This window comes from Larus michahellis, chromosome 7 (genome assembly GCF_964199755.1).
Source record: "Larus michahellis chromosome 7, bLarMic1.1, whole genome shotgun sequence".
Lineage (NCBI taxonomy): Eukaryota > Metazoa > Chordata > Aves > Charadriiformes > Laridae > Larus > Larus michahellis.
Window position 1 is genome coordinate 60,182,644 of NC_133902.1, and position 109,666 is coordinate 60,292,309.

The window sequence follows — 109,666 nt, forward strand, 5'->3', positions numbered from 1 at the left end:
CCACTCTCACCCAGCATCGCATCCCCACGCGTAGCTCCTCTGCTGAGCCGCTGCAACCGTCCCGCTGGCACTCTCAGGGACACGGGACTCGCCAGAATTTGGGATTTATTGGTGCAGATGCACCAGGCACATCTCAGTGCTGCTCCATTCATCCGTAACAACCTCCTCTATTACCCTTTCTTTTTTATGGAAAAAACTGCCCATATTCAGTTCTACAGTCGGGCAATCAACAATCTCTGGCAATGTATGTCAGGCTTTCACATTACATAGCTGCACAATTTCTCCTCTAATTTGACTCCGCTGCTGCCCCAGAGAACTGGTGAGACATTCCACTCCATTTTCCGACCGGAGGGATAACAGCACCATGACAGAAGATCTGCCCCTTCTCTCGCACCGCTCAAGCCACCACCACCGTTGAACCACGCTTGCCCGCACGCCTGCCCATTCTGTGGCACGAAGGAAGAGGAAGAATTTGCCAATATCGGCTGAAATCCTGCAAGTCCCTGAGTGCAGGACAAAACGGTGACTCCCTCCCCGGGGAAGGTGCCCGGCGCCGCTCCCAGGGACAGTCCTGGCAGCGTCACCAGACATGCTGTCGTGGGGGAAAGCTGGGATTTCCACCGCCGAGGAACCCAGAGAAGTGGGACAAGGTGATTATGAAGGAGTTAAAGGGAAAGGGATCAAAGAGGCAGGAGGAAAATGTGCTCCCAAAGTTTCAAAACAAGGCACTCTTTAATCCAGTAACGAACATGACTCCTTTATTTACTCAAGCACAACATTTCCCTTAAAACATTGCGTTCTCTGGTTGAGAAATTAGGAGAAAGTGAACAACTGAAAGGCGCCATGGCCTCAGAGAGCTATGTTAGGCATCCACACTTGGTTACCAATGGTTACAGCTCTCCAAGCACGGAATTCTCCAGCAGTCATTAACACATTTGTCCTCAATCTCCCCAAAGCACGGCCCCCCCAGGGATGAGAAGCAGGTTGTCCTGCCCGGGGCAGGGGACGCGCGGTGGCTTCAGGGACAGCAGTTGCCCAGGGGGCTGCGGGAGGGGGCGAGCGGTCCCTCTCCTCTCCCAAAGGGCAAGACCCACGGGAACAACGGGAGAAACCAGCAGCCAACCCAGGCGACGGGGAAGCTCACTCACAAACCGTTGTTAGATACACGAGGAAAGCAAATTTTACATATAGAGACCACAAGGGACAGGTGCTCCCTGCTTTTAGCATTTTTAAGACATAAAGTTTTCAACGATTTTTTTTCCCTGCTGTTATTGCAATAGGAGTTGAGTCTATATATCAATTTCTTGGTGGAGGCCCACTCTGAATCCAGGACAGGATGACTTGCTCTTTGGAGCAGAAAATAACCTGCATGACTTACATAAAAAACTACATTTTTTTTCTTCTTAGTTTTCGATGCAACCGTAAGAAAACACCCAGTACAGGCAAACACGCTCTGCAATTAACGTACATAGCAGGAACTGAACCAGCATCTGATTCACAACAAATCAACACAAAAACGCATAACAGAAGATTATTTTTTTGTATGCTTCCATCAGTTTTTCCTCAAGCGTCAGCTTCAAATCCATGAATCAGTAGATAACTAAGAAACAAGAGTGACCCTACGTGTGAACCAGAGATGCAAGAATCTGAGTTTAGACACCAGCTTAACGAAAGCAGCTAACAATTAAAACAAGTGCGTAGACACGGTGCAACCTCAGAAGTTAAAAGGAATGAACTGAGCATCCAATTGGCGTAAGCGAACGAACAGACTGACAGAATACACTGAAACCTGCGGGGAAAAAAGCCCCAGACTTGCTATCTCTTACGAGCCACACAAAGTTCTACATTTCAACACAGACTTTTTACTATACAGATTAAGCAGCCGTTAATCTTCCATTAGGTCATAATCCAGCACAGCCCGCAACGGTTCGCAGTGTCTTCCTGTGGCTCCAGGGCAGCAGAGCACTCACAGCTAGACTGGAAAGCAAACGCCTAACTGGCCCTACAGCAATTAGCTGTCTTTAATCACGACGGGAAGGAGGGCCGAATAGCCAGAATATCGATCATTCTGTACAGTCATTCTGCCCCGTGCACTTCTAGATACGCTTCCCGTTGATTCCCAAATTCCGAGATCCGGGGCTCGTGCGAGCGCAGGTGCCACGTGCCGCCAGGGTCCCCTGCCCGGCGGACAGGAGTAATAGCAGCTTAAAAGCTCACTATATACTGCAAAAAGGACTGATACAAGCTCGGCAAAAACCGGAAAGCTGTAGAGAGGAAAAGTAATTATTCCAGAACTGAAGGAAATGTCTTGGAACGATAGACCTTAAATAGCTCCACTGTTTTCATTTCTTCAAAATACGTATGGGGAGTGATTTTATTAACGTCTGCAACTACCTTAATTTTGGAAGGAGGATACTGGGTACTCAAAACCCCTGTTCCAGAGAAGTTTAGCAACCGTTACAAAAAAACCCAGCAGACAGAAACACAGGCCAAGCATTTAAATTAACATTAACTGAGCAGGGAAAGGGCAACAAAACCCAGTGCCAGTATTTTTGCCGGAATAAGCTGTCAAAGGACGTTTGCTCATTTCTCATTAGCTTCAAACACGGGAGGTATCCTTTGCAAATTTGGGCTTTATGAACTAGAAGCTAGGCGGCAAGACACAAAGGTGTTTTGCAAGAATTCTGTGAAATGCGGTCCATAGCCAAAGCCGCAGAAGAGCCCGCTGGCAGCAGGCGGCAGCGGCCGGAGGAGGATCCCGTGCCGGGACGAGGGCACAAATTCCGCGGGAAGCGGCTGAGACAGCACCGACCGACGGCGAGGCTGAGACGGCTTGCATAGAAAAGGGACACCTGGCGTTGAAAGCTGAACCCAGTCACCACCTGAAAGCATCTGCAAAGGCATTTTCCAGGCAGGAAATCACAGTGACCGGCTCCTCTGTTGCCGCGCAGCCCCCTCCAGTTACACACAGCCTTCTGCACAAAAAGCAGGTGCTACTGAAGCATGAAATTTGACTTTGAAGATGAAAATTTGAATGCTTTAGAATTATTGTATCAAGAAGAGCAAAGTATTTCAGAACAACATTTGGAAACCTAAAATGTCCGCTTTTACTTAACCATCACTGGTTTTGCCCCGTTGTATGTCAGACTGAGGACTTGTTGTGCTGGAGAAGCGAGGGGGACACAAGTTCCACAAACACTGCCCTGACTACCTACAGTCAGCCCCCTGGTAAGCACGGAATCAAGAAACATTGACTTTTTAATGTACTTTATTTATTTTTGCCACCACCAAACTTCAGATGAACCAAGAAGAGAGAGGTTAAAATGCCAGTGGCATCCTGGCGGCTGGACTGGGTGATCACAGCAGGTCCCTTCCAACTGAACTACTCTCTTCTGTAAGAAACACTTAACTTGCAAAGACCATTTATTCAGGAAAAAAGCATTCCCGGGGTCCCAGTTGGGCGTGAAAGGCGGCCGGCGCTGGACGAGGGCTGGAGGGGCAGCAGCACAGCGAGGTGACATCCATCGCCTCAGCCCCAAGGCAGAGGAAGGACACGGGCACCTTTCAGGACACCGGGGTTAAAGCGTCACCAAAAGGGTTCAGGACAGGACGTGTGCTCAAGTGACAAAACCTGCCAACCTCCACCAGAGCCACCTGCACGTGCCCAGATTCATCTACACGTGCCCCAAATTGCCAGGGTGTTCACAGCATGTAAATTCAGGCACCCAGGTTGGGCTTTGCTCTCTGCAGGCAGCTAGAGACAGCCCAGGGTCATTCAGAGCCAAACAGCACCTGAGCTACAAGAGAGGAAACGGCATTTTTGAACTGGGATGGAGTTATTAGCCAAGTATCTCTTCCCCGGCGTCGCTCACTGCACAACACTTCCACGACTCGGATCTGTTAATTTCCAGGTTGTCGGAACCCCCCCAGCCAGGCAGAAGCTGAATTTCTAGCCTACCAAAACAAGCACGGAGAAAAGCCTGAGCCCACCCTCCCAGCACCTGATACGGAGAAGAATACGGTAACGGACCGCAGCGCCAGGGGGCCTCAGCACGATGCCCGAGACCCCTTTTTTCTAGGGATTTCCACTGTAAGCTCTGACACCTCGAGGCCATCACCCGCAACTCAGGGCAGACTTCGGCAGACGCTCCAACACCAATCCAGGTGAACCGACCGGCGCATCCGACAGCTCGCGCCCGTCCCGAGGGAGGAACAGACGGACGGACAGACGGGCTGCTGCGCCACACGCAGGGAGAGCAACCCTACCACTCTTATTGCAGCGGTGCTCTTCAAAAGTGACACGATACCCTGGCCAGATTAAAGCCTAGAGTAATCACTTGCAAGCAACCGGTAAGGAGGTACTGCAAAAAAGCAAAATTAAATTACACCCACTCACCCAACACGTAGTCTTTTACCTGTGCGAATTATTGGCAGACACCCTGGTGGATCACGGAGTCAGGCCATTAAGTGCTTATAGTTCTCATTCATGTTGTTTCATTAAAGCTTTTTTATTATTAAAGCTTTTTACTAAACGCTAGGAAAGCAGAGCTTCAGTGACCCACAGAAATGAGAAGACAGCATCATACTGGTAATTCGTTACATAGCAGTGAATTAATTGTTTAGTGAAGTACCACTGCTTTGCTATTGTACTTTCCAAGGACATACTATTTTTGGTGCTTGACAACACATAGGCTTTGCAATCTTACCAGTTAATAAGGACTAAGCAAACCAAACTATTGAGCTGGAACAAAAACGCTTTTTGCAGAAGGTGGGTCTGGATCTGCCCGCGACACACGGACACGCAGCGGCTGCTTCACAGCTTTGTGTGCGGGCAACAGCCATCGCACCTCCGACTTTTGTTCCAAGTTTACATTCTATAGGAAATACTGGAATAAACACAGTGTGCTAAAAACTCAGACTTAAGATTTACAGGGCACTTTCAGCGACTGTTTATAACTCAATCCAAAGATACTAAACCACACGGAAAAGAAAAGTTGTTTGAATACAGTACTACGTGTGTAGCAGGAGTCCAATTTTATGCTATTTTCATGTATTCATCCTTGTGGAGCAGTTTTCAACAGACATCTATTTTGCTTCCCATTTTCCCACTGACAGCATGCGTTCCCCCGGCTGGCAGCAGCGGCTCGTGCGAGTGCTCTCTCTTGCCCCTGTGCTCGGCCGCACAGGCCAGCGGAGCTGCCACAGCCACCAGCCCCACTCGCCACCTCCCACCCGCCTGCTTCACCGGGCACGCGGCATCTCTGCCAGGCCTCAGGGACAGACCACGGGCGCTGGGGTTTGCCTTTTGGAGGACTAAAATGCATTGAAGTAGGAAACAAACTCTCACGAACTTAGAATTTGTCTAAAGGCTCCCTTAAGGAATCCAAAGCAGTCCAGCGGTGAGCGCCACGAGGGGCTCTCGTGCCACCACCACGCAGAGTAACACATTTCCTTACTGCAGCCCACACCCCCAGCGCCCATTCACAGCACCCTGAGTATTCCTCACGTCCCCCAAAATAGCGCTGTGACAAGCACAGAAGAGCATGCAAAGCATTTGACACGACACAGGTGTAGACAGTGTAGCACAAAGGTGGGAGAAGCAATTTTGAGGAGCCCACAGGAGGTAAGCGGATAGGAAGCAGAAGGACCGTTCAGTACGCCAGTAGCAAAAAACTTTTCCTCTTAATCCTATAAACATTCCCGAATACTGGGGCACACCAGAAGTTCCTCAGATCTCCGCTGTCCAGCACAGCATCTTCAGACTCGCAAGAGAGAGAACAGGGAGGGAAAGTTTCCCAGAGCACGCTTAGCCGAGTCCAGTGACCAGCCAGGCTCATGGAGGGCTGTGAGCAGACAGTCAGCCCAACACCCGACAGCAACCACCACGCCAGACCTGAAGCCCCTTCCCAGGGACGTGCGACTCCCCTTGGCACCCCCTCTAAGGAGCTGTAAGGGCACAGAGGACTCCGCCTGCCCCGGACCACGCGCACACACCCCACACCTCATCCAGACCCTGGAAAGATGACTAACGAGGAAAGAAAAGCAACTTTAGAGAACGGAGCAACGCAAGACTGGTTTAGATCAATGACAGCCCGCGCCAATGAGATCTGTGGGTGTATTGGCCTCCGGAGGGAAGCGGCAATGGTCACAGCATTCACGCTGCTTCTATTCATTCAACCAGACCAGGGAAAAACAAGTATAGCGCGGGGTTGCCTATTTCTGTGGTTCGCTTCCAAACTTAAATAATAAAATCTGGACAAACAAAGAGAAGCGCTCGGACAGATCAGGTTTTAGGCCCCTTGAAGGTAACAGGGATTTACCAGGTGTACCAGACTGTACAGAAACACTCCAAACACCAAGAGCCGAGCTCTGCTGCTCCTCCCTTCCCCAAAGGGCGGTGATGCGAGCCCTGTGCTGTGGCAGCGGGCACAGCCCTTCCTCTCCGCTTGGGGCTGCGACCCCCGCTCTGCCAGAGTGGGATCAGCATCACACCAAGAAACTAATTCCGGTGAAACACTGGCAGAAAAGTAAACTGGAGCAAGCCTAACAGAAAAAAGTGTGAAGTGTTCGAGTCTACACTACCTTACTCTACCTTAGCGATAACTGCTGGTTTACAGAGCGCTATTCAAGAGCGTAGGGTTAGTTTGTACAGGAAAGATTGCGAGGAACGAGCGTTCCGTGCTCCCTGCTGCGTGAGAGACGAGCCCGTATCGGAAGGAGCTCGACAGGGCGTTTGACACCCTGCCCACAGCCTCTGCGGGTTGTGACCTTTGTCCCATCGCGGTGTGACGGGACAGGACGGGGGTGGCCGCGCTGCTCCCCCCACGACACCCAGCGCGGGCAGACGCGGGGCCCTCTCGCCGCCACGGACGGTGGGAAAAGCCGCCCCCGAGCACCAGGAGCCGCGGGGAGGGCGGCGGGGGCGGCTGCGGCACCGCCGGAGCCAGACGGCGGGCACCGCTCCTTAAAGCCCCGGGCCGAGCACTCCTGCGCCAGCGGTACCCACCGGGCGGGGGCCGCAACCCGCTGCGGGCCGGCGGCTCCCGGTAAATCCCGGCTGACCTATTTCTCCCGTATACATGTTGATCGTAATTAAATGCATTAAGCTCCTTAACCTCCCGAGAAACAACGCTGACCCCGGCCGGGCGGGGGCTCCGCTGCCGCGAGCACACGGGGGGTCCCGGGCACAGGGGGATAACGGGGCGCGGGGGGGATGTCCCGGCCACCTGGAGGGGGGGGGGGGTTCCGGAGGGCGGGGGGGTGGAGGGGGTCCCGGGCACAGAGGGGGGTCCCGGTGCTCGTCGCGGCCGACCAGCCGCCCCCACCCGCGGCGGATGCCGGCAGCGGCGCGGAGGGCGCCCCCGGTGCCGGCCCTACCTGCGCACAGCGAGACGGCGGCGGCCAGCAGCGGCAGGGCCGCCCGCAGCGCGGGGCCGCCCGCCCGCCCCATGGCCGCGCTCCGGCGGCGGGGCCGGGTCCTGCGGCGGCTGCTGCGGCTCCGGCTCCCCCCGCCGCCGCCGCCGGCAGCTGCCCGCGCCCCCCCGCCGGCGGCGGCAGCTATAGCGGTGCGGGGAGGGGCCCCGCCGGCCCCGCCCGCCCCCGCGCACCTTCCCGCGGGGCTGCGCCGGGCGGGGAGGGGGCGGCGGCGGGGCCGCCCCGCCCGCGGCCCCCCCAGCGCTTCTCCCCGCCCCGCCCGGACGCCCCCCAGCGCCCCCGCCGTTCTCCCCGCCCCGCCCCGCCCGGGGGCCGCCGGCCAAGGCTCTGCCCCCCCGCGGGTCCCGGTGCGAGCCCCGGGGCTGCCCCGAGCCCGGCCCGGCGGGGGGTACGGGCAGCAGCGGGGTTTGGGGGTGCGGGAGGGGCGGCCGGAGCCAGCCGAAGCGGGGGGCATTGGGGGCAGCCACCCTCTCCCAGCCCGGCTGACACGGCTGCAGGGTTCCTCGTTACACCCGTGTGGAAGTTCGAGCTGCAGCTGGACATCAAACTAGCCCAAAATAGCACTTCTCGGTTCTTAATTTTTATTTATTTTTTTTTCCCCTTAAATACCTATTAGTGGGTTTTGGCATTTTTCCCTTGGCTGCTTCATCAGGCTGTGCCAAGTTTTCCACATAGAGCAGAAGTCTGAACTGTTTTCAGCATCTCATCAGTATCTTGTTATGATCTATTCCACCCACACCAAGACCCTCAACCCCACCATCCCTTACAGCCTGGACAGGACGAGCCTCCCAAAAGCTCCCTTAAATACTGCAAACCACCATGACAGTTTTTAAAGCCATCGTGCCACTATAACCCAGAAGCCTCAGTAGTGCTTACATGATCATCTTAAAATCAACTCAATTTGAATCAAGACTCAATCAAGTCTACTCTAGAAGTGTTAGAGGAGCAGACTATGTCGCCTCATTTGTCTTTAGGAAGGTGCTGCACATGCTCCATTTCTCTGTATTTGTTTTACAGTAAAAACACCAGCAAGAGCCCCCTTTCCCACACATCGTTAGATGCATCTCTGGATTTTTATTACTGCCATGTAATACACTTTACTAGTATTATGACATCTCTATCAAGCCTTTTAGACTTCCCTAGACAGTAATTTCCTAGCAGCAATTCCCAGTTTTTTGAATACTGAAGTTAGTGACATTTGTCAAATCAGCCTTTTGCAGCTTACCGTGTTCTACCTGCTATTTCCAAATGCCCTGGTGGAGGCTCCACAGCTGTGTTAAAATGCCTGGAAAAAAAAAATTAAAAAAAAAAAAAACAAAAAACAAAAAAAAGAATCATCACTGTCTGTTGATTTTATTCATGTAATTTTCCTTAAGTATTTATCCAGGGTCACAACCCTGGCCATATTCATGAGGTCTTTACTTGCTCCTAGTCCCGGCTGTGTCCCGGCTGCAGGGTCCCGGCTGAGCCCCCCTCGCTCCCTGGGCTGCTCCCACCCACTGGCTGAGCCAGCGGTGGTCCAGGTGCCTCTTCCCAGGCAACTGTAGGTCAGGAGTTTCAGCTTCAGGTCCTGGGATGTGGCAATTCAATGCATCCCGGTGCTTTGCTGCTAACATTAGAAAATTACCGCAGGACTCGGTTCAATTAGGAGCAGGATGCTGTGGAGCGGAGACCCAGATAACCTGAGCGAGAACTCGCCAACAGCGAGCGGTGCAGGGAGGTGACGATGCTCCCGCTCCATCCCTCGCACCGGGCACCCCAGGGAGGTGTCCCTACAGCCCTGCATCCTCCTTCATCAACTGCTTGGGAAAAATTAACCCGATTTCACTAAATTCTTTTAAGACACCCCAGAGGAGGAGTGCCCAGCTGTGCAGCAATAGGAGCGGCGATAAGCCGGGGACGAGGAAGCTGAGCTGGATTCCCTCTGCAACGGCTGCCGGGGAAGAGCCCGGAGCAGCCGAGGGCTGGCGCGGCCGAGGGCTCGCTGCTCTCCCTGGGGAAGGAGCATCCAAGGGAGCTGCCTTCCGGAAGGGAAGAGAACACCACAAGACATGCAGAAAAAGGAGTACGACCACCTGCCTTACCGCCCCGTGCCCTCAGACACACACCAAAGGCAGATTCCCCGGGGTGCAGGGACAAGAGCCCCGGCACCCCCTGGACCCTGCCGGTGCAGAGACCGGGGTCCCTCTGAGCGCGCCGGCGCGTGCCCAGGGTGTAGACCCCCAAAAAGACCCCTCTCACAGTCCAGCAGAGCAAACTCACACGGGTTTCCCTTGGTTTCAATGTTGTGGGTTTGTTCTGGGAATGTTTTTATGTGTTTATCTCAACCAATGTGTTCAAATTACCACTACTCGACCTGTGTTTCTGCTCTTTCACAAGCAAAAGTCATTTGACTAAATGCTTTTAGAAAGAAAATTAATTAACCTGCACTAAGACACAAATACAACAAAGGTGAAAACCAGTAGTCTAGAATTAAGGACCCATTAAATAAAATAAAAACAAACCTGCTCTTTACAACTTTTTTTTAATTGACATCCAAATATAGCCAGGGAAGGTATCCAGGACTTCCATGTCACCCCACCACCAGCGAAATGCCATGGGAATGACAACATCTTATTACAACTAAGTCCAACCTGTCGACAGTTTCATAGCAAACGCTATAGGTATACGTAGTATCATACTGAAATATAACACGGCGGCATATTGCATACCTTTCTGCTTTATAAATCGTGCGGAGTGCTTAGAAAATACGTGCCAAGATCTATTAAAAATAATGCAGGTTTGGGTGTCAAAGCAATAAAACAATAGAGGAAAAATTTGCAACTGCCTCCGTTCTGGGAGCAGAGAGCCGGTAACCGCGCTCTGCCCGCCGCTGCCAACACCCCTCACGCCACGCATCGCCCCCAGGCAGATCCAGCCTCTCCTGGGAACGTCAGGATCCTCACCAACATCTGGCTCCTGCGCATCTACCTGACAAAATTAGATAAACATGACACTGTTCTTGGCAAATCCATGTTTTCCCTCTTTCCTTTTGAAGGCTTACAAATAATTCGTTTTATTTGCTCAGTGCTACTAGAAAGTGTAAACGTATCTCATCCAGACCCCTCTCTGGTTCATAGCACATAACTATTCTGCGCTTTTGTTTGAAGGAAGACATAGAATTATGAATTATGTAATTAAAGTAGTTAAGGTTATTCTTCAGGGAAAAAAAAATAAATCTATAAAACACATTTGCATCACAGAAGTGATGAAGAAAACAGTATCTCCTGTGCTTGTCAAGAACAAGAATCCAAGTTTATAGAAGTTTGCAGCACACATACTGGGAAAAAACAGCTCTTAATAAAATGTCCATTCTGATTTTAAATAAACATTGCTGATAAGAAAAAACGGTTAGCTATTTATTTTAATAGCATCCCCAAATGTACTTTTTATCTCACTACATAAATAGAACAGAAAGGCTTTTCTTCTCAAATTTTCCATTTTCATTACAAGTGTTAAAAGGGTCCAGCAGGAAGGACATTCCACGCTTTCTCCCTTCCAGTATAATAATGGAGCGGAGCCCAGTGATTTGCTGTGTGCCCTTTCTCTAGACGTCTCCTCTCCCTGCGTCTCAGAGCCCTTGGAAGACCTGTTGTACAAACTTTGCCTTCAAGCAGGCGGCAGAGCCGCTCACCCCTGCCCTAAGGAGAGCGCTGCAGCTGGTGCCTGAATGCTGGAGAGGGCTGATGGCATCTCTAAAGACAAATACTCGGCGTGACCAGGCGTAACGGTGACGAGAATTTCACACCATTCACCGGTGCCGCCGGTGTACGAGTTCTCTGCGTTTGGAACCTGCCCGATGGCCCGCTGACGCTCTGGGGGACAGCGAGGGCTTTCACCAGACCTTCCCGCCCGGCGCGGCACAGCTCGGCTCATCCATGCGCTGGGTGCCGGGAAGCAGCCGCCGCCTGCACCCCTTGCACAATTCCCGGGAACAACGTCAGAGCGGGTGACAGAACCACTCCGCAGCTAAAAGCCACCATCTCAACTAGGGACGGAGGGACACAGAGAGAGACGGGCTCTGTCGGTGCAGGTGTGGGTAAGTACCTCGAGGGCTGCGTCCAGTTTTGGGCCCCTCACTCCAGGAAAGACACTGAGGTGCTGGAGCATGTCCAGAGAAGGGCAACGGAGCTGGTGAAGGGTCCGGAGAACAAGGAGAAGGGTCTGGAGAACTTGTGAGGAGCGGCTGAGGGAGCTGGGGGTGCTCAGCCTGGAGAAGAGGAGGCTGAGGGGAGACCTTCTCGCTCTCTACAGCTCCCTGAAAGGAGGGGGTAGCCAGGGGGGGTCGGGCTCTGCTCCCAAGGAACAGGCCATGGGACAAGAGGAAACGGCCTCAAGTTGCACCAGGGCAGGTTTAGGATGGATATTAGGGAAAATTTCTTCCCCCAAAGGGCTGTCAAGCGCTGGAAGAGGCTGCCCAGGGCAGTGGTGGAGTCGCCATCCCTGGAGGTGTTCAAAAGCCGGGCAGACGTGGTGCTTAGAGATACGGTTTAGTGATGGGTTTTGTCAGAGTTGGGTTGGTGGCTGGACTCGATGCTCTGAAAGGTCCCTCCCAACCCCGGCAATTCTGTGACTCAGAATCACAGAATCTTCATGGTTGGAAAGGACCCTTAAGATCATGGAGTCCAACCAAACAACCTACAATCTCTGCCACTAGAGCATGCCCTGAAGTGCCACATCTAGACTCTATGACTCCAAGTCAGGTTGTCCCCGAGTCGCAGGGAGGCCCTCGACGCCGCTGGCTGCAGCAGGAATGGGTTTGTTACGCCAACGGGTGCACAAAGCCCCGGGAGCCCTGGCAGCGCCAGGGAGGAGCCGCAGCTCTGCCCATCGGGGTGTCCTGCGCCCACAGCACCCCCCGATCTCCCCGGGGACTGGGACCAGCCCCCGCAGCCCCTCCTGGCACCACCAAACCACGAATCCCTCCTCCTCCCCCCTAGGAGCATGGCCTGGGCAGGGAGAAGGGAGCGCTAATTATCAACTCCTAATTACTACTACCCTCTTCGTTTGTTTCTGCCCCGTCTCCGACAGTGGCTGGCTTCGGTCATTTCCCTGAAGCACAGCACACGAGGGAAGAGCCGTGCCCCATGTTCTCATCAGCAATGCCGAAATCAGACTCCATTTGTCCCAATTCGTTTGTCCTTAGTGTACCATAGCTTTTATTAAGGGAAATTTGTAAATGCTAATGTTTGATTTTCAGGCAAAGGCAAAGTGCCCGACCTTGCACTGAAGTCAGTGGGAGCCGAGGTTATAAGTAGCTGAGGACACTTGTATGGACTCCCTGCCACAAACTGCACCGACTGGAACGGGGCACGATTTTCTGTTCCTCCCCCCCTTCCACTGGATAACAGTTTTTTAGCCACATCTACATTATTCCTTGAATAATACAGATACTGAGGGTTTTGTCAAGCATTATTTTGTTCTACGTCCTGGCTTCTGGGATGGGGTTTTTTTTTTAGAATCTCCTTTCCCTCTTACATCCACTATCATAACTGCATTTTTTTCTTGCGATTCCAGAACACATAAACACTGAAATGACGAAACTCTCCCAGAGTAAGTCTGCCATTTGAGTTGCGTATTGTACAACCTTAATCCCTTCCTTCCTACTCCTCCCCTCCCCACCGTCCCTAATAACATACGTGCGTGAGTTTATCTTTACTCGTTGATACCAAGAGGCATCTTGTGGTTAAGCAGATCTAGTCCAAGAAATGCTGCCCACCATTAATATGCTATTAGGTAGAAAAGTCTAATCAAGTCTCCACCCCACCAACGCACCTCGAGGACCGAAGTGCAGCCCAGGGTGCCACCCGTAACGCGCTGCTCTGCAGCGGGGGTGTCTCGTTTGAGGAGAAGCCCCTTCAGTTCTTCTCCTTGCTCAGACCCTGCTGAAGACGCAGCGAGCGCTGCAGGTTCTCTCCACACGCCTCAGAGCTCACCTGGTGGGGGCTGTTGCTAGCTACGGTCAAGGATCCAAAAAGTATATTGTATAAAGTATATTGAAAAGCAGAATTGGAGAGAATTTATCCACCTGAATGTAGCAGCCAGCAGTTGGAACAAGCAGGAACATCTGTTGTGTCTGTCCAGCCCCCACCCAGAGATTATATTACATTGTACATGTTATTTTACACAGTTTATATATATATATATATTTTGAAAACTCTGTTTTTATTCCTGTCATGAACATTGGGAGTGAAGGTTAATCATGACAAAACCGATACAGCTGTTGACCAGAGCAGCCCACCCTAAGGGATCTCAGACCCCTCCGTGAGCAGTGACCACCACGCTGTCACGGCTGGGTGCACCCAGGCAGCCGCTGGGGACTCAGGCGGAGACGCTTCACTTTAGAGGAGATTTACTGAGCTCAAGAAAAGATGACAGACACCCAGTAACTGGGAAATAACTGGGACTTTTGGCCCAAGTAAGCTATCTGTCTGGGACAGGAGGCCGCATCCTCCAGCAGACACGGCACGGAGGAGCACGGAGGGGAGGGAAAGTCCTCTCCAAAGCTGGCGGGGGGCAGGAGCTGGTCCCGCTCTTCTGCACATCATTTGATGTTTCGCCAATAAAAGACAAGTTTAACCTCCAACTAATTACCAGTCTGGAGGCACAAGCCCTACATATAAATACATGACTCCAAGAGTCTCCTCGTCGTTTGGGATCACATACGGGATCTCGGTTCCTGAAGGCGCTAGAGAGCCCTAGCAGGGTAACGGACCGATAGGCCAAGTAACTCAAAGGGCTGAAGACGTGTTTATGAGAAGCAATGTTGTAGAAACTTGTTCGCCAAAGCTGGAGGAGTTCATTTGGGACCTCAATACACATCTGTTAGAAAACAGAAATTTTAAGGCTTGTTGACACACATCAATCCGTAACACTTAGAATATGGGTACTGGCAGTATAATTTAAATGTCTGACAAATTTTCCTATTCTCCCCTCCCTCGTCTGTATTTGTAAGCAGTATGTCAGAACACTAACCCTACGGCTCTGTCATAGCTATCGGGTCGAATGCTCCATCCACCTTCTTCGTACGTCACGCGGCGACGCTGTCAACATCATCTATTTTAAACAAGGCCCCATTTGCATGATGTAATACTGATAATACCTTGTGTCTTCAAAACACATTTGATACCTTTTGTGTCCATGTAGGCCATTAAAAACTAATTGTCTGGGCACTTCATATGCTATTATATTTCATATTACAGGATGTCCACGAAACCTGGAACAATGCGTTTCAAGTTGCCTGCTGGGTCTTGACCTCCTACCTCAATAAGTTTCATGTAAATAAATGCCATTATAACTAGTATTGATATAGAATTACAAGCTGCTTACAATTTTAAATTGTTTTGGAACGGAGTTTAAAACCCACCCCAAACCCCAGAAGCCATTCGCGCTCTCTCAACCCTTCTCCCCACTTTGTTCTGCCTTGGTTTGCCTCCAGCCCTCAACCTCAGCCACTGCTTGGAAGCGCCTAAGGTTACTACAGCACGTCACGAAGCCCATCGCTAAGGCAGCAACATAGACGCTTAAAGGCCTTTTCGCAAAGTTCGTGCTCTGAACAGTGGCCTTTTTTTGTTTTTCAAAGATTACCAACATTGCTTTACTCTGAATTTGGTGAGGCCCTTGAGAGGCAGTAAGAGTAGAAAACACGACAACCTGAATCTGAGTTGAACTTCTGTAATTTAAAAGCAGGATGCTCTACGTTTGCGTGTATTAGTACAGAATAAGGATGAAAAGCGGCGAGTGCCCTCCCTCCTCCTGCCGCCTCCCAAGGCCAGGGGTCAGGGTGAGGAGCTCCTGCTGAAACACCTGAGCGCAGGCAGAACGCGTTGATGGCCACGGGCTGGAACTGCACTTCAGGACCCACTGAAAATCACGCCTGGGGCAAAGAGGGGGAGGAGAGCCCCTTACTCACCTCTCCCCGTGTCTCTAGAGCTTCGGTGATGGCAGGCTGGGTCCCCAGTTACCCATCACTGATCTTTCACCCTTTGTCTCTAATCCTCATCAGCCCTTTGACACACCAAATGCCAGTGGAGAACAGAAGAGCAACAAAGCAAGGGACGGAGGGAAAAAAACCACCACACTTTGCGGCTATTGTGAGGCAAACGTGCTCCCAAGTTAGATGTTTGCATGGCATGGTTCATAGTAGGACAGAAATAGCGTATCCTGGGGATTTAAGAGTCTTTGGAAATGGGTAGCACCATAAAAAAGTTTGCCAACTGGAAGTACTTCTAGGGTTGGCTGGAAAACAAGAATTTTGTTTTGTAATTTGTTTTGCTCCACATCAGGACAAAACCAAGACCTATTGAAATTCTGTGCAAGCAAAACAAAACGAAGTACACGGACATCCCAGAAGGGCCAGCAGGTCAGTAGCTACCACTTACCTTGGTCCTCTGCGTCCCGGGTCAGCACCCCAGCGACGGAGCTGTCTCGCAGTCTGTCTCTCTCCTGCTCCGTTCATCCAGAAGTGCTATGAACCCTTCCAAAAATTGCCATCAGAATCATCCATTTCTGCAAGAACATTATATTGTTGATCATGGCAATTTGAAAAAGCGTCAAAAAATTCCCAAACTGTTCCAAGAACCATTTTACAATTACAACAAGTCACACTTACAACCCCCTCCCCGCTTCTTTCTACAGCTCTGAAATCTATAAAACAGCAGCCCATAAATCTATTGCAAAGTTCATATTAATCTGAGTGGGTGCCTTTTTGATGAGGAGGGTAATAATGGAACTTCTTGGAACATTTTAGCATCATTCAGACAGAAGAAGTGTCCAAAGCATTAGTGTAATTAAAAAGTTAATTCTCTAATGGGACTGCCCTCACCGCAGTGAGGACTTGACCTTCCGTCCGTTAATCCCCAGTGGAAAGCACAAGCGGAGGCCGCTGCTCAGAGCGGGACAGCTGCTAGAGATGATCCTCAAATGGCGTCCTCACCAGTCACTTCTGTACTGCTGTGGACAAGAACGCGCTCTTCCCGTCTTCTCATCCCTCCTGACACCAGCCCTGGGCTTCGGATCAGGCGGGGTGTGCTGGCCACCGGGGCTTATGCCGGGTGTGCCCTATGGGCAGCTCCTGGTGGCCCATTTCAGCGCCATCTCCGGGGGGAGCGAGGCGAGAGGAGACTCGCCAGGAACAGCAAAAGGAAAAGCGAGCCACAGGCTGGTAACTGCCGGAGGTGGCCAGAGGCGCAGGGAAGGAGTAAAGGAAAGGCCAGAGCCTTCCCCTGACGGCTCCCATCGTGACTTGAGAGCCCCACAAAACACAGCAGAAGACTCTAAGAATATTTCTCAGGCAGTTTTTTAAGAAGGTGCTTGCAGAGAAAACACAATTTAAGATTATCTCATCCCGTGGGCAATTAGAAACAGTAAAATACCATTGGTTTGGGGTTTGTTACTGTTATCAGTGTTCTTTCTCCCAACGAAGGTGGGTAGTGGTGTATTTTAAATTCACACACAATCTCATTACAGGAGACTTGACATAGTAAATTTGTCAGTTTTCAGCTTGTTTTCAATGTGAGCTGAAATACAACCACTTGAACTCTCGCCACGGCACCGGTCGATGGCTGTGGCGTTGTCTAAAGCGGGTCCTGAGCTCAGTCGGGAGCACCATTGCTTGTCTTCCACGTTTCTTAAACAGCTCAAGCGTATGACAAATATGAAGCTATTTTTAACTCCACGCATTAAAGATCCACAAACAGTAAATAATCAAACAAGGATAAATGGGTAGACTAAAGGCATTATCTTTCCCTCCTTATTTTGCAGCTTCTTTGTCACCGAGTTACGGCAAGCTTTTCTTTGCTGGCAGTTCCCCTATTCTTATAAACCGCCTTTTAGCCCTTTCAATTTCCTCCTTTTTAGTACTTGTGTTAAAGATACGGTCTCATTAGTGGAGGTAGACAACGTAATGTGACGGCTATTTTTGCAAATTTTTAGAATGAAATTCCTGGCTGGCACCCAGCAGTTCCCCACCCCTCACCGCCTTTGGGGGGTATCGCATTTCAAGGCTTCAGGTTTTCCAGGAGAATGTTCCAAGGATGAAGAAAGATCTATGCCGTGAATCTGAAACATTTATGATACCTGGGGGTTTTCCAGGCAGTGGAAAAGGGAGAAGACTGCTGCAGAGACCTATGGGGGAAGAGACTGGTACGACACGGTCCTTCAATCTAGTCAGCAACAGCCGTCGAGCCCCAGTCAAGCACGTTGAGGTCAAAAGTGGCTGACTGCAGGTTTTACTGTCTTCTACCAAAATTGCCCCCAGCCTAGCTAAGTCTGATCGCCTCTGGCACAGCTCCCTGGGGCCGGCGCACAGCTTTCCTCCGAGCCCCGGAGGAACAGGACAGCTCGGGGCGGCAAGAGGAAGGTGGGCACAGCCAGAAGTTGACCCCCGCAGCACAACTCCCAGCACACCCAAGGGAGGAACGGACGCAGAGCAGGAGTCTGTGAGCAAGGAGATGGGAGCGGCGGCAGACCGGGCTCCGGCAGACCCCCGGCCGGCCCGGAGGAGGGATGGCCGGGGCTGGGAAGTGGCCGTGGAGTGGCACGGGGGGGATGGAGACTGTGCAGCCCTGCGGATGCCAGGTGCCCGCCCTGCAGTCCATCCACAGCGGGTCACAGCGCTCGGCTACCGCCTGCGGGTGCCGGGGACACCACTGGCGCGGGGAAGGGGCAGCCACGCTACCGCAGGGGAGCGGCCGGCGCCCACCCCACAGCCCAGCCCCTCTCCAGCTCCGCGCTCCAGGACACGGGCCCCGCGTACTCCAAGAAGCGGCACGAGCCTTGGCCGGAGCAGGTGGGAGCAACGCAGCTCAGCGAGGCTTCCCAGCGCTGCACAGACACCCCGGCAAGCACTCCCATGGAGAAAACCCGTAACCGCCGACATTCACCCCATCTCCAGCGAGGGCAGGGAAGCTCCCGGGGTGGGCTCGTTGGCACACCGAGCGTGACCAGCAGCACAGCCAGAGGTCCCACACCCCCCTGAGCTGGCACAGCACATTTAATAGCTCTTGCTGCACTTAAGCAATTAGAAAAACATGGAAACCAGGTAAAGTCTGCAAGTAACTCCCAGGGTTCAATCTTGATTTTTCACACCTAGACTGGCAAGAGATGACAATTGCAGCCTCACTCCACTAAGGCGCTGCGATATCTTTACGTCGGTAGAAAGCAGCAACCACAACGTGCAGCAGTAACTCGGGAACGGACCTGACAGCGGCGCAGGGCTGTGACCAGTGCGCGCTCTGCATCTTCCTCGCTTTCCCGAAGTCCTGCCTCGACACAGTTTATCAGGTCAGAGTGTGCTGGCTCCTTCTATATGCTGTGAAAGCCATCAAAAAAAAAAATAAATTTAAGCTTTCCAAGATGCCTACAGGAAGAAGAAAATATACAGGTGTCGAAGCTGAACGCAGCATCAGCTTTTCATTTTTTGAAAGCAGCAGATTTTAGCACAGTAACACACACATGCAGAGGCTGAAACTGATGCCGGTATCTGAGTGTTGTTGATTTTAGGAGTTCAGGGCTCCTGGGAGCATGAAACCCTCAGCTGTTGCACTGGGAGAGGTGGTCAGCGTTTTGGTGGGGACTGCAGCTGGAAAGACAAGTTAGTAATTATTGATGACAGGCAATTTTTTTAAACCCACCTCACATCATCTGCAAGTCAGCTGCTTCATCAGTCACGCCGTTCCTGGAGATGAAAAACCCTGGTACAAAGCCCTCGGCACGTTTGCCGTCTGCGCTGAAGCCCCAGCGAGAGGCGACCGGCCGGCAGGGAGGGGATGCACTGGGAGGGGAAGCAGCCGCTGCGGATGCTTCCCTGCTCTCCACGCCGGGCACGTCTCGTCCCGCAGCCCACGGCGAGTGCTCGGCCACATCCCCTCCAGCAGAGCAGTGGCCTCCACCGGCCTCCCCGCCTGGTGTAACCCTGCCCGGCTCCAGGGCAGGGGAAATCACCGCCTGCGGGGCTGCACGGCACTGCCCACCAGTCACCGGCGTAAGGCTGGAAGGCCTCGGTCGGGAAGCAGCAGAGACAGAGTCCTGAGGAGATACGCCAGGCTGGAGGACAGGACACGTACACGGCTCCCGGGCGGCTCTGCCAGGGCTGCGCCTCCAGGTCGAGACACGTGTTGCCGGGAAAAACGCCACGATGCACAGAGCAACACATGGCAACAACTCTGGTGGAAAGGGAGGGGTTTTTTCAAAAAACAAAAATTTAAAAATCCCCAACAACTATGTCTCCCAAGTCTGACAGCTGGCAGGCACTGTGGTGTGTCATGCTACAGGCCACCACCCCCAAGAGGACCATGTTCCTGGACCTCTAAGCAGCCGGGCTGGTACAGAACAGGTTGACCCAGCGAGCAGCCGTCCCCAACCCTTGGAAGAGCTCTCCCGCAGACTCCACACAGCTCTCCACCACGCAGGATCTGGAGGTAGCGAGACAAGTCCATAACCAGTGAGGAACTGCGCTTTCCACAGAAAAGGTCCCAGCTTCTCCTCCACCAGGACCAGAGGTCCCTCTTGCAGCCTCTCCTCCTCCGTGACGGGCCCAGACTGACGTAACCCATGTACGGCTGCACTTTGCTTTTCCTGGCACGCTTTGGCTTGGGTCTTGGCACAGGTTCTCTTTCAGGCACTGGAAGCGTGGTGGGTCTTCTCCTTCCAGCTGGGGATAAAGCAAATGTGCTATTCCCAGGTGAGAGCATCAGTCGCAGTAACCATTAACTCCACATTTGATAAAACGCTGACTTTCCCCCCCAAATCTTAGCTTTACAATGTAAAAACGTATTCTGCGTTAGAGAAAGGTTTATGTTCTCTCTATATAAATGGAAGAGCACCTGCAACACCTTTGTTTCCCTTCCCCAGTGCCAACCACTACAAAAAGGTAGATCTTTTTGCAGGGCAGACATTTTGCCCTGCAGGAAAGAGAATTCCTCTTTGTCCCTCCCTATCAAAACAGTTTAATCCAGGTAAATAAAGGCTTGAATGGATTTTTCATGGGAACTTCCAGCACAGACGGCCTGCGAGACAAGTGGGAGGACGCCTTCGGGGACTTCACGCCAGCAACACTAAGAGGAGCCGCTGGCCACGGGCTGCTTTAGGCAGCGTCCCCAGGACGCTCGTCGAAGTGCAGCATATTCCTAACCAAGGATCAACAAGCCTTCTGCATACGAAAGAGAAATCCAAACAAAAACCAACCACCTCTGCCCCCAAATCTGAAGTGCCTCTGTTTTGCCCAGCCTTCCTCCTGTGAGCGGCCGGGGGTCACAGCTGTCAGCTGAGCCCGAGGCGGTGCTACTCTTGCACGGAGGCACCACTTTCTCTATTTCTGCCACGCGGGGCCTCCTCTCGCTCGGGCTGCGATACGTGGCCAGGCGCCGTTGGAGTGGCAGCGCCGCAGACCCATGCCGGCTGGTGCAGCGCAAATCCGCCAGACGCGTGAATAATTCAGCTACGGCACTGCTTGTGCCATCTCCATAGTAATAAATGCAGCGATGCCCTTAATGCAGCAGATTATATATAAGCATTCCAAATCTCTTTAGAAGATTAGATTTCATGGGGGCACTAGAGGAACATTGATTAATAAACATGCTGGGAAAAGGGCGTGGGGGGCAGGGGGGGCTGTTACCTTCGCGTACAGCACTTGGAAACTGCCCCCACTGCCCAAGCCTGGACACCCTGAGGGGCAGAGCAGCGAGTTTTCTCCTAGGACTGTCCACACACTCGAAAATTAGGTAAAATAACACAGACCCCAGATAATCCTTCACTGGCTGTCACTGAGTTTTTCCTTCTCTGCCCCCAGGTGCAGCACCCTCCAGTTCCTAAGAGTTCAGAACGCTGTTATTTCTGCTGGTTTTTGAAAGCGTGGACCCTGACTATCCTCAGTCGCAGCTACACGTTAGAAAAGCACAGTGATGAATGACTTATCCCTAAGTCAAGGGATAAGAAATTGCTAAGAAATTACTTCTTATGATTATTCACCACTCAATTTTCCTGATTCAAGTTTGACAAACAGTCACCTAATTGAAAAAAAATAAGTTAACATTCTAAATAGTTCAGTCAAAGCCTGGACCAAAAACACTTCATGAGCACAGCATGAATGTGAATTTCATTTAAGACAATCCCTGGGTGTTTTGATGTGCAAAAGGCAGCTCCCAGCAGCAGCACCAGTGGAAATGACCTTGTCCAGCACATCCATGAGTGCCTGGAGTCCGAGCACGGGACAGACGTTTTTACCCGGCCGGTAGCTCGCTTGGGTAATCTTCTTTACCTAACACGGGATAAACGGGATGTTACTGGGCCGTTTGGATGGTTTGTGTTTTTACCCTTGAGTCGGCCATCCCTGCTTTACTGACAGGGAGAGCCAGGACTCCAGTTTTAATTCGCGGTAAAAGTTCCTCAGTCGAGTCTGTACCCAAACTCGGCAGAGGCCAGTGGTACCCAGAGCCCAGCCCTAGGAGAGCCCCTGGAGACAACGTGCGCTTCCTCCCTGCGGCACCCCAGCAATCCCGAGCACCGCTAACAGACCAGTACCCAACACTGCCGCTGGAGAACTCGCATCTGCAGAGACAGCGCAGTGAAGAGACACATGTACACACACACGCGACCCATGTATGTACACACACACAGAGCTGTTTCCAACCTGAAGTCATGTTCTTCCACGTACACAGTACTTTTCAGAAGATGCTACAGCATGAAGAAGAGATGGATCAAGTATTTATCTTGACCATCTTCCCTAACAGCCAGGAAGATGCTGTGACTCAGCACGGTAGAGTTTGAGAAAGGCACCGCAAATTCAGCCAACGCGGCCGGAACTGTCACTCATCACCAGGCACGACAGACCGTCCCTCCCCTCCAACACCCGTGCTGGAAAACCCTGGAGATGTGACCGCGCAAAGTGAAACCCCAACCAGCCACTTTAACCTCACTTCGCACACTGAGCTTTCACCGCCGGCTCTGTCCCCATCCCTCTGTAGAGCTGCCTCCCCCCTCGCTGGCCAGATGTCCCCGCTGTCCTCATCTCCGAGCACCGCAGCAGCCTGGCACCTCCGCAAGCAGCATGCCTCACTTCCCATTTGTTTTAAATACCGATGCCTGTTCCATCATATAAATACATGTGACAGAAATACACACGTGCGTGTGCCAGGCACCTAGAACTAAAGATCTTCAGGCAGTACTTGATATCAGAAAATGATCGCTAACATCGCTGCTGACTCTGCCGTTGTGTCTGTCACCAGTTACTTCCATGCACACAGCACCTTCAGCCCAGCGGAGTGATCCACCGCAGTCACTGCTGAAATACTGTCCCTCCCCGGCAGCAGTTATTTACCAGCTGGCCCAGCACGCATCACATCAACAAACCAGTTCAAAGCAAACCAGAACGCATTCAGGCACCTGAGCCTTTGAATTCCTATTAAAAACTAATACTAAAAACTAATCAGATCCTGCTTTTCCTACGTTTTTTTGCAGCACTGCTCTGCTCAGATTCTCGTCAAGTATAATGAGGAGACCTCGCAACTGGTATGACTTCAGTCTGCTCTGCAGAGGTGCTGCACCACGCAGTCTCTTAGCCCCGGGCAGTGCCCACCGCGCAAGCCCAGCCGTCTCTGCGCTGGGCTGTAGAAGAAGAAAGGCGCTTGGCTGGAGCGGGACACGGAAGACTGGGGCTGAGAAGGAAAAGATACAGGGAAAAAGGAGAATCTGGCGGACTTAAAGCACAGAAGGGAACCCCAGAGAAGTGTTTTCCCCAGCGAGGACACACGACCAAATGGCTCATTGCTACCCAGGTCCTGAGATTACCCGGAGGGTTTCAGGCCCAGGAATAAAGGAGCTCTTTTCCAAGGCTGAGGGCCCTGGCGCTTCCTCTACACGCTGTAGGTCTGCATGGACATGGCTGATGTCATGTCCAGAGAGGACACCAGCTCCCGCTGTACTATTTCGGGATCCAGTTCAGAACAGGGAAAACAGCCTCAGCCCCTCGTGTTCCACCCAGCACCGAGCCGGGCCAGCGCTGGGCACCTGCGAGTGCACGCCTGCGGGGACGCCCGGCCGCACCATACACCTTGGGTACTAAGGGCAGTAAGAGAACTAAAACACTCTTTGGTTTGACTTGAAAACATTCTATTTAATTTATACAAATAACTACTAAATAGAAAAAGTAGATTAAAACAAAATAGTTATTTTTCTGGCAGAGTTTAAATGCATATTATATAGCTTAGAAGAAATAAAATGCATTTTCCCCACAGCATTCATGACCTAAAGTTCTAGTTAATTCCTCCACTGCTTTCCTTTTCTAGATCAGTAAGATACTAGACACAACGTCATGTGGGTAATGGCTATATATATGTTCCGTATTTGAACTGAAAATATGTTACAGACCACACACCTACAAATGTGAAGCACTTAAAATGTGACTATCGAGTTGTAATATGATAATACAGAAAACAATTTATGTTTCAGGTTATATTGTGTTACAAAAACATCTGTGTAAGAAATCATGAAAGAGGCCACATAAAAATAAGCTTTAACTTTATGCACTTATTTTACAGTTTAAAAAACTGGCAAGTGCACTAGTAATAAATAATTTGCAAGTTTTGTATAAACGAGAAATTCCTAATGTTCAGCATTATTGTAAACATCAGTACACATGTAAAATGCAGCTAAAATCTGACAGTTACATTTTCAGTTTACCAAATTCATTTCCTATTATTCAGGCATAGATCAATGTAGTATACAGCCAATCATCTTTTTGGCAAGTCATGTCATTAAAATTAACAGTGACAGTGCAAGTAAGGAATGCAAAGAATTCCTAGTGCAATAAAGAAGAGAAGCACAGGCAATATTGCTGATTAAAATTTACCACTTCCATGTGTTCACCCTGGGAGTGATTAGGAGAATTAAAAAAAAAAAAAAGAAAAAAGCTGTTCAAAGCCATTATTTAATGCCCTGATCTTGTCTTAGGATTTCTCTGTCTTCCTTCAGGCCACTACCTTTGCAACAGTACATCCAGCGTGAGTCCTTATAGCTTGACCATTTGTGAAATGCCCGTCGTAGTCACGGAGCAAAGTCCGATGTCTCCCAAACTGATGGCTTGGTAAGAACTTCTGCCTCTCTAAGTAGCCACATGGGGACCAATCGTATCAACCGTCTGGCCAGATTACTTCTGAACCAGAGAAATGCCTTCCCACCAGGAGAGCACCACGAGAAGAAGGTCAACAGTCAGCTTTCAGTTTATCTAAGGAATTATCAATTTTGGTCAAAGTCTTTTTGATTCGCAGGGCTGTTAGTCTTGCTGATGGATTTTGATACCAGCATTCTTTCATCAACTTGGCAAGAGATGTTAATGTCTGGGAAAAGAATAAGAAACGAAACACGCACATAAGTACACAAAATCACAAGCCAAGAAAGCACTACATCGGGTTAAGCACTAACGCAGTAAGGTTTGATTGCCTTATTAATACTCAATTTTCAGAGTCTACAGAGAGTTTACTGCTATCTATCAAACAGACAGCTTTCATGTATTGGGAAAAAACCCCAAGTCTGATAAATTGGTTAAACCAAGAGGATAACTAGATGATGGGCTGACTGAAGCGACAAGCTAGCATAGTTTTAAACAAATGGAGTTTTGTTTTTCTAATTAAGAAAACACTCTACAGAATCTCTTTCCAACAAAACCGACTCCTGCAAGATCAGTGAAGGAAGCCAGAGAAGGTAGAGACGTTCTGTCTGCGATTTCATCTTGTCCAGCGCAGCTTTAAACAGCTGGGATCCCCAGCTGGCTGGTGCACAGGTCACAGCTCTGCAGCCAAAACCTCTCGTCCTTGCTGGCCCCAGCCAGCCCTACAGACTCAAACCGGCCTCCGCAGCTCCGGTAACGAGCAACAAAACAGCTGGTCAACCTGGAGAGTCCACAATGATTCTGAAGTTGAAAAATAAACTTCAGCACTAGCCTTTCAAAAGGAACAACAGTCCCTTATCGCTTATTCTGCTCTGAATCTGCACGCTTTTAAGCCACAGAAAGGCCTACACGGGCTACCTTACAATAAAGGCCTAGACAGGCTACCTATAACAATACAGAAAAAGCAGCTTTAAAACAGTTATTGTTAAATCACGCTACTAAAAAGCTAATCTGTGAATAGCTCAGGCTTAAGAGTCCTAAGTTTGCTTATGGCTTTTTCTTCCTGCTCCAAGATACAGACCTACACCAGCATGCCTCTGAAATCTGTACAGGTAACGCTCCCGACAAGTAGCACTGGGATCATTTCAATTTTAAGTGCTAACTGACAGCAACTTCCAAAAGAAGAAGGGTCAGCTCGTATCTCTTGCAAACCCCCAGGCACTCCCACTTACAGGGTCTGAGAACCATCTGTTGGGAATGTTCGGCCTTTGCTGATCCACACAGACCACTTTTCTCATGTCTTCAAAACTGGGATCGTTTGGAACCAGGTCATAAAATGGTGGTTTATAGTCTTCCACAATACCTAGTGGGACACAAACAAGAGAGACATTATTTAATGACTGGTCAATGCAACAGCTTTTCTGCACAGAAAGAGAGAAGGGGTGACCTAGCCGTCTAAGAGGCACAAAAGTCTTTTAAGAGTTAACACCACAGTGTCAAGCAGCCGTCAAACAACAGAACAGCACTTATTATCATAGGAACAGCTTTTTCTACCCAAAATGTTAATTAATTGGCTCACATTACAATTCCACCAAGTACAAACTCTATTTTGCAGATGCTTGAGACGAAATGATGAGAAATAAATTTACTTGCCAAAAGGCCATCTTTTATAATGCATGGAGTCTTACTGACTACCACAAAATTGGGATTTCTACTAGCAAATGCAAAATATTTAAGGTCTGCATTGTGGTTTTTAGCAGGCTTACCACACGCTTTGCATGGTTCTACGATTCCTGAAAGAGTCCAATAAGCACGTCAGCATCTACAGATGGCACATGCCATCCCAAAGCCAAACACCTGAGGGCCTGCGGCACCCAGTGCCTGTATGCATTTTCCAGGATTCTGCATTGAAAAATGAGTTGATGTGTATGCTCGCGCAACTTGTCACCCAGCTTCCATAAAGCTGGCAGGCTAAAAAGCCTTTTGCCTACTCTCTAAGGCACGCACGCAGCACTGCTGTTTCATCAGCGCACTAAGCTCAAATGATCTATAGGGAGCTCAGCTTTCTTATGAAGCCAATTTAAAAAGCGGCATTCAAAAGGCAAGGCGTTTGGGTCAGCAGCTTGGAAGAACCCCGAGCCAATGAGGCCCTCTATGTCCAGCAGAAACATGGGCAGAACAATCTTAAAACTGCTTTTTAGCAGACTGGCAGCCGTCCCACAGTCAGGCGTACATGAAATCCAGGAGAATTTCTGTTGCTTGGGATATACTGAAGTTGAAAAGAGGTTCTCATACTTTGCTACAGTGGTTGGGATTTAGTTTTCTTGTACTGCTGTAGAGGAAGATCAAAATCCCATAGATCCTCTCTAAAAACCCATAAATCCTTATCTGTGACGGCTAGTCGAAATGAGGAATAGTCTTCAGGAAAGTACAGCTCCCGTAGAAAATAGCAGGGCGGTTCAAAGATCTGGCTGCCCAAGCGAGTCAGCTTAACAGAGTAACTAGCAGACTGCAGGGTTTGCCCTGCGGTGTTCCGACACGGACGCAGAAGGACAACAGACAATACTACGTGCTGCGTAAAGAAGCATCACCCACCCTCCTCCTTCCAGCAATTCATAATTGCGCATGCCAACCATCACCTACAGGGCTGAACTCCTGTTTTCACACTCCTCCTGCTCCTCCCAGAACACAGACTCAAGTTTATTGTGAGAGCTCAAGAATACAAAAAGCCTCCTGCGTATCCACATTGCCTATGCTTCCATTTCAGATAAAGCGGTGGCTTTACAGGAGTCAAATGCAGAGCTCCGGAGCTACATCATATGGCTCTGAAAACATTTCCAGGGTCATTAGGGTATTACAGATGACCTTCATCACTAAGAGAGAGCGAGCCTGGCTCTAATTTACTATTTTCATGTGGTCTTTCCAAAGTATAGGGTATATAACTGGCTGTTTCAGATAAGACATATAGTAACAAATAGATGAAGCGGGTCTCGCCTTTACTCCAATAGCGTGACTCGAGTACCCTGAGCTACCCCAGCCAAGCATTGCGGCCCCCAGGGGACCACCGCTGGCTCCCAGCAGCCCCTCAGTGGTGCCAGCAAGCCATCGCAACCTCTAGCCCACACGGCTCCGCTGGCAGAGCTGTCACCGACCTGTGGCACGCTCCCCTTGCGCGCCACCCGCCAAGAGGACACCCTACATCCAACAGCACGACCCATAGCTTGCCGCTTTCTGCACAGTTTTTAGATGACTTCTGTAATTTACAATACATTGTATTTTTTTGTCCCCTGGGGTTGCTGGCTTTTTGCTACTCAAATCAACTAGAACTCACACACACAGTAGCGTTTTCTTCACCTTTATTCCTTGCTACTTTAACGTCAGCTTGTCCTATGCATGCACGAATCTAACTGCTGGGGCAAAGCAAGAGTACGCAGAAACCCAAGCACAGACACAGTCTGGCAGATATAATGACCATCACACCGGGGTGGCTCTGAGCAGGAACCATCTTTCAGCTTCTGGTGTTACTATTAAAATCGAACAATATCTCAATTCTGGGAATGACAGTGAAGCTTCACCAGGAACAGAACTGCCAGTGCCAGTACCAGGGGAGGAAAGACGCAAGGCACTGCAAGGAAGGGAGCACATTCAAAAGCACTGACCTACCACTCTACAAGGAACCAGCACCGCTCTATTTAAAGAGAGTAAAATACCGATTTGGGGGCTTAAATCACATTTTTCAAGTACAGAGAGAAATGCTGAGTGGCTCCTGCTACAGCACAAAGACGATACACAAGTACTCTTGGTTGTGGCGAAGGAGTTTCCTCCACACTTTCCTCTTTATACTAAGCCCCAACAGAAATGTACTGAGAATCACTGTGTCACCTTGAGGACCATTAGATAGGTTTTTAAAAAAAAATAAAATGAAAAAAGTAAACAAACATTTTAAAAATTTAAAAATACAATTTGAAAATTTTAAAAAATATCAGACTTATTAGTCAGATCACAACGTCAGAGTCTCCACAAACTGAAGTGCTAAACCAGGCTGACTCACTGGAATAGGCTCTGCATTTCCACCCCATGAATGAGAGACGACGGGTGTCCATCGGCACAGGAGAGCAGCAAAAATGCCCAGCACAGGTAAGTGAGAAGTGCCTCCAGCCCACCTAAGGTACCCCCCGGCCTGCTCCCAGGACCGTGCCACCCCGACCTCAGCACGCTCCCTCCCTCTGCCAGAGCCTTCCTGCGAGTCACACAGGGCTACCTGAGGGACCACCTGCCAAAGCAACAACTTCCACATAGCTCGATGCTTGGACTTGAGAGGAAACGCTTACTCCACTTCAGACCAAGGGAGGAAAGCAAGGAAACTTATGGCAACAGCCAGAAATACTGAGCAACTGGAAATAAGTACTGTGAAATTAATATCACTGACGTCTTAAACTTTATTGACATGACCAATGTCATGACATATCTGGTTTAGTGTGAAAAGTGCTTCCATGGTGGCACTGAGCTCAGCCTGAATCAAGTTAGTGAAGCACTGACTCGCCGTCGTTGGTAGGTCTGCAGTCCGAGCTGAGTGCCACACCAGCTGGGTGAAGCTGCCAGCACAGCCTGAGCTCACTAGTTCTGAAGTAGCTCAGGTAAGCTGTGTGAACCGCAGTTACTGCAGCGACACACAGGTGTCAAAACTTCAGCACGGGAATAGTTAAATAATAGGTACCATTTCACAGAAATTTCATTGCAAGAGGTAACTACGTAACACTGTGTGTATTTTTATATATATTATGTACAGCATACACACACACATATGTAAGTATAAACATATATTCATATACAAAGAGAGCAAGACATCTAATATTCCACAAAGGATTACCAGCCTCCAAAACAGCACCGCAGCAAGCCAGACTGCAGACAAACTACTCAAAACTCGAGACTGGCAATGAAAAAAAAACAAACCAAAACTTATCAAAAGGTGTAAGTACACCCCCCCCGTGCACCGGTCCCATCCCCCCAGCCAGGAGTAGGGTCCCTGGGCACAGCGGGAGGAAGGCCGGCTGCCTCTTCTCCTGCACTGGCTTCCCGTCCCGTGGCAGCATCACCTCTTGCACGGTGAATTCATCAATCCCTGCCCAGTAAGCCCATCATATTATGGCAACTGGTGAACTACAGTGCTCATGGACTGCCGAGACAAAGTGCAGAATATAAAACTGCACTGAAAACAATGAAGTTCAGCTTACATTCTCAAGGCACTCACACTGACGTGAACTGCAACCCAGAGGTCTCCAAATATTGGGAAATGCAATACACAAGTCCTCGTAACAGCCTACAGCATACATTTGCCAATAAACAGAGTACATCATAAGAAAAATTAACACCATGCATTCACAAGGCTCTCTTCCTCTCTCTAATTAGCCACATACACCTTCACCTAAGATCATCATCACGCTGTGATTCAGCTGACGCATGTTCTTGTATCAGAACAATACCTATGCCTTCTGCTGCACTCGTCATCAAGTGCCTCCTTGGGCAGAGGCAGGAGAAGGCAGGCGAGGCCACGAGCTCAGCTCCGGCCACTCCACAGAAAGCCCATGGAAGTGCCCTCCTGCTCCTGCAGTCAGTCCCACGACCGCCACCGGCTTCCAGCAGGACAGGAGCTGCTCACTACGGACCCTGCAAGTTACATTGCACCAAAACAGCCATCCACCCGCACAGATTACCCTGCTCTCTCCATCACAGCAAAACGCCCATTTTGGTTCTCCCCAGAGCTATCACAGCAAGCTCTCCGGCTTACAAGGAGACTTAAATTAGCCACCTGACCCTACCTGATGCATTCTGCTACCTCCAAGTCAGCTTTGTTTCAGCACCCTGTACATATCCCAGAGAAGACGGGGGTTTTGGGCGGTGCTCCAGGCCCCAGGCAATCTCAGTGCAAGCTTGGAAGGTCTGCAAATCTTCTCAGAAGTGCCACCTTCCAGCAGCCTTCTCACAACAGGCCTCACTGCAGTGTTTCTGGAGACAACTAGCTGCCTCGCAGTTAAATTATTCTGGGCACCAACAGATAACACATGAAGTAAAAGGTTCATATTTAGAAGAAGTCCTGTACTTTAATAGAATAACAATATTTGTTTGTTTTTAGAGCTGCTGCACATTTGCCTGTGCACTGGGGTCAGGGAATGGAGAGGAGATAACACAGGACAACTAACACCAGGCAAGTGCCTTCCACTAGAATCACAGAATCATAGGGCTGGAAGGGACCTCTGGAGATCATCTAGTCCAGCCCCCTGCCAGAGCAGGGTCACCCAGAGCAGGTGGCACAGGAACGCGTCCAGGCGGGTTTGAATGTCTCCAGAGACGGAGACTCCACCACCTCTCTGGGCAGCCTGTGCCAGGGCTCTGCCACCCTCAAGGTAAAGAAGTTCCTCCTCATGTTTAGGTGGAACTTCCTATGCTCCAGTTTGTGCCCGTTACCTCTTGTCCTGTCCCTGGGCACCACTGAAAAGATCCTGTCCCCATCCTCCTGACACCCACCCTTTAAGTATTTAACTGGAGCTGGGCTCTGGTGACTCTGTCCGAGCTGCCACAAGCCCTCAGTGCCACCCATGCCTTACTGCAGCCTGCTCTGCCCACTCACTGCTCCGCTCTCCACAGAGCCACTCACGCTCCCTCCTCCCCTGGCTCTCAACAGCTGCTTTTTGAGAACATCTCTAAAGCTATCTTAATCCTTTCCTCCGAAATCTTCCCTCAAATGCTGACTCACAACAGTCCCCACCAAAAAAAAGCCTCCTCAGTTCTTCGGTGTGAGCCACTCTGATTGCTGCCTACCGTTCTGACTGTGCCTCCTTTGAGCAAGCTCCTGCTTGGATCCTCAGCTGGCAGGCACCCGGCTGGCACCAGCCCTGCCCGGGCTGCAGGGTCTCAGCCTACCATCCGGGCTCCGAGGAACTGCAGCAAACAAACGGCTAGTCGTTTTCTCGGGAAGAAGACAAACCTGTTGTCTGATGTCAGGTAGAGAATCCAAGATTTGGATTTAGTGGGAACAGATCAGACACAGAGCGGATAAGCGTGTATGACGATTCAGAATTTCCCCAGATTTAAACACGTCACCATTAACAATTCATCACTGCCAGTGTCTGCAGACATCCCTGAAGGGCATCTTCTGCGTTTTCCTCTCTGCTTGGGTCCAGAGAGCACAACCCAAGGCCCAGAAGTCAGAGAGGACTTCTGAACTGACAAGCACAAGAGATCACACCAACAGATCCCCAGCCTAAATTCCTGAATTCAGACCCCCTTGCCAAGGAAACACCAAGCGCTCCAGAACAGGGGGCAGTGGCACTTCTCCCAAGCAGAACTGTACTTTGACCAAGTCCTGCTTTGTGAGTGCATTTAACTTGATAAAGCCTAAATTCCCTAAATTCTGATCACATCACTTCTTTACTTCCTACATATTCTCCTTCTGTTCCTTAGATTTTGTCACAAGAAACAGGCACCTGAAAGTATTTACTATGGTTTAATGACACATGGAAAATGTTTATAGAGACTTTATGATCTAAAATTTTAACTGTTGGGTATGAACTGTATCTCACCACAATTAGGGATGTAGCAGGGGAGACTTTCTTCTCTACCTTAACAGAAATAACAGCAATACTCAGCCATTGTACCCAAAACACCAACAACTTCAACACAGGCAGTGAAGGGGCAGGAATCAAAATGCTCTGGAGGTCCAGTATTTTACTGGGGATCTTACGCATTCCGGTGGCAGATGCTCTGCCATGAATCATCATTTGCTTAACCTCTTCCAGAAACAAGTAAAGGAGTCCCAGATACTTACCGTTGCTAACCATGCGTCTAGCTACTTCCCAAAGGACCAGCCCAAAAGCCCAGATATCGACCCTTTTATAGGAGTCAAAGCAGTCTGCCTGGATAGTTTCATCCAAGACTTCTGGAGCCATGTAGCGTTTGGTGCCCACTCGGGGATTGTTCCCCACATCCAACTGATTCGTGCTTTGGGAGTGCATTACTGCAAGGCCTGAAGGACAGAAAAAAACACATCTCTGTTAAGTCCCCTTAAAACTATAGCAGCATATGTTTAAAATTCCATGTGAGCCGTGACACCCATCAGACAGTTTCTGGAAAAGGAGCCGAGAGTCCCAACTGTCCAAAGACCGTCAGGGTCAGCTCCAAACTCGCTATCAAAAACAGCCACTGTGTCCGTAGACTTAGACCAATTATCTCCTCAGGGATTACCGTTAAGCATGTTATTGCACTGTTGCAAAATGTTGTCATTAAGTGTTTTGCAGCCACTGGATGTCACCAGCGCTCTAGGCACGTATACGCAGAAGGCCAAGTATCTGTTACTTAGAAGAAAACAATTTTACACAGCATTCAAATTTATTTATAGAACTTTTGGGTAGGTGGATATATCCGAACTGCGGGGAAGAGAGAAGAAAAACACTGCATGATGGATATACACAAGTTAAAAAATAAACCTGGGAAATAAAAAACACCGTATTTGCAGTAGCTTGAAAAATAAACATCCTCAAGCTGATCTAAAATGAGTCAGTCAAAACCACTCTACCTGGTTTCTACTAATTACTAAACATTTAAGCAAAGAACATTATGTGAGGAACTAAATTACTGTAAATTTGGAAACACACAGAGTACTCCTTTTGCCATGGTAAACAGAGAGCACTGCAAATTGAACAGCAACAGGTGCATGACATAACTAAGCAATAGAAAAGACGACACAAACTCTCCCTAATTCCCTCAACAGCTCTTGTAAGAATAACATATACTATTTACATTTAACCTGAGTTTATTTTAGATTAAACTTAAAAAGCTTTTTAACTCAGTCCCACAAAAAATTAACCACCAGATCATTAATTTTTTTTTTTTCCTTTCCAAAAAACAGCCTGTACTTCAGTGTAACAAAAATCTGGAAAACGTTTTCCTACAATTTAAATGCACTTCAAGTAATTTCAAGTTTCTAAGAAAATGCTTACGGCACTTCTAGAAAGATACCATCTGCTAACCCCATGACTGCTGAGAAGATAATCTGAAAAGCCTGCTCTCCCAGTAAAATATTTTTTGTCATATATACACACACACACAGACAACATAGATTTACACACACTTAAACATTTATGTATTTCTTTAGATTTATATTATACAATACATATGGATTATAATATTTAAAAAAAAACCAATAACAACTCGCACACTGGAAACAAAGGTTAGAAAACAGATTTCCTAGCAAACTCTGAAGACATCAAGACTTTGGGGAACACTTTGATAAAAACTGTAATAGTGCATCCAAACTGGGCAAAACAGATTCAATGGATTGACAGGTCAAAGGTTTAAGGCCGAGGGATGCAAGTCAGCATCCCGTACACTACAAACTATGACAGTGTTGCAATAGGGTCAGGGGACAACAGTGTTGTAATCAGGTTCTCATCATGGCGGCATCTGCGCAGTTTATGAGAGCTCGGCAGCAGACACTGCGCTGCTCCAGCTTCTTTTCACCTCAGGAGATCTCAATGCACTTTTAACCAGGGGCCCGTAACTGCTTGCCAGAGAAGCTCTTCCTATAATATACTAATTCTTTAAAAAGGAAGAAAAAAAGAAAAAGCTCAAGGGGAAAATTAAACTGATGAAGCACATTGGTTTTCAAGACACCAAAAAATCCTCACCAGTACCCAGGAGTATCTGCTGGAAACAAGAATTGAGCAAGTCTGTTTTATCAGCATTCTTTGCATCTTCCTTACAAATGCCCGTGCTCATTTCAAGCAGACATTCACTACTCGATATAGACGGGGAAGGAGGGAGTAAGAGGAGGGCTTCTTTGTGTATAAGCATCATTCTGCTGTTCTATAAGGTTGCTCAACTAAGACCTATCACCATGCACGTGAATTGCTTTAGAAGGGCAGAACTTTTCCACAGTGCTGACAGACTGAAGCAAGACTGACATCCATCCTTGGACTTTATCACACAGTTTCTGCTTAGCTAGAACATATTTGAAACAGCCAGTTTTGTAACTGCGGCTCTGGACGCTTGGGCTGCTGCTGGAGATGCTGGTTTCCAGCACGGTGGCCAAAGGACAACAGCCAGTTCCCCGAGCTCTTGCACTTGTGCCAGCCAGAAGGATCAGGACTGAACGGCACCGAGCACCAAGCTCCACTGCACCCAGGCTGCCGGCAGAACAGACAGTTACAAGATACGCATCAAAACCATTTTAGTCCTCTCTTTTTCCAGAGCTGACACCTATTCTTAACGGGTACGTTGCAAGTCCAGAACCTGGTGGGACCGACAGAACCCAAGTCCAGCTTAGCTCTGGGCAGCTGTAGTGAATCCTTCCATCTGCTCATACTTGCCAGGCTCTGAGTGCCTTTTCTCTTGTATGGCACATGTGTTGGAAAAACAGAGCAGGAGACCAGAGGAGAGACAGAGACCAGAGGAAAAAAAAAAGCCAAAGCTACCCAAGAAAAAAGGGCATGAATATATGACAGAGGCAACAAGCTCTTTGGTAACTCTCCTTTACAGAAAAGGAACAGATGAAGAACATGTCAGATACACAACTGAGGACTTCACTTTTAAAAAAACAGCTATTTTACCACCATAAAAACTAACCGGGAAATGTTTATTGCTGTGCTCTCTCAGAAAATCTCTCAAATATCTGAAGCCTCTAGATAACAATGTAGCAGATATCACTTTATTAGTGTGATGTCAGTCAATGCCACTATGCGCTGCCCCTCCTCACTGTGAGCTACAAGTTTATTTAAAAGCAAATTTCTGAAGTTTTGTATTTTCAACTTACTGCTCCAGTTTTTACTTATTATTCTCTCTGCAAATTTTGATAAGCCCAGGTGCGTGGCTTTCATGTTTTCCCTGTGTGTATCTCACACCTGTTCTACAATAGTTAGCTATTTTCTCCCTTGTCTTCAGAGAAAAGAAAAAAAAAAAAGTATTGTCAGACATCCAAGGGCAACCAAGATGATTATGGGACTGGAGCACCTCCCTTATGAGGAAAGGCTGAAAGAGCTGGGACTCTTTAGCCTGGAGAAGAGAAGGTTGAGGGGGGACCTGATTAATCTTTACAAGTATCTAAAGGGTGGGTTTAAGGAGGACGGAGCCAGGCTCTTTCCAATGGTTCCCAGTGACAGGACAAGGGGCAATGGGCACAAGCTAGAACATAGGAAGTTCCGTTCAAATACACGGAAAAACTTCTTTACGGTGAGGGTGACAGAGCACTGGAACAGGCTGCCCAGGGAGGGTGTGGAGTCCCCTTCTCTGGAGATTTTCAAGACCCGCCTGGATGCAGCCCTGAGGGATGTGCTTTAGGTAATCCTGCTCTAGCAGGGGAGTCGGACTAGATGATCTCTAGAGGTCCCTTCCAACTCTGAAGATTCCGTGATTCCGTGATCCATTCGAGGTGTGAACGAGCCATACTGCTGCAACTGTTTCTCAGCAGCTACCAGCTTGATGTCTAAAACCAGCTGGTCATGGAGAACCCAGTTTTGGGCTCAGTGAATCACCTGGCAAAGGACTCGAGCTGAACGAACCTTCGGAGCTTGGGACAATGAGCACATAGTTCTTAGACTGTAAGTGGAAGGATATTTATTAGTTCAGAAGTGAGCTGAAGCCTAATAACTGCTGCCTTGTGGGATCCAGGAATGGAATTTAACAACGAAAGCCTGAGAAAAAACCCAAAATGTTAGATCTGCTCCTGAACTCGGAGGCTGCACGGCCCCTCCTCTGCAGTGGAGTGGCATTTCTAAGTTGTAAGTGCCATCTAGTGGCTGCCATAAACCTTCGGGTAATCTCAGATCACGGGAAGGTTACTTTAAGATTACTTTAAGACTTTTACGGTTGAGTTACCCAATACATGTGATTTCTGCAGGAATGCACTGAGTATATTAGTATCGAAATGAACTCACCTAAATCTGCTATGCAGCACTGTCCATTTTTCTTAACGAGGATATTTTTGCTCTTCAAGTCCCGATGAGAAATGGCAGGCTTCCCCTGGGTTCCAAATATCTCTATGTGCAAATGTGCAAGCCCACTAGCTATGGACAGTACTATGCGTAGGCAGCTGACAGTGTCCAGGGTAGTGAGCTGTAGATAGTCATACAGAGAGCCCATTTCATGGTAGTGGGTAATTAACCACAACTGGGTACTAGAGTTTCTGGAAGTCATATCAGATGCAATAAAACCTAGAAAGAGAGGAAGAAAAGAGGAGAAACAACATAATAAAATTACAAAGCTCCTTCAAACACCCTCAAGAAAAGAATCAATGCTACTAGGCCCCTCTTGCAATTTAAAACTCTGTTTAATTAAAACTTTTCCACGATTGCACTGCATAGACTGCAGGTCTTACCATGATGAAAAAAGAGCTGACGTATTCTGGAACTCTGACTCAAGTCTACTCAGAAGAATGTACTTATCTATTTTGTCAGTCATGCCAAACACAGCTACTTGTTAGGATCACATACTTAGCACATCTGTTGGCCTCCGCTCAACAGGATCACGCTGGAGAGGAGCAATACCTCAAACAGAGAAGTCACAAGTAATCATCTCCATTTTTAAGGACACCAAGCACCCAGTGCAGGCTGCTGAGAAAAGGGTTAAACGCATTTCATGTGCACATCACATCCAACAACCAGACACCGTGTGCTGCGCCAGCTTCGCTTTACATCCAAGGTAAGGCTATTAGAGCCCTTCTAACAACCAGCCTCAACATGGCAAAAGCCTGCTGTCCCCACAGGAAATGTCACACCTTTCTGACCAAACACAGATCGAATAAAGCACATCTCACACAGCAACAACGTGTCAAAAGCTGCAGAGGGATTGCTGCGGGCTGATAAATTATTAGACCTGGTGGCCTGCTCTAAACTGCTGGAGCTCTAAACTGCGAACACCCGAGCTTCTGAACTGCAGCCCAGCTCGTGACGGAGCAGCAGCCAGCTACGGAAAGTGTAGCAGCACCAGAGGGTAGCATACCAAAAACCCAAGAATAGTAATTCTTCTGTTTCAAATACTACAGTTCAACTGGTGTGCAACTCACTTCCACAGTGAAGTAAGGCAGAGCACCGCTATGCACCACAGCTGTATTTCACAGCTATTTTCTACAAAGGAACAGAGACAAATTCTCTTTGAAACTCATGAACCTCGAGAACGGCCTTCAAAAATGTGGTGTCTTAAAACTGAAGAAAAAATTCAGCAGTAGCTCCCTTCCTGTTACCTCTGTATCAGTGCTCTGTCGACCTCAACAGCTTTAGCTGGGAAGCAACAAAAGTTTTATTCCCAAGCTAGAGAAACAAATCATGTTTATTAAAAGCCACATATGACACTTGTCAGAAAGAACACTCACTGCATTTCTCTCCGGAAGTCAGATTTCTGCACAATGTGACACTTTCGTAATTTGCAATATTGTTTAATATTGCATCTAAAAAAATTCTATAAAATAGCCAACAAATTTGACAGTTATCAAGAAAGACTAAACACAGATAGAGGAACATGGGAAACACATAATGTAATTTCAGCCAAGTTACTTGCTCTCTCGGGAAGGAAAGTTCAATAATTCACATTTCAGGAGGCCACCAAATTATTTTTGTAGTAACAAAGGAACTGCTTCAGGAAACATTAGACAAACATTTGGCAGGGTGAGCTATAGAGCCAAGGAATATTCTCTGACAGGAAACAAGAACAAGGAGCTCAAGTAAAACTGATTGAAGACAGACAGATTGCTGGTGAGATAATGTCAGCGCTCGGAAAACATGCTGCTGCTTTTATCTGTAAAGGTGGCACACCAGTGAAACAAGGTCATGGCAACGAGGAATCAAAGGCGCTGCTTAAACTTCAGCCATGGCTCACCACACAAAAAAGCCATTTTCTAAGCTCTGAGAACTGAGCACACAAGGTACAAGGGATACAGAAGATTCAAAATCATCATACTTTCATATTTACAGGGAAATGAGATATATCATAAAGGGACAACTATAGCTGAAGTTTAAACACCAAAGGAGCTTAGCTTGACCCTGAGCAGAACAGATAAACAGAAGAAAATAACGTGTTTGTGCTGCGCTTTATTCAGCCACAAGGAAAAGTATTCAAATAATTAAATCTCCCCACTTTTTCTCCCTTCATTTCTCCCAGGTAAACTGAAGTTATAGGAAAACATAGAACGAATAGAACTTCTCCACTTAACACCTTGTGCAATACTCTTTTGCCATTTGGCTGCCCTGCCACAAGAGCTGCAAGGGTGAATTCTTAGCACGCGGGTCTGTGGCACCTCCATTCTTCTTTACGCACTGTGCTGCCAACAACTGATTAATCTGCTTGACCGCTTCTTGCTAGAGTATTGCAGGAGGACAATGATTTATGGTTGCTACGACAATTTCTCCAGATCAGACTCAGATTTCAGCACCCTCCTGGCAAGCGTCCCCCTTAAAATTTCCCTTCAACTATTTATCACAAACACAAGAATCTAATCTCACAGATTGCAAGATATCCGGCAAATCTGCAGTGCTCTGCAAGTGAACTGTTAACTCACCTTTACACCAGCTACCCTAGGATACATCAACGTGGTTGCGCTACTCACCTAAAATATTTTCATGCCGCAGCAATACAGTGTTGTACAATTCAGTTTCCCTGAACCAGGATTTTTCATCCCTAGAAGAGAAGATCTTCACAGCAACATTTTCTCCTTGCCACTGACCCCTCCAAACTTCTCCATAACGGCCCTTTCCTGGTGGGGGAAAAAACACAGTAAAAGTTGTCAACTAACAATCTCCACAGGGCAGAAGGACAGGATTAGCTGGTAGGATGGAAGCTCAGCAGTCACGGCCCAAATATCACACTGATGTACTTTGATCAGCCCCGCATACGATTTTTTCCACTTTACAGTCACACTGTGCTCCACTGTCTCTTAATTTTCCCTGTTTGTTTCAACTGCAGACTCTGAGAGTACGGATCTCTCCTCCTTGCGCGTTGGTGCAGTGTTTGCACAGCTTCAGCAGCATACTACAAGGTCAGTGTACACCATGCAAACACATCCACGAACTGCGAAGTCAGGACAGGAAGCATACATAACGTTGGGGATACAGCCTTTGCATTTCTATTACATCATCAGCCCTTGCCAAAACAGTCAGTACAGCCAGACACACACAATGCACAATGATGATTTAAAAAAACAAAACAAAACAAAAAAATGTACACACAATACACCCCCCTCCAAAACAAAACAAGCACTCACAAACAAAAAAGGATTAAACAAAAACCTCAACCCCCCCAAATCCACCCCTGTCCTGTGGGGAGCAGGACACATTGTCAGCATGCCAAAGTTTTTAACCGAAGAGCTTAGAAGAAATTTATGAAATTATCAAGTACCCACGAGCAAAGCAACATCCTGGACAAGGCACACTGGGAAAGTTCTGGTCGTTGCCATTTTCGTTGCAGCCTGAATACGATAGCCTCAGGCTTCGTGCAATGAATCACGCTAGATTTGACAATTACGAATATCCAAATTGTGTCCTCCCTTGCCCTGCTGTTCAGTGCTCTTTAGAGGCACGTAGAACTCAGCAGCAGGTACGACCAACTGGAGAGAGATACCCAACATCATCCTCAATGCCGTCACCCAGAAGAGACTTCCTGCACAGCACTTCCATCCGGCTCTGCTACACCAGCTAGAACACACAGGGGCTGGAACCAGCGCCAGCCTCGTTAACTTGGGAGCAGGATTCATTCCAGAGACACACGCAATCACACAGATATACACGCACAAAAAGATATGTCTATATTGCAGGCAAAATCATCATGCATATCCCATTCTACGGTTTCTGATGGAGAGAAGTTGCAGGGCATCAGAGGATGCACACCTGGATTTAAGGCAAGTGTGACCGTTTGTGCCTACTCAATCCATACTATAAGCTGAAAGCAAAGAAACACTGGTAAAATGTAGGCCCAGTCCCTACAAATTCACAGATTCACCTGGTTTAGTCAGGCTTGATTTAGCACCCTGATGAGTTATAACTTCTAGTGATGTACAGGAAGGTGTTAACCTATTCTGAGTTCAGATCACTGAAGAATCACCATAAAACATACTTAAACCAGTCTTTTTTTCTTACCAGAATCAATCGTTATCATGCCTTCCTCACCTCTTTAGTGCCAGCATGGCATCTTGGCTCAGTGTTACTGCCTCAGGATATCTTTGACCCAAATGCTTCCTAAAATTACTAAGCTCAAATTTAACACTATTCAATTAATAACATATTTATATGCTGAAGAAAAAAATTAATGGATCCTTAAAATTAACACTAAACTCCTGCAAAAAAAATAAAGACACAGAAGAGTTTTAGGGAAGAGTTACCAGAGAGGTTCTCTCTTTCAGAGGAAAAGAACAGCAACAGTACATCACCGCCAGCACGGTCCCAAAGCAACAGCACAGAGCAAGCAAGCTACAAAGCATTCCTGTTCCCAAATCCAGATGATCCTTTCCTAATTCTAAAGCTTTCTAATTGAACACCATTTAATGAACAAATGTTTGTTTCACAAAGTACCCAAACAAGCCTAGTTTGTATTTTCTAACATCGCCTTACTGAATAAAGCTTAAATTTTTCAATCATAAAGCAAGGATTCTATTTGCCCCTTTCTTCTGATAGATCTGACAGATCAGGCTTTCACTCTGCATTTGTTACCAAGACTTGGCACTAGATGTGAACAAGTACCGTACTAACCTACACACTCCACAAGTGTGATCTGGCGAGCCACCGTTCTTTGCACCAAGAAAGGAAGTCCAGAACCACTTCCAGATGTGCAGGAATGGTCCAATAAATCCTGTTCAAAAGGAAAAGCAGAAGTTTATAAGCTATGAGAAACTACCTTTTTCCTCCGTCCCAATGCACAAAGGTACACCACTTCACAGGGTAGGTTAAGTTAAAGCTCATTGGTATCTCAGTGGCTCTGGTGATGATTTGGTCACTCAGGATTGAGATGTACCGTTGCCATCAACGTGAGAATGCTCTTTGCAAGGTTTTACCACTTCAAAGAACACCCCCACACGAAGAGGCTTGGGGGGGAGCTGTAACTCAGGCACAGTCACTTTCTGCTGGAAGCGTTACAAACAACACAACCAGGAACAGCAAACAAATCCAGCATTGTTTCATTCTCAGATTTCTGATTCTATCTCTACCTTTAATCGGCATTACAGTATCATTTTGTTTAACAAATAAATCATTTTCTTTAGTAACTAAATGACGATAAATTTACTGCCTGTGAATCTGGAAGCTCACTTGAAGCCTACAAGCCATCCTCTGTAGTGAAATTCCACTCTTCTTCAGCACTTTGTTATTCTCTTACTTAGCTTATGCTCTCTCAATTCTGTATCTGTCACTCATTTCAAATAGGTTACTATCAATTTTTTTTCCCCAAAAGTTTTCTATGTTCTGCAATAATCTGAGCCGCCTCAAAAAGAAAGAAACTTGCTTTCTCTGACTTAAATACTTAAAGCCTTCTGCTATACAGTTAGCAGAAAGAAAAGCAGCATTTACTTTTGAACATTCCTGCAGACTTTTCCCATTCTTCCAACCACCTGTGGTTTCTTCCTAGTAAAGAAGACTGGAACAGCACAGCAATGCAAAAGTGTTTTCATTAATTAGATCTAAGGTCATGTCCCAGCCCCACCAATCTGCGCTACCAGATACTCTCGAAATCTATTTTACAAATCGCTATGAATAAATGTGTATTAGAAAGGGTCATTCAAAACCCTGAACTTTTCTTATTACTATAAATAAGACTCCAGAAAGAGCCAGAGCCGAAAGTTTCTAACTGAAATGGTAAGACAGATAAAACTAACAGTCCTGTGATACAACTTGCTTTTTCAGCACCTTTTTTATCAGCGGCCTTTGCACAATTTGTGCTCAGCTGACTATTTTGTCTGAAGTAATAGAAGGGAGTCAGTTTTGCTGAAAAAAGTCTACAAACAGGGGATTCTCTGATAAACTTCAAGTCCCTGCCCCAAATTAGAACTTCTGACAACATCCAAATAACTTTTTCTGAGTCTCCTTCCCTAAAGTGGCCGAACCACGCTAGATGAACAGTCCCTCAAAAAAAGCCATTAAAATAGCAATTCTGTGGTAGATAATAGTCACGGGAAGTTCTGGCCCGAACTAATCAAGTTTGGTGTAATTATTTATAACTGTAAACAGTTTTAGAACAAACAAGGCAACAGGAGCATTACCTGTATTACCTACATTAGCTATATCATTGATGCTCCAGAAAATTTTCCATAATGTCCATCTTAAAAGTTTTTATCAGTTTCTGGTATTTTTAGAGCATGAAAACCAGACTTTAAACTGTAAGCTTATTAAAAAAAAAAAAAAAAAAACAACAAAACAAAAAAACATGAGTGAGATTCTAATTGAATGTTAAAATCCTATTAGCCTTTTAAAATGCTAATACCCAGCTGCTTTTCTGGCTAGGACTTCCGTACTAGTTCAAAGCACTAACAACTATATTACTGGACTTTTTTTTTTAATTTACAAAGGAAAATAGAATGAAAAAGTATAAACACAATCAACTTTCTAACACTTCCAGCAAACTGCACTACTGGGCTTTAACCAGATCTGATGAAATCTCATTTCTCCTAACAATTTTTGTTGAGTGCTTAAGAAAAAGATAATCTCTGAATGACAGGAGACTGTTATTTTGCTTTGTAATATGAACTGAGAGCTCACTTCCCTTCCTGCTTCTATCAGAGGGAAAAAAAAAACAAACCAAACCAAACACAAAAACCCAATGCAAACTTTTTTGCAGTGACTGTAAAAACAAGATTTGAAGAGGCGACAGCTCTTTCCATTCCCCATTAGGAAGCTTAGGGCTTTAAGCATTTGCTACACTATGGAGACTAATCCTAAATGTAAACGAATCTAACGTGTAACAAAACCAGCGATTTAAAACACACAATGGAGAAGAAAAATCTGGAGTTTAAAAAAAGACTTACTGTTTAGATGACCATTTAGAAACAAGGAATATCAATATTGGTTTTACATCAGCAGCACTCAAGGCACAGCAGAGGCCCTGGGAACACTCAGCTAAGAGCGCCTGACAGCTGGGAACAAACCGGCTCCGCCAGACCGAGCCTTTACTGTTAGCGACTTCCCCAATTTCTTTTAAAAAGAATTTTGATTTATTCTTCTCAGGTTTTATCACTGTTTCCAAGTAACATTAAATGACTTGAAGTGCAAAAGGTTTGCAAATGGAATGGGAATGGTCTTGCACAGATAAGAGTTAAGAGCCGGTAAAAGCTGGAAGTCAGTGCTTAAGGACAGATAACCAGCTGCACCCATGCCTAGTTCACGGCGAACGTATCAAAACTCGCTGTTTTAAAACAGTAACACAGAATCAAGCCTTGAGGGCTAATTAAAGAGTGCCAAAGGCATTAAAAGAAAATACATTACCAAGTCTAGTTTACACAGGGCCAAGCTGAAGCACAATTGCAGGGCAGCAGTAGAGCGCTGCTGCGGTTCACACCACACCTGATGCCGCAGCGCCAGGCACTCCCGCTGCCTCTCCAGCCTTACTTGCTCAGTTTCCATAAAGCACAGGAAAACTGCTGGGAAGATTTGCTTCTGGGCTCAAGTGACAGGGTAAGATACATCAAGTCTTTACAAAGGAAACACTTCCCCATGTCATTTTATTTTCCAGAGATTGAGTGAACAAGAACATATTTTAAAAACAAAATTTTAAGTAAGCAGTTCTCATTTCTTGTAATTCCTACCGCTTTTCTGTCAACAAAATTTCATTAATTTCCTAATCATCCAAGAGCCCATCAATTAAGATCATGGGAGTCGGGTTTGAAGCTTTTAAAAGTAAAAAATATCTGTATTTCCTTCTTCCCGTAGCATCACATCTTTTTCAACCTTTCAGGCTGTCTTTCATATATCAGAGATGCAGTACATTTTTACACCTTTCGTATCACTTCAGGCTACCCAACAATCAGGGTTAATACTCTGTTTTGCTGTTCAGACGTGGCTTCTAGGAATGTAAACAGCTTGACTACAGCTTATAGCAATTCTCCAGGTCAAAGGAGACCTGGAAAAGCAAAAGCTATCTTTTGGTTAAATTTCATTCACAGCTTTGCGAGCACAGGAGTGTCACCACAGAAGTCCTGACACTAAGGGGCATGCCCTGGCAGCAAAAGGTGCTGTTCTTGATGTGGCCGTGCCTGGAGGGTAACAAGAGCGGACTTCAGAAGCAAAGAAAGCTCACTCAAGTTTTCAGCATGCACAGAGGTTACTCACTGCCAACGTGCTGTCTCCAACGTTTGATGCAATGAGTCCCTCAATTGTGCCATACTCTGCATCTCTAGAATTGAGCCTCTCCATATGGTTTTTCTGTATTCTCCGGATGACCAGCACAGCTACTGCAGAAAAAACTATCAACACCATCACAGGAGCCAGTATAACAATGATTAGTGTTTCCATGCTATAACCTGCAGCTTCTCCTTGAAAGGTTTGCCCTGGGGAAGAAGAAAAAAAAAGGGGGGGGAGGGGGGAATAAATTTGCAAATTCGCAGAGAAAGTCTTTAAAACCAATAGCGCTGACACCAACGTTTAACTCGGTAGCCACCTAGTCTGACAGAGGGGCCGTGACACTGACACCAAGGGTGCTGCGGCAGCGACTCTGCAGAGCTGTCACCACAACCCCTCCCTTCAGAACATCCCCCCGAGACCGTGCAATTCGCTCGCAGGCAGTAACTCAGTGCTGCCTGCGCGCTTTAACCCTCAGAGTTCGCCCGGCAATACAGATCATCCAATCTGTGGACATCAGATGTGTGCCAGTGGGCGGCACAAAGCACAATTACTGCTCTGATTAAACCCTTACTTTCGCTAGCACTGAAACCATCTCACTTCCTTCTCATCAGATGAAAGATGAACCTTTTTTCTTTCTCAAAATTCACTATTTATTGATTAACCTCTCACCTTTAGAGGAAGGCAGCTGCGCAGTGATATTCATGTTGCAGAGGTATCCTTGGCAGCACTCAACAGCTTGGTCAGGAGAGGGAGGTGTCTTGCACGTCATTTTCCCTTGTTCATAGACTTGGAAGCAGCCTTTCTGGTAAACCTTAGCACCGTCATTAATGCTCAGGGAAGCGAAACATTGCTGGCCTTGGCATCGATCTCCATTCCCACAGGACATGCCTTCACACACACATTCGTAGTGGACCATATTTAGCTTCAGTTCATCATCTGTGAAAGAGAGTTGAGGGGAAAATGCCATCGTATTCTTAGTAGAGTCCATTACATAGCGATAACCAAATCATTAGACAACAAAACCTCCTGTTTACGGAAAAATACTACTTGCAGCTAGTGCTGAAGAACCACTAAGTAGGAGCTAACGATACTGATTCAGCGACACAAAGGTATGAGCTTGCACCATCAAAGAAATACCAGTCATATCTGCCCGCTCCAAGTACTCAAATTTCAAGAGTTCAGTGCCATTTTACATCACCTCTCCAGCAGCCACTCCTGCGGGTATACAACACGGGAGGGTCAGCTACACAGGGACACTCGGCAGAGGAAAAATCCTAACAAACAGCATAAGTAAGTTTAAAACAGATTTGCTAAACTACACTATATTTCTATATGGAAATAGTTATTCTCAAGCATTCCGGAAACGACTTTAACAAAATCAAATTAAGGCCATTTAAATTTGCAGTGGGCAGAGGTATGCAGGATTTAGCGGGTTTAACTAGCTTGCTAGAAAAGTAAGTCTGGAGCGACTTTCCCAGGAAGATGAGCCTTTGAGGGGTGGGTACCTTGGGAGTGAGTAAGCATGGAGATAAAAATAAAGGGAGAAGCAGTGCACTGTCAGCAGGTACAACACCTCCCTTCCAGCTCCAGACGCTGCGGCTAAGGAAGAGGAAGAACTGTTCAGAGAACGTACAGAGTAGGAAACTCAACTCCTAAGTGTCCTCAGGAAGCGTCCAGAGATCCCTAGCGGGGAAAATCCCCCTCTCTGCACAGAACCGCACACGCTGCCGCTTTCAGGAGTGGCACCTGCCTTTCAACGCACAGCACGGGGTCACCCCGGGCGCTGCAGGAGAGGACACCCCCTGAGTGCCTAGTGGGGAGCACTGCAAGCTCTCCAGCTTCCCGGAAGATCCAGGTGCCCGGGTGGTAAGCAGCCGTGTGCGCTCACAGATGGCTGAGAGGAGGCGCAGCTGGGAAGGACAGAACAAGTCTCTGCTCTCTGTGACACACATCCCATGCACGCACACACATGTTCATGGCAACTTAACTCATACTGACATTCTCTTTTTCAGTTCTAACACACAAGAAAAATTTCCAGCCACAAATACAGTGGATGCTCCTAAAATAGCAGCTGAGCATACCACGCGTTGGACTTTTTCAAGGCTGTAATTAGAGTCTGCCCACCGGGACTATAACTCAGTTTGTTTTCTGCTTTGTTTCCTTCCCCTCCCCACAATGAACAAATACACAAATATGATCTTCCATTTTTGAACCACTAACAAAAACTAAATTAGGGAAAGAATCCTCAAATCAGACAGTGTCTGTCACATTGATCTCAAGTACCAGTATACACAATCCCAGCCATACATGTACCAAGTAATAACTTCGCTAATTTTGTGGAACTTGTTTAAAAATGAAAAAAAGAAAAAGCAAACCACAAACCGTCAAACATACCTATAATGAAGTTCTGTTCCTTCTCCTCCCACAACAGCAGCAGTAAAACACAACTGTATTGTAACACACAAGCCCTTAGTCTCGGTTCCTCTGGCTGGAACTGCCGACGGCATTCCAAACTGGAGACCAACAAGGGACTTCCTCCCAAGGCATGGTCAGGACCTGCCTAAACAATCCCAGACCCGTACCTTTGGTAAGGACGGCCCTTTAGCAGCGAGGATCTCAGTGCCTCCCAGTCAGCAAGACGTTCCTGTTGTCAGTGACAGACACTGGCCTGTGAGGACAGAGCCGCGGAGGTGTGCAGGCTGCAGGATCAGCCATTCCAGCTACGCAGTAACAGCAGAAATAGCTGCTGTACAGAGTGGGACAACGGACCTGCCATCCGAGAGCCACCCCAAGTCCACAAGGAAAATCCAACTGGCTTGCAGTCCGATCCAGCCTAACGCTTCCCTCTTCTCTTGACCCAAGGACCTTTCAAAGTCTGAGCAAACCTCAGGCAAGGCAGAAGAGCAATTCCAGCAGAAAACCACCTCCCCTCATGTGCCACCTCTCGGAGGAGCTCTGCAACCCCAAAACAGGCCAGGAGCCACAGGCCAGTTGATCAGCCCTTGCAGAGGAAACCTGACATCCCTTACACATGAACTAAGGCATTGCAACTCCAAAGATCCTACCTGTCTTTTGCACAGACTGCTCCAGCCCAAAGGGCTCCATTTAATAGGGCATGAAGACAGAGCAACACTGATTACATACATGTGAACTGCTGCAGCTCCTCACATGTCCACGGACCAATACAGATCAATTATCTGCTGTAAAAATGAAGCGTTTCTGGTGTGGAACTCCTGGCTTGGAAATGGAGAGGCTCCTTTATGACTGTTACTATTCCATATGCCCAAATTGCCCCTTTCTTGACTTAGCTGGGTTTCCTTCCCTCATTAATGCTCCCGCAGTGCCACACTAATTAATAAATAAATAAATAAATAAATAAATAACGGGAGCTTTACCCAAAGAGGAAGGGTTGTTCAGGCTGGGCCAGAACTGCAGCCAGGAGCCCGAGCGCAGACGCCGAGGCAATGCCCCCCTCAACACGTACAACCAATGGCCACACTGCACCCACAAAGCACCCTCCCCGAGCACAGAGCCAGCTGCAAAGGGCTGGATATTCTTGCCATGTGTCCCCAAAGCAAAACCGGCTGCGCTGTCAAAGCAGAGTTTTTTGTTGACACACAGTGAACCCAGAGCAGAGGCTGGGCAAGTCTGCGGGACAGACGTGACCAGCAAACGCACAGGCCAGCTCCAATCCAGAGGTTACGGCTGAAGCAGATCAACTCCCCCAAACACACAGGCTCAGAGGTAAGTACCTCCTCCACCACAGCTCCAGGCTGTCAGGCCAGCTAGGTATGTACCAGTCGGGCACCACACACAGGCAAGAAGCCAAGTTTAAAAACACTTCCATTACCTAAACACATTCACTGCATTTATTTTTGTTTCGTAATAGAGAGACTCATTGCTGCACTTCTGGCCCGTATGTGTTGCACACATACACACAAAAAATCTGACTTGACACACAAAGACACAGATTTGCATTAACTTCTCATTAACTAGTTGATTAGTTCATTATTATGAAAGTTGAAAGTGTCAAAACTGAAGCTCCTTTATTTTGTTTGCTTATTCACCTTGCGAAAGTCAACAATTAAGAGTGCTGATTCTAATTATCTAGGTATTTCAACAGAAAAGGAACCAAGACACTCCGCACTCTGGTCAGCAAACTGGGAGGTGCGGTGTGGAACCCTAGCGGTGACAGCAGAGGCACCATTGCACTGCGTGCGGTGCTCGCGCGCGGGGACACAGCCCCAGCCGTCCCACCCAAACCCCCGGGACACCAGACTGCGACACCCTGAGGACACCAGCCAATGATGGAAACGTACAGAAGCAAGGAAACAAAGACAAGTTATTTACTTCTATGTGAAGTTTGGTAAGTGGTTGTGTGAAATAATCTATACTGGTTTATTTCACATTTTATATCCAATTCCTGGACTGTAAAGATTGTTAACTGTTTGTGAAAAAAACAAATTTTTCTCCAAGGAGCAATACACTACATATGTTTCTGGGAACACATCTTAATTTTGAGACGATCTCTTCACACTTTGAGGAGTGATTCATTTTCCATCAAAACAGCTCATACAGTAGGCACTTGCCCACCTTTTCTTATTGACCCTGCTGCAACACAGTTTCTTCACCTGCCTTTGACCTGAAAAAATGCCCATGTTAACTATGTGACACGGTCAGCAAACACTGAAGTAATTTTAAAAAGCATTAAAAAGTAAAAACATATACCGTAAGAGTCTCAAATTTCTTTCTAAAGACACATGTAATTATAATCATACATACCATTTAAAGAAGGGCTTTAACAATATCAAATCACCTCCTTGCAGCAACGCACCATCACTGCATACCCTCCCTTTCAAAACTTCATGGAGTCACAGGATATCTCAAGTTGGGAGGGACCCATAAGGATCACCAAGTCCAACTCCCTGCTCCTCACAGGCCTAGATTTCACCTTGCAGATAAAGGCCAGTACATCTGACTACACAGATATAATGCACACCTAGTGCACGCACACGAGCGAGTGTTTGGAGGGATGACCTACATGACACCGCAAGACCTCTTAGTATGAGGCTGGAAAAAAAAGCCAGTTGCCAAGGGTGGACAGAGGTAAACAAGCCTGACACAACCTAGTCCCTCCCTCGCCGAGCCATGCCTTTATAACAGCGTGAGTGTAAGAGGAACAATTCCATCTGGCCGATCGCTCTTCGGCGAAGAGCACAGGGAAGCACAAGGCACTCAGTTCCAAAGGAGCGGGCAGAGGGGTCCCCCAGGAGCTGCCCCCGGCTGCACGGCAGGCAGGCGCCCGCCTCCCCGGCCGCATACTCGGCATGCACAGACACTGCGGTCATCGGCCAACCTCGGCACACAGAGCCAGGGCCAGCCCTCGCAGCCACCAGCATCTGGCTCCCCAGCCCGAGAGCACTGGGAGCCCTACCAGGGCTGTTACCCTGCTGTTGGCTCGCTGCTGGGCTGGGAACAGGGCTGTCTGCTGAGCGGGACCACCGCTCTCCAGTGGGAAACCTCAAAATCAAGCCAGAAAGGTTGCAAATCACAGGGGAAGCTTATCTCAGAGAACTACTGAAATCTCTAGGAGGATGAAAAGGACTTTGTGCTTGAAGGCCAAAATATTTAAAGGCAGCGGTATTCTTTTTCATTTTATATGACTGGGCCTGGGGGATGAGGTGGGATCTGCTGGGTCTTCATATCGTAATGAACTAAAGATGAAGGAAAGCAGACTTGGAAAAATTAAAATCTCTTTAGAGTCCATTTAATTGTACATTAGACAGCTCTTTTTTGGTGGTTAGCTTCCCTTTACAATTTTTAGTCATTTCAGGGAAACAGAAAATAATAATCTTGTAGAGATGTCTACTCCATTCAGAGTTTTATTTTCTCTTTCTCAATGCAGACAGTAACAAGCATTATACAGCAACCATAAAAATAATCACTGAATCGTTTAGGTTGGAAAAGACCCTTAACATTGAGTCCAGCCATTAACCTAACACTTGCAAGAAGTTCACCACTAAGCCATGTCCCTCAGCACCATGTCTGCCTGGCTTTTAAATACCTCCAGGGATGGTGACCCAACCACTTCCCTGGGCAGCCTATAATAATTTATTTTGTACAGGATTTATCAATTTAACAAAACCCTTTGAATTTTCCAGCACTAAGAAACAGCTGTTTAGCCTTGTTATTGTTCTCCATATTATAAGGCCCCCTAAACCAGAAAAAGCACCAGTGCCATGGCCACTGCCAGTCTGTGGGAAAGCTCCGAGGGTGGGCAGAGGGGCAGCCTCCCCCAGCCCAGCCGCCAGAGACGGGCCAGGCTGTTCCCAGAGCCAGCGCAGTCTCAGTAGCTCCCAAACGCTGCCCAGCCACGGTGTGACACAAGACCCTCTCCAGCCTGCCCAGTCCGCAGGCCCAGGCTGTGTCTGGCAGGGAAGCCACGGCAGCCAGAGCAGCACGCGGCCCCGACACCTTCCCCCATCACTAGAGAGGGCAGGAGCATCAGCAGCATCCCACGTACCGCGCTCCGAACGCTGCCATCCGGATCAGGACATGCATTTGTGCACTGTTGCTAGCAAGTGAAAAACCTCACGCTCTTAGACACAGGCACTACATTATTTAGAAAGTGTTCTGCTTTAGTCAGGGTTTAGCTTCTTGGGAAATGAAGAAAAGCCTCTTTTCCCACTTTATGGGGCTAATAAAAATGTAACACAGAAGTAAACACTGCAGTAAACCTATAGAATAAAAGGGTTTTCTAGACACTCAAGTAGGGAAGAGACGTGTTTCTGCATTTAGAATTCTACACGGTGTTTGATTTTTTTGGGGTTGGGTCATGGGTTGCCTTTTTTTCTTTAAGTCATGTTTAATCTCATCTTCTGAAGCCTAGAGGCAAGAGGCAATGCAGAAATAGTCAGTATCTGCCCCTGAACGCTACCTAAAGATATGCCCAGAGATTTTTCGCTCATCAAAAATGCAAAAAACACCAACCTGGTCCAAATCCCAGAGAAAGGAAATGGACTGATCTGTGATAAAATACATGGGGTGGGGGAACTCAGAAGACTTTGCACCCTTTGTTTTGTTATTTTGTGCAAAGACAAAATAACTGTTCTCCCCCAGAACATGAACTTTTTAAAAGTCTCCGTAGAAGCACATGGAAAGCATGTTGGTCAGGGTGCACCAGGCCCACCCCCGTGGCCTGTTAGCAGGCAGCACAGGACCAGCTCCCATTCCCTCGGAGAATCTCCAAAGGCGCGCTCTCGCTTGGGAAACACTCCAAAGCCAGGGCTGCCCCGCTGGGCCCCCACCTTAGCCCTGGCACAAGCTGCTGGCTCCTAAGCAGCACTTGGGCACTCAAGGAACAAAGCGGGGAGCTCTCCCGTTGCTACTACGTGTTTGATCGGTGAGGAAGCCAAAGCCTAGATGAAGAGACATAAAGGAAAATTTGCTGAGGGGTCCACTAGGTATTTCTGCCTCCCCGAACACTCCTCTGTAACCAGCTTGGAAGTAGGTAACTATTTCCAAAGGAACCAGAACTGCCTTACTACTAGCAAACATTACAAGGAAGAAGAGCAGTATTGTTTACATGTGTTAGACAAGTAATTACCCACAGAAAAAGAAAACTCGCCATAGGAAGTACAAGGGGAAGAGAAGGGAAGGAATAAAACAAGAAAAGCAAAGCAAGATTGTCATGTCTCTTCTACAAAGTCTTTCACAGGAGCTCTATCACCGTGTGAGAGAAACGCAGGCCCCAACACAGGGTTCTTTAAAAAGCGTTACTGGACAAGCTCTCCCTCGGCACAGCAGCTCCACGGTGTGAACAGGAAACTCTGTTCTTCGTAGCTGTCCCACTGGCACAGGCGGAGGGATCACAAGCAGCCAACATCTGCGCATCTCTGCACATGCTCCTGCCCCTACACGAACCCCGTCCCAAGCCCCTTCCAGCAGCACCTCCGGTCCAGCGCTGCCTCTGCTCCCGGGGCAGGCACCACCCCGCACCTCCAGGCTCAGTATCACGGACAGACGGGAAAAGAAGGGAAACCTCTTCACATGGATTTAGTCACTCTTCTCTTGCTGCTCACTTATTGGCATCTTTTCAACAAAAAGATAATGTTTAAGCCCTAGAACCTACTTTCCTTTTTTTTAAGCAGAGTCAGGTTGAACCCCTACGATCTGAACACCTGCAGGGCAGCTCCAGAAGGGCAGGGTGGGCGGCTGGTAACGCGGCTCCACAGGCTGCACGATGCAGGGAGCGCAGGCATCCGATTCCACACATCGTACGAGAGAAATTAACCAGAACCTCAGACCTTAACATGCATCTTCCCCATGTGTGTCCCTTCTCCAGCTGCTGCTCTTCAGGTTAAGGATGTGAAAGACAGGTGGTTTAACTTTAAGATTTTTAACATAAGCATCTCTAAAAGCTGAAAAAAACATTTTTGAGAAGCAGACAACTGCACTTCAAGATTGATAAGAAGGTACAGTGTGATAACTGCTACCAAACCTTATTTCAAGATACTTCAATAACATTAGCTGTTTAATGTACTTCCACAAACATTCGTCTAATGTTCCTCCCTTTTTAAATTTTGTCTCAATTACCTATTCATAGACATAACTAAAGCCAGACACTAGACCTCCAAGCTTTTTTTAATCTTCACCTTCCACCATCCACTCTAACATTCCATTTAGTGTACTCTGCCTTTTATTATTCACATCAACCTTCGAAAATAAGTGCACTTCAGCAGAGTAGTTCAGAAAGAGACTTCACATGATAAATACAAAAGAACATAGATCTGCCATAACAAACACTAGATACACCTCGTGAGTCATTTAAAATTGAGAAAACTAAGTTACTCGCAGAAAACTTTTATTCAACATTTTTAGAAGGCTGTTTTGCGAAGTAGCAAGGACGCATCTTTCAGGAGGTCATCTCCCAAAACATCCAGAAGACCTTCAAATGAACCATTCCTGCCTCTCCATAGCAGTGAAAATACCTTTCTGACACTTTGCTGAGGCAAGTCTTAAATGTGCTGCATGTCACAAAACCTTTGTGTGCACACAACCACATAAACAATCTATGAAAAAGTCACCTTCTGTATCCGAAGACCTTACTGGAGCAATCACAGAAAGTTATCAAACATCACACTAAACACACCAAAAAGCCTTCCCAGAGAAAAAAAAAATAAAAATTCGCTTTTAAGAATGCAAGCAACACAACTGCCCCTCAGCCCATGGGCTAGAAAGACCTGCTCATCACACAGCTCAATCATTTGCCATTCCAATAAGGCTTCCCATTTCCCTCCCCAGGCCCTGGCAAGAGCTATGCCAATCACACGTGCTATAAATTCTATACATAAACAGACAACAAATATCCTTTGAAGCAACTTAAATGGAACAGCAAACCTCTCGTTCCCGAGAGGAGCATGCCCACACTGCCGGCTGGGGAGGAGAGCGGGGCCATGGAGCTGGCGCTGGAGCCCAGCTCCTCCAGCAGCAGCTACGGCCCCACCACACACACTCACCTTGCCAGCTCGGGGAGGGAAACGCCATCATCATCAGCACAGGAAGAAGCATAACTCCATCTGCCATCGTAGAGCTGCGGAAAGAGAAGAGACGTGAGAGCTGTGCACCCTTTCACCGCTCTCTTAAAGTGTAGCCACCACAACATCCGTGTTTAGCAACATCTTTGATCAATTCCTTATAAAAAACACAGAACCACGAAAGTTGATTGGTCTCCTTTTTACTGTGTCTTGTTTCCTAAGTCATTTCCTTCATTTATAAAATTCATTTACTGCAATTTCTTAAAACTTTTTTTTAAGAGTCACGAAAACATCACATGCAACTACAGTGCATATATAGAAGCATGCTAGTAGAAAACATGAATCCCTTCAGTACCAAGTAGGCATGTAAAATAGAACATATGTTCTTTCAACCAGGTATTAAGTAGTTAAATTACTGTGAACTGAAAATAAGGTCTGTAAAACTGTGTATTATTTGGACTTTGAGGGGAAACACAAAAGATCTCAACCACAAAACTCTGAATATCTTTTTTTTTTAACCAGAAGAAGCCATTGCTAGATGGCGAGAAAAAGAGCAAGATGTATATAAGGGAAACACCACTTTCAGACAAGTGATTTCCCACTTTAAGCTGCTTTCCCAAAGGTTTTCCTTTCAATGGCCCAGCTTCACTTCCCTGCTGTTGAAGACGGTAACTACATCTTGTGTGAAAACCCAGAGTGTTCCCAGCATATCAGTAGAGGCATGTGCTCCCTCTGAAACAATAACTAATCGAGTGAATTCTCTTGTGCATTGCAAATCTTTTCCAGGATACCGGGTCTTTACAAGAAAATAAAAGCTCAACTTTTTACTGTGAAATAAGAATTATTTAACAGGCTTCTGAAAGAAACTGTTCTGCAGCTTCTTAAACTCTGCATTTAAACGATCACTATTACCAAGGAATAGAGATTAACTGCAATCAGTCTTCACTGGGATTGAGCCCAACGAGCAGGACTGGATGATTCGAAGGGCTCGTCTGTCCTGGGCTACTTGGTTCCCACAGAGACTCTGGCCTAATCACAGCCATAAAATTTCAGTCAAAAGCAGCGGCAAGCAGTACATGCAAAATAAAGTTACTCTCCTTGACCAAGGCACTGAGTCATTACCATTCTTCTTACGTGTAAGTATTTGTCTTCATTTTCCAGATTTAATTCTAGTGAAGCAGATGAAACTGGAAAATACATTTGATATTGCCATCTTTCTTTCAGGTACCTTTTGTTGCTGCCTTTTCAAATCATTAGCAGACTGCTTAAGTACTTGGTGGCGAAAGCCAAGACATTTACTTCTATATTTATTCCCTGACACGGATTTGTTTTGCAGAATATAAGAAACATTTCAGTAATTGCTTCATCATCAGTTAAAACGATCAAAAAAATTTCTGAACCCAAGTATTCAGAGTTTTTGTCCTTACAGAAAGGATCAGGCAGCGCTCACCACTTAACCCCCAGGAGTGAAACTCTCACTTTCAAACATCCATTCACCAAGTAACTTTGCCTTCCTCTTTCTTGATGCCTGCCAATATTTAACCTTCAACAATTATGCTGGAAACACGATGAAATGAAGTTATACATAGCATGATCATTGAGCACTCCACTATAGGAAGTTTAAAGCAGAAGCACTCTGTCCCAGGGAATGATTAGCTCAGCGCCGCGGATCAGCTCAGGGGGGTCCCTCGCTCCAAAGGGGGTGGCTGCAGGACAGGAGAGTGATCCCGTCCCCCTCAGCCCCCCCACGCCCTTCCTGCGGCTGAGTGGCTCACACCAGCGCTTTCCTCGGCATTGCACCCGCGTAGCTCTGCAAGCCCAGACAAAGGTGACTCAGGAGACGTGCCCTTTTTCTTTCAACACGCCGATGGTTCAAAGAGCAGAGGCAGAAAATTTTGATTTTAGTGATGCCGGCCCGCGGGCACAGGGGAGGCGGGCAAGCCAGCCACCCCGGAGGGGAGCAGGGACAGGCAGCCTGGCAGCACAGGGAGCCCCCGGCAGCGGGGACACCCAGCACAAGGAAAAAGGGCTTTACAAGACATGAATTTAACAACATAGAGTGGGTTAAGACCTTAAACAGTTGCATGCTGCCAACACTCAGAGCGGTTGCCGGGTTTTCTACAGATCTAATTCATGGTTGCATCCTCCATGCCTGATGAAAAAGCGGCGAGGGCTGTTTTCTGCTGGTGGGGAGCCATCACGATAGCCGGAGACCCACACATGCCGCAGCCTCCCCTCGGCAGGGTGGCTTCCCTCCTCCCTGCCACCCCCAGTCCCAGCCGGGCCAGCCCTCCCTCCTGTCCCACTGGCCAGGCAGGCAGAGGGCCAGAGGGGCCTGCAAGGGCTTCGGGGCAGCTCTGCCAGCAAAGGAGGCTCCGTGCAACAAACCTGAGCTGGCTGGAGCGGAGGAATTTGAAATGCAGGAAGCAGACATCACTATGGAAACCAGCAAGACTCTGCAAGTTGCATGTATCTATTTGTTTTCTTTTCAAACAGTTGATTTCAATTCCCTAAAAAGTAAATAAATACAGATATACACACATGCCCCTGCCCTGTCTTTCTCAGAGGGGGGAGGAGGAAGGAAATGCAAACTGCACCCCCCCGAAGAGGCAAACCGCCTCCCATGGGAGCTAGCCCGTGGTGACTACTTCCCATCTCAAGACAGAGCGCTGTAACACACTCGGGGTGCTAAAGTCAGTTCCCCACCCTCCGATTCCACACCCCCCCACGTTCCCAGTCAATGTCTGCGCTGCAGGCCAAAGCCAGCACAGGCTGAGACAGATGGCGGTCCATCAACAAGCACAAGGATTTTCACCAGTCCTCACCAAAGGGATCAAATAAGGAAAAAAGCCACAAAACTACGGTAAGAGTCATTCTTGATCCCCCATCCAAAGCATTGTTCAGATTTCCTCTTCAACAAAGCCCAAGGATGGCTTCATTGAGTAACGCACCTGAAATTGTTAAATGTATTTAAGCACCTAACACAAGCCAGGTTGGCATCCATCCCCTGCTCCCCAGCTGCAGCAGAGGTGCACACACCAAAGTGTGGCCACCTGCAGGGACCCAGTGGCCAGTGCCACAGGGATGGGCAGGAGCTGTGTCGCAGGCTGCTCCAGCCTGGGTCCTGGTGCCACAGGCCAGGAACAGCTTGCCCAGTGCCTACAGAAAGGCCTGATGAACGACCCACATGCATCCCCGTGTCGGCAAGCAATTATTTGTGTGAGCCTCTTTGGTAGGGTTACATTTATGAATAGACTTTTCCTATTACAAATGCAAACAACAACAAAATCAGACTGTTAACAGACTTTATGCATTTCACAGCATGCATGGTCTTCTCAAAGAGAAAAGCCAAATACTAAGAATTTAAACTCTGCTTCTGTGAAACTTTGTTCCTGCAGACAGTCATTTTCCCAAAAGCCTCAAATAATATCTTGTCTGCTTTCGCTGAGAAGTGCTGTGCGTACTTAAAACAGACCACAAAAAACCCACCCTGTGTGTACTTATCACCAACTAAAAGCCTGTGCCATGTATGTGCAGACTTCGTACGGCTCTCGGGCTCTGGCAAGCTGCCTGCACAGCCCAGTTACAACACCTCCACTGGGGGTGGGAGACAGGAGGAGGGAAGGAGTTGGGATGGAGCCTCTGACCGTTTCCTTCAAAAACTATTTGAGAGCAAGTGCATCCACTCTAAAAATTACAAATGCCAAATAAAACTGCACTATGTTAAAACCATGTCAAGCTCTAGGGGCAGGGAACACTTCAGGTGGGATGAAGTGAGGTCTGCTCCAGCTCACACTGTCACCCAGCGCCAGCCAACACACCGCTTCGACAGCTGAGGTCCTGCCAGAGCCTCGGCAGCGGTGTCAACAGTCCCTTGCCGGTTGCCATTCTGCCCAGGGTACGCCGTCTCTGCTGCATGCCTGTGAAACCAGCAGTTAAAAATAACCCTGGAGAGCCCGGCGGCTGCCAGGCAGTTGCGGGGCTGGGGAGCCCCTCGCTGGGCTCCCACTGGGCACCGGCCCTGCTCAGGGTCACCGCAGGCCTTGGGGCAGGATGGAGCCACGCCAGCCTGCAGCTGCAAAACCCTGTGCTGGTTTATACAGTCACCTGCATTCCCACAGCACCCTCCCAAGTGAACGCACAAAAACCACACGCAACACTGCAGCCAGGATTTTGCTCCCTTTCAGGTTATCCCAGTTGCAAACTGCAGACACAGCAGGGGATGAGTTTAAAAGTCCTGTTTCCATTGCTTAAAAAAAAATTACTTCTTTTTAAAAGCAATTAATAATACATAAGAACAAAATCTGGTTCTAGTGACATCAGCAAGCACATGTATTCCACTTACTACTTGTTTAGAGAGAAGGAAGATACAAGTTTCACTGTAAAGAGCAAAACACTTTAATGAAACTGTATAGCAAGTTGCTATGCATTGAGAGATCCACAAGATATCCAGTTACTATCTAGTGTTGGAATTCACAAGAACTTTTTACAAAGAGGAGGACTTTAATCCAGATAAAGAAAGAGGAACTAGAAAGCAACCAGCAAATAAGACAAAATGCATTTTCCTTTCTAGACCTATCAATCTTCTCCACTGCTGGAGCGCAGGTCGGGAAGGCGTGCTGCAGGAGAGCTCTCCCGGCTGCAGCAGCCACCAGAGGGCATTGGGAGCCCAGCACCCCAAGGCTCTCTTCGCGCACCCACCACCCGGCTGGGGACAGAGTACTCGTCGTGCATTTCATCCAGGTACACGGAGAAGATCATTTGGGTTTAACTTTTTCCTTCAAAAGCATATAATTAGAAACCGTGTAACTTACTATAGGTCATGATGGAAAAGTCTCTTTTAAAGTGGCAGCTAACAGATTTCCAAACAAACCCATTGTGAAGCGCAGATGACAAAGTGAACCCAGCTCCAGCGCTGGGTTCTACTTGGAAGCCAGCTTTAGATTCCGAAGGAGGAATCAATTAAACAGTTTTCAGAAGCCTAAATGAACACTAGTAAGCATATCACATGGCAGATATACTACTTGGTTAGAATACCCAACTAATTGTTTTAGATAAAAGAATTGATAGATTTCTTACATTTCAAGAATTGATAGAATTCTTACTCTTTGTATTCATCAAGTCCCCTTTAAACAACCTACCCTGAAAACCCCAATGCCTTTTCCACTTTCACAGCAAATCTAAATTGCTTTCTATTTTCTTCCCAAGAAAACTATTTGTCTCCTGCCAAATCATTCCCTTAGGCCCAGAAGCAACATGGGGTGAGGGAGACCTCAGATGGCCAGCTGGGACTGCCGAGGTCGCTGCTGCAAGAGGCTGCAGGGGAGAGAAGAACAAGGAGACATGAACCACCACACTGGCACCAGCGCAGGCTGCTGGGAAACTGCATTTGCTCTCTAATGCCACCACCCTGACACAGGGCAAAGACTGCGCCAGACAAAAGAGTGAGCCCAATTAGTGGAGAAATTTAAGATTACACTTCATCTCAATATGACACAGACATGGGAACACGAACCATTAGAGGAATTCAGACTTTTCTGATGAGATCAGAAGCACCCACACTATCACTGACAGTCCTGGTGGCAGCCTGCCAAGAGCCCAAGGGCTGTACATATTTTGCATGTACCTCACCAGATTTCTATCAAAAGAAAACATCCATAATACTGGATTGTAATTCTGCCATCCACAGTAGCCACACACAAGCTAGATTCATCAACAGCTGTGTCTTTAGGAGGAAAGATATGCATTTAAAAGCAATAATTCACAGCTTGCTTTTTTTTTTTTTAATTGAAACTCACAATAACTAACGAACGACCTCAGAACAGCACACACAAAGGCATTCCTAACGTCAGAGAACAGCAACCTTGGGTATTCCTTTCTTAAAGTCTAAACCTTATTGCCAGAACTGAGCAAGATGGAAGCCAGCCACAAGCTCCATTTGGCATCCTCCTCCAAGTACACAAGGCACACATCAACACGCTTCAGCTCAAGGAAATCTGCAAGAGATTGGCACCCTGAAAGGCTGAATGTCTCAGATTCAAACGACCACAGAGAGAGCGAAACGAGCAACATACTGGTTCTCCTATGCTCCTCACATACAATGCAAAGTCACCACGCTGCTGAATAAGAATAAAATCACCAGGAGGAAAACAATCTATACAATGTAAAATATCATGAAAGTTACCCCTTATGAGCTTGATAGCTCTGAACATGCTCCTGACGAGCCACTCCCTCGGTTCTTAAAAGCAAGGGAAGAGGTAAGTTCAGGAATAAAATCACTTACAGAAATGAAATCCTGTTTGGTCTCCCTCCTGACATATGCAAGTAAGAATGCATTTATTGCTTGTGCTGTCACCCAAAGGCTCCAGCTGACACGCCAACTGCAGAGATGGCGTTGCATGGGACAACAAATAAGGAACATTCACAATGTCAGGGTGGGGGACAGACACATGACGCCACAGAGGGACAACACAACCATGTATCCAAGAGAGAAAAACCCTTACCTAGGCAAAGCCGTGACCCAGAAGCAGCACCAGCCCATGCCGAGCGGGCCAGGGAAGGCACGGTCACACACACGCGGCCTCTCCTTTAATGCAGGGGGAGGCAGGGTCCGGTGCCCAGAGCAGGGGCAGCCCCCGGGGAACCAGCAGAGCAGCTGGAGGCCCAGGATGCACAAGGGACACAAAAGAGACCAAAACTAATGGTAGGTCCCCATGCAGGTCAGATGGTGAGCAGGTGGACTCACCACCTTGTATGTGGGCAGCAGAACTTCTCTGTGTGGTTGAAGGAGACCCAAGAGGCTTGTCATTAGAAAGCTCAAGCGTAAAATTCGGGTTGTGTGTAGGTATTGCATCAATACGGGTGTCCTGGGCAACCCAACGGCGGATAGCTTACTCAAATGATGAAGTAAGCACAGACATTTCTAAATTGATCTGAAAACCCCAATATATATTGCAACTTCCTGGTGCCTTTGAAGCCACATGCGTATCTTTCCATACCATTTATTGCTTTGCAAGGTAAATAAATTCACCAGGAGGCACCTATCAAGGATTAACACTGCACCCTGGAACAGCTTTCGTCTGCAGAGCCTGCATATAGCAACATCCCCTAAACACCCTTACTCACTAAGTTACTGCGTATGGTTCACTGATCGTGTCATCGCTGTGAGCATCTTGAAAGTTAGGTATGCGATTCCACATGTGCAAAGAACCGACTACACATGGTTTCGTTTATATGGGCAAATTAACAGATATGAATTTGTAAGCAGTTTCACGAGACAGTCAAGCATGCACCAGCTTCATCTTACAATGTATGTGCCTGGGGCATCGAGTACGTATATCAGTTCAAAATACTGTTAGATATACATGAATTATGTGGCTTCTCACATATTTCACATATAAACAAAGATGTTATTTTATTATAGTACATACATTTTATTGCTCACAGCTATTATGCATGGCACACAGACAGTTCCTATCAGAGGGGAACCCTGCCTCCTGTAGTTGCCATGAAAACAGCTCCATTGCACAGCTGAAACACAGGTTCTTGGGCTTTTTCCCCATTAGATACAATTCAGGGCTGTAGACAACCTTGGGTACCACTCACTTTAAGGCCATTCTAAGAGCCCACACGAAGTGGAGACAATTTCCATTAACACCTGTTGACTTAATTTGCGCTGGGGCCTTGGGCATAAGAGGCACCCAAAATCCCCTTTCAGATCCTGCTGCAAGACACAGTACTTCTTCCCCTAGAATTGTCCTCTCTCGGAAGCCCAGTATCTGCAGTCAGATCTTAGCACAGAACTTCCAATGAAGACTGAAACTCCCCCTAATCTAAACTGAAAACCTGGATTTATCCACCAGCTGTGAATAAGACCGAAACACAAATATTTTCAACTGCCACATTATCAGAAACTGCCTGTAAAAGCCGTTTCTGCCTTCTTTAGGAAAAAGAAAACACGAATCCAGTATACACATAGTAACAGCTACTTACTTTTTAACTTACTCAAAGCCTACCTCTTTGAGACTCGGCCTGCTTTCATCCAGCTAGCAATACTTTATTTATTAAAGATTTTATCTGTGCAGTATGTGACAAAGGAGTTCAGGGAGGAGCACACTTCCATGCGTTTCAAAATTGCCTATCAAACACTGCTTATATCACATCCTGGGCACGTCTGTCCTGACAGGTGATGAAAACAAGAAGTACGGGCAGAAACACTGAGCTTAATTCATATCTGCACCAAAAGGGCACACAATCAGACACAGAATCAGTCAGGTTTTATTAGGGTATGGTTTCACAACCAGTTGGGACCAATCTAAGACATAGCAGTGCCAAAACTGGCTGTCCAAGCGTGTCCCCAGCTGACTGCCATCACTCTGGGCAGGCACTCACCCCTCCTCTTGGCTGGGGCACAGCAAGGCCACGGGGTGAGCCGCATCAGGCCACCGATCACACCACACACTGCTCGGTCCTCACCGCGACCACACATGTGAGGCTCAGCCAGCGGCGCAACCTCGCCAGCGCCAGCAGAGGAAAGGTGGTGGGAACACAGCTGATTGCAGAGACGGGCGTCCCTTCATTAGCAGCAGAATCTTAGGTTGATTTTTAAAAAAATAAAACAAAAAAATCCCAAACAAACAAACAAAAAAGTCACAGTGAAAACACATCATCAGTCCCTACAACAGAATTAGCAACACAGACAGCAGGGTCTTAACAATTGCCCCCCCTAGCTCTCCAAATAAAATATACCTTTGGAAGCAGAATCCTAACAATCTGCCAAGTAAAGAAATACTTTCATCAGAACACTCCACCACGCTGTTTTGTTTTGTTTTCAGTGTAAAACAAAGCTCCTGGTTTTCTTACTCACTTTCCTTTCATCAAGCAATTGCCAGCTCCCTCTGCTAATACAGGCTCGGGTCAGCAAAGAGCACTCCTGGCAGGCTGGTCCTGGCCACTTCGTGAGACCACGTAAGAGAAACAGCTGGGATGTCCCCAAATAATATTTTGCTCTTGAAAACCTAAATACCCCAATCAACCTCAGGAAAGTTTCGGAAGGCCTGCGGGACGGGGTGACCGTTTTCCCAGATGGTCAAACACGTTACACCATCACAGTGGACTGAAAGCAGAGATCGAAACCTCCGCCCCTACCTCCAGCCCTACAGAAGTCCAAGGCTGTGTCACGGTTTGTGTACACTACTGAGATACCGAATATCCCCACGTGGCCCTGTCCTACAGTTTGTTTTCATTCTGCCAGAGAATTGCATTATTATCAGAAAAAAGTGAGATGGATGAAGTTATGGTCTAAATGAGATCAATGACTATTAATCTAAGATCAGGATTTTTAAATGCTTTTTATTAACTATTTAAATATTACATAGATTGCCTATTAAAAGTTTCTCGCAGAACACTTCAGCCAACACAAGACATATCTTTCTGAAAACAAATCTTTATCTTCAGTCTCATCAACAAAAGTCATAAAATTTTTCCTCAAAAAAGTACAATTTTTTTCTGGTTTTCCCCTGGATTTTATTTAACAAATTTTAAATACTCATTTCTTCGCCTTGGGTTGTTTTTGTGTGTTTTGGTGTTTTTTTTTTCTTTTAGTACAGAAGCTAGGGTCTCATTATATGACTTGAACAGCATTGAAAGACCATCTCTCACTCTGGCAAACCCTGCTGAAAGATAAAAATGCAGTCTAGTTCTTACAAATGTATTGATTAAGCAGCCTCTCACTACAGTCTAGTTCTGTGTTTTCACATATGCAGGGACCTTCAGAGGTGCGAATGCTTTTTATTTTCAGGCTCTGATGTCATCAGGCCAGATCCCTCCCATCAAGCCCAGTGAGGAGCTGAAGGAGCTGCTGGAAGCTCCCTCACTGCCGCAGGACTCTCCAGGTCAGCCCTTATCTGCCTCGGAATTTCACCACCGGCGTCGACCCTCATTTGGACATCACTAATCCCAGCGGAATTTTGCCTGCCTGGGTAAATCTGAACCTCTACGATTATTTTCACAGGGTCATTACTTGAAGAATACTCTATTTACGTCCCTGAGTCCAAGCATCCTAACCAGAATACAACTTGTAGTATTTTGATGAAAATTAGTTCTTTTTTTGTTTGGGGTTTGTTTTTTTTAATCCGTGTCATTGCATTGGCAGAATAAAATAACTGTAGCATGACCCAGCAAATACACAGACGCTCATCACAATAAAGCCACCCAATCTACCTGGAGGAGCAGGAGCGAGGGGTGCAGAGGGGCCGCACAGGGCGGCTGCATGGAGTGGAGAGTCAGCTTCCCACCGCCAGCCCAGCATGCCCCAGTTACACTGGGATTAGAACAGCATTCTCCAGGGGTGATGGGCTGCTACAAAGTCGGAAAGGTTAAGGGACAGGAAAAAGCCAGGTATTCATTTTGCCCACTGCTTAAAGCTGAACTGCTCCCAAGCATCATCCAGCCAAAGGAAGCCAAATACAAATTAGCAACATATTTTTAGAACAATCAGACTGAGAACAGAAGTTCCTAACACTCCATAGGCACGTGTCGCTGAACAGCCTTTCATTTAATCAGATTCTTTCATTAACTATTAGTTTGGAATCCAAAAAGCTGAATGCAATTAGCAATCCAGAAAAGAAGGGAACACCCTGCTGCACGAGAAAGTAAAATTCTTCAGAGATTATATTACACCACCACAGAATTTTAACAATATTGCTCTACAATTTGGTCTTGCCTGTTTGGACAGGCCAGAGCCATATTATTTTGTTCTTAAATACAAAGTACAGACAAACCAAGTTATATTACAGGCATGGTGGTCCACTATCTTTCTTCTGCTGCTGACATAATGCAAATTGGACACTGCCCCACAGGGGCAAACAGAACCTCATTAGATCTAGAAACAAAACATCAGGAGGTCACTGACCGCTTCCAGGTGAACGTAACTCAGAGCAGCGCTTAAGGAGCTAGTGAGGTACAAAACAGTTGGGGCTTTTCTCCCTCCTAGACTTCTCCAATGGTATTTCTGCATTGCCCCACCTGCGACATTAACCTCGGCATTACTTGTGCTGCTGTTCACATCACAGCTTTACCTTTTTCTTTCCAAATTACTGTGTCCTGACATTCCTTAGTCGCTGTTTTGGTTGTGTCTATCTTGATCCCACTGCAGACCTCTGTGTCCCTGCCGGTAGCAGAACTACCCTTTCGCAGCACAACTGACGTTCATCATTGCCACACTGTGCAACCCTTGGTCTAATCATCGAGTATCTTGTCACCTCTCCCTTTGTCAAATCTATTCCAAATATACACAATTCTGACACTTCTTTCCAGAGTTGTTATAAGGTTCCACCTATTTAGCTGTAAGCTTTCAAATTCATGCATCTCACATGGCCTTGCCAAACCTGACTGTACTTGTGTATCTTCAGAAAACTGTTCCATGTATTTACCCAGACTTCTGTTTTAATTGCTGTTACAGATGCCAAAAGCAATCAATCAAATTACTACTTAACAGCTAAATTACCGTGGCTGACCTCGCACATACTCCTAGCTGCAAACATGAAGTAAAATGCAAGCTAAAATTCTCTTTCCAGACAAGCCTAGCTTTGGATCTCTGTATGAAGGACTGCCTAAGAGCAACTCGTCTACGATCACATAGAAATTAAACCATACCCTCCAGATTAAAGTGAGTTTATGGCATACATCCACTGGCGATTTCCAGGGTTCATCATCTCCACAGAGAGGATCCAGCCATGATCATTAATATAGAAGACTGAAGACAACAAGTCAAAGATAACTTTCACCAGCTGTGTCTGAAAAAGGAAGTGCCCAAATATGCTTTGGGTCAACAACCCTCCTCACTAATGGGAAGTGATGGAGCAAGAGACCATCCTGAACAGGACACAAGACAAGACAGCACTTGTTCATACTTGTAGGTGACCACTTTTTTTTCAATGTCAGGAAGTATTTGGCATAAAGCCATTTTCCTTTGAGATGAGAATACACAAGTTACAGGAGTGAATATACTTCCCACAAATAACTTTTTATACAAAGTGTTCCTACAAAAGGGGTAAAAAGCATTGTGAGAGGCACAAAAAACCCACATTTTGGATGCCCTGGGTAGTTGTTGTCATCAACCTGACAGCACAGATAACAATACTGATTAAAAAGTCCAACAGCCAGCATCAAAAGGTCTCCATGTCCTTATTACTCCTCAGTGGAAACAGAAAGCCAGATCAGTCAGCAAGGCGAGATCTACCTCCACAGGAATCTGTCGAGTTTTCACCTATTGCCTAGCCACAAGATAGACTCTTCTGAGTTTCGTGCTGCAAAACTTTCCCCTCAAAGACAAACAGCAGCAGAAAACCACCTCAGGTTCTCACCAGTGTGGATGTAATTCCAAGCACTCTGAAGTGAGCAGGAACGTGGTTGCAGAGATAAAGCAGGAGCTGCCTTGTTGCCTGTGAGCATTCAATTAGGCCAGGAATCATCTTAGCTTCAGCTGGACTAGACGCTAAGGAAACCACAATAAAATGGACTGAGGCATCCAAAATTATTCTCAGAAAATAGGCCAGACTGGGCATGAAAACATCTGGGCTTGGCTTGAATCATGAACCACATGAGCAAGACACCCCACTGCTGCCTCCGGGCAGCTGAGGGAAGGAATGCAGAGCAGTACAAAGGTAGGCAGCAGGAGTCTCCTACACCCAGATTTTCTTTCCATGTCTTCCTCCAGCAAACATGTGCAGCAGCCCATTTATTCTGAAGCTTTTCCTACAGCCCAGTCCTGTAGGATTTCTAAGGCTGGTGTTTCTGGGGTGCCAGGCAATGCTCACACAACCACCGCTGGTCAGCCAGCCGGCTCCAGGCAAGTACTCCCTCCTCTGTGGCAAAAAAGGGTTAAATAGTGACAATCCTAACCTACATTAATATGCACGTCCAACTGGCTAAGACTGTACAGGCTTCAAGTATCTCTTACTCTGTTACACCAACGTGCACCAGTTTCATTTCACCCACCCAAAACACAAAGCCAAACCCTTGTTTCAATAAATTACACCAACTGTGAAATGGACAAGCTTATGGCAATTCCAAGCAGCAAACAGACAAGACTTCAGGTAGCAGAAGAGCTGTACCAGCTTGGCTCCTCTGTAACTTCAACAGGTTACTGTCAGCACTATCAACTTTTAGCTTCACAGCATTAAACAAGACAAGTGAACTGAGCATTCTTACAAGAATTGCTCATCAAGGTCAAATAACCCTGAAGGACGACGACACCACACTGGCATGGACAGGCAATGGGGGAAGCAGGCCACTGGCCAGAAACCGCAATTTCCTAGTCTCGACAATGGAAAAAGCAAAAAGAAGAAAAAAATATTAAGGAGGAAATAAGCAGAACTGCAGCGATCATTTAAAAATAAACTGCTCATACAGTTTAGAAATAAGCGTGACAGGAGAAACAGGTCAGGAATAGACACAGGACACAGCATATTTATATATTTAATATAACGTAACATGGAAAATGGATAGACTATTATACATATAGCCTATAGGCTAGAACAGGAAATTGCATCCCAGCCACCATATATACTCCTAACAAGAATTTCAGCAGTTTTACTTCAGAGTGGATTTAGCCTGGTCCATTTTCCGGAAGCTGCCACTACCACATGTGGCTCAAAGCTGTCCCGAAGAGGCCGAGACCTTTCCGCCCACATTCTGCGCTGGAGCACATTTGATCCATGCCAGAAACAGCAGCTTGGCTTCCTCCAGAAGGAATCCAGCACATACATGCCCAAACTGCTCTGGACTCGCAGTAAATGGAGCTCATCAGGGGCATGAGCTTCAAAACCCACACTGGTGGTCCAAGACAACACTCTGCTGCAGTTAAGAGCCAAAACGCCATCTGCCCCTGACAGCTCGTTTCCCTGACCCCCCTGCACCCCAGCTTTCCCCCCCAACATCCACCGTCAGCTACTGAAGGTAAGCAAGCAGGACTCTAAGACGGTAGGGGAGAAGAAAGGGGGATAAGAACTCACTTTTAACTGAAGGAAAAAAAAAGGGGGGGGTGGATTGCACACCCGAACAAAACGCCACTGCTCTCCAAGTAAGTTAATGTTTAGTTTTACTTTAATACTTGTCAGCCTCTGCAGCTGTCTCCTCTTGCAGTTGGCACTGATCATTGCCAATCCGGGACTTATTTCCAGTGAAGACAGCATTGTTTTATTGGCTACTTAGGCAGCGCCTGCACCATTAATGGAGTTTTTATCTCTCCATTTGCCTGTCAGTACAGAACCAGCCAGTCTGACTCTGTTAACATTAAGAATGCTTATTTTTCCCTCACTCACTATCTCCAAGCCAAAACAACATCTGGAACTTCAGCTTGCCATACAAAGAAGAGAGACAGATTAAAACTGGAAAAAGCTACGCATCAGCTTCCAGAGCTTTATAGGTTTCTGCTTTTATCCAAATTTCCCACATGTACCTTCCAAAACAGCCCCATTGGGAGAAAAACTGAGTCTCTCATACAGACTCCCAAACACAGTGTAAAGCCCTTTCCACTTCAAAATAACCTCAAAAAGGATTATCAGAAAAAATAACAGGAACAAAACTGATACTCAAGTTTAGAGTAAGAATTTACCATAGCTCTTTAAAAAAAACAAAGGTGACATACCAGTGACCTAGAAAAGGAAATTAAACAAAGAAATATTAGCAGTGTGTGTTACTTTATCAAGTAATGGAAAAAAAAAAACTGGCGCCATTTCAGCATACATAAATGTCCCACTTTAACAGACAGCTGTCTCCAGTGTCATTTAAGTAGGCTTTTTGCTTAGATCATGTTCAACGAATCACGAAAATCAATACAGCGAAAAAAACATAAAACCACACTATAGACATGTACAGAAATCAAGCATGTACCAACTAGCACCAGCCTTTTCTGGAGAAAGACGTGCCAAATAAACACAGACTAGTTTTCCCAACAACATTTATTGAACTCTTAGTAGTTAATTAACAGAAGTCATGACTACTGGTTATTTTCTAACCAGCTACCACACTGAATTACGAACTTCAGGCTTACAACCGCAGAAATGCTCTCCCACTCTGCCTGCTTTCTCCCCTGACAGACGCACACCCAGCCCTACCGGGGCCCTGGCTCCCAGCCCCACACACGCTCCCTGCCATGGGCACACGTTCAGCCTAACCGGGCACTCGGGGAGAGTGGAGCCGGTGGACCTGCCATTTCCCACCCGCCGCCCGAGCCCAGGGCTCCCGGAGTGCGAGGCTGCCTGTGACACCCATGCTGTGCCCTCGAAGCAGCCGCTGCTGCCCGTCCCTCCGCGCAGTGCCAGCCCTTCCGACAGCCACGCCGCTGCACACCGCTGAGTGCTAAGCAATGAACACTGTCAGAGAAGGAATTTTCACTTCTGTAATGCACAGAACCCCCTGGACAAATTATACAGTTTATGGTCCTGGGCCGCAGGAAGCTGCCTTGCTGCTGAAGTGCTACCAAACACACTGTTTTTTTCAGCTGACAATCACATAACATGAATTTGAATGACCAAAGCAGAATAAAGTGTATGTTTTCAGGAACAAACAAAACATATGTCACAGGTTTCTACAGCTAGCAGCAGAGTTTTAGCATAACATAGAGTGGAAGCCAATTAAAATAGTTCCTGTTGAACAGAATCCATCGTGCTGCGAGTGGAAGGACAGAGCGCCAACCACTACATTGTACAATTGCTTTAACAAAGTCTCATAGCAATGACGATCAGCTTCACATAGACATCTCATGCCAACTTCAGCCAGATTCGGGGAAGCAACAACAGCATACACTCAAATGGTAATTTGCTACTGAATACATACAAAAAACCTCTACCTAACACTTCAGAAATTACTACTGTTTTAGCAGATTTTTGCTTTGCACCCAGTTGTTGCCTGTTCCCAAGGCATATACTAACGTATTAGCTATTTCCTTTCTGAAAAGAAGCATTAACTAAAAGCAACAGCACCCAGAAGCACACCCAGCTCTGCTAAGAGCAGGACTGTGTCGGCACCCGGTGCCCCCTGCTGCTGCAGGCCCCCAGCCCACACCGCAGGCAGCCTGGCACTCCACAGAAAGCCAAGCACCAGCCAGCAAACAAGCAGATGAGAGCCAAATAAATGAATTCTTTATCAATGCTTTTAATACATTCTTTTTCTGTCAGTTGGTTGAATAAACACAGAAGGTACTAAAACATCTCCAAACCTCCCAGAACCGACTGAATAATACAAACTTACTTGACAACTTGAGCTAGTAAAAATAAAAGTCATCCCTACCGATTCGTGCAACCGTCATTTGTTTGTGTAACATTCACCATGGACATGGATAAGACTGCATTCATTTGCACTAGAGATTTGGGCTCAACCTGTCTTACTGTTGTCTGAGGCCAAGGGACTTCCTTCTTGTCCTGCGCCCAATTTTCAGAAAAAATTATCTAATATTCCCAGAGCACAGATCATCAAGACCAGGGCTAGCAGAGTTTGAAACTATCAGAGCAGTGAACCGCTACTGCAGGAAGTTGCTTGCTGGTCGGGTTTGTTTTTCACGAGGAGCCATTTATATAACCAAACAAAATCTTCTCTCTGCTTAGAATTTTCCTGGATTAGAAGACTAATGCAGCATTTTCTTAATACCTAGTTCACAACAATGCATTAAACTGAAATTTAGCTATCTACAGAAGTTACATGGCATAAATCATTTAACTAAGAAAAGCACTTTGATTTCTCCTCTTTTTCTCTTCCCTTACTAACACCATGATCATTTTCACTCACGCCAAGTCCTTCAAAGTGATAATTTTCACTCCATTTTCTGGAACCTCCCCTATCCTTCACCTTTGCATCTGCCTTCCCATCCACGCTCTCTCCTTCTGGCCACCATCTCTTCCGGCTATGTTCTGCACTAGAAGAACTTCACATACACTAGATAGCAGATGATTTGCAAACACTGTCACCTTGCTTACAAAAGGATCAGACTGAACTTGTGCTAATGTCAAAGAAAGACATTAAGGGAGGCAATACTGGACAGTGCCTGAGATATTTCCTCCTTCAGCTGGGTAGCTGACAGGAACGTGGAGCCTGGGGTCGGTCTCATTCAGGACACCTGAGCAGTAGAAGGCTGAAGAGTGAAGCAACTGGCTACCTCTTCTACCTTCACAATTTTTTATTTTTTTAAAGCAGCGTTTATTAGCGAATGCAGTGCACAACGTCAAACTACTTTTTTCTAGCTGGGATCAACACCTTTTTTGTTCCCTTTTTTCCTATCAGGTTCTGCAGGGCGCAGGCAGGGTGCCAGTCATCTGTGATCTTTCACAATGACAGTGAACGTTCAACAACACGGCATCTGGGTTTTGGGGAAGACAGGTGTTCCTGGAAACAAGTTAACACTGATCCACAGACATAAAAACACTGCTGCAAGAAACATGACTACTAACAGCAGATCTTTAAATAACAGCCCTTGTAAGAGATGTCTTCTTACCTCCATCTGTTTCGAGGGCCATGTATTTCTGGACCTGCAATTGCACGTTACCTTCCAGTTCTCCTCAGGCAGCAACTAGACTGTACATCTCACTGCTGCACTTATCGGTCTGTTCTCTTTTCTTTAAAGTCCTGCAACTGCTACACCTCTGTATGACCAGAGGTAGACAACCTCACATTAGCACCACATGCAAGCCAGAGAGCACAAGGCAGCTCTTGTCTACAAACGGCTGGAACGTGAATTCTGAGCAGAGGCTCTGCTTGATGGTCTGCATTTGACCATATCACTGCAGCCTCACCTCCTCTGTCACCAGCTGGGGAGGAAACGGCAAGACATGTCTGAACAGCTCTGCCATCACCCGTGCGAAAGCCTGCGCTGCCATCGCACCACGACACAGGCACCAGCAGCAACGCCAGCTCAGCACAGGCAGACTGAGCCATGCCCAAAAAGCCCCAGAACACCAAGGTTCCCACAAGCAGGAATGGGAAAAAAAAAAAAATAATAAATCAAACAGCTTCAAAATAATTTTGTGGTAAGCTTCCAGGGGCAGGGCTGCCAAACTAGCAATTCTGGGGAGGGCTGTACAAGCTAGGGATCTTTGCAGGTCTGCACTGCTCCCCAGGAGAAAACCATTCCTGGCCACCTGAAAATCCAGCCAGTCTGCACAAGCTGCTTCAGGCAAGTAACACTGCCCAGAATTATTTTAGCACTATATAGAGTATTTCCATGCCTCCTAGACTGCTCCAGTTCTCTGCGCCACAGCTCTAGGGGCTGTGTTATATGCCACACTGGCATTAGAGACATTTTCTTTCAGATGAGTAAAGGTTTCTTTGGACTTTTCACACTGCTTTAAGACTCCATTTTTATCCCCTTTCTCCTATCTCCTTCCTCAAATTCAAAACCTTATTCTTAGATATGCTTAAAATGACAGTGGCATTATTTCAAAGCACTTCATACCCCCAACCGTTCTCAGCTCACATTGAATAAACCCAGGGAATGACTATCCAACACCCCTGAACACAGCCACGCTCCCGTTCTGCGGCAGCCACTTGAACAGGGAATTCTGTACTCAGGATGGATGCATGGGATGGAAGTTTCCTTGGATCACTACCAGGAAAAAAACAGCAACAGAAATGCAAAATAAACACTACTCAGTAACTGTATGAGCATAACGATTAGAAAAAAAAAAAAAAGCTAAGCAAAATTCAAGGTTAAACCAAACAAAAAAACCAACAACCCCACACCCACACCATTTGGAATTTTACCTGGTTTTCTGAAATTTCAAAACTGCTTTTTACATTTGCACAGGTGGAATATTGATTTCAGGTTTTGGTATGTATTTACATACTTCCAAATTGATCACAGTGATTTAAATTACCAAGTTGAGTCACAATTTAAATAACCAATTTCACATCTGATTTTGCACTTATTTTTTGTTCTTTTCTAAAGAAAGGTTAATTATTGTCCAACACAAATTAACATATTGGTAAGATTAACTAAATACAGACTTTAAAGACCATTTCCCCAGGAAAAATGGCAGTCTTGTTAAGAATAACGGGATGGAAGGGAAGAAGATGACTTTTGACTGTTACTGAGAGCATGCTGTGCTGGCTTTTGGCAATGGGGAAGGAGAGCCCCCAAAGTTGCTGCTGCAAATCTTTGCTTACCCCCACCAAGAATTCAGGCAAAAGAGATGCAAAAAGCATGTGGAGTAATAGATGGCAAGACAGAAACCGAGCAGGCATTGTGTGAGGGAAGCCTACAGCACGGGATGGAGGGAGCACAACCGGCAGCTCACATGAAGGGCAGCGTGCGTCAGGGCTGGTTAGAAGGTCTGCTTTACACCCATTCGGCCAAAGCAGCTCCATGCTTCCACTTCGGTGGCCAGCAACCCAGGCTCCTAGATGTTATAGTTCACATTTTACCGTAATAAAAAGCAATACATTTATTTTGATTATTTACTCTCTTACAAATAGAATATTCCAAAAGTTTACTTTTAATTGGAAAAGTTTGACTGTGCTAATTACGCAAGAAAAATTATCAAAACATTTTGCTATCAAAGTCCGTATATTAGACAAAGGCCACCATACCTGCAGTTACTGAACTAATTAACCCAAAGCAGCCGACTCATCTTGCTGTCTGGATGACCTGGGGGTGTGGGGGGGGATAAGACTGCGCTGCTTCTCAGTTCATAGATTGGATGGACACACGCTTTTCTGTTTCACCGGACTGCAGGGGCTCAGCCCCTGCCCGCTCCATCCCCTTTGGCAGCGAGCACCCACCAGCCCATGACCGACTGGAAGAGACAGATTTGAAGAACTTTGTAGGAATCGCCGAAGTGTTTTGGATTGGGAGAGAGGGTTTAATCACCTTTAAATCACCTTCATTACACAGCAGGGGCAAGCGTTTAATAAACTTTATTTATCATTTACTGTGTTCTTTTATGAAAAAGAAGAAGCAAACAAAAATACAAATTAAATTAAACCCAAAACAGTTCAACCATTTAGGTTAATTTTAACTTTTATACTTGAAACGCACAATAGCAAAGGTGAAGTCTGTTTCTTCAGGACCTCAGTATCACTTCAGGGGCGGGTCAGCTCAGGGATTAAAATCTAATTAGTTCCTCTAATTCTTCCACAGAGGTCTAAATTTTAGCTTACTAGATTTTAACTCAATTCATAGTAAAATCAGATGCTTTTTCTTTTTTATGTTTTATATGGAAAATCTTTACCACGTTCATTTATTTTATTTAAATATTTTAAATTACTTGCAACAGAGAAAACATGTTTTTGCGGGTTTGTTTTACACGAAAAGTGGCCTCTCAAGAGCAGAGAATCAACAGAATCTCCTTTTAACGTTTAGATATTTAAATATTTCCTCAGTGTCTCAAGAAACTGCTCGAATACTGTGGCAGAAAACCCAATGTACTTTTTTCTTACTATATGAGAAAACCCCCACAGCTCTGTGCAGAGCCAGCTGGAGCACAACATAAGGGACAAGCAAACCTTCAATGCAAAGCTAAGACAAACATTAAACTAAAAAATGAACCATTATTTATGCACTTGTTACAGGAAGGCTATAACTCCAAAAGACGAGCCCCAGAGAAACTGGAAGAACTGTCCAAATCACCTTCAAGAGCTAAGGATAAGCAGGCACGCTTTCCATACACTACATGTTTACACACCAGCTTTTACAACTGCAATGCGCTCGTTTTCAGAAGAATCCCTCACTTCACATACAGCCAAACACACCCGTGGGACTGAAACACGATCAATCCTCGCAAAAAAGCCTTAGCATTTTTGGAAGAATATTTCAGAACTTCAAGGGGGGGGGGAAATACATTTCATATCCCTTCATACCATTGGCACACCAAACCCTCAGAGATTTCTTTCATTTTACTGATTCTTCACTTCTGCTTGCAGATTTATTTTGGGGGTTGTTTTTTTTTTTTCTTCACATTCCCATTGGTCATTTTAGAAAGAAACCTTTTCTGTGCACACTTAACCATCATGCAAGAATTTGCATATGCTCACCAAGCCCTACTCCTTTGAGGGACCTTGACATTCAGCCCACAGAGGGTCACCACCAGCGCAATCTGCCCAAGGGAGACACAAGGCCCCCAGCCTTTGACCCGTGCAGAGCTGTCCCCTCTCACCTCCCACCTACAAAAAGCTGTGAAAAACCACAGTCCTCACCCTGCGAGACGTTACACGTGCTACCAGGAACTCCTCAGGTAAGACAATCTCGAGTCAAACATGCAATCAGATACCATCGCATTTCTTCTGACTTGATCTTGATAAGAACCTTATCACAGTACCACGGCACTACAGCGTACCAGTCAGTGCATCAACCAGGGCACAGACACTGCAGGGTAAACAGCAAGACACGCCACCTGAAATCCCAAAGAGATGTTTCCAGCTACTGTTTTACCCATATTCACGAAACACAAAGCGCACACACAGAGCTGAACAGCACCAATTAACTGCTGATAAGCAATAACTTATTTCGTTATGGATACTCAGCCACATGCCTGGCCTTTTGCCATTAACACTCTTCAGTGACACATAAGCATCCCGTGAACCATGCCTCAGTGTCCCTCTTTCACCTCTACCCCCACCAATTACTTGTATCTGTAAAGAGCACCAAACTTCACCTCAGTTCTCCAGAACTCTCCTTTGAGAGGCCTGACAGCAGAGGAGACTTTCGCTCCCAGCACATGGGTTCTTCACCCAATAAACCTTGTGACCCTGGTGCCAGGGCCACTTCCAGTTTGCAGGGGTCTGAATTCCAAGCTGAAGACCCTACCCAAAGCTGGTAGCATCGGTTCTCCAAGTTCCATGCTGGTTCCGGTCCCATTTCTACAGGCAGTTACTACCCACACTCAAATTCTGTGGTTCTCTTTCTCTAATATTCCCTCACGTCTCCTCTAAAACCTGTTGAAGGAGGCTCCTTTGCTCTCCCAGATTCTCCACAAAGTCCTCCCATTCCCCCAATTGCTGTGAAGTCCCACAATCACATAATCCTAGAAAGAAGTCCATCCTGTTATTAACCTTTCAGGAGCAAAAAGAGCTCAGAGGGAAAGGACCATATGCTACTCTCAGCAAGGCAGCATCAAGAAAAAAGAGCACTCCCCACTCACCCTGACTGATCAAACCCCAGCACTCCTACCAGAAGGCAGTTGAAAGCTGTGAGTTAGGCTGCTTTCCTCCCCAGAAAAAGTGGGGCTTGCCCATTTGTTTTGCTTTCAGTCATCTTGTGGCACACACGTGCCTGAAGAAGAGCACTTGCTTATCTTTCCAGATTTTCCATCACAGCCAGGAAAAACTGTAAATCTACCTCTCTAAAGAAGAAACCTGTTGATTTCTTCACTCAGGTCTCAATAACAACATCAAGTACCACGAGACAAACACCGGAGTCGTTCAAAAGCTGCCAGCTAAAGGCGTGCCTAGATCAGAAAACGTCCAGGAATGGTTCTCAGTATTCCTTATGGGAACAGTGCAGGCGCTTGCAGGAAACTCGCTTAGGCCATACAAGGACTGATGCTGCAGAGCAAGAATGATGACAAGGGGGCTCTGTGCAGAGGAACAGTAGTCTCTGAATTGCATCTACTTCACTTCTGCATAGCCTCAAAATATAAACAAGCTCTCAAAATCCCTTTGTCTTCATCTGCCACTGTGTTGAAGCTGTTCTGCAAGGCTGGGCTAATAGAGCCACAGCACATTAAGTTAATTCACCTTTTCCATTTGCTCCAGTCCACTCCCCAGAGCTCTATATCCAGTAGATATTTATTTTAAAGCTAAGCCAAAACCATTCAAATGCTAACATTTCAGGGCCTTCAATACTCTGTTTGCATGCAGTAGGGCCTCTTTTAGAATAAAGAGCATCCACTTTGGGAACTAAACCAACATAGTTATAATTGGGCTACACGTCAAAGTTTTACAAATCCCCAGACTGGGAATAAAGTAAGTTTTACTCCCAGCAGACCCTTTGTTAAGGAAGGCATAAAACTGCACTACAGACTCAGAAACACCAATTTCTCACCAGAGACTCCAGTAACTGCGTAAGAAAACCGACAGCTTCTAAAAGCGAGTTTGGTCTTCTGGCTCATAACTGCCTGTCATTTTGGCCTTCCTAATGGAGAAACAAGACAAAGTTCCCTCAAAATCCTGGACCTTGCTGTACATTAGAGTCCAATAAACGCTTTATTTGAATGTCTAACCAACATCCAGGATCAAATCCCAACTAAACATACTTTTCCATTCATTAAAAAAATGCCACTTTTGCACAAGGCATGGAAATACCATATTTCTTTTGAACAGTATTTTAATGGTGCTTAAGTTTTTATTTCCATAATTTAAGAACAGTCACACTGATGCACTCATTCTTCAAAATATTATTTGTGTTGTAAGGAACATGTTTGGAGGGAAGAGTCTAAATAGCTTCAGATTCTAGAACAGGTTTTGCAGAACAATTATGCACAAGTTTGCTTCAGAGGTATGGACATGAGTCTTACAAATGCGTAAAATGCCTACACAAAGACAGAGAAAACCCTATTGTTTAGACAAGTTGGAACATGTTACTCGTTTAGATTATTCTCTACTAAAGGCTGATGCAGACGTGCTGGGTCCACAAACACACACAAAATTGTCTACGTGGCATTTCTGGCACATTTGGAAAGGCCTAACTGACAATCAACTAATACGACGTTAAGAGAGATAGCAAAAGCAAAGCCAAGGAGCTGTTCAAGAATTTTTCAGAAGCGCACAGTCCTGACACCAAAAGCCAAGAGGCAGGATCCACGAGAACAGACATGGAGGAAAGACCAAGTTATGACACATTTGAAAAATAGGAAGCCACGCCATACTCCAAGCTGCACCTTTACTGGTGCTGCACAAGCACGATGCAGGAATTTGCAGGTAGGGGTAACATATCCCAGATTTCTTTGCAATCTTTTAGGTGGAGCTTTTTCTTCTATCCCAGTGACTTGAAATAACTTGCATGTTTCTTTCTGGACAGAGAAGGGTTCAAATTATGCAAAGATGTTGGAGTACGGCCAACACTCAAATGATTTAGCCTTCATCATAACCACAAAGTAAAGCCGTACCTCTGCTCTCACACAGACTTGTGTTTGGGGAGCTAGTCTGGACAGAAAGAGCTTCTACACTGCAGCAGAAGGCTTCTGCCTGGGAGAGAGGAAGAACTACATCAAAGTAAGACCCTATGCTACCTCTTCAGTGAAGGCAGCTCCTGAATCAAGATAAGCAGAGATGGTTGCACACCACATTTACGCCTAGTTACCCTTGAGATGAAAAGCCATCAGAGTGAAAATTGCCACGCAAGCATGTTCTTATCATCATCATTTCATTTAGGCTCAGGATACACAAAGGTTTTACAATTCAGTCCAAAAATACAGGTCAAGTAGAATAAAAATCACTTAGATCAATGCCCAGTAAGTAAGAATGAATGTCCAAAAAAGAACTTCAGCCTAAGTTTTCCAAATATTTACTTTATTTTTCTGTTGTAATCACAATAGAAACACAAAAGCACAACCACTCATTTCGTTGGTTTTTGTTTTGTGTTTGGTTTTTTGTTTTGTTGGGTTTTTTTTAATTCACAAGCGTCAGCATTTTTTTATGAGCTAAGAGCACATCTAAAATACTTTTTATTATTAACTTGAGCCAGCTTTTAAAAGTCAAATTGAAAATAGCTTTTTTAAAATGCACAACTTATTTTAATTCCACTGCAAAGCAGATATGAATTAGCTAATTTAATACTCAGACTAGTGCACTACAAGTTGTATATCTTATCATTCTGACAACAGAAAATAAGGAGTCACACACATTATAATACTACAAGATTGACTGCCACATAAAATCCATTGCCAAATCATCCTACAGCCTGGGATTTGTCCAGCCCATGCAATCAAAATTGATGTTTTATCAGGCTGCTACACAGAACTGTGGTTTCAACAGGCAGTTACACTTGAATATCAGTAAAGAGTGTAATTTAACGGGTAAAAAAACCCCCAAAAGTATTACTCCTTATGAAGTCAAAAAGAGTTTCAACATGGACATGATTTTTACCAATAATAAACAACCTGCAAGGTACCACCTATCTTTTCTCTAACGTAACACGATACAATTAATTTATTCTCTTAAACCAAGCCATTATCTTTTCATTTTAATTTCTCTTTTAAGATTCAGCCTTAAAATGACTTAATTGTTGCAGTCCACCCACACAAACACAAGAGACAACTTTATTGCAGTGGAGAGCCCTAAATAGCACCGTCTGTTTTAGGCTGACTAATACAAACATGCTTTTTGTTTAATTTTACATTTGTTCCTAGGGAGATTTAGATCTCATCACTTCTACCTCCAATTCAATACTAACTGACATCGTAGGAAATTACCCACCCCTAAAGGGATAAGTAACGCACATCTGCCATTGTGCACGGCGTCTCACAGAGGACAGGCTGGCCGCCATGCTCATCACATCCTTACAAGACGAAAGGACAGGCAGGCGTTAGAGCCGTGGCACAAAAGCCGTTCCAAAGCATGCGCTTGAGCATGCCACAGTGTAACAGCCAGGGCCAAGAGCAAGCAGGCAACGAAGAAACCTGCGGGAACTCTTCCAGGGGAGTGGACCACACCAGGTTCCCTCCAGCACCAACAAAGGGGACCAAGGGACTCTGCAAACAGCCTTGGTCACAGTCAGCAAACTCAAACCCATGACGCACTCAGGCAAGACAGCAGTTTTCACAAACACGTGGAGGTAGCACACACAGTCCTGTGCGTCTGCCCAGCCACTCATACCCTCAGAGATCCCTCCTTAGCACAAGCACACACAAAAAAAAAACAAAACAGGGATTAATCCATGTTAGAATTAATCTAGCAAAGACAAACTAAGTTTTAAGCAAGTTAATGCCTTATCCAGTTCAGCACATGGCCACAGAGATGCCAGAAGAGGTGAAAGAACAGCACACGCTAGGGACTACTTGCTTCCCTGGCATTAGTAGCCACCAAAAAGGCTTGCACAACCACAGCACCAACTGCCTAAAACTGCTCAGCCAGGAACCCCAGGCCATTCAGAGGAAGGTTGGAGGGGCCTGCTGAGGCACACCGACTCATGAAAGCAGAGATCAGCAGCTTGCAGGACTTCAAAAGGAAGCCACTTCTAGCCTCCAAGCTATCCGCCCAGCCAAAGGCGGCTGTCGAAAAGCTGCCAACCTGCTCCTACTGTTACAGGATACTTGCCAGACAAACTGCAGACCTGCAATTAGAAGAGGTGTTTGTTGGCCTCTCTTCTGCAGCTTATTAGCAGAGAGGTAAGGTTTGCAGTCAGAACAAGAAATGCCTGACCTCCTGTGAGTACAACTAGTTACAACTGCACTGTAAGATGAGGAAGAGGTCCTCCTGCCATTTTCCACTCAACTCAGGATGATCTGTGGCTTCAGCATGCTGAGAAAGGAATGTTCTAGGGGCTTCAGACAGAAGGTTAAGAGTTGCAGCATCATCTCCTCTTCTGTAAAGAGCCCTAGATAATGGCTGCTGTTGTTCCCCTCCACCATCTCCTACATCCATCTTTGTTCGTTTCAGTCAAGGCAAATGAAAAGTCCAAAGTCTGCCCTGGACAGCCACCAAACTGGAGGTCTTTCTGTTTTAATGAGCTTTTCCTAATCAAACCATAGTCTTTCTTTTCCTAAAACAGACTTGAATTACAACAAGCTACAGACACTTCCATACGTATCTTTTCAGAAGCACTACAGGTAGCTAACAGTAACAAGGTTTGACACTGCCAGGAGCATTTCGAAAAGAGGGAGATGCACTGACAAATGTGGCTTCTGAGGATGAGCAACCATCAGGTCAACAGGAGAAACAGAAGAACAACAAACCATACACCTAACTCAAAAAGAACCCGTGGACTCCAGAAGAGGCTAGCAGCAGATGCTTAGGAAGAAGCAAATGGACACAGCATGCAAAGGTCATTCTTCCACCCTCCTCTGCCCCCCAAACCCATGCTTCCCAGCCAGAGGTAAATTCCCAAGCCCAAAACTGCCCCTGGACCACTGCATTTAATGGTCCACCCACAGACCTATGAACATATCCAATTCCTTCCTTAAAAAAGGCAAATCTGCAATCATTCTATAACTTAAACAGGCACATTTTTTAAATTTTAAAACTGATGACTATTGACTACACATGGTATTCCTTATTTCTTACATCATAAGAAATAATGTAAAATCATCACTTCCCATTTACTGGCATTTCAATCATGACTTTAAAACCTTTATATTTCCTTTCAAACATTTCTCTCCTCAGCAAGAGAGCCAGTTTGTTTAGACACACCATCTCACAAAGCTTTGTAGAACAAGACTGAGCCAACCCCCAGGTAAACTGAAACGACAGGTCCTGAGCATAAAGAAACTGCCAATTCAAAGGACAATGAAGTATCCTAATTGCTTAGAGACTTATGCTGCCTTTGTACTTAAACAGAACAGAGCATGATCACTCGAGATGAGGGATGTGGATCTTAGGGGCTTTAGAGGTGTTTAAGAGCTGGTGGTGCACTAATTTGCAGGCAGAAAGAATGCAAAACGTGTTCTAACCAGACCTGGGCAGAATCCTCCATCCAACAGGCCCTGGGATCCAACATGCTGCCTGGCCTGCCAGGCATAGCCACCATGACACAGAGCAATACTCACGGCCAGTACTGGTTCAGCAAACAAGGTGGAGCACTGACAACCAGGATGAATCCAGCACAAAATGAAAGCACAGATCAAAAGAGCCCTGTTTAAAGACAGGATCGTATAATAACTGGCAAAGACTGTGATGCAGCACCTGATGTTGACTATTCACCAGCAGATGAATCATAAGGTCAGTTCTGGCCTTCCAGGGGAAAGTCAGCATCTGAACAGCTAGCAAAGAACACCATCACATTTCTAAAATGCAGTGCTACTTTCTTTCACGTAAAGTAGTAGTAATGTACTTATTTCACTAGGAATATCACCACACTCCTGATGTTCCTTCTAGAAAACAGTTAGCATCCCATGGAATTAATGTCAAAGGCTAGATTCAATGCTACTTTATAATCATAGTTCACTGCAGATATTGTTATGAGAGTAAAGTTTTGAGAGCATGTACTGAATACCAGTAAGATTTACAAATGCAAATCACTTTGAAATAGGAACCTGTGAACACCAAGCTGTATACACGTAATCACAAAAGACCACATTTTAAGGAAGGGATTACCCACCAGCTGAAACTAGGTGCGTACTCATGGTCCAATATAACAAAGAAAACTATTTCATTACACCTACTTATTGCTATCTACCTACACTTTTATGCTTTTGAAAGCATTAGTCTAAAACTGTGTTTTGGCTGCAAACATGGTGAAGAGAAAAGGAATTTCTTGAAAGCATTCCCATGGAACTCCATATATTTCATAGTTGATAGCATCTTCTAAATTTATGATCTCAACACACTTTGTAAACTTATGTGAATTCAGCTTTCCAACACTCCTAAGAAATACTATCACTCCTTATTTTCCACACGTACAGATATGTAAGGGAAGTAAACGACTTACATCCTTAACGTGTAGTCGCTGAACTTGTCTACAACAGGATTTAAAAGGTACATTTTTAGACAATGTTAGATACCTTTGCAACCAACATGGTTTTAAACTGTCTCAGGCTCGAGTACCCTCAGGTGTCAAAGCAAATAAACTATCGCTTAATGCACGTGCATACCCTCATCACGGCCAACCTGCAGTCCACCTCAGTGGATCTCCGTGAATTCTCATACACAGAGAGGCTGGAAGAGAGAAGTTATCACTTGGAAATCTACTGCATTTAACACTGCCACTGTAATCTTCTGTGGTTCTATAGAGCGGCACAGATGAGTGGGCTAAGTTTTTAACCTGTTTATACACAGTAGAAGAAATAAATGGTATAAGAGCAGATACTGAGATGCCCATTTGAGAGTTCAGATACCTAAGAATGCAAGTGAATTCAGGCAGCTTTATTTTTTTTGGCAGGGATGAGGGGGCTAAAAGGGTGCCTCATTATTTTACAACGGCTGTCCCTAGATCCTATTTTAGCATCAGGCTTCATTAAATTTAAGCATGCCTTCAGAGTACCAGCTGGCCAAAAAAACTGAAAAAACAACAAAAAACACAAACACAACCCACCCACAACACCCCACTGGTGTTCTTTCCCCCGCCTATGTTCTCCTCCTACCCCAACAGCTTCTTCGCTGCTAAAGAGCCCACTGCTTTCTCCCTTGTGAAAGAGCAATGCAAGGACAGAGCAAGGGTTGAGAGAGAGAGAGGGTGTTCCTCTAAACGATTTTTATGCCTCTCTCGGGCTCATTTGCAGCCCTCCCAAATAAGCTGTTTGATGCCTCTGCTGTTGCTGTGTCTGGCAGTTTTGGCAAGATGATGCAAGTCTCCATTCCTTCCCTGCTGGACACAGACTGAAGACAGGCAAATGATACCATGTCAAGTGATGATGCCACATGCCTTCCTGTCTCCCCCATCCTGGGCCACCAACCCCTTTGTTTTTCTTCACACCTGCACCGAGACTTACCGACAGCAGGCAGGCTGCAGAAGATTACAACGTTATCTGTGAAGAGTAAAACAGCAAAAGAAACCCTCTCTGTAGGCTTGGGAAGACATAAATTTCGTTTGGAGAGCCAGCCTCAAAAATAGATTAAGTTTTGCAGGAAATAGCTATATTTAGCCCTCCCCTTTCACCTCAGACCCTCAACACATTCTCCTGCGGAAGAATCCTTCTAAATGGTGTCAGAGGTGAGCTTTAGCAGGTCACTTCAGCAGAAAAAAAGCAACGAACTTAATATATGTTAATATAGAATACTGTAAACAAGCATCACAGTATCAAATATCCAGCTACTAAGGCATAAAAAAGGAAATAATTCTCATATCTCAAAGTGTGTTAAATTGCAAGCTTCAAGAACATAATATGGCCAAACTTATTTCATGAGTTAAGTCCATGGAGGATGAGCCTGAATTCTGCATGCACCATTCAGGTCTTCACAAATACTTCTGTAACTAACCAATGCAGCCATAGTATACTCTACAGATAGTAGAGACATTAAGGAACAACCTCAACAGCTACCCAATCAAAATATTTCCAGCTTCCTAAGGTACCTATAAAAATAAGTCATGAGAAAATGAGTTAGCAACAGTTACTGTGCACTGGAACTTAAGCAGAGACTGTCCACAACATCTCTGGAAACATCATCGGCACCAGGTCAGTAGGATTTTTCCCTTTCTCAGATTGCAACTTTGAAACATGTTATAAGACTTAAAACTGAAAATATGTAATACAGTTTCTTCCCTCAGGCTGTTTCATTTACATCATAGAACAGCTTGGGTTGGAAGGGACCTCAAAGACCATCTCGTTCCACGCCCCGGCCCTGGGCAGGGACACTTCCCACCAGCCCAGGTTGCTCCAAGCCCCGTCCAACCTGGCCTTGAACCCCTCCAGGGATGGGGCAGCCACAGCTTCTCTGGGCAACCTGGGCCAGGGGCTCACCGCCCTCACAGCCAACAATTTCTGCCTCACATCTCATCTCAATCTCCCCTCTTGCAGTGTAAAACCCTTCCCCCTCGTCCCATGGCTCCCCTCCCTGATCCAGAGTCCCTCCCCAGCTTTCCTGTAGGCCCCCTTTAGTTTTGGGCTGCAAAAGCTGATTATTTATAAACTGAAATGGTTGATGGGTGATCTATGTCATAGCAACAGACCTTAAAAGTTCATCCTGAAATGGAAACAGCAGCAGACAAAATGAAACACGCCTGTCATTACAGCCTAAGACAAATAATCAGAGATTTACAATCAGTAACTACTCCCAAGTCCTGTGCCATTAGGCAAGGAGCAGCACCCCCGCCCCCCGAAATGAAGCAGAGGAATGCGGGTCTTATCCCAGCAAACAAAATACTAAGAGGGAAGGCAAACCTCTCAAAACATTGCACACACTTAACACCTCCGAGGGAGAGCACTGAGCATACAGGAACTTTTTGTTCCCCTAAAATAGATCTGTAACACCTCCTCCAAAAAAAAGTTACAGTCATCAAAGGAACCAGACACACACTTAAGAGCTTTCCACATCCATGATTTTAGCTTTGGCCGATTCCAGTTTCAAGGCAACCTGGTACTCTTCAAACAGTACTAGACCTTCAAGGACAGAACTTGGAGAGTATTTACAAAGTGTCTGCTGCATTCCAGGTCACTACCATTTCTCTGAAGTACGAGGATCACAGTAAAGATCCTATTACAGGAAACAAAAGAAAACTGAAGATTTAAAAATAGACCTGTCATTGCCCACAGCAAACTGCTACAAGCATAGGAGTCTTCTTAAACGAAAGGCTGAGATCTGTGACAGATGAGCTCCAGTGCATACCATAAAAACACGCGAGATTTGGGAAAAGATCCTGTTCTCTTCCAAAAGCTCAGTGCATCATTTCTAAAAGCGTTTTTATAAGAAAGTTCCAGTTGTGCAGCTCAGTCCAGAATCTGAAAGTTTCCACCTCATGATGCCACCATTAACAACAGTGTTTTGATTAATTAGCCCCCCCTGCACAACTACATAAACCCCTACTCTTTCTAAACCTGCCGAAGATGAGTTTGTCTCTCAGTTTTGGGAAAACAAAGTGGTTTAGTCCCAGCTTACTGCAAAAGTACGGCTGGAAACAAGTTATTTCAACACATTTTTACAGGCTACCAGAGTTGGAAAGACTGCCAGGGCAGCTTCCCCTACTATATTCATGCCCCAGATTTCACAGACCAGCATGTGGGGTTTTTTTTAAAAGCCTGGAGGTGAAGAGGCAGATCCGAGCGGGCTGAAATGCCTGCCGGCTTCCAGCCACCGTCCTCCATCACCAGCCAGAGCCTTGACAGCACTTCAGCCAACACACCCCTTTGTTTCCTCCTCAACTCCAAAGCGGCATGACTGTAAATAACTGCATTAATGGCAGGAGTCTGTACCTAACAAAAATAACAGCACAGGTCTGAACCTCCAAGTTCATAGAATGGCTTGGGTTGCAAAGGGACCTTAAAGATCACCTAGTTCCAACCCTCCTGCCCTGGGCAGGGACACCCCCCGCTAGACCAGGTTGCTCAATGCCCTGTCCTCGATTTGGGTAAGTTTATTTAGGTTTTTTTGTTTTAATTTAAAAAAAAAAAAAAAAAAAAGAGAGAGAGACCCAAACCGCCGCCCCTCAGGAATCAGCCCGCGGAAGTGTTCCCTCACGGATTTCACCACGCTCCCCCCGGGTGGAGGCACCGGCGGGCCCGGCCGAGCCGAGTCGGCCCGGGGCTGCGGGAGGAGCAGAGCTCCGCTCCTCCCGCAGCCCCGGGCCGACTCGGCTCGGCCGGGCCCACCGCGGCTGCACTCACCTCCTCATGATGGCGGCAGTGGCGCTAGGGCCGCGGCGGGCCGGCCATGGGCGGCGGGGGGAGCCCGGCGCTCGCCCTGCCCGCGGCCCGCCCGCGGCGGCGGCGGCGGCGGAGCGCTGACAAAGGGACGGCGGGGGCGGTGGCGGCGGCGGCGGCGCCCCGCCCCGCAAAATGGCCGCCGGCAGACGTCACTCCCGGCGCGGCACGTCACTTCCGCCGCGCCCGCAGCGCGCCCTCTGGCGGAGGTGTGGGGGGGAAGGTGGTGGCAGTCAGCCATGGCGACGGGCTGAGGGCGCTGGGGGGGCTCAGCCTGGAGAAGAGAAGGCTCCGCGGAGACCTTCCAGCCCCTTCCAAGCCCTCAAGGGGCTCCAGGAAAGCTGGGGAGGGACTCTGGATCAGGGAGGGGAGCCATGGGACGAGGGGGAAGGGTTTTACACTGACAGAGGGGAGACTGAGATGAGATGTGAAGCAGAAATTGTTTGCTGTGAGGGCGGTGAGCCCCTGGCCCAGGTTGCCCAGAGAAGCTGTGGCTGCCCCATCCCTGGAGGGGTTCAAGGCCAGGTTGGACGGGGCTTGGAGCAACCTGGGCTGGTGGGAGGTGTCCCTGCCCAGGGCAGGGGCTGGCACCCGATGGTCTAGTTCTAACTAGATGATCAGTTCCGATTAGATGGTATCGTAGAATCACCTGGGTTGGAAGAGACCTTTTAAGATCATCAACCATCCATCCAACACTGACAAAACCCATCACTAAACCGTATTGCTAAGCACCACGTCTGCCCATCTTCTAAATACGTCCAGGGATGACAGTTCCACCACTTTCCTGAGCAGCCTGTTGCAATGCTTGATAACTCTTTCAGTGTAAAAATTTTTCCTAATATCTGATCTTAAAGGTCCGTTCCAACCTAGACAATTCTATGACTCTATGATCTTTAAGGTCCATTCCCACTCGAAACCATACTGTGATTCTGTGAAATAATATTGACCTTCTGATGCTCCACAGACCTTCCTGACTTCAGTCCCGTGATACAGGGCTTCCCTGCGGTGCTCCGTTTCCTCAAGACAGTGACGTGACGGCAGAGCGTCAGTGAGGAAGGCGAGTCCCACCACACCAGCAGCTCAGGCTGCATGAAGCTGTTCTGTCAGGACTCGTTTGTCAAAGCCTGTCTGAAACAATAACTTTGTTCCCAAAGACTTTGGACTTTATCAGCCATTACATGTCCCTTTGCGATCAACATGGGGCTGCCATCATCGCCGTGCAGTATGCTCTCACCTGCCCAGGAGCGTTGTTCTGTGCTTACAGCCGAGCTAGGCTGGGTTTTCCCAGGCAACACCACGGTGCACAGCTCTGCTGCTGATGGACGTGGAGCCCCGCTGGCTTTAACAGCCCACAGCACATACCAGCGGGCACACCACAGAGGGTTCGTTCCTGACCCGGGGGAGGCAGACACCAAACTGCACAAGGACAACGGCAAACCATGTTCTTGTGATGGTGACGAGATCGCAAAGCTGACTGAACCCTCACCTGCAGCCATGGAGGTAGCAGGGAAAGATTTCGGGACAGAGGGGAGGGATGCTGCACCCTGTGTCGTTTTGTTCTTTTTCTCAACACATTCGGCACTTTCCAAGCAGTGACATTAGCATCTGTGAGACAGGAGGTGAAGGAGTAAGAGGAGTGAAAACAGAAGACGTGGAGACATAGCATGAGTCAGGCTGGGACAATATGGGTAGTAATCACCGTGGTGGTGTCGGGGTGGGAAGCGAACGCTGCTTCCCTTGGGAAAAGGCAGGTGCACAGAGAGTTTGGGAAGTGCTCCCTCAGAAGCTTCTTTGTGCGTACAGCCCATTTATGCACCGCTGTCTGAATGGGGCCAGGATTTGACTCATTATGAGTAATAGGAATGTTTGAAACAGAGAAAAAAATACTAATTCCTTTAAAAATACAAATAGGTCTACATTTGGCTCAATTGTACAAGGCCAGTGATTTTCCACAGTGTACTGCCAAATAACTGAGCGTGACATTCAAGTAGCTCATGTGTAGGTGTCCCTCAGGAGAAAATACAGCTCTAACAAGAATCATTTTTCAAAAGGGAAGACTAAGGGTTGGGTATCTAAATAAGACTTTACAGAATCTAAGTAAACAGCTAGATTTTCCAGAAATGCCAAGCTTCCCTTGAGGCTCCACAGGTGGTGCTGACAGCAAACACTTCTGAAAATCTAGCTGCTTATTTGCTGCCTAAAGCACCTTGAAAATAGTAGCCCACGTGGTTAATAGAGCGTGTAACAAAGGGTAACACTGTTGGATTAAAAGCCATCTCTAACTAATGACAGGTTGCAGGATTTCCAGGCGACATGAGAAACTGCATGGGCTAGAAACACTTTGCATGAAAAAGTTCCCACTTTACTTTTGGTAGAACAACATGAGCTTTGGAAACTGTCATTTTCTAAGTAACCCACACATCTCTTGCTAAGGGACAGCTGTTGCTAAGTGCGCCTTCAAAGCCACAGAGGGAACCTGAGCTAGAATCCGGAATTAGGACTCAGCAGCTCCTGCCCACAGACTAATGTAACTGGATCATGTACAGTTTACAGGCAGATGATTTTTAATTAATAGTGAAGATGGGGGAATAATTAGGTTCATGAAGAATCTCAGCATAATCTGTAAACATGACTATTTTTCTGTCCTTCTGAATATCCCTTCTTATTCATCATCATAAGCATCCTCATGAATAAAAATGCTTTACAAAAGGTGCAGGTTTTTTTCAATTATCTTTTCTACCAGTATCATAAGTGTTGATAGGAAATTCCAGCTGTGAGCAGAATTTTATCTGTAATAACGTCATCTGGGGAGAAAACCAGGGCTGAAGTCTAAGATGAATACCATGACAAGGTGTTTCGTTTAACAGCTGGCAGTGGTGTCTCGGAATCGGGACCGCTGGCTCTGCCGTGGGCCGGTGATTTGGGGAGGCTCAGCTCACAGGGCTGTCGCTTTGTGCCTCAGTGATGGCGCAGGGAGGGCAGAGAAGCACCGCGCTTTTCAAGTGTTCCGCAGTCCCCCAAGGAAAGGTGTTACGATTTAATGAGCGTACTCATACATAGCTGACTTTGCACAGCCGTACAAGGGTCTTCAGTTCACGGCAGGGTACCTCTTGGAGCTACTCTTTCCATGCCAGTGTACAGTTTGTGCCTTTTTCCTGGATAATGTTTGTATGCGTTGAGGTGTAATACTGGCATGTCCGTGTGAAGGGAGTACTATGCGCATGGACTGCCACGCACAGACATTAGAATACACCCATTAATGCAAATCTCATGCTCTTCAGAAGTATGTGGGCACCAGAAGACCATTGCAAGCAGAGCACACCTTTTGCTGTAGAGCAGGTTCACCCTGTCGTCCTTCCACATAAAAAACTCTCCCAACAAGACAGCAAGTACAGCAAAATCAGGTGTCTCTGTTTTGAAATTATTACCATGGTAACCTGAAAGCCCTTTGTACTTCATAAATTCTGCCTCTCTCTGGAGCAGCTGAAATTTCAAGTAAGACCACTTTGCAGTGCTCTGTGAGTGTGGAAACAGCTCACACGGTTTAAAGGTGACATAGAGGAAATTTTTGGAAGACGAAGGCGTTGTTGGACTGGGTCCAGCTGCCTGGATGGGCTCGGGGGGATGGCTCAGGGTCAGCACGGAGCCCAACGGCGAGGCCTGTTCAGCAAAAAAAACCCACAAACCAACACTATTATCCCTTCTAAAATACACAGTAAAAGGTATTTTTGTTACAGTACATGAAACGAGGCCATACATGAAAAAGCCTACCTAATAATTACCTGGAGTACAGCTCAGGTTTTAAACTCTTTTAGCATTATTAAAATGAGTCCGTAAAGACTTTGCTTATGTGTTGGAGGTGAGCTGCGGTATAGAAATAATAATCCAGATGACCTTCCAAGCTGCTGCTTGTCATGAATCATTTTCTTTTGCCTTGGGGAAATTTCTAAATATATATATATATATAAAAATATATATATACATGCAAATAAGCAAACCTTTCAGTTGCAACGCAGCGACGGTTGCATCACTGCCCCTTCCCAAGCGAACGGCACAGCATCGTTCTGAGTACAGCTGCTGAGAAAACCCCAGGAAGTACTCAGGTTTGGAATTAAAGAGCTCGTTTTAATATTTAGCTGTGATAAATTTGACTGAGAGTACATGTATTTCATCAGGCGTCTGTGAGTCAGGCGCGTGAGTCACCAAAGGAGCCGCGCTCAGGCCGCTGAAGACAGCCGGCGAGGCCTGTCCTGACAGTTCCAGTGCCTGCGTGCAAAACTCCCATTAATTCCTCTGAGGAGATTTAATTAGTGTGAGGATGGGGCTGAGGACATGCGTGCTGTCCCAGCTGCTCTGGGAAGGGCCTGACCCCAGCGCCTCCCGTGTTTCTCCCCGTTGGAGTCCTTGCATGGCACAGGCACCTCTGCGCCGTGCGTCCCACGGGCTGCGGTGGCAGCGGGGAGCCAGGTGCAGTTCAGAACAAGCACGGAGAGGAGAGCCCAACTCCAAGTAATTAACAATAACATATAATTGCTACTAATTCAGTTTTACACAAATTACACACTATTATTAAATTAAGCAAACCATGTTCTTGCATCTGAGCATTAGCAGCATAACTCCTTTTCATCCCATTTTTTAAAACAGCGCTTGTAATTAGTCCCCTTTGCTTTCCAAACCGATCACATGCAACACTTTGTTTTTACCAAAACACCCACCAAAAAGTGTTCAAGTTCTCTAATTGCAAAGATTCGCTTCACATGGCTGTGCAACTTCTTTCTGCTCTGGGTGTTATTTAGGAACAGCCAACTGGAATTTATTGAAATTATGTCGAAAAATGAACGATTAAAATTGCTCCCCAGCTGGGTGGGAGACCTCGCGTGCCAAGTTTCAGCCCATGAGAACTCTCGCAGCGGAGTCACGGGGCGCACGGGAGGTCGGGCTGGAAAAGCCGGCAAGCTCTTTACCATTTCAAATGCCCAGACCATGACATGGGCAAGATCCAATGTCCCTGCGGGCGCTGGACGCTGGCTCTCCTCCGCTCGACGGGTTCTCTGAGCCATGCACCAGCCCTTCCTCCCCGCCGCCCGGGGCGCTGGGGCCGGGCTGTCCCCTGTCCCTCCTGCCCACCGTGGGCGTCCCAGCGCGGCCGGTGCCAGCCCTGTGCCCCGACGGCCCCTTCTCTTCCCTCTTGGCTGGGGATGGTGCTTTTTTTGGCCCCTGCTTCTGTCATCTGGCATTTAAATGTAACGAGATCTCTCATTGCTAACATTTATAGCAGCAAAATATTTAAGTTCCAGGGCTTGTAACACATGTTATTAGTGTCCCGTTGCCAAGCCCAGCTGAAGGCTCCCCAAGCCCTTCTCTTCGGGTCGGTGCCAGCCAACGGAGGTCATGCCTGGCTGCGCCGCAGCGGGTGAGCAGGAGCTGCCGGGGTGACTGGTGAAATGCCACTAGCACCAGCACACCCCGAGGCGGCGCTGGAGCCCTGGGCACACTTGCAGGGCCAGGAGGGAGAGGAAAAGACCACCTGCACTGCCCCAGATAACGCCACCTCGCAGGGCAGTGACAGCCAGATCACCTCTGTCCCTGGCCACGGCCTCGGCTCACCACCACCGGGGCCGGCTCCAGTGCTGGTCACACCCGGAAGGTGCCGGCACATGAAGGGTTTGTCCAGTGGGTCCATGCAATGGGGCTGAGGAAGAAGGAAAGATGAGAAGGGCAAGCTACGGTCATCAGCCTGCCACGAATTCAATCAAAGGCAGTAATTAAAGAGAGATAGTGGTTTAATGTGCCTAATCTAGTAATGCGTCTGCCAGGGCGTCTATTAAAATGCTGCTGCGGCAGCCCAGGCAGTCAGTCTGCACAAACCACTCGGAAGGCAAGGCGGAGGGGAAGCACGGCCCGGTCTGCACCCACGGACCTGGCACGCGGCCTCCTGTCCCTCGCCCTCCTCGCCCCGCCATGGAGCCGGCAGTGCCGGGATGCCCAGTGGGACCCTCCTGCCCCCCTGCGCGGGGCACGGCAGGAGGGGAGTGGGGCAGAAGCACTGAGGCACGCAGGAAGCTGTGCCTCCATCTAATAAAGATGTTCCTGGCTTTTGAAGAAGCCTAAAGCAACATCAAACATTACCAAAGAGTCTCTTCTTCCTGCTCCTGTTTTACCTTGTGTTACGATGACCTCCAAGCTTTGAAAGCTGGTCTCCAGCACTCTGCACCTGGGCGCTGCGTCTGCGGGTGTTTCTGCCTGGTGCGCTGTGCTGCTCGGCACGGCCGCTCTGCAGCGGGCCAGGGGTGCTGGTGGCCCCCAGCCGTCACTCACCAGCCCATCCCCGCGGTGGTTTGGGGTCATCCCAAAGCCACAGGTCCTGGACGCCCTGGGGACCTCAGGGGTTGTGAAGAATAAGAAGAGATGTTTCTGATCCTTATGGTCACAGCAAGGAGCTTGAGAAACCCCAAAGGCTCAGCCAGACAATACAGCAAAAACCCCCCACATTTTAAGCCTCTAGATTTTTGAGCTAACCTCCAGACCTGTCTCCTTGCGGCCCGAAGCTCTGGGGTCGAATCAGGGGAGCCCTCACCTCTGCAGGGGTGAAACAGGCAGCCAGCAGCCGGCTCGGCCACCGGCGTCCTCTTCTCCAGCTTGTCTTTTTCAGGACTTCCCACTTCACCATGGGCTGAGGAATCCCTCAAAGGTCTCGTCACCTGCACCTCCCCTAACAGACCCACTCCATGATGGATTTCTTCAGCCTTCTGCTTGGAGGTGGTGGCCAGGCTCTGTGCTGGAAAACCACGCCGAGTATTTCGGAGCAGTCCTTGACACATGCTCTTCTGTTCAAAGAGTAGACAGAGGAAAGAAAAGTGGACTGCAGGTGCCAAATTTATACCTAGGAGTGAGAGATGTTGGGTGTGAGGTCTTGGCCCACCCTTTTACAACATCTGCCAAGCAGAGCCCGCGATTCAAATGCCTCCAAAGCACAGGGCATGAGATCAGCGCAGCAAAGGGCAGGTCTGAAGTGGTGGCTAAAAGGGGTGGCAGCATCAGTATGAAGATAGTTCTCATAAATCAATTCTCATAAAGCCAGGCACCATTTTTATTTCCCTCTCCAACAGCTGATTAAGTAGCTGGTGAAGGGAAGATGTGTAATTCATCGTCTGACTCAGGACAAGGAACCAAAGTCCTCTTGCTGTGATGCTTCTGAACAGCTGGAAAAGGAAAGAGGGAGAAGGTCTGTTAATATCGGACATGGCAGAAATAACCCGGCAATATATCAGAGGGCAGACAGCCTAACGCAGTTGAGGGCAGCGTGTGCTGTGAGATACCATTATATTTTAAATAAAGCACTTTGAAAGGTCCCAGATTCCCTCAGATCCTCTGTGACTGGCATGGATGAGGCTACAGCTGGACTTACGTCCTTCTCTCTTGGACGAGCTCAAAGCAATCCAGTGGGATGCTCGTCTGCAGGGTCCTTTCTGGGGAGCGCAGTTGTCGCATGCATGATAAAACGTGGCTGGAATATCATGTGGTGCACAGCAAAGTGCCGCTGCCGCAGCTCAGCTCCAGACAGTGCTGGGGTGAGCTGGGCGGCGGGGACGGGGGCAGCTATAAACAGCTGTAGAACATCTCCCTGGAGCAGCTGCTGTCGGCAGATAGGAGTGCCAGCATGGAATAAAGAAATAAAGCCATGTCGTTACTGTAAAAAGGATGCTTTGCTCTACTGGCCTTACTGTGATTTATTTGGTTTGGGCTTCTTTTTGCAAAGCAATAAAAAAACTTTATAGATTTGGTGATAGTCTGAGACTCATCTAAACGACAGAATCGCAACTGCTGGCCAAATGAAGGAAGTGCTTTCAGAATTTAGCAAAGTGAGAGGTATATGAAACCAAAGAACAACTACAGACACAATATAGTACATGCACACCTGACTCTCTTGCCACATTATAACACCTTGTAGTTGGATATTTGGCAGTTAGTTAGCAGCTCACATATATAAATTATCCTGAAGTCGTGAGTGCTGAAATGAGGCTCCTCTACAGACCAATTGGTAGGCTGTCCACCCTGGCATACCTAATTAAATTGCCTTTGACTCATTACCTGAGATGCAAAATGACCCTGCGCAGCAGCATCCCTGCGTCTCCCTGGCCATGCCATTGCCCGCGCAGGAGCGGGTCCCTCGTGCCCTCAGGCTCTCTTCTGCGGGAGCTGCAGCCCTCGCTGCCCCCTGCTCGGCACGCGGCTGCTGGGGATGAGAGCCACCGAAGGATCTCCTGGGGGCAAAAAGAGCACTAAAATCATGGGAAGGCAGCCCAGCTCCGAATCTGTCACCAGCAGCTGAACCGCTTGTGTGCTGCCCTTGGGGGCACAAGCCCCATCGAGCAGTGGCAGCCCCCGGGGCACCTCGTGCCCCACAGCCCCATGGCCTGTTCCCAACGTGGCACCGGGGTCAGCATGCCCCAGCTGCCCGCTTTGGCCTGAGGTGTGAGCAGCCGGGAGGGTCCTGCATGCCGCCGTCCTTGCCAGCTTCAATTACACCATCTCTTCTTCCCAGGCGCCCCGCTCCAACTCCTGATTGACCCGACAAAGCAGCAGTTTCTTTTAGCAGTGGTAGGGCTCCCAGCACACCACCAGTGACGGGCAGCGCCCACCGCCCTCTGCGTGTTTCAGTCGAGCTGAGGCTGCTGGGAGCTGTGTCCCCCCTCCAGCCGCCCGCCCGATTTACAGCCGTACCGGCATCACCTTCGGCCAGCGCCGCAACGGTGGGTCCCGCTCGTGGTGCCAGGCCAGCAGCGCTGCCTGCGCGACCTTTGGGCTGAGTACGTCGATTTTTTAATTCATTTTTCATAAAGGCTTGGGACACACAGCTCAGAGTCAACTGCTAGTGCTGTCTTAAAGGCTGCTATTTTTATCACCTTGGTAAAGTAATTACTGCTAGAGCTGGAGGTGAGCGCAGGAATGTAAATATTGATTAGTGGGTCTGTGCAGATACGGAGATACACGGCCAGCTCGGGTGAGGGCTGGCGTTTCACCAGCACTCCTGCCCTGCCAGCTCTGCTGGCTGGCACAGAAATAATTACACCGGGAGCTGGATTTGGTTTTTCAGAAGGAGTTTGTACAGCGGCTGCAGCACAAACAGGGTACGGCTTCCAGAGCAGCGGCGCCTGTCACAGTGCAAAGGCTCCGTGGCACAGAGAGGCCCCCGCTCGCTCAGGTACGCCTCAGGCAACGGTGAGGCAAGTAGTTAATAACCAAAGCAGATAACTAACAGCAGGGAGAGAAGACAGAGAGCAGTGCCCTGGGCTCGGCTCTGCCACCGCCCCGAGTCGCCCAGCCAGACACGTGGGCTGGGAGAGGGACACGTCCTTCCTCCGGCTCCTCCACACCGCTCCTCCCTCCCGGCAGCGCTGGGAACGGCAGAGGCGCCAGCACTCTCCACTTTTATCCATTATGATTTGTCCCGTCTTGGTCAGTTCGCTTCATGTTCAGCAGCACAGTGCCAGGGAGGACAGGCCGCTCCTGCTCAAGAAAGATCCAAATGGTTCCATTTTCCTCACTTTTACGTGGTGGTTCCTCAGGTGGTTCTTAACAGATTAGCCACAGCGCATTAGTTCTGCTGCCACTCTTCAGCACGTTCATTGATTTACTTTGACTGTTTATTTTCACAGAATCACAGACTGGTTTGGGTGGGAAGGGACCTTAAAGCCCCCCCAGTGGCACCCCCTGCCCTGGGCAGGGACACCTCCCACCAGCCCAGGTTGCTCCAAGCCCCGTCCAACCTGGCCTTGAACCCCTCCAGGGATGGGGCAGCCACAGCTTCTCTGGGCAACCTGGGCCAGGGGCTCACCGCCCTCACAGCCAACAATTTCTGCCTCACATCTCATCTCAATCTCCCCTCTTCCATTGTAAAACCGTTCCGCCTCATAACGTCATTTTCCTGCCTTCCCTCAAAGGCCGCTGTCTCGGACAGCAAGCAGCGCACCTTGCCTGCCCCTGGAGCAGTGCGATACCCACGGCACCTCCCATGGACGGTGCCATCCGTCCCCCGCGCACCCAGAGACCGCCGGCATGTGAAAACCCGCGTGTCACCCAAGCGTGCTGCAGACACGGTTCCCACAGGGCTGCACACGGCGTGGGGAGGACCAGCCATGGGGCAGATTTGGGCTCATGGCCACAGCTCTGAGCAAGCCGGTCTCCATAGAAAATGATCCTGCTCCGACACCTGCAGCTGGTCTGCACAGAAAGCCATCCTGGTGACATCAAAAGAACAAAGTTAAAAGTTTATCAAGAAGTTTCAGTTGAGACACCAAGGAACGTACCTGACCTTGAACAGGATGTGAAACAAAAAAAAAATGTCTTACGTGTTCTTTTGCAGTGGCTGACTTAGACATAAGGTAGCAAAAAGTAAAACTTCTGGACCAAAGCTGAGCCAAGAGTATCCCAAACTAACCATAGGTAATTATAATGCTAAAATACACACTGCTTTGTGAATAAAGAGTGTGCTAACCAGGTAACCTCCCTAAAAGTTTCAAACATGAGCTCAGATGCATATGAATAGTTAGGAGTGGGGAATGAATCGCTATTAACCAATCGCCTGTACATTATCGTTATAAATATTGGGCTGTTTGAAACACGAGGGGCGCTGCCTGTTGTTAAATGCCCCGGCATCCGATTCTGCGGAATTGAAATAAAGACAGGTATCTCGACTCGGGGTGGGGATTGGCTCTCTCACGCCCTTATTTAGGGACAACAACGGGGCTGATTTTTTACCTGAGGCAGAAACGTCCGATGAAATAACGTGACGGCTTTTGGGTTGGAGAAGAAAGGAATAAGGTCCATCGGCATTTGCCGGCGGAGGCATTTGCATTGCAGCCCTGCAAATGCCCCTGCCGGCTGTCAATGAGGGACCTCTTGGTTTCCGCGCCTGGTGATGTTCATCCTGCCCAGGGTTTGCAGGGAATTCGGGTACCAGCGAGGGTACTGGGGGCTCCAGGGGTGCAGTTCCACCAAGAGCGTGCTCAGCATCCCCAGGCAAAGTGCCTCCACCAGGCACTCGGCACCTCCCTGGGAATGGGGTTTTTTTTCACCGCCCGCCCACCCCCCCGCCCGGTGCTTTAGGGCTGACAGGGTCTGGCAGGGGGAAAAGGGGAAGGCGGAGGGAAGGGATAGAGCAGCAAACGGAGAAACGAGGCAAAATAGTTAAAAATGCAAACTGCATCGTTGTCTCTGTGAAAGCGGTGCTGTGCCACTGTGCATTTTTAAATAGCTGGCGTGGTCTAATAAAGAGCTGGCTGCATTTCAGTGACAAGAGTTTATCAAATATGTGACCCAAAAAAAAAAGAGAGATTCTCTCTCTGCCTGCTGCATGAAGAAGCATTTCCACACAAGGTGGCACCTGTCTCCTTCCCTTCTGGCCTCGCTCGGCAGAAGCTAAAAGGCACCTGAAAACGTTCTCTGAGAATTAACTCCTGGCAAATAGGATGCCTAATTCGTCATTAAGTCACTCATTAGCAATCATTTCTTTCCTAGGCATGAGCAATCAGGAACAGAAGTAAATTTTGCCGTGCTCGACACTGGTGTTAGCAGTGAGGAGCAGCAGGACGGATGAAGCCGACAAAAGCCGAGCCAGTTCCCGAGTGCCCTGGCTTCGGGACGGGCAGACTTTCCCTCCAGGCTCCCAGGGCAGGGGGACGGTCCCGGAGCCGAGGGGTCCCTGCCCAGCCACCCCTGGCTGCCCAAGCCCCTCTGGGGACGCCCCCGGCGTGCGGGCACCTCACTGCCTGCTGCAGGTGGGCAAAGAGGTTTACGCGCTCCCAGCAGATCTGTCCTGCACTTTATCTGATGAAGCTTAATGGTTTGTGCCTATAATTTTAAATCACAATTAAGGTATTTGAGAATATTTTTTCATACATAGTGCAGACCTGTTATAGCTCTGCTGACATATGACATGCTTTTGCATTCAAATGCAGGATGCCGAAGAGCTGTGCCTTATACTGCAGCCTTTTTCTTTTGATCCTGATCTTTCCACACAAATAAAATGAAAAATATTATTAGATATTAGAAATACAGCATAGCTAGAAGTAGCCCCTTGCATCAAGCAGCGGGACAGTAACGCCGTTGTGGCCCAGCTGCGGTGCCCAGCTGCGATGGATGAGGTGTTCAGCGCCTACGCCAGCGGGATGGCCCGGCTCTGACAGCCCCATGTGCCCACCCTCGCCCCCGGGCCCATCCCAGAGCTGTCCTCCGGCTGGTCCCATGGCTGGTAAACTCAGGGAGTTCATTTTCTGCAGGATCTGTCTAGGTTAACAAACTTCAGGGAACAGCAGGGTTATGAAAGAATTCTGAAGATAGTGCCTCTGTCATGTTTTCCGTAAGAAACTAAGGATCTTGAACTATGTGGCCTTGGCAAGGAGGCTCCATTTATGGACAGATGCTCCCCATTCTTCAGACTTTCTCAAAATGCAACAAACACATCACGGAAGGCGGGGAGCAGCTGCTGGGCATGCGGCCCTGGAGATAACCTCGGCACCAGCCTGGCCCTGGCCACCGGCAGAGCCGCCCTGGGCAGCGCGGGGGAAAGGCCAGGGCGCAGGGCGGGCAGGGCACAGCACAGGAGTGGAAGTTCAAGTTTCAGTATTTCTCCTAAAATCAGACCTGGGTTGGGGAAGGGGTAGGTATTTTAGTGAATCAAAGAACTGTGCTCCAATCTCAACTTTTTAGAAATGGCCTTTTCTACTATAAAAGGAAATATATTTCCAAGTAATGAAGTTCCTCCATGGCAATCTAGACATCACATTCTGAAAATGTCAGCCTGGGATGACATTAATGAATCATTTTTTGTTTGGGTATTTTACTGACATGGAAATTCATCAAATGGACTGTCTTCACCGAAACATATTTGCTTTTGATGAAATGGCCCTTTACAATGGGAAAATGGCCTGGGCGAAAGTTGCCGACAGCCCCAGCCAACAGGGTGCTGTTGAGCCCCTTCTCCCTTCCAAACGCCACCGCTGCTGGCTGCACCCTGCACGCAGTGGCTGCACCTCCCTGCGCCAGCGCGGTGTCCCCAGCTCCTGGGCTCTCCTGGGTCAGCCCCAAATACCTTGGTTTGAGGAGGTATCGGTGCCAATTGTTTCAGAGGTTAACCATTAACCATTAACTCTGAGGGCGATGTCTGCTGCACGCTGCTGTGATGTACCGCAAACAGAAGAACGTGGTTTCTGTTGTGCCGTTGGACGGGCGGGTTCTGTCGCAGTGCGCCCGCTCTGCTCAGTTTGGTTGTGCCGTAACTCCCCTGTGGAGCCGGGGTCTCTGCCCTCAGGGACTGCAGGTGGGAGCCTGAGGGCCGGGGCAGGGGGCGAGCGCTGCTGTGGGCGCCCCGTGCTCTCCCTTGCTCACACCCCCAAGTTTTCCAGGGTGGCATTATTTCTGACTCACCATTTCAGCACACAAAGCCACAAAAGGTTCATTTCGGATCTCATGAACACTGGCAGGGAGTTACTGCACGGGAGCTGCACTTACTTCAGCGGAATCGGTTCAGATTTAAACCCGCGTAAGTGAGGGCTGGTTCTGGGTCTGAGAAGTAATTTATCGAAATTCCTGCCTCATGAAATGTAGCTACTGCCAAACGTCCCATTTCAAAACCATCAGAAAAATCGCACCAATGCTTACCAAATGCTGCTGCTGCCATAGAGTCAATTTTCATGTTCCAGAGTTGCAGGAAACAGAATTCTTGCACTGCAAATGGATTTGAATGCAGCATGAAGAAATTCACAAAACAGTGCTCTTTCTGCAGCTAAAACTCTTTCTTTCTGACACGTGGCTGCCATGGAGGTACTGAGTTTCTGGGATGGCTTACGCACGTGTAAGTAACATGCATATTTTGCAGACCAGCTGGACTGATGGCATTAAATTGGTTTGTGAAATATTTGAATATACAAATATATACACGGTTTAGTTTGTCCAAGACCACCAGTGAGGTCTGACCTCACACAATAGCCCTGATTCGGACAGGGGCTGGCCCAGGCGACCGCCTCAGTCCCTTCCCGGCCGCCCGTCCGATGGCTCAGCACGCCCCAGGGACGGCCCCACGGGGCCAGCGCTGCCCAGGTCTGCCGGGTGCTCCCGCACTCAGGCCCTCTGACGATGAACTCATCCCCGGTGCCGAGCTACGGCACTCTGCCACCACGCCGCGGGCAAATCACTGCACAAACCTCCCCACGCCGTCCTTGGAGACACCAACCTGTTCTCTCCCGCAGCTGGTAGCCAGATGGGCTCGCGGGAAGGGTCTGCTGGCCAGAGGATTGCAGCCCTGTGCTGCTCAGTCGCTCCAGGCAGTGCAAGGGCTTCTAACTCCCATCGTTACCAACCATCACTACAGCTGCATTTAATCCCGTGGCCCCGTAACGCTGGGTGCCACAGATTGACTCCTTCACAAGACTCTTTTTCTGGCTTTTTCTTGTTTTCTTCTAAAGCCTCTGTTTTACCCGTCCTGGCACATCACACGCAGACTGAGAAAGAGTCAAAGTCAGCTCTCAGCTCTGCAATTATGAAAATATATGACCTTCTGTTTTTCTGAGTTGTACAGGGCAAATTATTAACCCACTTCTCTCTGCCCTGGCTTCATGTGCCATTTATTCAGTTTTCTAATGAATTTCTAGTTTGAATGGCTAAGTACCTCATCTGTTTGAAATGCTCAATTTTATAAAACTAGACTGTTTCAAGCACTGCTAGGCCCCTCTAGTACAAGAACAAAGGAACACAAAGGTTTTCATATCTTAGGCTAGAAAACAAAAAAAAATTGGAAGGGCAATGTAGTGGATGACTTTCAGGGTGATGAACCGATCGGCCTCCTCCTACCTGAACGGAACATCAGATGAACACCACGCACCAGGGACCGTAATGGCACTGCTCCGTAACACACGCTTAGCAAATCTGGAACAGTTTTAAGATAAACTGTGATTCTTCTGGGATATTTATATGCTTTATTGTACTCTTCTCATCTGCATCCAGTAAGTGCTTGGCACAAACACTTAAAAAATTAAATGGGACATGCCAAAAGTGTACTTTCAGAGGGTTATCACACTTCTTGAATGACTAAACCACTTGCCCTTCAGTCCCACATCTCCCACAGCAGCAGAGATGCCCTAACTCCAGAAATCCCTTGTCTCAGCGTGCAAATGAGGCGTGAGCAGTGCCTCCAATCTGCAGCCATCGGAGATAGCTGGGTTGATAAGGAAGGGATCTTAGGGGTCACCTGGCCCATTTACTTCCATCTGTAGGTAATTTGGGTTTATGCAGGACAGTCACATTAGTGAAGAGTCTTTCTGAGCCTTGTTCGCAGGGTAAGAAAGGGGCAGGGCTGTTCTCCAGCACCTTGTCACCCTCAGTACCGTGCCGCCCTACCTGCACAGAGCCTGTGGGGCACCCCCTGACCCACCAGCGCGGCAGCGGGGTCCCGGCATGGGCGCGGGGGTGAGCATCTCCTCGGGCAGCGCTGCCAACAGCCCAGCTTCCCCCAGCCCTTCTGCAGGGGCGGGCTGTGGCGCCTGGGACCACCTGCATTTTCCAAACTCAGCTCACACGGCCGTGACACCCTTACGGCCCCACAACCATTTATTTCTACCCGCTTCCAGCCTCCAGTCTGAGCCTGTGGCCTTCTAAATCCCTGCCTTCATGGACGCTCAGATTCCAGCAGAAGCTTCGCAGTGTTTGCTGTTTTTAAACCTTAAAAGCCTTGGTGAAACTATGAAGCTGCAAGATCACTTATTTGTGTTAAGGTCCTTGGTCCTCAGAGTTGCAGAGACAGGCAAGGATAGGTCCTGAAGGCTGCGAGAAACCAGTTTGATTTCCATGTTATTATTGTTAACCCCTCTCATGCTTCCCTCCCCTGTCTCCAGCTCCCAGTGCCGGCACAGGGGCTGGGGGCTCGGGCTCCCAGGCCCCTGGATTGGGATGGCAGGATGGGGAGGAGCACAGGACAAACCCTCCTTCTCCAGCCTCTGGGGAGGAGAAGGGGAAAGGCCATGGGGACCCAGGGCCAAGGATGAGAAAGGAGATGTGTAAAAAGAGAGACATGATGATATACACAGGGAAAAGAAAAAGAACTGTCTGAAAAAGAAAAAAATACACGGTTCAAGCCTGTTTGGTTGAACAAGGTGGGGGAAGAGGGAGGAAAGGCAGGGATGGTTTTGCAATACTCCTGCATATGCATCCACGAGGCACTGAAATGCAGAGCCAGCACCAGCAGGACCCGGTCTGAATGCAGTATTTATTCCCTTTATATGATTCCATCTCAATAAACTTGGATAAGGTGAGGTCTGGACACCTCATTTTAAAATAATGGAGCCAGAGTCGGTTTGGCATTGCCTGGAAGCCCCTCATCCTCTATGGGGTGTAGGAAACTGCCCGAGCAGCCACGCAAAGGGAAAACTCGGATCCTAATAAGTTCAGCTCTCAGAGCAATACAGCAGCTACCACCGAGCCCAGCGGCGCTGCCCGGGGCTAGGGACCAGCTCATCCCCCGTGCTCCGGCCCCGCAGCAGCCATGGGCGCCCCATCAGCATGGGGCCTGCGGGCAGGAGCAGCAGCTTTGGAGGGGACGGGGCTGGGGCACGGTCAGACAAACCCTGAAGAAAAATCATTTCTCATCCTGGTTTTGAGCTGTGATTGGGCTTGACAAGCACAGCGGCTTTATGAACTCTGCTCAAGCCTTGCGTCGTTTGTCTTATTGTGGTCGAAATCTCCTCCCAGCCCTCCCTCCTCCTGCCTGCACCCACAGGCACCAGCGTCTGTAACATGCACCCACAAGCCCAGAAAGGGAAGGACGAAAGGATAAAAATACCCGTGTTAAAAGAAAAAAAAAAGAAAAAAAACCAAACGAGGCACCATCTGGATTCAGAGCCTGGAGAGCAGGAAAACGCTGGGCAGGAAGGGAGCAAGCAGAGAGGGGCGCGTTTGCTGGTGTGAGAGTCAGGGAGCATCGCCAAGGCCATGTGTGCTCTCAGCACAGCCCGCCTCTCGGGTGAGGGAGAGCCGCTTACCTGCTCCTTCTCATCAAACTGTTGCACCCACCTGCGTTTTGCATACACCTCTGCGGATGCTCTCAGCAGACGGCCAGGGGACGTGGGGCCACCGGGGAGGGCTGGTGGCTCGGCAGGAGGTGGGCAGCCCCCAGGCAGAGGCTGCTGCTGGCTGCGGATGGAGCATGGCGTGAGCTTGCTGCGATGACGTCCCCATTGTTTGTGAAGGAGCAGAGCAGCTAACTCTAATACAAAGAGGTGCAGGGGAGCAGACAGCTTAATGACAAAATCTTGCATTAGTTTCCTGTTGCATAGGATGGGGACGGCAGCTGGACCGCTTGTGTCCTGGTGAGCGTTCATGGGGTGGTTGGAGGGGGCTGTGGAGATTTGGGAAACTCAGACGTCACAGTATGCAGGAACAACCTGGTCCCCGGCTCTTCTTAAAGGAGAGGAACCCTGGCCTATGAGGACAGGCTGAGAGGGCTGGGGTTGTCCAGCCTGGAGAAGAGAAGGCTCTGGGAGACCTTATTGCACCCAGAAGAATCCACCCTCTTCCTCAAGCCTTGACTCTTCTGCCGATCCATGGCTCTCTGCTGCTGGCGTTGCCTGTGGCCGTGGTTTCTGGTGGCCGCACTGACACCCGCCATCCCCAGCGCTGGTGCCCAGCTCCCGGCCTGGCCATGCTGACGCACCGCCCGTGCCAGCCCTGTGTGCCCATGGGGTACGTGCCCTGGGACTGGGCACACACCAGCCCCCAGAACAGCCCCAGCTGGAGTCTCTTCATACAAGCCAAGTTCCTAAGCAGGGACAGAAACCTTGCAGAGCTGATGTCTTTACCAATTAACAAAACTGTCCTGAGGCTGTTTCTCCAGCCCCTGCTTCTGAGTACAAACTATCATTTTATCCTCTAGAAGCATCTGTGCTTTTGGAAGGAAAACAGGTCTCACTTGACCTCGCAGCAGGCTTTCGGCTTGCGAGGCTGAAGAAAGGGAAGGCTGGGACTCTGCTCCACTGTGCAGAGAAACTGCTGCCGCCTCCACGTTGTGCTCACGTTCGTGTCCCTGCCTGGCACGCTCCTGAACCCATTTATGATTGCTGGTTGCAAAGCATATGATCCGAGGTCATCCTCTCCCTTGCGTCTCCCCGAGCCACGCTGTCTCTGCACAGAGTCTGCAGCAGGGAGCGGGAGGACACGGCCAGAGCGGGGGCTGTTCCCACATGGCCGTACGGGGGCTCTCCACCCGCCACACTCTGTCTCCCTCACACCCTCACTGCCCTCACGAAGGCCATGCAGAGTCCAGCTGCCACCAGTGTGGTACCAGGGTCAGCCGGGGCAGGAGCCGCATTTCCACAGAGGGGGACGAGGCAGGTGGGGATGATGGGACAACCAGACCCGGGCACCCTGCACCCATCAGCGTGATGTTCCAGCTACAGGATGGAGACCAGTAGCAGTGACAGTTCCAGCAACAACCATACAGCATCCTACTACCACCACTGTGTTTATAAAGCACTTCAAAAAATTGCCTTTTTGGAACAAAAATGCCTCACAGAAAAAGGTATGCTTGTTTCGCATGCTACCAGCAGAGGCAGGGTGAGGATAACAAACGACCAGCAGGGCAATGGCAGAGATCTGGCAGGAGCCGGGGGTTATTTCGGGACGGGGGAGAGGCGGCCCAGCTCTCCCCGCGAGAGCCGGACCAACCTCCCCACACATCGCAACGTTGCGTGCTCCGTCAGCTCAGCGCTGCCGACCCGCTGGTCCTTGAGGCCCCGTCAGGGCTCTGCCGGGCTGCGGGGACGGCGCCTGGCTCAGGCTGCCCTGACGGGCACCGCAGGGACTTGCGGGATGGGGCTATGGGAGCCCCAGACACGGGTGGAGAAGGGGACCGCGCTAGTGCCAGGATGGGACAGCAGCTCCTCGCCCGGAGCTCTGCTGGTGACACAGCGTGGGGACAGCAGGGCTGACAGGAAGGCTTCTGCTTGCCAAGGGCTGTTCTGGCCTTCACTGAAGTCTCCGAGGCTCTGATTCCACAGTGCCAGCCGCAGCGCAGCAGCGTGGCCCCACGCCAGTCCCCTGCCCAGCATCAGCCTGGGGGTCCCCGTGTCTGGGCAGAGGCCGTGCAGCTCCCTCCGTCCCGTCCCCGTGGGCAGCCCTGCATGGAGGGGCCCATCGCAACCGCAGCGGCCGTCCCCAAACATGGGCTCACCACGGCTTCCCCACACCGTCCTGGAGACCTGCTGCCCTGCCCTCGTGCTTTTGAAGCACATTTTGTGGCTGCAGCGAGTGGGAACAAAAAGCAGCTTAAAGGAAGGCAAGGTGAAACCCAACCCTGCCTCCAAACAGCCCCACTGCTGATCCTTCCTCTAGTTTCCATCCTGCGTGAGGGCACCAAAGGAGCTCTGCATCTGGGGAAGCGACTTGCCAAAAGCAGTGTGTGCTGTTGAAGCCGGCGCTCTGTCCTGGACAGGCAGGAGGCTGCGCAGGGAGGGCAGGGGCGGGCAGCGGCGATGCCACAGTGACTGCGACCTGACGGTGAAGACACGGCGGGCAGAGCGTGCTGGGCGCCGGAGGGACATGCTATCAGGGCTGGGGGAGCCGGGCAGGGCTGGGGCACTGCCCCACACTCCTGCAGCAAAGCCAGTGCCGGCTCCAGCCAGAAACCAGCCAGTTTAAACCCAACCCAAGCAGCTTTTCCCGAGCAGCTCCCCCAGCATGTGCGGCTGCCACCCTGGCACCTGCTGCTCTTGGGCAGCCTGTCCCGGTGCCCGGGCAGGATTTGGGCAGAAAGGTGTCGGCAGAGCGGGCAGAGTCGCTGCCCGGCCCTGGGAGGGAGCCAGCATGCTGTGTTCAAGGCTACAGAATGGGTACGCAGGAAAAAGCGATTCAACCTTGCCCACAGCTCTTAAGAAACATTCCTGCAACGACGCAGCAGTGCTCAGCCCCTCTGGCACAGCGAATAGGGATCTCACTACAACACAGGGACTGGCAGATCAGCGGCTCCTTGAACAGCGACACACATCAGGCAGCTGATTTCTGCCTGAAATAAGTGGGTTTATGGCAATGTTTCACCTCAGGGGAAAACATGTCCTGACAAGCTGTAGTTACTTGCGTGCCCTGAGGATTTGTGGTGCCTGGTTTCTTCAGAGAGCATTTTACTGACTTCTCCCAAAGCCAGGAGCAGATTTATACCAATAATAAACAAGGCAAAACAAAGAACCAGAGCAAACGCTTGATAAAAATCTACATTTTGCCCACCTTGTTTGCTATTCTGGATCTGCAGCACAGGGAAGCGAAGGGGCCAGGGCAGGAGAGAGGGAGAGCTCTGTGCTGTTGGCACACAGCCGTGTTTCTGTCAGGTAAAGAACTCTCCCCAGTGCTTTCTCTGCTCTTTCATGCAGATTGCCAGAAATCATTCCTAGAGGAACACACCAGATATCTCTTAGATTGTGAATTTTCATAAAGTCTCGGCTAACGAACCAGAACTGCTAATTTAAAAGCTGACACTAATGCACTTGTGAGAGCTCAGGCTTGCGCGCCCCGCTGTGCTGGCACTGGAGACCCTGCTCCCGCCACCAGCACAATCTGTCCCCTCCTGCCCGGCCCCATGCAAGGGGCTGCCGGGGCTGCTGCTTCCCCTCCTCGGCCGGGGCTGCTCTCCAGACCTCGGAATATCTCGTTTATCAGCAGCTTCAAGGAGCACTGCAACGGAGGTACCACAGGAGAGACGTCAGAGAGGAGCTGCTCGGGCTTGTTTGGAGCAGACATTACAGCAGCTCGGGCAGGATGCAACATCTTTCTGCCGTGCAAAGGCTGACGTGCGGCTGTCTATTTTAAAATAGCATTTAACATGACTAGAGGTGTTGGATGGGTGCAGGAGCGCTGGCTCTCCTGAGCTCTTCTCTTGCTGAGAGCCCGTCTAGATTACCATATGTTATTCTGCCGTATACTTCATCGTGCTTTATTTGTCATCCTTTAGCACATATGCTTACAGCTCCGCTGCCTGGCACTCAGAAAGTCTGGATTTAGCTCTGAATCAGTCACAAACAAACACTCACTCGGGGCAATGATCTCTGCGTCTCACCATCCTCGCTTCCCAGCCCTGCCTCGCCAAAGAAGAAAACAGTCAGACAGTTGGACTAGGCAATCATTGTAGGTCCCTTTCACCTGAAAATCTATTTTATTCCATTCTATTCTATTGCATTCCATTCCACTCCATTCCATTCCGCAGCCTGGCAAGTGGTCGGCATGAAGCAGGAGGGCCAACCACCTCTGCAATGCACGAGTTGCCCTACAGTCAGTGAGAGAGGAGCAGCCACACTTCAGTTCGGGATATTATTTAATGCCATCCTAAAAGGGAACAGCCACAGGAAAAATAATCACAAAGGAGGAAACCAAACATGGGGGACTTTTTGTACAGACCAGGCAGCAAAGTGGCCCATGAAGAGGCAGGTGCCGAAATCCGTGCAGCCCCTGCCTCTTCCCTTCAACAGCAGTTCTGGGAAGCCAAAAGCACAAGTCAACGGTTTCCCTCGGTGCAATCATGTTTACTTAAAAAGAACACACTTGTTCCTTTTACCTTGAACACAGCAGGGACAAACACCACCAGGAACATTGCTTACTCACGATTTCTCAGCCTACCTGTCCAGGCAGAGCTACGGCTCCAGAAGATTTCTGTCTCTGCTCGCTCAGCAGGGCCACCCTCCCAGACCTTGCCCCTCTGCCACAGGCAGGGTGCGGGGGGCTCCCTGCGCGGGGCCGAGCACTCCGGGGGCTGCGGCGGGTCGGGGTGGGGTTTCACTGGCCAACAGACAAGGATGTCACAGATGGCAGCTGGGTGCATACGAGTATTATTTTTAGTTCATAAGTAAATATTTAACTTAAGAAGCTTTCCACATGCTCTGGGAAATTATTTTATCGTGAGGCAGTTTATAATCGCGCAGGTGCAGACCTTGCCAGGAGTGTCCAAAAATACTCCACCATAAAATGTGGAGCAGGGGAAGAGACGGCAGCGCTGCATGGGACAGACCAAGACAGCAACCTCTGCCCGCGGGAGCGCGCTGGCTCAGGGCTGTACCCGCTCCCGCCTTGCCGCAGCGTCACTCCCGTGACAACACCTGTCTGTCCATCCATCGTCTGTCCATCCGCCATTCTGCCAGCTCCTGCCTTTCCTCCAGCACCGCCGACTACTTGCTCCCAGTGAAGCCCCTGCCCTGCCGTGGTCTCAGCCTGCTGCACGGCTGGCGTTCCACAAGGACCAAGATGCCACCGTGCCAGAGGGAGACCAAGGTCCCTCCTCACACCCTCTCAAGGCTGTGGACTGCAAGTCAGCGTTAGAGCCGTTGGAAAACGATGGAGCTGGGTGAGGGACTGGTGCCATTCCTTCCCTGTCAGCCGCACTCCCTTCACAAGCAGGTGATTTTTGTGCCCACTCATCCCACGGACTCATCTGGGCTCAATGCACAAGCTGTTCCTTCTCCTTCGTGCGTCACCAACAATAATATGGGCCCTGTGTGCCCAATTAGCCTCTTAACGATGGCTGGGTAACTGCCCTGGCGGCAGCCCCTCCGCACTCGTGCACGCGGTGGGGACATGGTGAGCCCAGCTCACGGCTCACGGCAGAGGCCGGGGGTCCCTCCCGGCTGTGCTCCCCCAGCAGGGCCGGTGCTTCCACCAGGGAGCAAGGGATGCTGAAGGCAGGCGTGGGGCAGAGGAACCCCGTTTCCCTCCACCGAACAAGCTGACGCCGGGGGATTCAGGCGAAGCCATGGGAAGCCTAAAAGGCGATCTCACCTCCCCAGCGTT

General features: G+C 48.0%; 1 protein-coding gene across 1 annotated transcript; it reads right to left on the bottom strand.

Annotated features, from left to right (window-relative positions):
- Positions 1-23,558: 23,558 nt before the first annotated feature.
- Positions 23,559-86,971, bottom strand: ACVR1 (activin A receptor type 1). The gene is made up of 10 exons (XM_074595094.1): positions 86,816-86,971; positions 54,396-54,469; positions 45,547-45,813; positions 44,866-45,083; positions 41,302-41,401; positions 39,168-39,314; positions 36,505-36,780; positions 32,403-32,600; positions 25,810-25,940; positions 23,559-24,806 (listed from the first exon to the last, which is right to left on the bottom strand). The coding sequence occupies exons 1-10, from the start codon at positions 86,821-86,823 to the stop codon at positions 24,672-24,674; spliced, it is 1,554 nt and encodes a 517-aa protein (XP_074451195.1). The 5' UTR covers positions 86,824-86,971; the 3' UTR covers positions 23,559-24,671.
- Positions 86,972-109,666: the final 22,695 nt, after the last annotated feature.

Excerpts from the sequence above, each read along its gene's own strand:
- ACVR1 (XM_074595094.1), bottom strand. Across the intron at positions 45,814-54,395 it reads TCCCTCCCCGAGCTGGCAAG|ATGATGAACTGAAGCTAAAT; the intron begins GTGAGTGTGTGT and ends TCTCTTTCACAG. Across the intron at positions 36,781-39,167 it reads GCGGCATGAAAATATTTTAG|GTTTTATTGCATCTGATATG; the intron begins GTGAGTAGCGCA and ends CTCTCTTTCTAG.